Raw genomic sequence first — 144,179 nt, 5'->3', positions numbered from 1 at the left:
GTTTTCCTGTCTGGATGCTGTATACAGCATGTGAGGAGAGGCAGATGCCTCCAAATGGGATACAAACAAAGCCGTGTGATGGTCTGGGAGCCATCTACACTCATAAATTGAGGGCATGAGATACAGGGCTACTTCTAAAATTTGAGTGCTCCTCTGAAGTGAAGCACATGACTGCAGTCGGGAAGGAGCTTCTTTCACGTGTGTGGGACCCGCAGCCTGCAATAAGCGTTTGTGCTGATCTATGCTTCTTTCCCCCAGGGAGAGGGACATTGGGAGAGTCTCTGAGAGAAAGGCATATTGATGAGGAAAACTCATCATTTCCTATCACAGAGAAACTTCTATTTATTTCATGGAGTGTGCAACATCCTGGCTGAAAGAAATGCTTATATGTTTTACATATGATCGTAACTGGATGAATGTAGGAACTGTCTGAGAAGTAGCTGCTGGACTTGAGGGTCCCCCATCTCAGTCATTGCCTCCGCTGATAGGTATAGAGATGTATGCTCACTTTCACTGGTTCAACAGACCTTCATTTCTTTGCCTAACTTCTGCACACCTTCAAAATGAAGGGGTTAAATGCCCCCTCAAGGATTTACCCTGCAAATGGGAGGTAAAAGCATTTGAACTTCCTTCAGTCTATGGAGAAGTAGCCAAAATCTGCTGTTCCTGTCTAAGTCTTCAATCAGGAAATGATTTTATGGAAGGGATTACTGCTGCTAACTGCAGGACCATCATAAAAGCAGTGATCCTTGCTCCACCTCTGGAAGGAAAGGCTGGAGGGAGAGAGAGTTTCAGGCTATGCATTCTCACTGCAGCCCCAGTAGAAGTGAGATTGAAGAACTGCTCATGTCCTCAATGTATTTCTCTAGCAGAGGGCTAAGGATTGTTTGCTCTTGAATGAAATTTGAAATTATTTTATATGTTTCAAGAGAGGCTCAGGAGTCAGGCATGAGCCACACAAACTCAGGTCTGATTTGACCTTCACTGTTCTCCCTTTCATTATGTTCAGGTGGATCTTCAAATTTCTATATCCTGAAGGTTTTGCATGGTCTTATTCTGGATCCAAGCTTGAGCTCTGGAGCTACTGTTCATGTCAGCACAAGAAAAACTTCACAGTGGGTGAAGTTCCCACTGCCTTACCCCACACAGCTACACTGGTAGCCTTTTCCCTTGTGATGGGTTGCTTGAGAAGCCTTGGCCTGGTGTCCTGGGTGGAAACTATTGGACCTGACTAAAGTCTATGGGACTGGAAGATATTTATATAACAGAAGGTGTGTGCACCACTTTAAAATGCGGTTTTCATGAGCACATAAATCCCATTTAGCAGTATTTATGTCAAACTGCTACTTCAGGTGGTGTTCCCTGTGTGATGGCATTTGATACAAGCCTAAAATTTATGCTGAGTTCTTCAGCTGGTGTGGATTTGTGAGGCTCCTTTGGTTTCAGAGGAGATGTGATGATTTACACCAGCTAAAGAGATGGTCCCTCTTTCTAATGTCATTTTCTTGGGTCCTTTTCATGTGGTTTTTTTTTTTTGTCATTTCATTTTTCATTCTTTTACCAAGAATCTTAAATGTTCCCCTGTAAACATTAAAAATCCACTTGTGTCTTTGGCATCAAATATAACAATAGAACTTGGGTTTACATCTCTCCGTGGTACAATATAGAGGCATTGCCAAAAGCTATCCACTATCATTACAAACATGGGAATGGAAGACATATATAAACATAGAAGCGTAACCCCTTTCTCCAATAAGAGTTTATAATAGCAACAGTGAACTTGACCCAGTGCATTTCCTGCAGGGATAAGGTGACCTGCAGGGGTTAATGGCCCGTGGCTTTGCCTTGGGCTATCATCTCACCCAGCCAGTGATTAATCCTGGAGAAATGCCCTTTGCTCCCATCATTATCCCTTAAATGGAGCCTTTAGAATTCAAAATGATTTTGGAATGGAATTTACCACTGCCCTGCTCCGTTCATTGCAAGGAACTTCACTGTAACTGCACGTCACACTTGCATAAATAATCTTCAGAGTAAAAAAAAATAAATGAAAGAACTGCCATGGAGAAAGGGAATAAAACTCCAGTGCAGGCTCCCACTGGCAGTAATGTTCCAACAGCAGGGCGATGCAATACCAGGAGGATACAACTGCTGCAGTAAGTGGAGGCAATCAGAAAGTCCTAAAATACTTGCTTTGTGTAAGAATTTTGCTGTGCAAGTATTAATTGAAGCGTACTTTCAGGCAGGAAGGTATTAGATTTTTGTTTGTTTACTTAGCTATTTCCCAGGCATAGCCTTGAGAAACCAGGCAGGTTCTCTTCATGGACTCGGGACAGCAAGGTCCCTGCGTGGGAAATACATGGTCTGAAGAGCTGCCTAGGGGCTGGGTTATTCCCGTGGACAGGCGGAGTGCAAAAGTTACTGCAAGTGTTGAAGTAGTGCTCTGCATCAAAACCAGAAAGCTTCAGCTCATCTGCTGCGCTCTTCCACAGGTCTGTTGCTTGCTAATTGTACCCTCTAGCACAGCGGCTCAAGTACTTGTAGAACACATCACTTGTATTTTATTTCCGAGATGGCAGTAGAATCTGTTGCAGTACAGAAATCTGCACCCCCAGCCAGTTCTATACTCCCCTCTTATACCAAATGGTGTAGGTTTTGTGCTCAGCTATATTAAGAGAAACATGCCTAGTACACAAGGCTTTAGGAGCCATTACATTTACTTACTGGTTTATTTTTTGTCTTTTAGTAGACACGAGTTTTCTCATACACTGTTTCAATCAAATATTTCAGTTAGGAAGATATTCAAGAGCAGTGCTGGAAAACAAGTTTAATGTAGCTCTACCATTAATGCACAGGCGGGTAACTTCTGCAATGCCATCTTTGGGGGCTCCCATGTCATCCGCACTATCAGACCTCCACCTCACCAGGAAACATATTCCTAGTGTGTTTGGAGCTGTTTCGCATGTAAAGCCATGTCATCTGTTGCATATGGTGAGTCTGGTGGGAATGGTCACCCAGTGCGTGGTTGTATTTTGATCCTGGTCAGAACCATTTTTGTTCACCGGTTTCTTACACACTGTTTGGGTGCTTTTGTTACTTTATTGTGGATGAACCTCAGGCAAGGCAGCCTATCATATCGGCAAAGTACAAGTGTTCTCCAGCTGGTTCAGGGTTATCAAAGTTACAGTATGAGATGCTCTCCAATAAGATGTTTACCATTCCTCTTGGGTGTAAACAGCGTACAGCAGAGTGAAGCAGGCTTGTCCGGCTCTGGAAACCAGCCCTGGCTTCAGAACACAGTACCTGTGTGGTGCTTGTCTGCTAGAAGCTTCTGACTGCAGTATAAAACATCTCATAAGCAGAGATGGTTGTGGTCTTCTCTTTTACTCTTCCAATGAGTGAATGAACCCAAATCAAGACATTCACGGAACCTGGGCTTCCACACTGTGCTGGTGATGCTTTCAGGTGGTGCGAGGAGTAGTTTCTGGTTAGTATGGGTGATAGTATGGCCCTTCTCTGAATCCTTATCTCACTCTTACAGATGAGCCTGAAATGGAGCCTGATCTCTGGCCTGTGTGTGAAACCCTGGTCTCAAATCCATGAAGGAACACTTGGTGACTCTGTGGCTGAAGGTACAGTGCAGGTCAGCACAGGAGGAACATACATGCTGGACAGCTTTAACATCTGAAGCCTAGGCCTTCACATACTTTGCATTGTATTTTTAAAATACATTCCGGCTCCTCTCCTTCTGCAGTAGCCAGAGAAGGCTGTGTTGCTATGCTATGGCTTTCTGTTGCTGTTGGGTCACCTTGCAGCAGAACCCAGAGAGATGTCCAGTCCCGCAGTTTGGGGACCAGGACTCTGTGGTCCTTTGCTGTCTTAAGTTCCTGCTCTGCACTAAGGACAGATAATCTGAATGTGGTTCTTTGGTTTATTAGCCTTCTTTCTTAATAATGTTCTCAATAATATCTCTTGTATCTCACCTTTCATTCATGGTGTCTCAGTTAAATTCTGGAGTTAAGACCATGTGTCACACTGTGCAAAGATGCAAGAGCTCTTGGGACACTGTTGCAGAGCTGTATCAATGAGAGAGTGCAACAGGGGAATGCCCTGGAATCATCTCTGTCTGCCCCATTCCCTCATATCTTGACATATTTTCCTCATGCTTTCCTTAAATCTTCTTCATATTCCAAAAGCATGCTAAGGCCTTGAATATATTTTTGTGATCTTCTTATTAAGTCAGCATTAATGGTAGATAAAGATTTACCATTAATCACTTAAAATAACACGGAAAAGGAAAAAAAATGTGAGGAATGTCATTTTTTCCTATGATGCTTGAAAAAGGTATGAATTGTGTTTGTGATATTGTGTTGGTTTTCTTTTTAAATAAGATTTGTCTTTTGCATATTTTTCAACAAGAATGTAAACATTCTAAACTTATATTGTTTAATTATCAATACTTTATAACTCCAGTGCCTGTAAGATCTTCGCTTCTTTTTTAAGAGAAAGCTGCTAATCAACAGAAGAGATCCCTAGTACATTCTTTAGGAAAAACAAGTATCAGAATAGATGCTTCATGTATACATAAAACACGCATGCACGAAAAGAGGAGTGCTTGCCTTTACTTTTGGGAATCATTTCACTTCTGGAAATCAGGATTAAAAAAGCTTACAGTTAAATTTTTAAGTCTTGCAGCTGTTAGGAAAAAAAAGAAATATTGTCTGAAAATGAGAGTTCTGATTCTGCTTTACTGGGAAGGAGAAACAGTCATAAATTGTATCATGTTTACAAGCACCTGTATGAAGTATTGCCATATGTGGAAAACCTCAGGGCATCCAGGGCCAGAACTGGAGTTGGGATATCCCTCCTCCATCCTGTTTTGTTGGAGGAGGAAAGCGTCTTGGGCCACCTTGGGAGTGGGAGAGAGGCAGTCTGGGATGGGATCGGTGCCACTGTAAGCCGTGATTCTCAGAACTGGATTTGTGTCATGCTGTTTACTTAAAGACAATGAATTTCCTGCTCAGTTTCATGCTTTTTTTTTTTTTTTTAAACTAGCAGCTATGTGAGAATGTTTAAAACAAGCATATGCCTGAAAATAATTCATTACAAATTCTGTTAAATTCTCCCAACTGTTTTAATTTCACCATCAGCTTTAGAGGAGTGTTTCATTGTGTGTGTGGAAGGAGTCAGGCACCGTGGAACCTGAAACCTGCACAAGACCTCTGCATTTTATTAGGATATAAATAATGGTTATAATTTGATGGGGCTCCTTGAATAACACAGCATCAGAATGGGGTTTGGTTTACAGCACCATACCTTGCCTTGTCTGTAGGGCTAGTGTTGCAGATTGGCTCCTGCCATTAGGAAGGTTATAAAACCCCACCTTAATCACTGGCTATGTCTACAAAACCCCAATTTAATCGCTATATAGGGTGCCATGTACTTCTCAAGATGCAACTTAAAGAACTTCAGAGTGGAAAATATGTTCTCATTAAGGTGTGGTTGAGGCTGCCATCTGATAAGGCAGGGGATGGGACATAACCCCGGTCCCAAACATGTTAATCAGTAAAGGAAGCAAAGCCAGTGGCTTGTTCCACAACACCCCTCTGCTGAGACATCGCAGGGTCCAGCACTCATTTAAAATTCCTTTTATTTTATAAAATAATTTCCCTTGATTTAAAACAAGTGCGAGGGATTCGGTGAAAAGGGAATGCTTCTTAACACTTGAAACCAGAAACTTTTGTAACACAACTATTGTTTTTTTAAGCAAGGCATTGTTTCTGGCCATCTCCACAGGCTGGAATTCGTGAATCATACAGATGTTATGGCACATGGATGGCTGTGGAATTCAAGAACTTACTCTGTCTCCTCTTTTCTCCACTCACAAAGAATTCAAACACAAATTATTAGTCAGAGGAATATAAAATGAAAAACTTTCTGGATTTTGCCCTTTCACTTCCAACACTGTAGTGGATCATCATGACCTTTCTTAAGGGGACCTATGAGGATGTGTTGCTTTTGCTAACACAACCAAGTTGTCTGCTTTCTAAATCACCTGATAGGTGTGTTTTCCAGCGGCAGAGTAATGTCTCTGTGCCCATTCCCTGGTAGGGAGGTCCTAAAGCACAACTGAAGGGCACAGGAACATGCAAGTGAAGCACCAAAGATCCCTTCAGTGTATCCGCATGGCTAGTGACTGTGTATATTCCTCAGACATCTATTTCAACAAAAACAGAGGAAACGGCCTTCTGGAGTAATTCTTGTTTGCAGAGATCTGAGTGCGGCTGTCAAGGAAGGGCAGCAGAGTCAGTATTGTCCCACAGGGACTTGTGGCATCATGGCCATGATGCAGCCATTTATCATCAGGCTCTGTCATTCCCAAACCAGGGCCTCTCACATGATAACACAGCACGCCGCCGCTCCTTTACTGACTTGGTCCCTGGTTAATCAGTTTGTTCAGGTTTTGAATGCTGTATTCAAGCATATTTTTAACAATGAAAAGCTCTCTGTGCTATAAGAAAAGTCCTACGTACTTGAGTCACATTCTTTTCTTTCCAAACATTTCAGGTTTTGTGTCACTTGATTAGTACTAGCTGTGGCTCATTATGAGAAGTATTCGTCAATGTGGGCACTAAGGCGCACACAGCCCTACATGTGAAATTTAATTATGGGCATGGGAATTTCCTATCCATTCCCTTGAAATATTGTTGCTTAAAACTTGATAGAATGAAGGTTTTGCAAATTGAAAGAGAGAACCATGAAGGAAGATAGACAGAGGAATAGGCAGAGGGGTCCGGAGATGTTTGATGTCTGGGGATTGAAGAAAAAAGCCAGGTTCCCTTAGGAGCAGTGAATGACCTTGGAACTGTTAGAACGGAGAAAAAAGAAGACACCCTGAAGGCACAGAGGGATACAGGATGGAGCCTGATGACAGACACTGAGGAATGGGTCCTTGAATTGGATTGAGAGAGAAAAAGGGCTTGGAGGTGAGAAAGAAGGAAGGTTAGGGCTGGAGGGAGTCTTCAGGCCAAGGAAGCTTTAAATCAGATTTTGTGAGCACAGGGTGTGTGTACTGATATTGCAGTGCAAGGTACTCTGAAAAGCTACAAGATAAAACTGGCATAATTTTTATTTCACAGATTCGCTCTGCCTCTCCTGTCTCATTAGGAAGGTTTGAGCAAGAGCCAGCTGCGTGGCACAGGCTGAGCCCTCGTCACTAGAGGAGAGCGGGACTTTGTCACCCGTAAATGAAGCTGTTTGCTGAGAACCTCCCTGCACACGCAGTGATGCAGTTTATGTGTCTCTGCTTAAGAGCAGGATTATACACAACGGAGAAATGTTTCCTCACCAGTAGGCAAGTGATATCTTTCTTGTCACTCAGGAGTTTTGTTATCAGGGACTATAGTAAGTATTTCCTAAATATTCAGGGACTCTGAATGCAGAATCCAATCATGCTACAGAACCTTGCTTCATCTTTTGAACTCTCACTTAAGAGAGTTCAAAACCCTGTAGTTTGTAGTCACCTTTGCTCAATTTGTGTTACTGTGAAATGGCCACTGTTTCTGTCCATGTGCTCTGGAACCCACATAGCACAAGCAGCTTGTGTTTCCCTCTCCTCGCCAGGAAGCAGAGCCCTGACCCTTAGCTCCATGCTGGCCACTGAGGGCTTTACCCAGTGGCAGAGCATCAGCTCTGTCATGAGCATCATCACATATAGGGACATGGGGCAGACATGGTCTTTCTTGGAGAGAGAGATGATAGCAGGTAGCACTTGTTCCCCCTACAGCATCACAAGAACCTCCAGCACCATAATAGAAGGGGTCAAAGCTCATGAAGGAATTGAGGCTCCTTTAATTATCACTCTCTTTCTCTCTGCTCTAAATTCATTCCTGGTACAGCTTCAAGAACCAGTTGAGGAGCACTGCTAGCTGCAGCCTGATTGTCAACAGTGGCACGTTAATCAGAAGAGCCTGAGGTATGGTTGCAAAATTCTTAGTTTTTCTCTGCCTACCAGCGTAATATCTGTCACTGTTGCTCCTGGGCTGCACCAATGCACATTCAACAGATTTCAGCCAAGCTTAGAGACGGTGCTATTGTCACTCATGGTGCAGCTACAGCATGGACGTTATCTCCATGCTCTTAGGAAGGAAACCGTCAAATGTCAGCAGACAGCAGAGAGTTGCTGCTTTATCTTCCTGAGTCTGCAGATGGTGTGAAAATAGGGTCCTTTCATCACAGCAGAATGCTAAAATCTGAAACTTAATTATGACAGCTGCATTTGTATTCACTATTTCGATACCTGAGCATATTAGCAAAATATTAGAACCGTGAGCTTTTACTAGACATAGTTGCCTATCAGTTCACTCTCTGTCATGATAATGACCTCCAGTTCAAAAGATAATTTTCAGCTTCCATCCTGTTGACTTCTGGTGCTGTTTTCAGTTGCCAGTATACATTGGCATGTTGAAAAATGAAAATGTAGATACGTACATTTAATTTAATATTGAGAAAATAGAGAGCTTTCCCATATTGATTATATTGGTTATTTTCCTGGATGGAAGACTTCTTGCTCCCTTGACACAGACTATGGAGAAGGTATGCTAGGACAGCAGCAGTTCGTCCTGAGAGCATACCCTGAAGAACATCTGAGCTGTACTGAATTGTATGGCCAGAGCTACGGCTGAGGACTCTGTCAGTACTACTTTCCTAGTCGTGACCATTGAATTACTGTATGAGAATACAAATAACTGAATATTCATTTGGCTATGGGGACAATTTTGCACCTCTAGAACTTGAGATGGAGTTGAATTTCATATAAAACACAGAAAATTAAGAATGATACCATTTAGAATCAGAGATAACTCTCTTCAAAGTTAAGATTGTTTTTCCATCGGAACAACTGTCTTGCTTTATAAATGTATCTACAATCAAATTTAAGACCTGTATGTAGATCTATGCATTATTTCTAGAAAAAGTAGAATTTGAAGTGTTTTGATAGGAGGTGTTAGTATATCCAGCTGAAGGATAAAAATACATTCATGCAATATTTCTCTGGGTATTTTTCAGCACTATCAGCCATTGGACAATAGGAAATATAAAACCAGATATATACTTGAAAGCTAACAGTCTTGTTTGCAACTTATTTTAACTTAACGCTACCACCATAATTTCCATTGTTTGGTGCTGGAGTCAGTCTACTGATGTACAGATAATGTCACAGCCCCAAAGTAATATATTTCTCTTTGTAGCGTACTGAAAGAACAGTTGTTAGAAAATGAAAAATTAAGAAAAGCTTGAGCCCTGAGAAAAAGTAATGCAAATACCTTGTTGGGGACAAGGGAGAGGGGACAAGAGACTGGGAAGGATGAAATGCTTAATGATTATTTGTCCAAGGATAGTGCTGGATAGTCCAAGGATAGTAAAATATATAACTGTTAGTGAGATTCTGACAGATTTACAAGCATCGGACCAAGCTGACTCACTTGCTGTCACCTCTGACTATATGAAACGTGCTGCCCCAACTAAATTGGCAAAAGGAGAAAAAAAAAGAATGGTTTGCGCGTAAAGACCTAAATTTTATGTCACTTCACTGTATGTCCTTTGCTATGTCAGAGAAAAGAAGATCTGAAAAGCATAAATATGCAAAAAGTTTTTGCCAGATTGTGCATTTTTAATGCTTCATAGTTCGTCCACAAATACAAGACTCTTGCAGCAGGTCTGACTCTGCTCCCCCCTGCATTGGTTGCAGAATTCCACCGCTGACAGATCGCAAAATACAGATAATTTATGGGTTCCTTTTTCTTCTTTTTTGAAGCATGAGATTTGGACAAAAAAAAGCAAGTCAGATGGTAGATATTCATTAAATTGGAAGACTATTTCCAGGGAATATGCTTAGCTCATAAGCTTTTGGAGTCAGGACTATCTTTTGTTTTGTTAGTGCCAGGTGGCCTTGATCTCTAAACAGGAGTTCTGGTTGCACTAATAAAAAATAATTTTAAAGGATTATAGTAATTCTTGATTTGGAGGTGGCAAAGAGGTGCAGAAAGTAAACCAGTTATTTATAAAAATCCAGCCTAGGCTGGCTTAGTCTTTTCAGTGCTGTGAGCCAAATGTCAGCTTTGGGGCATTTCTGTAAGCCGATCTCTGGAGCTCCATCAGAGCAGGGTTCTCCTCCAACACAGGTGGTCTGACAGTTTACAGAGTAGGTGTTTGGGTATGTGGAGGTGTTTAGGGAGGTAATATGCCAACTGACACAGTCCTGGCAGCCAGCGCGGACTCATGAGCTGCTGCTTTGATCTGCCCTTCTTGTTGCACTCATGAGAACTCCTCCAGTTTTTTCAAACATGTTGATAAGTTTCTCATTTTTTCCCTGTATTTGCATAAGTCATGTAATCACTATGAAGAGACTTGAGTGTTCTCTGTAAGTATTCCATAAGCTGTGCTTGGGAGTTGTGTCGTCTTTCTTAAGTGTGATTGTGTAGGGGTTTGTGATGAAGGTTTTGTTTCTGTTACTTTGGCTGAATGAGAACTGAGACACTAAGGGCAGAAGCATAGATGCCACCAGCATTGCCTTCCTGCCCACTCTGTCAGAGAAAATGCTGCATGTTCAGGTGGTATCTTTTAAAATGAATCTTCAGTGGACAAGCTTTCGGTAGAAACAGGCAATGGGATATTAATTGCGTGTCAGTATGAATGAAGTAAGTGTCAGCCTATGCTGTAGGCAATCACGTGTTGGAGAAACGCATAAATCTGTAGCACTATTGTTTGTTTGCTTTCATGTGAGTAGAAGACCATGGCTGAGCAACAGTTGTCACATTAGCTCACAAAAGATATGTAATAGGCTCAAGTAACATATGTATGAACACAAATTATATTACAAAAATTGTGTTTGTGTTTCTCTTTGGATTATTTAATAAATAATAATGGATTATTTAAAAAATATCAATGGAGCAGGAATTTGCACGGATATTCAATTGTGTAGTTTGCAAGTCATGTACAATTCAGAAACACAGCAGTGAACCGTAAGGCTAAATACATACCTTATTTTATTACAAAGTTATTAAGGGCTAAAATCAGAGCAAGAAGAGACCCTTATAAAGGGAGGCACATATTTCATAATATATTCTAAAGTTTTGCAGAAAACTGAGGTTTAGCCTGAACAGCCAGCAAAAGCTGGACCACACACAAGGTTCAAAGACAGAAAGAGTGAGCTGCCTTCACTCAGAATCTAAGGAAAAACCATTAACAATACCTTTATCTACTCATGGAAACACATCATGCTAATTTGCTCTGCTCTGCTCCACCTCCTAAACTACAAGTTTCAATTTGAAATTTTTACAGTCAAAAACCTGAATGGCACTGGTTGCCCTTTTTTTTGGAGTCATGCTCTGCCAGGATGTTCCAACAAGCATGAGACTTCAGGGGAGCGCCTGGCCAAAATCAGTGTTCCCATGCATCAGGAAGGACAAGAGGCTGTGAATGTCACAGTCGTCAGAGGTAAAAGCATTCCTAGACTCCCCAGCCAACTGCTTCCAGTTTTACTCTCATCTTGCGTGAACATGAAGAAATGTAATGGTGCGCATTTATCACCAAAGGAAAGAAAAAAACCCCAAACCTTCCTTGTGGTCAAAGGGAGCAATTGGGTAACACGTTCTGGGATCTTATAAGACAAGACCTGAAAAAAGAATTAGTCATGTACTTGACCTGAGTGGTTAACAAAAAATCAGCCTTGCAAGAGAATTCTGTTTAAATAAGAAATGGCTGATGGAGTTAGGTAATTGATGCTGTTACAATTCTTTTCGAAGACGGTGCACAGTCAGTCCTGATCCCTGAATACATCAGAAATTTGACAGTAAGGAACAGTACTTCTTTTCCACAGTTCCAAGAACTTTACTAGCCCTTTCTAGTTGATTTTAAAAGGGGATTCCTTTAACATAGAAGGCACTTTTATATGGTCACTAAACCTGCTGTAGAGTTCATTTTCCTACTGCATATGCTGGACATATGTAAGAAATATTGTTGTACATGTTTGAATATACACCCCACCACTCAAGCCATGCAGAAAACCTGGAGGAGATGGCAGAAGCTCAAGACATCTGAACAGAACTCTTACTGTTGGAGAGGTATGTGGGGTTTCAACCAGAATGATCCTGATTAGCTAAAAAGTAAAAAAAAAAAAAGAAAATTTATTTCTTTCTTAAACATTTAGTGGTGGGCTCATTTACTGTGCTATAGAGTGGAAGCAATGGGGCTGAACGGCAAATGTTTCAGCCATGCAATTTCAGTCTCACAAATGTTTAAGTCTGGGAAAAATTCCGTGATTTCTTCCTGTGCTCTGGTACCTTAGGAACAATAGGAAATCATTAATTCCAATTTTTAATTCATCAGTAATTTTCTGTCTTCTAGTTTAAAACAAATGAATCATCTTAAAAATTATTTTTTATAAGAAATTTCATCTATTAATTTGTAATGATCTCTTATTCAGGCAAATGATCATCTATATGTAAATTTTATTCTTTACTTGAAAAAAAACCAGTTGCCTATTTTTAATTTTTTTAATGATAAGAGAAAGACAATATAAAACAATTTAAAAATTATAAAGACAATATAAAACCAGACAAGACTGCCACACAGCCCTGCAGACCTCAAATCCCTGAGTAGGATTCTCTGTCCTGGCCTCAGAGCAGATTACAGCTGCACTATTAAAGGCCAGTTCCCAAGGGACTCTCCTCCCACATAAATTAACTGGAAAGCAGTGGGGAGGGGGTGAGGACAACAGTGAGCATTGCCAGTGTTGGGAGATCTAGTCTGCTTCTATCCAGATGGAGTAGTTAAAGAACTGCCTAATGATATAAATTTAAGGACACAGTCCTGTTAGGTACTGGATCCTCTCAGTACTGTTTTTCTTTCAATATTTTGTGAAGGAACTGAAAATATGGAAGAAAAACACCTGAAATACAGAAAGTTGCACTGGCAGTTAACTTGGTACTGACATGGTGCCTGAATCCTGGCTCGCAGTCTGACCTTGAGGCAAAGAGAACTCAAGGGGTCTCTTGCCAAGAAACTTGGGCACGGGCTGAGTACCACCCCAGACCGGCTTTCACAGCTGAGCTCCAGCTCCCCAGGGCTGCTTTGGTGCTGAGGTTCAGGTACATCCTGTACTTGACCTTGATACCCTCCTACCAGACCCGTCCTGCCCTCAGCATGTCACTGCTAAGTCCACCCCCAACCCTCCACCCCCAGTCTGGGGGATTACATCTCTTCTATGGTTTTCTTCATCTCTTTTCCAGAGCTGGTATCTGGGAGTCGAGTTGCCTGCCCAGAAAGTGGGAATCTGGATGGCAGAGGAGATGAAAGTCTCTGTCACTGTCTGGAAGGTTCTTTGCAGGACATATTTTCTATGTGACCAAAAACATGAAATCTCACTGTTCATGACAGGTATGGTCTTCTTCTGGCCAGCAGAAATGTAAAATAATAATAAAAAAAACCCCTAAATTGCTCTCCTAAGTCGTCTAAGACCTGAAAAAGTCCTCTTATAGTAGAAGGCATGTATTCCACACTGTAAGGATTTTAGGGAGAATGATTGTTAAGCCATATCCCATCTTCTGATGCTTTACTGTTTAAAGAGATACCTGGCAGAGTTCTGCCTCCCCAGAGCAGCTTTGGCAACGTTTTCAAAATGGTGTGAGCACCAGAGGCAATACAGTGGCTGAGGAAACCGAGGTTGCATAGTCTGGAGAAGAGGAGGCTGAGCAGAGACCTTATCACCCTCTCTGAAAGGAGGTTGTAGCAAGGTAGGTGATGGCCTCTTCTCCCAAGTAACAAGTAATAGGATGGGAGGAAATGGTCTTAAGTTGGATCAAGGGAGGTTTATATTGGATATTAGGAAACATTTCTTTACTGAAAGGGTGGTCAAGCACTGGAACAAGCTGCCCAGAGAAGTGGTGGAACCACCACCCCTGGAAGTACCCAAAACCAGTGTAGATATGGCACCTTGGGACATGGTTCAGTAGGCACGGTGGTGGTGAGCAGATAGATAGAGTGGATGATCTTAGAGGTCTTTTCCAACCTTAATGATTCTATGGAAAGTTTATTGACTGCTAAGCCCACGCTTGTTCCTGATAAAATATAGCAAGGATACAACCAGAATAAGCAAAGACAACTTGAGGTGATGCTTTGTATGCTCCTATCTTTACCATTTGGTTCAGCACACCTAAGCCTGAAGGTAGCTGTTGTTACTAAACACCGTGGATGTAGCCAGGATGACTGTATTCATCAGATAGTGGACGGTCACTCTCATCAGCCCTGCTGATGGCTTTTTTCACTTTTCTGCTCTAATCCTACCCATCCCAATTCTCTCCTGTGGGACTGGGAAGAGATTAATACAGCAACTGTTAGCAAAACAGCACAGATGCCCCATATTCTTAAGCATTCATGCCAGACCTCCTACTTTTTTTACAAGATGCCTGTTTTTACAGGTGAAATGTATTGATTTCTCTGCTTTGGAAAAGGGCTTTCAGTCAATTAAAAAAAGGAGACTGTTAATGACAAAGAGGTAGTTCTATAGGGTGTACTTTGCAGGGTGTTTGTGTGAACTGTCTTTTCCCAAGTGAATTCTAGCTCCATTAATTACAAACCTCTAATCTAACAGCTTCCTGTGGATTTTCAGTCAGAGAAGGAGAAGGAGAAGGAGAAGGAGAAGGAGAAGGAGAAGGAGAAGGAGAAGGAGATGGGGTCCTCCCCAGACCACAAGAAGGTGAGTCTGTTCAGCGTGACAGCCCATCCCAGGGGCTGTGTGGAGGTTGATCTGGGAGGAGAGGAAGACTTGGAGACAAGTCACGTATGTTAGTCAGACTAGCAAGTCTTTCCTTTTTTATTATTAGCATGGAGAAGAAAAGAATAAAGAGGGAGGAAGAGAGAGGAGAAAAGGAATCTAAAATGGAGAAAGGTGGCAAGAAAGTGCTGATCAGGTTGATCTGTGCTCCTGCAGTGGGCTGGGCTCTCCAGCATCAGTTTCCCAGTGTTTGTAAAACTGTGTTACGTCTTTTGGTTAACTTTAAAAGTAGGTTCTGATTATCATGGTTTTGATAGATCAGCAAGTAGTGGTGTTGTTATAAAACTCTGGAAAGAGTAAGCAAAATAAAATGAGACAGCTGTTCCTGGCTTTTCCAGCCTCCCAAGACGATGACTCGGACTGCAGCATGATGCACACCACATTTCGCCGGTGTGGGTCCACTATTTGTCTCTCAGCCAGACAGCCTGCATTAGAGTTTGGCCTGAATGTGAAAAAGGCCTGTTATTTAAATTTAAGTGAGAAATCTGGATTCACCATTCAGGTTTTAAAAGCTTTTTAATTAGTAAAAGGTTAGGACAGAAAATTCAGTGTAGCTTTTACTGCTGAATCCAGCCAGGGCTTGGAAGGTGGATGTTCGGCAGGTAGGCGCTTACATCATCCTTTTAAGGTGGTGAGCACCCTCCTGCCCCCCTTACTTCCATGAGAACAAGCGTGCAGTCTCTCCAAGTGCTATCGTCATGTGGCAGGTTAGACTTACAGCTCATGAGGGTAGGTGCCTGCCCGGGATTCAGGACTACATTACAGCTGTTGACAGAGTGTCATATTCAGAGATGTCTGATGCTGGGTGAAATCCAGTGCAACTCTATTTCCCATCAAGGGATTGGAGCTAGGTGATCTTTAAGCTCCCTTCCAACCCAAACCATTCTATGATTCTACGATCAGTAGAGTTACATCAGTGTAAAGCCACAGGAAAAATCAGAATTGAGCCCAGTGTGGAAAAACTTACTAGAAAATGTAAAGAGGTTGTAAGTCTTATTCAAGTTCCACTTGAGACAGGGCGGTTTTATTCCAGAGCTGGCGTCTGTCTGCTCTGGGTGCTGAGGCTGTCTTAACAATTGCATAAGGGTTCTCTCACGTGAGTATCTCTCACCAAACACTTTTCTACCTTTCAATGAACTACAGATTAGCCCTTGAAACAGAGCACTCTGCCTTTTGCCACAGCATAAGTTAGAACAGTTTAGGAAGTGGGATCTTAGAGTTATACCACAGTTATAGTACAAGCTATACTAGACCACGACTGAAGAGGGAAAAACGTTCAGAGTAAGTCTGGAATTCAAGATTTTCAATGATTTATTCATCCACCAAAATAAATTTGAGAACAACCAAAGGTATTTGCAAGCATGAGCTGAATTTGGCAAATAGCTTCAGATAAAAAAAAGAAAACAAATGACAAAAAAAAAAAAGAAATAGATCAGTTTGGTATTCCCTAAACCATTTCCTAAAGCTTTTTCAGACTAAATTCATAGGTGCACCTGAGTGCAGCTCACGTAGCTGAGGAAGAGGAGGTCTATTGCAGGATGACAAACTACTTGCAAGCCGAAGTCCATGTCTAGGACATTCCCCTGAAGTGGGAGATCAGGTTGACTTTCTTATCTGGTTCGGTGACAATACGGATTGCAAGGCAGCTGTCCTCCCTGGTGGATATATAAGAGAGGACAAAGGAAAACAATATGTTTTGTTAGACTTGGTTTGAATTGATAAAAAAAAATCACTTCAGGTTAACTCAGGACAGCTTTTTTTCCAAAGCTAAACAGAAATGATTGTCACACCTTTGCTTAGAAGCAGTATTTCTGTGCAGCTCACCTTGGCTGAGCCAAGAAGAAGCACAGCCTAAGGAAGTAAATGTATGTCCCTAGCCATGAGCGTGATGAAGGAATTACTGTATAGTCTTGTTCTTCATTTGGAATTATGGTAAACATCTATCTACTAATGCAAATCAGATTCAATCTATGAAGATTGATTTTCATATAATTTGACCTTGTCTAATAAGTCTTCTTGACCAGATGAATTACAGGGACTTTGTTCTGATTTATTTTTGTGTATGCATATAAGTACTGTCTGCTTGTTCATTTATTATGCTTGGCACATCAGACTCAGGAAGATTATATTATTTGAAAATTAAATTTCATAGTTCATATTTTAATGTAGACCTCCCTTCAGCTGTTTGACTTCCCACAGCCTTGTCCTCCAAGATGAAGAAAATGCATAGAAAACAAATGATCTGTGCATACTCATGCTATGATGGAAAAAAAGACTAAGCACTGTTAATGTTATTCTAAGCATCTTACCATTACCTGTGTCCACAAACACTGATGTGACTTAATTATAATTATACTGTTATTGTGTTGCTGCAGGGATAATTTGCCATTATTTGTTTATCTTACCCTCATCCTGTATTCCTTAACATATTTCAATTTCTATTACTCTCTACCTTAACTATGTCCTAAATCCAGAAATTCTTGCAAGGCTGGATTCAGTGGTGCTGACACTAAGGGAAATGCTCCCTTCCATTTTAACAGCCTGTGTATCAGGCTTCTCATTTCAACAGTGTTGTACAAATTTGAATGTATTTTAAACCATAACTATATCTGAAGATAATTGTGTGAGGGGAAGATAATTATGATTGTGATTACTTTTCTCTTATTATTATCCTATATTTCAGTTGAAGTAACCTCATGCTGCCACTTTCTTTTTATTACCACAGTTCTTCCCCCCTTACATTTGAAATTTAAAAAAATATAATCAGCTCCCCTTTTAGAACATTCATGATTAAGCAAATTTGTTTCAACACTGACTTCTTCAGCTTCTCCCTAGATACCTCTTTGCATCTATTTCAACAAATTGCAGCCTATTTATCATTATTAATTGTTTACAGCCCTTCAAGCAACCCATGATTTATCTCAAATTATTTAATATAGACCCCTCATTTTTTAAAATATGAAGCTTAGTTATGTCATTTAGCTAATTATCTAAGTAAAGAGAGAGCGTTGTTATTCTGCTCATTGAAAAACAGTTGTGATTTGGTAAGTGTCTGGTTGGACAATAGATATAGTCTCTATAAAACTCTCTAGTCACACCTACATATATATACTTCCAAGGATATGTGTGTATGTATCTGTGTGTGTGTGTTTATATATTTCCTCCCAAGCAAATATCAATAAAAACTTACACCATATGAGTTTTATATGTATCTATATATACACACACATATACCTGCAATCAGACATACTTTCAGAAAATAAAATGATAGTTGTATTAGAGTTAAGATGTTATGGGATTCTCCACCTATAGGGCCATGTTTGTAGCACCATGGTTCCGCAAAATATTTAAGCATGTTACAGCGTGGAATTACACTGGTGTGGATAAAATTAATGTGCCTGAAAGGATGCACTTAAGGTCTTTGAGTGAGTTGGAACTGCTTGAAGGCAAACCAATTCAGAAGTAGCCTTGGATGGTTCATCTGTTAATGAAAGTGTGAAAATTTAAATAGTGGATACCTGTTACTGACTTGCCAGTGAGAGAAGCAAGCATTGAGTCCTATAAGGAAACTGTAACTTTTCCCTTTTTTTCATCTTGATATAGATTTAATTATTAGCCTTCAACTACTCATATTTTGAGAGTGATTAGTATATCTCAGAAGTGTATACTTCTGGCAGAAAAATATATCCACATTTAGGAGGAAAAAATATTTCCCTGGAAGGCTGATGATAACTAAATACTAGATGTTTGAAACACTCAGGTGTTTAGAAAGTTAGAATTTGCTGAAGGGAAAGGAATTTGTACCCAAAGAGTTGGCAATGTATAAAAAATGCATAGAAAACCCTGAAAAAAACCCATAGGACGCATTGCGGAACCGTGTGATAAAATCAATTTCACAGCGAATCATGCAGCTCTGCAGATAAGTATTGATAACTCATGATGCAGCTGTGAGTCTGAGAATATTTAGTATTTTTTTTAAAGCTCCAACTCTTAAATTCATATGATTACAGCAGGAATTCCAACTTTAATTAAATTGAAGTAAGCCCCTGCCTGTAGAACGCACTACAAGACATGCTCGCGTATGCTCTAAAGACTTAGAAATCAAAAGACAAATAAAACCAACCTGTAAATTTTTGTTTGTGTAGACTTTTATTACTATTAGATTGTAAATAAACTTTATTTGTTTCGTCTGGAGATCATTTTATTCAAAATGAGTAACAATCTACAATACTGAGCTAAAGAGGAGAATACAGTGAAACGAGACTACATACAAAGCATTCTAATTTAGCACAGGATTGCAGAGTGACAATCTCTGTCTCAGTAAACTAAAGCACTAGCAATAAAGGTTAATGAGGTAAAAGCAAAAATGTAATCTACCTTAATACCAATGAAAAGATCCATCCAACTACTGTGTGTATCCAACTAATAAAATACAATCAACATACATTACCATCTGTGTATAAGGAATTCACTACATGATGGAACAACAAAGAAATCATCTGTCTTTTTTGGGCTTTTGTTTTTGTGTAATATATTCAGTGACTTTATCAGAGAACAAGAAGGTTTTTTCCTCCAAAATTACGGCAGATTTACTCCTTCAAAACCTTGGGGTATACTTTCAGCATTTGCTCTGATCAGTTCTAAGGATCATACAGGTATATAACACATATATAACTAATGACGGCATTACGGAGACTGCAGACTCAAGCACCCCAACATTAGGAAGTGTCACAATTGAGGTTTTGTGCAACTCCAGTTTTTTATGGGCTTGTATATAAGTTTTGACTAACATGGCTAGTAAATCTTAGTACTTGCACCTAAAAAACATTTTCTCCAACCATAATAATTTGATTGCATAAAAGACACTACCTGTAACCAAAAATCTTGCTTCACATCTGTTACTGGGAGAGTGGTGCTATATGTTATCTTATTTTACTGAACAACCATATGCAGTACTTCGTTGATGCTTTTCACATATCTCTTCATCAAACAGCAGTTTGTACCCCACTGGCCAAAAGCTAACTAGTCTCTAAATCCAGTCTCTCCTGCCTCCCATCCCCATTTTGTCATCACTCCCTGCTCCGTGGTTTCTTGTCTGGTTGGTCCCAGTTTCACTAGTCACTGTCTCTCTTTGCTCTGATTTAAGTGGCTCCTTCCTCTTGCATCTCCTGTGAAAGCAATGGAAGTCACTGCAAACACAGAAATGACATGTTGTTTTTTCTCTTTATCTGTTTAGAGCAATTATTGTCGGGAAAGTACAATCTCACCTGCATGTATTTGGTTGGAAAACGCATACTGAGATGCTCGAGGGACAGCAGTACAGTCTAGCAGGAGTCTGGAAGCAAAGGAGGAAATTTTGTGGCATGGGAGTGATGGCACATGCACGCTGTAGTCATACAGGAGCAAGAGGGAGCATAGTCTTTTAGCAAAGTGAATGACTGGGTTTTGGAGATCAGTTCAATTCACAGATGTAGAGTTTAATCAAATGCAAACATGCACGAAAACCTAAACAAAGTAGCCTTACAAAGGTCCTCCTGCCCTGCTTGTTTCCTCTGCTTCTTCACCTTTAGCTATCTATTCCTGGCAAGGCATGAATTCACTACCGTCCACATTGGGCTGATACGACTGCTTACAGAGCCATCCTGTGAGCTGCCTCATGGAAAAGATCTGGTTCAAGACCACCATTGGGGGTATTCACAACCTTTTACAACGTAGTAACTCAGATTTCAATATTGAAGCTATTTTGCTAATTCAAGTGACATTGGCTGCAGCATAAAATTTCATCCGGAGTGCTGTGTCTGTACCTGTACAAAGAGAAATATTTATAGTAATAATATTTCTTGGGATACATCCCATGATCCTTAACCCTGTGGCACACTAAGACACTCTGTGACCATTTTCCCGAAGGAATTGTCCTTTTTGGATGGACAAGGAGGGTGGTGGGGAGCGACAGAAGAGTGTGCAATAGAGCGAGTCTGCCATGCGTCCATAACTACTGGACAGTTGTGTTAGCAGTGGACGAGTTTTACTGGCTTAGTTTAATACCTCTTGCTAATCTTGGGTCAGCCAATATGAGCTACAAATTAATTTATATTTAATTTAACCTTGTTTTGCATGTGGTAATGATTCAGGTCAGGGCAATGTTCTAAAATGTCTATTTCTGTTTATTGTGGTTTTTTAACATCTCTCATCCTTTCTGCTTTTATCCTTCATGTCCCTTTTTTAGTAGTGTCCCCGTCTGCTTGACCAAGTGCTGGAGTGATGGCAACAGCAGGCGCTGGAGACAGCAAATAATGGAAGAGAACTTGGATATATTTTGATAGTTTCTGATCTCTTCCAGAATTAGTTCCCCTCTCAAACTGCCCTTGTTGTAGATCTGAAAAACCACTGAAAATTAGGTTCAAACTTATTTGTGGGAAGAAGGAAGAAAGCACCATGGGATTTAGGGGAGCTATTCCTACTGACATGAGGAATGAACATGAAAAAAAGTGATGTTTAATTTTGAAGTTCTGTGCTTTTATTAGTATTTATGGGGGTTTTTTTACCACCATGGGACCTTTCTCTGGATTGCCGGGGGCAGATCATGAGACTCTCTCTCTGCAGTCCCCTCGAGCTCTCATCAGTAGGATTGTTGTGCTTTCTCCAACAAGATTATAAGGGCTCATTTGCTTTCAGCAGAAGTTTTACCAAGCATCTATTCATATCGTAATGGATTATTGACATAACACAGCAGACTGTTAGGAAGTATTCTACTATGTGTAATTAGAGAGTATTTAATCTGCATAATAAAAATCCATATGAACAGTTGTTGTCATTCATGCCCAAAAGCTGCTCATCTAAATGAAGTATCTAGTTTGCCCCATAGATTTCAGGATGCAAAACAGCACTTCAGAAAAATCTCATCTAAATTCAACATTGCCAAAAAGGTGCTTTACTCAGCAACCCAGATGTGGGCAATTTGACTTTTTTTTTTTTCTGTAAAAAAAATAAAATAAAATGGCATATAGATTTGAATGTTAGCATCCAATTTTCATCTTGGACCCTGTTTTAACAGCCATTTTTTGAGTCTTTACTTCCCCATTCCTTGTGCCTTTGGTAGGATGCCAAGGCAGTATACAGCAGCTTTCTCAGGGTCCTCCTGCCAGGGCTTGGGAGGAAAGGTAAAGCAGATTCTCTGCACTGTGGGGCCCTGTGATTTTATTTTTACAGTCCATCCACCCAGTGCTGCTACACCTGCAGAATGGGCAAAAGGTCAGGCTAGCATTTAAGCATTTAAGACCCACTAAGGTATGTAAAGTAGAGATTAACTGAGTGATTCAAAGAGCATTACTGGGTGCTTTGTATTGGGAGAATTTTCAGGTTAAAAAATTGTGAGGGAACAGAAGCTGTGACTGATAATGCATCCTACTGCTGACTGGGAAAACAGTCAGTCGGAGAAATAACCATGACATCCTCATAACCTGCTATGGCTTTCTTCATGCAAGCTTTTACTAGATCAAAATTTGCAAAGAAAACAGTGCTAGCAAGAAGGAGCTCAACATATTTAATAAGATGTCTATTTCTATTATTTTACTTCTTTTAATAAACGATTTTGTTATTTTTGTTTTGCTAAGGAACCTCCTAGAGTTCAAAATTAGCCAAAGCTGATAGATATAAACTTTCATTTTAAAGAAAGGTTCTGTTCAACCGCTGCTACTGCTTGTTATGTCGTGGCGAAAATCTATCTGTAAGTAGTCTGAAAACAGACGAAATGAAAAAAATCCACAGAGGAAAAACCTCGGCTGTAATTTTCACATCAGCCTTTTACAGTCAGAATACAATACAGCCATTTTGTGGTATCATAAAGAGTTGTTAGTTGTTCTTCTGGTAATTTAAAGACTTAACATTTTCAGCATGGTCTAGAATATTATTGTGCACAAAAGAAAACTACACTGCATAAATTCCACAGTACCTTTTCATTTTGGCATCAAAATAATAAACTCAATTACTTGAGAAAAGACATGTAGGGAGTACAGTCACCTTGTCATAGCAGTAATGAACTGGCGTGTGTGTGTTGAATTATGCAGGTGTGATTCACAAAGAATTGAAAAAAGTGGGCTGACACATGCAGGTACAGCAATATTCATGTGAGTACGTTCTTAAAACGTACTCACTCTCTCTTAAAAGCAACTTTTAAGTGCTTAGAGCAGAACTCTTACTTTTGAATCTAGAGATTAATGTCAGGTGAACAGATAGTAAATTATACTGTAGCTGACCCTCACTCTGCTATTTAACTTTGTAATATTTGTCTTCATAACCTTAACAATATTTTGTAAACATAGCTTTTCGCACAAGGTGAATTGAGACTGTCAGACTAATAAATTGCAGGCTCCCCCAGATCACAAGAACAAGTGCTGGCAGTTGTGGATCTCAGCTAAGGAGGTTGGATTTTGGGTTGTATTGTAATTGAAACAAAAGAACGTTGATTTTAGTGCATGCATAAAACACTTGGAGCTATCTTAGAAGAGCTCCAAGATGTGTTATCAACCCAAGTATTATACAGAGCTCTCAAGAAACAGGACTCTGAATGTCTGAGTTTAAAAAAAAGGCAAACGCGATAAAAAATATGTTGAAAGACATTCTAAATCCCTTCATCAGAGGAGAGAGATAAAAATAATAACACTTGGTAGCTAAAAATTACAATCTGTGGAAATCTTAATGAAGCCTAATGACTCATGTGAGCCATATTGTTAAATTTACTATCCCCATTTTACAGCTAAGAAAGAAGAAATATGAAAGTAAAGACTAATATTTTCATCTTTTGGGTGTATTAAATTTTGCAACCCAATCCATATTCTTAGGTGTAGTGAAAAAAAGAATTGAGTTCTTATTGTAAGTAAAAATTAAACTATCACATAAAGGGGGAGAAATTTGCAAGGAAGAGAGAAAGACCCCCATTCTGTCAGGCAGCTAATGATTAGTGACTCTGACAGGGGTTGTTAGAAAGCAGGATGCTGAAAGCTTTGAAAGGCCAGCCACCCATTCTCTGACAGAAGAATGGGCATTTCAACATTTCTCAGTCAATGTCAGTTCGGTCTTCTCTGTCTTACAGAGCCTGCACTTGAGTGCTTGTAGAGCACGCAAGCATCTATTGGATTTTACTTTGTGTATTGTTCTGTGCAAAGTCTTTTCCTCATACTACCTGCTCATCCTTTGGTTTCTTTATAATCTCTTCTGTACTGAAATTTGTAAATTCAGGATTTTACTAATTTTCTTCTTTCTTTTCCATCAGAAGCTGTGGATACTTCCTACCCTTCTGCAGTCTGTGTGTGACAAAAAACACCTCTATAAGACAATACTGCCTTTTGAGCCCCTGCTTTGCTGTTATGTATTCTTTTTATTTTTTATATATATAACATGCTGTCTTGTGGTTGGTTAAATGTACCTTACTATAGTGATTTTACGATATTTATAATGAACTTGCATTTCCACAGGTTTTAACAGAGATGGTTACATAGCCAAGTAGTCCTATTGATCTCTATGAGATGTTTTAGCAGATGCCAATCTCAGTTTCATGAATTCTGCTCTGTTTTTTAGTTGAGGTAAATAGACTTCACAGCTCCAAGGATTTTTTTTTAATCACCCTTTAAAAATGTTGATAAAATTTTCTAATCGATGAGGATTACAATGTGAAAATGTTATGCTCAACATTTTGGTCTCCAGCATCAGGTTCTGATCTTTCCTTTTCTTTTTTGTTGGCACGCTTAACTAGTATATTTATGATCTTGTATCTGTGTTTTTTGTCAATTTGCTATGAATTTGTCTTTATCTTTTGAGTACCTACATACATATGTCTTTACACATACTGATGAGGAAGCAAAATTATGCAGGTATGAGATGCACAAATCTAGCTCCATCCTCATTCCAGGCACTCAGTGTTGGAGAATTCTGTGGCCCCATCTTGGCAGCCTGTGTGATTGGGAGCAAGACCCCAGATACTTGTATAACATTCTGTACAGATAGGATTATTTATAAAAATAGCTTCTCTATAGAACATATATATGCATACATAGATGTGTATATGTAAATGTATGCATAATGCCTATGTAAATAATATGAAGTACAGCTTTTTAAATATAAATATAAATATAAATATAAATATAAATATAAATATAAATATAAATATAAATATAAACTTTGCTCAGTTTTTCAGCTTCTTTGTGGCCAAAACTTCACCAGTCTCTTACTTGGCATAAACTACTGGACTTTCCCCTGGGGAACCTGTTTTTCCACTTCTGATGGTGTTGGCTGTTGTCTTAACTGCCTGAGGGAAGTGTACATCCCTGGCACGATGTTCAAAGTTGGATTCAAGTCTTGGACCTAAGGAGATCACTGGAGTTATCTCTGAGAACACTTAACGAGGAAATCAGAGGTTCCACAAATTCAGACAGGTTGTCCAGCTGACAGCTCTTGGATTGGTTCAGGTTTCTACAACCAGAAAGAAGAAACAAGCTTTTGACAAAGAGACCGCTGGCTTTTAAGATAGGATTTGGTCAGATGTAGAACTACGAAGGCTGGGTCTTGAGCAGCTCATGAGACTCTCCAGAACAGCTGTGAATCTCATATTGTTGAGATCCACAATGGTACTCAGTTTGTTCCTTACAGATTCATTCATAGAGGTGTCCTTGTATGTGACAGGAACTCTTTCTTCAAATAACTTGTTTGTGTCATGGGATTCATCAGCTTCCTTTGTACTATTAAGTGACTTGGCTGTTGATTTGACAGCATTTACCCTTATAACTTGAACATTCATTTACACTGAAAGTTGTTCAGAAAAGAATTCAGAGAACTGAATTCATGAGCTCTTCCTAATCTTCCCTGGGTGTCAATAAGGCTTTCTTCTGTTTGTTAAATATTCCTGGAGAAACTCCTAACTCCATAAGCAAAAGAACAAGGGAAATATCCTGTTCTCCTTATACACTGACCTGTCCTTTTGAAACAGTACAGAGTAAGGGAAGAAGCTTTTTTTAGGTGGAATCTGCTTCTACAGTGTTCTTCAAGACACTAGAGGAAACTTAAAGTCTCTCACTCATTTTTACGATCACATTACTCTTTTACTGCTTTATCACATTACTTTTTCACCCTAAAAAGGCCAGAGGAATTTTGTGTGAACTCAGACTGACTTGTGCCTTGTGAAGACCAGGCCACTTCAATCCATCATTAATTTAGACATCTTCTTTTGATAAATAAGGATAATTTATGTCTCTTTAAAGCGGTCCACTGAATCAGCTTGGTGCACGTCCTCTGCCACCAGTCAGAGGTTGTCCTCTATGCCTTTGATATCCACAGGAAGTACAAGTCTTTCTGTCCTAGGCCTGGTTGGTCTCTGTAGTTCTTGTCAGGAAGTTTCTTGATTTTTCAGTTAGAGGAGTATGCCTTCACAGAAATTTATTCTATAAGCATGGTTGTCCAGTAGGTAAGACAATATACAACTGCAGCCATTCTTCCATGGCCTAAGACAGCTTTTCCTCCACTACTCCTAAGCTTTTGGCACAGTTCCCTAAAACACTGCTTTTCAGTGCCAAGACTTCCTAGTGATGAGCATCCCTCCAGTCAGCAGTAGGGAATAGCCCCATCAAGGGCTTGCTCCTCATTGCCTTGTAAGCTTGTCTTTATGTCTTTGGTAGGATACTTTCCAAATCTTGTTCCATTCTTCATGTCCCAGTGAAATGAGCCTTGCAGTTATTTGAGTCAGGATATTAAAAGGAGATGGCAGCCTTTATAAACACGCTCCTGCATACTACCTCTTTTAGAGTTTGTCCTTTATACTCATCCTAAATTCCTTCTTAAGTAGTGTCAGAATCCTCTGTTAATTAGGAGAATGACTTCTATCATCTGTACGTGCTTCCAAGACTGAGCTGTCAGCCATATCTGTGGTATTGTGTCCCTAGCGCAAGACAAAAATTATCTGGCTAACTCTGCTTGGATATAGTTATGTTGACAGCATGAATGACATTTGACCACATATCTCAAAGAAAAAGAGTTACAGATAAGCTACCTTTCCTATGTTAGTTCTCAATTCAATTATCCATTTCATGATGTTCTGCTTTCCCTTTACATTTTTGCTTTCCAGACTTCAGTTTTTCTTCACTATTTGCTTTATCATCTAGTATCTGACAATGTCAGTCCTAAAAAAGATACAGTGCTTCATTTTTGAAACAGCTGTAAATGTTAACTTTTATGAATTCTGTCTTGCCTTGGTTTGCAGTTCACATTCACCACAGCACAACAATTATGAAAAGAGCTTTTCTTGTTTGTATCCAACACAATTACATTTTAATTTCAAAAGTCTTGCGGTAACTTCAAATATAGTATTACTTGTGTGTTGTGTCCAATTGTAAATAGTATGCAATCTTTTCTTATTCAAAGCTATAATTCAGTCTTTGCACGTAAAAGTTTCTTGCAAAATTTCTGCTATGATCTATCCTTTCTAGCTCTTCTTTGCTTCTCTTCCGCTCCTGTCTGAAGATTTTTGTAGAATTGTTTTACTTCTTGCAAATATAACGGATTTGCCCAAAGGCTGCTTTGGCCTGTATTTTATTTCAAACCTTTGCACTATCTTTTATGTGACTTCTTGACTTCTGTATTTTGTAGCCTTCTCTACAGACTCTTCAGTTCTGTTTTGCGGTTGCATCTTTTTATGAATTTACAGTTTTATATATATAAAGCATCACATATCTCCTTTTTTTTTATTTCTTATATGAAACTGATACCTCTTCAACTTCACCATTCTGTAACTGAAGAATACTCGTCATTGCTTTAGTGTAACAGCTGTCTTGTTCCTTCTCACCTTCCCATAGGCTATTTGTCAAATCTGGTACACCTGACCAGCAATATTCTTTAGGCCAGTTTTTCATCTTCTTGGGAATAGAAAAAAAATTCTTGCCTGCTTTGCTTCAGTCTTCTGGTGTTATTTCTGAAAAGTTAGAGGCATAGCATAGTCATTACTGGTTTCTCTAAGATATCCTTTACTCGCTCTCTTTTCTTCTACTTGTGTATCTATTCTGTTGCTGGTACTGTATGGTTTTCTGATGTGGCAATGGAACAGAACTCCAAATCATGATTTAGAAGTACAATAAATCATTATTATAACAAAAGAGAAACTAACGCTGAGGAAAGATCTGCATGTCCTACTCCATCAAGTGGATAACACTGAGTGTAGCAAGAACTGCTTCAAACCAGAATGCTTCTTAAAGTGCCTTTTAGCATGAGTGTTATTTAATGTTCATAGGTGTTACGTACTTAAAACTGTCTCTGAAGTTAAATGAGGAAGGAATGAAATGGTATATTTAGGCACCAACTTTAAAAGATGAAGGTTAAAAATTGGCTTGTAATGCCTTACTATTTAGGTGTTCTTACATTCAGTTAAGTTATCCAATGTTGTTTTTTATGGAGATATTCCAGAAAACTGCTTTCAGTTCTGGAATGACTGATCTCCTTCTAATTGACAGAAACTTGGCAAGCCTCAGATCTACAAGAAGCACAAAGAGTACAGGTACAATACTTTGCTATAAAAAAACATCTAATGAAATGTTGTATTTCTAAAATCATCGTAGCTGGGGAACCACCATTTTGTTCCACTTATTGTTCAGGGAAAAGGCAAAATGTAACCAGAAAAAACCAAGATCCAATTTGCTCATTCCTCAGCTGAAAAGTCTTTTTTTTCCAAAATAAATCTTTATGCTGTTTCTCTCGCCTTCTAATGAATGCTTTGGTGACTTGCTGGCAAAAATGAAAACAGGAAGAAAGACAATAGTTTGTGAAGATTCTTTTCACTTGGGAAATATTATTTTATAGTAACTGTAGTATAACCATCGTAACTCCAAATATAACAGAGAAATACAAAAAGAAAGCAACAATGGTAAGTGCCTGCTGGGTGTTTCATGGTAATTACAGCTCTCTGGCTGAGAGTGCTGACGGCTAAAGGCAATTTAGACATTTAAACTGACCAGTTTGATTTCTCTCCCTTTAGGGCGAGATCACTCTATTAATAGGCACATAGATTTTGTGGAGTGAAGTGCAGTTTCAGGAGACTGCCTTTAAAAATACTAGTAAAAGAGTGACAGAAGCAAGATAGCCAAGGTGTATTTCAATGATAATCAGAAGACTATCGTGACCATCAGTTCTAGTTTACCTGGACTGTCCTTGCTATTTTGTACAGTTCTTACTGTGGAAAAGATGGCGTGTCTAGCTGTCCTGTATGTAGTATTGCAAAATGTTTGTTGAATATTATTTTCCATGAGGCAAATATATTTTTCATGTAAATGAACAGATTATTATCTTCAGCAGTGAGCCATGGAGTGAAATTTTAGAAGGCTGACTACAACAGTATTTAACATTTTCTATGAAGATTCACATAAATTCCAGCTCAGGAGGGACCCATTGCCACATTCATGTCTCTTGCCAGATTTTATTTTCAATATTCCTTTCCTCTAAAAAGACTGCACATGTGACACGATTTTGGCGCAGATGGGAAGCACTGTAGTTATGGAATTGCTGCTGTTTTGGTGAGTTTTAGTCTTGTGCCCAGTGAGAACAGGAAAAGTATTGTGGGGTGTGGGGCAGAGTCTGCTACTGGCCCTGAACACAGGGCGCAGCTGTGGCAAGTTAGCTTGCTTTTAATTGCAGAAAGGCCTAGGTTACATTTTTTAATACTCTTGGGAAACCAGACATCTCTAACAGTCGCATATGTCCCCAAGGGATAAGTATAAATCATTCAAAATCAAAACAGACACCAAAAAAGCACAGTTAATATTTTAAGCAGAAAACCTCATTATTTTTTACCTCTTTTGTTTGAATGTACCGCATTCTTCAACACAAAACTTCAGTAAAATACTAGAGCAGGTTTTTTATTGTACCTGCCATGAGCTACAGCATCTGGAAGGCTCATCCTTATCTCTGTCAGCTCTTCAGAGGGCAGGTGGTCACAAACTACTCCACTGACCTGCTTTGGCTTGTTTTTCATGGCCAAGTACTTGATTAATTCTCAGCTGGACCTGCTGACAGAACAGGGTGGTTTTGATTCCAAGTCCAGTCCTTTAAAAGGAAAAGCTACCCTGGTAAAGACGAGTTGGATGGTAGCGTAGGACTTCCAGCTAGAACTTGTTCATTCTGAGTAGCCTTTGGAAGGTTACCCAATGCTCATTTCAAGATGTGTGGCCTAAATCAGTTGTTTTTATTCTCTCCCAGAAAAGTCAGGAGGAGTGGCTGATGGCAAGCATCCAGAGAGAGCAAGAGGGGCCCCAGCTCCAAGTACTACCCTACATATGGATGTGCCAAGAGAGGACAAATACGCCCAGGTCCCTTCTCCACAGTCAGGGCTGAGGCTGGTGCAGGTGCTGGGCTGAGCAGACAGCTCGGGGAATGCAGAAGGCTGAGGTGGATGGGGGGTGCGAGGGAGAGGAGGCAGCAAAGCAGTGGAGGAAGGTGCTGGGAAGGGGGATCACGTTGCAGGGAGGATGATAGTTCCCATGCTATCAGGACCTCTCCACAGGCAAACCTCACTCAGCACGTTGCAGGGAAGAGCAGGTACCATGCCTTTCCTTAGCTAGGACTGACCTTGTAAGACAGAGCATCCAGCATGAAAGTTCTGCCTCTTGTATAACAGTCAGGTAGAAGCTCTCCAGTATGTTGATAGCAATTAGCCTTACAACTGCAGCTCGTGTGGATGTGCTCGCTTTCTCTGTTTCACCTGCCATGCGTACGATTTGCTGTGCATGCACAGAAGTGTGCACGTGCAATGCAGTTAACTGGGACCATCCTGGCTTTACACTTAACAATCTCCTTCCCCGCATTTGATAGGACTGCAATCACTGATGGCTCGTGGCACATAAATTATCTGTCACTCATGCACGAGTTGTGGGAGGGCAGCCTGTACTCAGCAGGAGGTACTGAGAGAGAATTCCTTCTGCCCTTTCCTCTAACGTGCTGCAAGAATAAATCACCTACTCAGCTCTAAATGGTGCTTAAGTGATATAATGGTGTCCTTGCTGGCCTGTAGACAGAGATAACAGCACTTTGATCTAATACTGATTAAAACTCTGTTAGTCTGATGTTTGTTTACTGTTCCAAAATGAATATTTTACAACAAAAATAAAGTTGAAAAATAGAATTTGACTATGAAAGCAAATCTGAAACAAACAAAATAAGGACTAGAGGGTTGTTCCTTAACATTAATATTTGTATTTGAGGATATCCTAAAGATATGTAAGGGGCTTTGACATCAAATTCCTTAATATCTGCAGGATATAAAGAGTTTTTGAGCTTGAATTATGGGTCAAAAAGGAAGAGAATATTTGTTTGGCCTCTGCAACACAAATGAAACAAATCAGTGGATCCATAATTTTACTAACATATCCATTAGCATGGCTATTAAAGGTGATTGCTTTTCTCGGTTTTCACAGATAATTTTGGTTTGGGGAGGATTGCCATACTATCGACAAGCTTTTTTGTCTTGTAACTTTTTGATGGCTTGTGCTAAAAGTATGACTGACTAGTACGACTCACATAAAAGTGGGTCCAGATTATACCACTGTGCAAGTTCCTACTCTGCGCTGTGCAAGCCTCCTTCTCAGCCTGCCAATGCCTGAGAACGCTTGTCAGGAGCATCCACTAAGTGATTTCTTCCTGTACATGCCACATGGAGGAGAAATCAATATTTATACCTCGTATTTGATAGAATTCATTAAATATATTTTGCTAAATAACACTCTATATTACATATTCTTTGCCTAATATTTGCCCACAGAAGAAGTATTTGTTACGTGAATTGAATGCCTGGCTAAGAAGAACTAAATGAGCGCAACATATTTAATATTTATTTCGTAGCACAACACAGTAGAGACAGGGGAGGTGAGAGGAAATGCAAATACAGGAGGGAGAAGAAGTGATTAAAGGGATAAACAGGAGACAAAAAAATCTATAAGACTACAGTGATTCTGAGAAAAGGAAGCAGCAAGACAAGCTCAGATAGTTGGATTTTAAAATTCAAAAGTTAAATATTGTAAGTAACAAATAATATTTAAGGAAGACTGTAAATGACTATTCATGACAGACATGCTTTTTCTGAAAATATATTGCTTCAGGAAAACTCCAGGGGGGTGATCCACTTCTCTAAGATCTGGACCATTCGGGTTCTTCATATTTGGGGCACATTTTATCTTCAGTGACATGTTCTTAATATGAGAAATATTTATTTTCTCTTTTCTGTTGTTTTAGTCTGCAATGCAGTGAGTGAAATTTGTACCACAGCAAAATCTGATAACAATAGCAACACACACCCATCTTGCTGAAAGCTGTTAAAGCTCTCATGACTACTTACTAGAGAGTTTAATTATGAAGAGATTGTACTGGCTAATGTGATTTTATGAGAAATTAGATTGCAGAATTTTGGCAAAGTGGTTTGAACAGTAATTTATTTTTTGGAAAATAAAGGTTTGCACTTGCAATGAAAGTAATGTCTTGCTCTATTTTCTGAAATATATTCCTTCAGGCAAATGGATGTCAAAACTGTATAGGTAGAGGAAGGATTTTGGCCATTTATGTTATGATTTGAAGAAAACTCAATGTACCATCAGCAACGCGCTGTGATATGTTTAATGTTGAACTTTTAATTTTATAAAAACAAATGACTGCAAGAAGTAAATATATCTCTACTTGTCTCCATATAAATGTGAGGAAAGCTATATCAGATATAATGCTTATTTTAGCAGATATGTTTGCATATGTGGCTGCGGGTAGGATTTCAAATGTATACTTTTGGCAAATATAACGATGAAATAATCCAACCCTATTTCCATATATTGGTTTCTAGCTATGTACTTTATCTGCTTTGTGTGTAAATGGGATTCATAAATCCAGACTAGCCTTCCCAGGAATTTATTTCTGTATCTGCATAGACTAGAATTCCTCTGACATCAAAGGATTCTTTTTTCCAATCACAATTAAGAGCACTGTTATATTTAATAAGGAATTTGAAGAGTCTTTTCAGGATCTTTCTTAGAAAGGCACATGTACACATAAACTATGTTGACGGTCTTCTTAAGTTTATCTAGTGCTGCTGTTTTCACTGAATCACAACAGTTACCCAGCTTTGTTAATGCAAGCCTGAAAAGTGAAAGCTATATCACTTGAAATTTAACTTTATTTTATTAAGAAAACATTTTGAACATCTTTAGAAAATTTCAGAGTATTATCCTCAATTTTGAACTGGGCAGCATTTTACCACAAATTCTATGGTACAGAAACATCAGTCTTGTAGTTTGTGCTCATCTCTCATATCTTTCACTTCACTCTCTTAATGGGGTAAATCCTTTTATTGAAGTGATATGTCAAAACTTAAAATGCTGTCCATGATTAGTTCCTACATACATTTGTAGTAACAAGCTTTTCCCTTGTCGTGTTGGCATGTTGTGCTTCTGATTGCACAGTGTCTCTGTTCGTGGTCATAGTTACACATACTATTTTATTTTTTGGTTTTGGAAACCACTGACTGTTTTTCTTTTCTCCAACATTTTACGGTGTAGTATCTTCCTTTCCTGGGAGGGTATCTTAGAAGATGTGACAAATGTACACAACTGCCATTTTAAAAAGTGGGACATGAGTGTTACATACTGACAAATGTCATTTTATCGCTTCATAACAACAAATAAAGTCTCTGGTGATATTTAAACTAATAATACTCATTTGCAAAATCAAATATTAAAAAAAAAAAATATTCCTAACATCAGCTACACTGTGGTAAAGTAAAGAATACAAGGAGGGACCAAGCAGGAACAAAAAAAAACACTGGAGGAATTGTGCAGGGAATTGAAATCAATTGGAATAGAACATAAGTGTTAGCATACTGGTTGCAGATAACACTGCGTTACTATTGTTACCCTATTTAGTGCCTTGATTACTCTAATTTTTCCTGTACAAGACACAGTTTAATGTGAGACTGGACAGAGACGTGACAAAACCACGTGCACAAAGAGGACCCAAGCAGCCCTTATGTAGCAGCCATCTTGTACCACCTCTTCGTGGTTCTTCAGACTCTCTCCGAGTTATTGTAGAAACGTTAGAGCAGTCAAAGTTGGATAAAATAGCAAAGATGTCTCTCTGGTGTATTTTTAGGTCTGCACACTTTTTTTTTTTTTTTTAATCACATCTGCAGTTACTGTGAAATAGAAAAGGATCTTGGAAGTGTCACGCATCTATGAGACTGATACAAAATGTTCTCTCTGGAGGTATAGTTCTTTGCCCCCTGGTGGTGAATTAATTTTGAAAAATATTACAAAACACTTTTTGGAAAATTTACATTAAATTAAAAAGGCACACCAATTGCTTCAGTGAACACAAGTAAAAGTAAACTGGTAAAAATATATTTAATGTGTGAAACACAGTTAAGGTAAATCCCGTTCTGAACAAGCTCCATCAATCTTTGATACTCACTGCAGAACAGAACAAAAGGAATCAACATCATCATTTGAAAACTGTATGACACCTTCAACATTCCAAAGTCATACTTCTTACTTTACTTTTCTGTGAGGACATTAACATAAATGTCTTAATATCATAGTGTACTCTCGAGAACCTCTGTTTGCTCAGTGTTCTTACATTATGGACTATGGGCACTATATTCATCTGCACAGTATCTTTAGATATACTGCTCTCTAGAAATTAGTAATGTCATCTATACGGTGAGAGCTCTCATTCTGGGAAACTAGAATAGCATTCCTTGTACGAAAATTTAAAAAAAACTGTACATATTTCTAGTTGTTCAGAGGTTTTCAGCTTGCATATGCTAAGCATCTCCGTAAGTGAATGGAGTACCAGGATGTCATTCTTGAAACAGTAATAACAAAATCGACAGTGGAAGTAATCCTCTTGCAGTTTAAGCCACAGATCATTTTGAAAGGTGTCAAGAATACATTGTTTAAAAAGATTGCACAAGTCTTCTAATCACTGATTTTGTTTCGTCTTTTAATTCTTGTGCTCCTAAACTCCTGCCTAAGATAGTGCTTCCCTATGTTGATGTTCTTCTTCAGGAAAATACATATTACAATATAATGACAGACTATTGTCATGTCATACAGAAAAACATTATGCATTTATGCTGGAAAAAGGCCATTTATAATGATCAAAGCTTTTGTATGTTGGCTTTATACTATCATGATATGGCTGATATTCTGAAAATGAGCTCTCTTTTTCCTATCCCACAGTCTGTGAGTCATCTTGTATGATGCTAATGTGGCTTCAGGTAATTTTTCAGTTTGAAAAATAGCATCACAGAGTATGGCATGCTCAGTAGGCAGGGCTGGTTTGGGTTTTGGCACTAATGATGTAACAGGAGGAAAAAAAGAAAAAAAAAAAGAGTAGCATAGCTAAAAGAGATGACTGAGCTGCCCAGACCAGGCACAAATTAGCCATTTCCTAAATAATATTCTTTCATGTCTGATGGACCGTAATAGCTTTCTGGTTTTAGCTCTGTTGCTTTTGCTTCTCTTCCCATTCCCATATTTCTTTCTCATTACTTTGACTTATGTCTGGCCTAAAGTAACAGCTGCTCTATGCAAACGGCATATTCCTTACAAATCTTTCATTGGGCAGGGCTGCTATGAAGTGACACTGTCCCTGCTTCTTTTCCCACTGCCATGCTGGATGTTACCTTCCCTCAGTCTCCACTCCATTCGTCGGTTAGTGTGGCTACACTCTGAACTGCATTAGCGAAATGATCTGGCTTTTAAAACATCCTTTAGAAAGGCAATAACTGGACCACTTGCCTATCAAGAGGGAACACTACAGGACCCCTTGGAGCAAGGTTACAGCGTCTCGCTCTCCGTTTTCGCAGAACCTTCTCTTCCGGTGCAAGTCCTCAAACGTTCCTGCCAGCTGTGAAACAGAATTCCTTCCTCCGCTCTGTTTAGCCTCACTGCTCGGGGAACAGCTTGCTTTCAGCTCTCCAGTAGTAGTTATACAAAGGCTTTTTTCCAGTGGGCAAGCCAGTTTAAACCAGGCAGTTTCCTGCCTGCTCTGCCCTCTTGTTCTTGCTCCTTCATCACAGTTTGCTGTCCCCTTGACTGTGCCAATGCAGCTGTTTGTGGGTTGTGCTGTAAATTGGATCACTGAAATAAATCTGAGTTGGTTCTGTCTCTGTGTGTGTGTGCGAGCGAACAGCTTCTTTTTTTTAAAAAAAAAAAAACACAAAAACAACCCAAGCCAAAACCTCAAACTTGGATCATTTCAGTAATTTGATTTATAATGTAGCCCCCAAGGAGTTGAATCAGCACTGCTGAGGGGCAGCGATGTAGGAATAAGTGCCTGCGCTGGGGGGAGGGCGCAGGAAACTCTTAACCAGCTTTGTTAACAGAGAAAACTACTGTTACTGTACAAAACCACGTAGAGCACTTAGACTAAACAGCCAGAATAGAAAACTGGAACAGAGTGCAGAGTAGTCAGGCTGTCAAATTGCTGGAGATAAGGCTTTATCTTTAGGAAGAAAAGGGGTGGTCCCTTAATAAGCTCTTTCCCCCAGACGTCTTCTATTCATTTGAGACATGGAAATTGCAGGCTGTTCAGCTATTCAGAACATGATCACATGAATCCTACTGGGCTTATGAACCATGTTGGTCTTTCAGTGCCGTTAAAAACGCTAATAATAACTGGTTCATGCCTCGGGCCTTGGGTGCTACTGTCAATTAGCGTCAGAACAGAGATTTATTTAAACAAATTATTTTTGGATGTACATCTTCCCCTTACGGTTTGCAAAGGAGAGCTTTGTGACCAAGTCACCTGATTCAGTGATACCTGCCTGCATGGGCAGACACACTTGAAGTAGAGAGAGAAAATGCCATACTTCCCTTCGTAGCTCTCCATATCCCTAAAGTAAAGGAGCTGCCCAGCTGTGAAGACTACATACAGAATGAAAAACCTTTCTCTGATCCTCTAGCCATTTAGATATCATGTTTAAGTCACAGGAAAAAACACTTAATAGCTCCCAAAATGGGTACTTTTAGACCGCAATGAAAAAGCTATGTGTAATCCTCGATATTCTATTATACATTTGTGTCAGAGCTCACAGTACAAAGATTTAAATCAGCATCCCTAGCCACCCAGCTCCCAGTCATCGCATGTGTCACTGGACATGTCTGTCGTTGCAGGCTCATAGTGAAGGCAAGCACTGCTGAATTTGATTATATTTGGTTTAAGGCTTACTCTCAAACCAGGAGAGAGAACTGGCTTTTAATTTAACTTATTTATTTCATATTATGGAAGCCTAGTGTGACTCGGATTAACTGAAGTGTTGGAGAGGGGAAGGACTTTAATGACTCACCAAGAGAGAAATAATTGCTCATGGCTTTAAAAAGGAAAACAGAAAAATAAGATAATAACGTGTCATTATTATGGTGATGCTTATAATATTTTTACAGCATTTTTAGCATTTTCTTCTCAAAGTTTCATTGTTTAGTCTTGGGGTACAGAATGATTTTAATGGGAACATTTAAAATAATCTCATAGTCTACAATTTTTTTAGAAGACCTGTTTAGAAATGTTACACGCACTATCAGGCCTTCTTTTCTACTTGTTTAAAGAGCCGGATAAAAAATGAGTATTCAAATTTCCCAGTGTTAAAAACTGATTGGAATAGTTCAAGCATGCAAACTTAAAGTAAGGTATATTTTAAATAATCATAAACCCATTATCATCAGTGCATTTTTTTCCTATTATTCTTTCTAAAGTCACATTCCTTTTGACTGAAAGAGACCATAATTTATCTGCAGAATTCTGAGATGTTTCTTTCAATACAGCTATCACCTGCTGCTGTTCTCGAAAGGATTAAAGCCACAAGCTACCTGCAATTGGTGGTCAGCACTAGGAGAGCTTTTCCTGGTCTCAGTGGAATGGATTACCTGCTTTTATCAGGTATTTAGAAGGGTATTTTAACAGCTCCAGCAAGAGCAGCCAGAGGTAAGACAAAGTCCATATGGAAAATACAGACTGAGTCAGGAGGGAAGGAAACTTTAGAAAGGGTCTGTTAAGGGGAATGTAGTGTTGTTGATCTCACATTTGAAAAAAATCTTTAATATTGTTTAAAAGTAATACTACCTTCTGTACTCTCCATTTGCCCCTGGTTTCTGAGAGTACTTTGCACCTTTAAACTTTGTTCTACAGCCTTATAAGTAGGCAAGGTTTTGAATCAAAAGCTGGTATTTTTAAGCAATAAGGCTTGAGGCCTGAAAGCAAGGAGAATGTAGACACACCACACAAGAAAGGGAATTTATGTTACTAATATTGCTGTGCAAAATAGAACAGATTAAGAAAATAAGGAAGAGGGAAGAAACTGATCTATACCAGCTGGTTCAGTTACTCCAGAAAAAAAAAAAAAAAAAAAGCCAAAAAAAAAAAAAAGCAAGCAGCTGGTAAATTAACTGGCCCATGACTTTCTCTTTACTTTCCCATTCTCTGTAAAAGGATTATTTTATTGGCTCTGTGATCAAGTGGGAGAAGCATTTTTTTTAAGATGATCAGAAGGAACAGTTAAGCGTTCCTTTTTGAGAAGGGTGAATTAAAATAAGTCTACATCAGACACTGTTGGTTAAATTATCACTTACTGGCAAATGGGTTTAGGTGGGTTTTCAGAAAAAAGAGCCAGAGGCAGAATCATGATCCTAACAGCCCAGTGGGCATGCACATGGGATATGGAAACATCAGTTTAAATATCAATCTAATTAATATTTAAATAGTTTATACAAAAGGGAACAGTTTCAATAGGAGAGAATACCTAGGACTACTCTATACTTTATGAGTTGGAAAATTGATAATGGTTATGTTGGTTCAAGTCCTTCCTCTGAATTAAGTAGAGTGTATTTTAGAACCGCATCTTGCTATTCCCATAAGATATCCAGGGCAGTGTTCTACTGTACAGAGATGCTGTAAATGGTGCCTTGCTCCTCTTTGGTGAATTTAGATGCATGTAAGACTGATGTCTGGGACTGTTTTGAATTGAAAAAACACATTTTCTGGACTCGATTCAGTTCACAGATACTTTTAGGATGTGTGAAACTGTCTTTTCTTAAAGAGGTGATTTATTAACCAGGTTGGGCTTCCATGGTCATGAAATGGATGAGGTGTTCTGAGGAGTCTGACCGCAACAGAGAAAAGTGATTTAAGGTTGATAGTTTGCGTTGTTGAGTCATTAAGTCTCCATCTAATTTCACATCTAGCATCCACGCCTAACGTGAATTTATGCAAAGAAAGGATTAAATGTCAGGGCTTAGATAAAAAGCTTAAAAACTGAGTTGATATGGACAATAGGCTGGAGCGATTCTAGGGCAGAACAGGTCACAGCGCCCGTAAAATCACAGAATCACAGAAAGGTTTGGGTTGGAAGAGACTTTAGACATCATTCAGTTCCAACCCCGCTGCCGCCATCAGGGCACTCGAAGCCTCGAACACCTCCGGGAATGGAGCACCCACGGCTTCTCTGGGCCAAACCCCTCCATCCCCCGAGAACCGGCACATCCCGGACGTCCTTACGGGAAATCCCACGGCTGCCCGGCTGCGGGCGCTGGGGGCGGGCGGCAGCAGAAGGGGAAGGCTCGCGCTAGGACCCCGCGCACCCCAGCCCTTCCCCCCTCGCCTGCGCGAGCGCCAGCTGTTGCCGGGGCTGCTGACGTCACTCACTGCGGAGGCGGCGATTGGCCAAGGCGGGGAGCGCTCCCCGCCCCCCCCCCCCCCCCCCCGTGGTAGCCGTGGGGCCGGCCCAGGCGCTTTCCCCTCAGTGCGGAGCCGCCGCCGGGCCGAGCGCGGCGCCGCGGGGCCTCTTCGCCACGTCCTCGCTGCTGGGGCCATGGGACGGCCCGCGCCGCTCCTGGCGCTCCTGGCGCTGCTGCCGCTCCTGGCGCCCCGCGCCCGCGCCTGGGACAGCACCGACATGGAGCTCTTCGACCTGGTGGAGGAGGTGCCGCGCAACTTCTACGAGTTCCTGGGGGTGCAGCAGGTGAGCGAGGCCCCGCGGCCGGGCCCGCGCTGCCCCCGCGGCTCGGCAGGGCCCGCCCGGCCTCCCCTCCCGCCGCGGGGCTCCGCTCTCCTTCGAGCCCGCTTGTGGTTTTTGTCCTCTCGGCCCCGCAGCCGAACGCCGCTCCCGCGGTACCTTTGTGCCTTCCTGCTGCCTGTTGCTCGTCTGAGCGTCTCTTATTCTCCAAACGCCTCGGCAGCCGTACAGAAGTAGCTCCTGGGCTGCTTCTGTGTCCCGTCCTTGTCCTGGGTATGGCTGCTCATCTTCTGCTCATTCTACACACCTGCCGGTTCCTTATCCAGGTTGTGCATCACCCTGTGCTGCGGTTCCTGCTTTCTCTTACGCGTGTCGTGTGGTAGGCAGTAACCCTTTGCAATTTTTTTGTTTACTTTCTTTGTATCTTGGTCATTGTGCATGGTTTTCACCTCTGTTTGCTAGACAGCGCTTAATCTTACCTTAAAGCATTTGGTATGCACCTTCGGTTAATTTTCGTGCACCTGTAGTCAAGACCGGAATGTCTGTTCCAGACACTTTTATCCTACCTTCCTTGTGTATGTCTTAGATGTGGTTGCTGATTCTGCTGCTGCTGGGCACCTTCAACTTTTATTACTTGTCCTGGATCCCACCTGAATGCCTTCGTTGTCTCTGCTCTGTGTGTATTCTCTCTTGATCTCTCTTTGTGCATCTCAGCAATTTTGGTTTTTGTGTCATTCTTCCAGTCAGTATTCCTGTCCTTGATAATTAAATATACAATTATTTGTAATCTATTACTTCACACAGTGTCCCCAAGACATTTTGTTCTTTGTTTTCTAGCACCTCTACATTCTGCTGAGTGATCCCGCTATTTGAATGTCTTCCCTGACAACCTTAAAGTTTATTCTGATATAGTTCTTGTAGTTTTGAGAGTAATGGCTCTATTTTCAGGTGCATTTCATTAGGGCCATGTCTACAAAGAGAGAGAAGTTGTCTGCAATGTGTAACAGTCCTGTTTTGGAAACTGCCAGCTTTTGTGAATGATAGTTGGGGGATTCCGAGTCAGTTTAATGTCTGTCTGTCTTTTACTCCTTCTTAGGCATCTGTTGTTAAATGACATGAAATACCATTATATATACAACACAGTAACCGCTGCTACCCAAGTTTCACTTTCATGAGCCTAAAAATTGAGGTTTTAATTCCTCAAAGGCGATTTTATTGTTAGATAATATAGGGGTACAAAATTTTGTTTCAGTAAGTGATGTTGAGATCTGTTATATAATTGTTTGTTAGTATCTTCCAAAATACTTTTGTCCTGGGACTGAATCTGTACCTTGCACTGTAAGTTTAACAAAATATAATGTGAATTTTAGCAAGCAAACATTCTGCTTTATTTCTAATCTCAGTGGAGAACTCAAATCACTTGTAATGCCTAAGCCGGGGAAAAGTTAATGAAAGTGCAACATAAATGAAAGGAATTTTTGTTAGAACTAAGTATGTGCTAGTCACCTATACTGTCATTATAGCCAAGACTTGAAGCGTGTATTGTATTAGATGCTTTGCATATGGAGCAGAATATACCTGTGATTACAGTAATAGCGTCTAAAGTGTTGAAGTTAAGCTTCAACAGAAATTTGTAAGCATTGGCATATGCTGTATAGGTTATGGGTTCTTCCACGCTGTATCCTTTGTTCCTGCTGCTTGCTTCTCCAGCTCTGACCTATGCCTGAAGCTTGAAACAAGATACTGAAGCAGGGTTCGGACTTGCAGTGACTCACTAGGTAGCTGCAGCCATTGAAGTTAGTGTTTGTGAAGGATAACTGTTCTTGTAATGAAGTCAAGGGAAGTGCAAAAATCTCAGGTGTGCTGTGTCCTACCTCAGATGTCTTAACACAAACTGCCTTTTACCATGTCTCTACATGCTGTTTGCATGTTTCTTTAGGTTTTATGCTATTTTTTGGTTAATGTGTTAATGGACCTTTCCAGTTATTTTGTGTGTCACTGTTGTTTTAGTTGAGACGCCTTTGATTGGAATGTTGTGATTAACTTTTTGTAGCTCTTGTGCTAGAGGTTTTATTCCCTGTGCTCAGGTATTTTCCTTGGCATTTTAGCACAAGATGGACAGCTCATGTGCGACAATAGCCTTTGTGGCTGTGCCTTTGAACTGTTTCATAATCTGTCATTCATCAAAGCTTCCTTTTCTCTCCCACCTTCGTATTCCTCTTGATGTTCATTGCCCTGATAATCCCTTCTTCCTTCATGTACTTCTTTATGCTGAATGTAACTTCTGCAACTGTAACATGATGCTCAACTGTGTTTATTAACTGTGGTACATCAGGGCTGCCAGATTTTTTCTAAACGTGTCATCTTGTGTTTTGAAAAAAAATATAGGGAGGGACTCCAATGCTTCCTTAAGACACTAAAGCAACTTAGATTTTGATGGGAGAATTGTGGTACCGGCTGCTTGTTGAACCTTGTATGTGATGTTGGAAGCTGATCTTGACCTCAACTGACAAGGTGCAGAAGGCATTGTGGGAAGTGCTGTAGCTCTCTAGCATGCTTTGATGGAGCCTCTAGTTGCTGGACTTTCTCCTGGGAACAGAGAAAAATGATTATATTTTTGTTTTGTTTTGCTGCTAGTCTGTGCTTGCTTGCAGGAGTAAGGGATTTGCATTTGGTCTTTTTGAAGGCCTTGTGGAAGCCTCCTGGCATTATTGAGTAACTATCATCCAGCACTGGCAGGGTGTTAAGTTTGAAGCTGCTGTAGTGTTTTCCAAGATGGGTGGCTGATATAGAGGATGATCTAGTGGAGATGGTTTTTGTTGTGAATGTGGAATGACAGGAGGGAGAGTGAGATTGTCTTTGCTGTTGGAATAGCTGTCCTTAGTGGTTGACTGAGAAATCTACAAATGCTCACAGAACTGTTGAGGTTGGAAGGGACCTCTGGAGGTAATTTTGTCCAACCCCCAAGAGTTAGGGCTGAGCACCTATATTCAGAAGTATCTGATTTGTATCCAAGGGCACAATCTATCTGTTAGTCCATCATATCTATTGGTAACCTATCATGTAGGAGAAGTTTTTCATTGTTACTATTGCTGTTACGGAAGGTTTAAGTATTGCTCTGCTTTCTTGTTTCTTTGTTTGTTCTTAAATTGATGATGTGATTAACTTGAATGGCTACTCTAAAACTGTTTTCAATATGTTTGACCTGGCAGAATGAGAAGATAAGATAACCTTTAGCTTCAGAAAAGGTCACATTTCTGTGTCCCCCCAGTGATTGCTGAGGTTGTTTCCAAATGAAGAAGATCGAATCTCTTGACGGATCAGATGTAGTAATAATTTCAGTAATCACTTAGTATAGCCAGTTTCAAACTGCTAAAAGGATCAGGACCAAATAATATTAATCTAAAAATTCAGATGAAGCCGCAGAATTAAACCAGAGACTATGCAGGCTCAGTAATAAAATTACACTGTCATCTAAGAATGAGAACTTGCAAATGTGATGTCAGCTTTCTGGAAAACTTCCAGGAAGATCTGTAGAGCTAGAGGCTTGTATGGTGGACAAATGAACGGATCAAGTTAATTTTATTGTCTCTTACAGCTTTCAGTATCTGATATCTGCATAAATACAATATGCTTTGGATTAATCAACTTGACATCAGTTGAACCTGTGGATCTCTGCCAAAATATGCTTTTGATTATAACTGTTTACATGGCTTCATGGGATTTACCTTCTCCTCTACTGTTTTTGGCTTGCAGTGAGGAAGACACTACAGGCCTCAGTGTCTTTTGAAAGTCTGTTACATGGTCCTTGGAGACAAGGGAGCTGTTTTCAAGAAGTTTGTAGGAAACGTTTGATGTGAAGATGTGTGAAGACTTCTGAGCTGTGCTGCTAGAATTGGCATGTGCAGGGCAGTATGTTATGCATCAGTTAGGACTAAGGAATTTCTGAATGAGGCTTTGGCTCCTACTACTAATCAGAAAACAGAACGAGTTTGTATTGGAAGTTCTGCTGAGCCTGTACAGTGTGTGAGAGCAAACACACAAAGTTTTTCCAAGTGCCCTTTGAGGTTGTAGAAGAGGCCCTGGGAGCTCAAGTTCCTGAGGGAGAGTTAACGTGTGAGTGGGGCTTGTTGGCCAACGCTGGATAAAAATATAACCTTGAGAAATATTGAGAGAGATGTTTTCTTCTGTATTGGCTTATGCCTTCCTTGTGGCACATGAGATTTATTTTGAAACAGGCCCTAATCTATTCATGTGGCTTCACTGTAGAGAACGAAAAGCATTGTATCCATGATTTGCTACCTGATGAGTTTGCCAGATGATGCTTCAGCACAAAGTCAGAACTGCATGTACGGAACCTGATTTTGGTACTACAGCTTGTGAGACACTGGTATGTTAGCAACTCCCAAGAAAGTGCAAGATGTGAAAACCAAGGAGTCAGATTTCTTTGACTGTGGGAAGCCACAACCCCTCTACATGAGCTGGTTGTAGTGGGCTAATACACTTCTTCCAAGAACTCTGGAACAGAGAAACTGTGTGTACCTTGGCAAGTAGCAGGGTCTGACAAAGTTGTGTCTGTAGAATGCAATGTCTGGTGCTGAGGAATTGGTGTTGATACTGTTTGCATTTCAGGGATTTTTTTTTGTTGTCATTGCTGTTGAACTAATTCCAGTCTGGCTGTGTGGACTCACTACCTGTCTGTGTTGAAGTGTGCTCCTGGTTTTACATCTTACAGTTCAGTTCTGTCTGAAAGGAATCCAGTTCATCCTCTCCAGGAGTGCTTTGTGAAACACAGTGGGTACAATAAAGAAGTTTCCTTTTCATGTGAACTTCTGATCTGCACTAAAAAAATTAAGATAGATGAACCTTTAAGACTATAGTTTATAGTAAATGGCTGACACTGAACCTTACCTGCTGGCATTGCCCATTAATTTTGAGTATATGGAGTGGTCCCCTCAAGTAGGAGGAGGCATGTGAGGGAGAGCTGTATCTAATCAAGAAATGCGCTCGGGTCCTTAGTAAGAACAGCCTGCCTGTTCTTCTACAGGTCTTCTGTCTCCCCTGGCAGGCAAGGAACACATAAGGAGGGCAAGGAAGGGGGAATAAGGAGAGATAGCTCGGAAACTCAGCAGTTCGTTTCTTCTTCCTGGTGATGAGATGGCCCCTTCCCTGGAAGTGTTCAAGGCCAGGTTGGATGGGGCCTTGGGCAGCCTGATCTACTAGGACATGTCCCTGCCTATCGCAGGGGGGTTGGAACTAGATGATCTTTAATGTCCCTTCCAAGCCAAACTATTCTATGATTCTGTGATCATGCTCCAAAGACTTATTTTGATTGCTCTTCTAACACTGTTCTCTTCACTGCTGCTTTTTAAGGTTAATATATGTAGGTGCAGTGTTACTAAAATCCTGGTGCATGCATCATCTGTGAATGTTTTAGAGAAAATCTAGGTTTGTAACACTGCTTCAAGTCTTCTAAGCTTTGGAAATACTTGATATAGTGAGGTAGAGCTTCACACGCTTACAATTATAGCATCACTTTTTCAAATGTTTCTGTCAAAACTATGATCCGTAGTCTTTTCTTGGGGTCACGTAGCAGCTTGATATCCCAGTTATTCATGTTTGAGGAATCAAAGCTGTTGAGCTTGTGATTAAACATCATATCTAATGGTTTACACCCATTTCAGGATTGCTTGCTACTGGCTCTGGAGTGTGTCCAGAGAAGAGCAACGAAGGGGGTTGAGAACAAGTCTTACGAGGAGCGGCTGAGGAAACTGGGGTTGTTTGGCCTTGAGAAGAGGAGGCTGAGGGGAGATGTTATTGCTGTCTACAACTACGTGAAAGGAGGTTGTAGGGAGGAGGGTGCTGGCCTCTTCTCCCAAGGTACAGGGGACAGGACAAGGGGGAATGGTCTCAGGCTCCGCCAGGGGAGGTTCAGGCTGGACATCAGAAAAAAAATTTTCACAGAAAGGGTCATTGAGCACTGGAACAGGCTGCCCAGGGGAGTGATTGAGTCACCATTTGTGGAGGGATTTAAAAGATGGGCGGATGAGATGCTCAGAGGCATGGTTTAGTGGTTGATAGGAATGGTTGGACTCAATGATCCTGGAGGTCATTTCCAACCTAGTGATTCTGTGATTCTTGTTCAAAGTATATATTAAGCAGGCCTAGTAGTTTTGGAAGGCACTAGATTTTAATGCAGTGTCAATTACAACATCAGAATTCCCTGTCAGAAAGATGAAATACATTTCAACTTTCTTGTTCCTTGCTGTCAAAAATAACTAAACTCCTGTAATACACAACTAGTTGATGATAGTAGCAGACCTTTATTGGGACAGTGAGGGATCTCAGTAATTCCTGAAACTGTACGTTTCTTTTAAGTGATGGATGAGGGAGTGGTTCTTCAAAATTGTTCTTTTGACTTTAAGAATTGGCCCTGCTTTGGCAGTTACAGTGGAAAAAGCCCTCCAAAGCCCTCAGATGTACTGTCAACAAAGAGACAGTAATACACTCCATTGCACTAGCTCGAACAAAAAATAGCATTAGAAAATCCAGATTTTTGTTCTAGTCACTTTAGCTGTAATTTCAGTTCATTCCATAAAAGTAATCGTGTGTTTTTTTCTCACTATGTTATTGAGACCATTTTGCATCATGGTTTTAAACTTCCTCTTTGAGCTTTTACTTATATATGTAAGTGAGATTTCCAGCAATTCTGGAAACTCAACTTTTCATGAAAAATGTAAATTATTAAAATTATGTTAAGTCACTGTTGAGATTATTCACTTGGATCCCATAGAACATAGTTGTTCCAAACTATAGAGTAGTTTAATTGCTTACAAGAGTCACCGTAGAGAACCCCTGGTAACTGCTCAGATTTGTAGCTCAGGATGGTGCAGGATGTGTGTTTTGGTTTGCTTTTTTTGTAAAGTGCTGAACTTCCAGGTATGCTGTAGGTAACGTAATGTAATCCATTCTCTAAGTGCCATGACACATACTGTGTATGAATAACATCCTCTGATGTTTTTGTTCACACTTGCTGCATTTAAAAATGATTGAGACATCTAGACTTGTAAAACTTGTATTTTCCATAAAAATGGCTTTTCTCTATGGTTTCCTATTAAATTTCTGTTTGGATGTAATCCAAGGAAATCCAGGGGCTTCTTGCTTTGATTGTTGGCTCCATTTTAGACACAAAAAGGTTTTAGAGTCTACCATTATGAATAGTTTTAAAGACATTTACTATTAACTTTCCCTGACAATTCATTCATGTAGTACTTTCCTGATTTCTTTCATATTATATTTTTCTTCTTTCTTGCTGTGTAGAAGGACATATAGCAATAAGGAACTACTGTGTTTTGGAACCTAAGGGAACTAACAGTGTGCAAAGTGCTGTGAAAACAATCAGTCTGGAATTCTTTTTTCTGTCTGCAGCAGCAGCAATAACGTTTTAGCTTTTACCTCTATATTTCCCCCTTTACTCATCATTTAAAGATGTATCAATAACAGCTTGATCTTTAAATTGCACAAATAAAAAATGGGCTATTTTTCTTCCTAGAAGTTCTGTGCTTGACCTATAATTCATTGAAGGAAACGACCAATTTCTCGGTGAGGAATGGTAGGTAACCAGTGTTGGTGGCGTCTGTTGCTTACACAAGGCTGTATGTTTTATGCTTCTTTCAAATTCATCTCCTTTGCTGAAGTTCTCATGTATGTGCTTGTGTTGGTATCTGAAACAGCCATATTATTAATCTAACATACAATTTTTTAAACGACTTCCCAGTGGACTTCTTACTACTTGACTGCTGTTTATTGTGGTCATAATGTTTGTCCGTAAAGCTGTGAAAAATCTTAGAGGCAGCCTTCGTTTGATTCTGTTGAATCATAAAACTTCTATCCTCCATCAAGAGTAATTTTACAATTAAGATTAACTTGGTTTTCTAATAAGATCCAGAGAAAACTATAACTTTAAGGGAGATATTTGGAGGTATCTATAGTGCTATTTTAACTTCAAGTACTTGGTAAAATTTAAAAAATAAAATGAAAATTCAGCGTATAAAATGTTCCTTAGTTGGGCTGGTGCTCCTTGTGTTCTCAGCAGAGACAGGAACAAAGAGCCTGCGGTGCAGTTATGCAGGAGAGCCAATAAGAATGAGAGTATAAGTGATAACAAAGGGTTTTGCATCAATAAGAATAGGTCTGATATTAAAAGTAATAAAAAGAGGAAATTAATATATATATATGAAATGTTTTGGTTTCCCACAGCATCCTTTTGGGCTAACAAAATTCATGTAGCATATGAACACCTGCAGGTTTGCTTTAGATTTGCTTGTTAGTGTTCGTGCTTTTGCTTAGCCATATGCCCATTAAAACTTTGCTTCTCTAAATTTTGGGTTCCTAAACAGTTTCAATTATTTTTTTTCTTCAGCTTAAAATTGGGTTTTTTTCTCCTAAATTATGAGGAGATCTGGGGTTTCTACGTTTTGTTTCTTTTCTTGTTTGTCAGTCAGCCTTGTTTGGATGTTACAAGCTCTGTATAAAAGTGATTAGTAAACAGTCTTATGTATGTGGCAATGTGTTAAGCAAGTGGTGTATGCTAGCTATACAACAGTAACACGGTTTGAATGTAACGCTTAAAAGCAGGGTTGTGTATTACTGGGCTCTCATCTGACGGATTTATTTAAGTGCACGTTTTCTTAAATGACCTGGCTTGCAAGCTTTACGAACTGTCCATCTTGATGCCAAACAAATGAGCAGTGGAATGGGAAGAGAAGAAAATTCATAAGCAGTCCCTCATCTCTGCTAGATCTGAAATTCTTCCTTCCTGGTGTTGATCTGGGAAACTTGCAGAGATGCATGGGAGCTGTTGAAATAAAGTCATACAGCAATCTTTCTCTGACTAAAGAGAGAAGGAAGAACAAAGGGAGTCTTGCTTTTGTGTATGGGCTGCAGTCTCCAACACTGTAAAATGCTTTTGCTTGTTGAAGGAAGCATTTGGTGCTGATGAGGACAGAAGTCTGTGAAGTAGCATTATCACACTGATTTGGAGTGAAAAGCTTCTCCTTTAAGGGGTAATAATTGTTTTTTACCTACCCCTGAAAATATTTTGAATGATTCTGTAGTCTGATCATTATTTTGTTAATTTTCAAACTGATTTGGACTAGCTTTTTGTATTTAATAATCATCATTTCCTAGTCTGTGATTCTTATAGTGTTCTTTTTGGGATATAAATGCTGTGATGGGAGAGCAGAAGAGCTGTATGCCATTTAACTTTATGACAGTTTGCAATCATATAAATAACTGTTTTACTGGACAATGTGTCTAACAGTGGCTACTAAAATGTTACAGTAGGAAAATAAAACTGCAAAATTTCAACCTGTATGGAAACCTCATTTCCTATCAGGAATTATTTAAGATCTTATTCAATGGAAAGAAAATCTTATTCAATTCAAGCACTGCTTTCAGTTGATTAAAAATTTGAAATAAGATTGTTTTACAGCCTGAGTCTACCTGTCTGAATTAGAATTTCTTCCTTGAATTTGTAATCTGTGTTTTGCGGTTTCTGTTCTACTGAACATTTTCATCTATTTCTATATTCCAGTAGCTTTTCAACTCTACAAACTAACCCAGCAACATTCAAAACAAAATAGTGAATTTAAATGTTGGGCTGTATCTGAGAATAACTTTTTAACTGTCAAAATACAGATTGAGGTATCAGCCAATAAGTTCTCTTGCAGCTTACAGTGGTGAAGGAACAAACTTTTTGTGCCTAAGTTGTATATTATGTTTAAAAACTGAGTATAACTGACTTGCATTCATTTTCAGTTACATAGTACAGAGTTCCCATACTGGAGTGCACAAGTACATTTAGTAATCCTATCTGGTCTCCCTGTTTTCTGGTTGAGTAATACTAGGTGCTTAACCAGAAAGCTGTTTTAATTGAGGGGGGGGAAAAAAATCCCAATCTGCTGCTGGACAGATAAGGACTAACCTTTCAATGTTACTGACTTGCTAATTTCCTCAATCATGATGATTTATGCCTTTCACACACTTAAACGTAGAATCATAGAATCATTAAGGTTGGAAAAGACCTCTGAGGTGATTAAGTCCATCTGTCGGTCCAACATCACCCTGCCTACTAAACCATGTACTGAAGTGCCACATCTACATATTTAGGGTTTTTAACACCTCCAGGCATGGTGACTGCACTACTTCCCTAGGCAGCCCATTCCCAATGCCTCACCACTCTTTCGGTAAAGAAATTTTTCCTAATATCTGATCTAAACTGCCCCTGGTACAGCTTAGGGGCATTTCTCCTTGTACTATCACTAGTGACTTGGGAGAAGAGACCAACACCCACCTCACTACAGCCTCCTTTCAGGCAGTTGTAGAGAGGGATAACCTTTCTTACTTACAAATAGTTATGATTTATAGACACCTTAGTTTTCAGGTGGAGCACCAGACTGCTGGTTGGTGAACTTAAATGTAAGTACAATAGCTCAAGTAGATCAGTAGCTTACCGGTTTCCAAGGCCCTGTGATTCATTGGTTGAAAATCACTGTCTACCTCCGTGTAGTTAGACATTCCTTTGAGCACTGTCTCTGTGCAGTGAAATATTCTTTTGGTCACTGCAGGTACCTATGTCTGTTTTCTTTTAAAATTGTTATCTTTTCCTCAGTGGTGTCATGCAATATGGCTTCTGAAGAGGATTTATTTTATGGATAAACATGTTTCAGTTAAGGAATAATGTGATTTTAAAAAAACAAACTTATTTGCAGTCAGGTGTACTCAGCACTCTTACCTTTCTTGATTGCAAATGTTTGATAATAGCCTAGTATTATGTCTCAAGCAGTGGATCTTGGTGTCTGTGAGGGCCTGTTGCCATTCCCTAGTCATTTTGGTCTCCAGCTAGGGCAACCCTCCATGTCACCCACAGGCTCCTTGGATGCCTTCAAGGAGTGCTGGATGCTGTCAGTGTGCTCTGACTGGTTTCCATCCTGGTTTCTTACCGTTTATATACTTACATATAACTCTTGCACTTCTTTCTTAACTAAAAATAATAAAGCCAGTGGCAATAGATGGTGTTACTTGGGGAGAGCATGTGAACCTGGCCATGCTTTGCAGTCCATTCGCCCCCTGCACCCCTCAGCCTCCACAGATTTTGATCAGTAACATTGAAAGGTTCATTCCTGGTGGTGCCTTTCAGTCAGCTGGTGCTGTACAGTGGGTTTGGTGAACTGTCAGCAATGCATCTTGGAATTTCTGTCTGTCCGCCTTCCTCAAAGTTCATATTTTTAAGGAGAATTTTTTTTTTAATAAAATTTGTCTTGATAGTTAGAAAACTGTTACCAGGGGCATGGTATCTTAAATCTCTGACCTAAAGGAAACAGAAGGTGGTAAAACATGAGTTTCTTCACTTCTGGAATATGCATTCCCATAGCTTCTGTGCTCTTGTCCAACAGATTAAGTTAGAGATACTCTGATTGAATTAACAGTATCCCATTATTATGAAGGTATTGGTTATCTTGTCTGCTGTCATGAGATGTGTGAGCTTTACATGACAGCTGGTTAGATGTAATCATGGATACTATGGCCAGGAAAGACAGTACTGGACTAGGTTGGTTTCTGAAATTGATTTCTCAGTCAAGATAGAATTGTATCTTGATCAGGTATTCAATATTTTGCAGTCCAGATACAGAGTATTTCCCATTCCAGCTGGAAAAGTAGAACTTGGTATTAGCATAAAACCCAACATCTCGCTCCCCTGCTCCACTCCCCCGTGTTTTGCACAAGGTTTGTTTGTGGAGTCCCAGGCTGTTTGGCTGCAAACCTTAAAGAAGTACACGTATTGCAGTCATTTCCATTCTTCATCTGAGTATCAGACTCACAGAACAGTTTAATTGTTTTGGTTATTTTGAAGGGGTAGCTTGCTCAAGCAGAAGCACTTCTGGACTCTCTGCTGGCACGGGGATAAAAAAATTCACCCACGAAAACCCCGCTGCCCCCCTCCAGAATTTTTTGTTGATAGACTTAGGCATGAAGGTAAAAATACTAGAAGGATGGTATCGGGTATAATTTGGTAAAGCCAGAAAATAATTATTAAAGTCTCATGGTAAAAACTTGTCCTTTTGACCAGTTACATGATGAACACGGTATGTCATTTAAAGGTGAGATCATATGAAGCCTGAAATGACGGTCAAAAGAAGAAGGAAGGACTGCCAGAAGGACATCGATTGCTCAGATGCCTTAAGAATAAAACATGAAAGAAAATCAGCATATTTTGAAATGTAGGAATTAACTGGTTTCCGCTCTGACCTCCAATATTTTTTGGGTATTCTTGTGTGACTAAATTAATATACATGTTGCTAATTCCTGTGCTTGGCTATGGTAAGAGCATTTGATATAATTGTTTAGTCTAGAAAATGCTGTTCTGACACTCAGTCCAATGCTTGTGCTCTGACAATCTATGGGATGTCAGTAGCAACAGATTCATACACTGGCAGGAGGGACCTTGAAAACAGAACTTATTTTCACTAGGACCTCTCTTTTAGTGACTTGGTTAAGGAAAAGAATCTTTACAAGAGGTGAAAAAGTACTCTAGATGAGTTATAGCAGTGTAAAATCTGTCACTTAGTCAGCTGAGAGGCATTGTGGGACAGCACTTTGTGAAGTTCCAATATAATGACAAGAGGAAGGAAAACAAGAGAATCTAGTAGAGCCAGCTTGTGCTTGGAATGGCAGGTTATTTCAGGGGCTTTTCTTCTGGTCACTCTTGCTGATTGTGTAACAGGCTCGAGCTCTTCTGTATTCAGTTTTTAAGATAAATAGTGAATTGATGATATTACCAAGAAATATTGCATGTGTTCTCATATAAATGTTCTAAAATTGTGTTTTGTTTCAAGCATCGGTAATCTGGAAAATGTACTGCACTTGCCAGTGCAGCACAAGGAAGGAGCCAATCTTCAAAAGAATCATTGATGATCTTTTGATGACATTTTAAGTCTTGCTTATTATGCTGCCCTTTGATTTCTGTTTAAGATGGTCACTTGTAGTTATATTTGGATAAAGTATGCAAACCTACACCATTTTCTGACAAAGCTGGGTCCAGGTAGTGTTTCGGAGGAGTTGATCTTTAATTTCTAGTCCATAGCCTTCCTTCTAGAGTCCTGGTGATATTTTCACCTTGACAAAGAAGGGAAAAGGCAGGTTTTCTTCCAGCTACTACTAGAATAAACACCTGTGGCTCAAAAAAGAAAGCAGATACTTGCCATAGACTGCATATTTTGTTGTAGTTACTCTTCATTATTTCCTTTATGCAGAAAAGATGCGAACAAATCCTCAAAATGAATGACCTATGCTGATTTTTTTCTTCTTCAGTCTCTTAGTTGTTCTCTAGGCTTCATAGCAGAACTGTGTAGAGCCACCTACCAGGGCTTCATTTTTCTAGATTAATATCTGTCAACAGGTTTACAGTTTCACTGCCATTAGCACATTGGGCATCGTGGAGATTTTTTCTGTAAAAAAAAAAAAAAAAATCCCTATCTTCAATCTGTCAATCCTACAATAATGTTGGAGAATGAGACAGTTACCCAAGTGGCTTCTTGTTCTTTGCTATGCCTAAAGCTTTATTTTTGACCAACAAAGCATTGTTGTTGGGAGTGCAGTGAGTGTTTCTATATAATGAGGGCAGTGTATAGGGTCCCTGGTGGCCACAGCTGAGAATTGCTGAACTAGCTGTGATGCTTGAGCACTGTTAGGGCTTTGTAAATATATCTTAGGAACCTCCTGCGTTGTGGTTCATGGTGGTTGTCCATGTAGCCCCTGGAGCTAATAATTATTCTCTGTTCTTCGATAGCACTTTCCATAGCTTTTGCACTAGTTTTTTTTTTAATTTTCAGAGACTGGAGGAGTGAATGGTCTGACAGTCCCCTCTGTCCTGCTTGAATATATACTGTACTTTATCTTCTCATTCCACTTTTTCCTTTTTGTCTCCTCATTAAGAATGACGGTTTTCAGTCAGGGATAATATACAGGTATATCTGTAACTTTTAAAGCATCTATTCTCTGGTTACTTTTTATTATTTGTGTATTTAGTACATCCTTTTGAGAGATCTGCAGTCAGCTTGAACTATATGTAATAAAGTTTGGGAAGAAAAACTAAAGATATTTTTATTTAAAAAAAAAATCTCCAATGTCTTCTACTTCTGTTTGTCACACTTAATCTTGGAGGTCATCTTTTCTCTTTATTGTGTGGTTGATTTTTTTTTTTAAATATATTCCTGCTGCCATCAAATTTTACTGTAGCTTTCACTGCTCATCATAAATTCAGTCCTTTCTTTCAGCTCAGGAGCTAAAGTGGTTGTATGCACCCTAGTTAACTTACATTTCAGTTACTTCAGGAACAGCCTCTTTGTCTAATCCCTATGTCTTCTGTAACTAAAATGACTATCTAAAATTGGTTTTGGCTTTTCAGTTGGACCTCAAGATTGAATTGCCAAGCAACACAGTTAGGATTGCTGCGAGCTTAAAGCTGCATGTTATAGTTCCTCTGTATATCCCCTTTTTTCATTCTTGCTTTTTTTAATCCTCACATACTTCTGTTGGTTTTGGGTGGGGTGTTTTTTGTTTTGCCAGGTTTTTTTTTTGTTTGTTTGTCTGTTTTCCTTTGCTTCTTCACTGATTTCTTGGCCTTTGTTTAGTTTTTGGTCTTTTCTTTCTTGTGTTGTTTCTGAAGATCCATTTTTAATTATGCACCTCGGTATCAGTTCTGTTCTTCCTTTCCCTGTATTGCAGAAGAAATAATTGTCCTAAGTTTCATAATATATACTTCTAAAATTCGTGGCCTTCTACAGTCATTCTCCAACAAATATTTAATGTGGTCTCAATTTCAGTATATGGGTGTTACACCAATGGTTATTTTGAAGGAGGATTTTTCACAACCCTGTTTGACAATCAGAAAGAAAGTGTCTTTGGACGAGTGGGCTGGGTTCCAGGGCCAAGCAAACACAGAAGTCAGATCTTTCAGACTGACCTTTTCCAGCTGGAAAGTTTGTCTCTCTGGAGATTACTTTCCCAATGGTGATGTTTTAGCATACTTCTTTGTGTGAGCATGCTTTTCAGGAGAGAGCTGGCTCTGCTCAGTTAGAAGTGGGTAAGTGGGCACCCAGTACCTACACAGCACAGATTTAATCTGCAGATTGGTAGATACAGGATTTGATAGAAATAATTCAATAGTTCTTTCCTTACCAATGAAGTATTGATAAGGCATTAAATGTCTCTGGTGTAGAGAATATTTTATTTTCTGTTTGTTTTAATCTGATAACTATTTCTTTTTCCATTTTTAAATTTCTGTAACTGTAGTTTCTGTGTAACAGGACAGCATGAAGAAGTCTGTGTACTTTACCTTCTGCCGTGGACCAAATACCCATTTGGAATAACTACTGAAGTGTAGTGAAATAAGGCTGTGTGCATGGAAGAGCAGATAGGAACAGTGAATGCAATTTCAATGTTTGTATGCTAAGAGGTTTATTTTAAAGGTATTCCTGATCATGAAGACCTTGTGGAGTTTCTGGAATTCAACACATTGTATGTGGGAGTGATGGGTGAATGTGGGAGGAGCTGTACTGTGAGTCACTCAAGGGGTTGAAATTGAAGTAATCAAGGTCTTGCAGCCTGGCTCGATTCTGCTACTTTATTACTTCTTTTTCCTGTTTATTTGATCTAGACAAACCCTCCCACTTCGTTGGTGTGTTGTATATTTGTTTTCCTGTAGGACGGTTTTGATTGTAGGGCATTAGGACTTCTCCTGACATAACAAATGTCCACAGTTGATTACAGCTGTGGGGCATGAAGGGAGAGACTGACATAGCTGCATACTTGCTGCATTAGACACTGCCGAAGAGATGGGCTGCTGTTCCAGCCTTGCTTTTGAGATGCTGCCAATAGGCAACATGAAGTCTGAGGAGACATTTATGCTGTTCTTTCTAATTATGCTATGGTATTCTAAGTGCCAAATTCAGTAATTTTGACGTGTTAAATGTTACATCTATTATTGCTTAGAAATTATTTTATTGTGGTGCCTTTTTGTTCTACATATAATGTTGGGGAATATGGATATAGGTTTTCATTCTGAGCAATTTGAAATAAAAATGAGCCTTACAAAAAGAGCTTTGAAACCATTGCTGAATTTGTTGTGTGAGACTTTGTAGTGCTCTGGAGTAGCTACACCAGAGCTTCAATGAAAAGACCCATAAAGATTTTCAGCATTCAGCGTTTATAATTATCTCTAGAACTATACTGATCATTTAATCAGATTATTGAGATTTTACATTTTTAAGTTCAGTTTTAGTTTCCTACCACTTGATGGCAGTGAAGGAGCTAGTGTTGCTAGGCAAAGGTTCAGGGCAAGAACCCATTATGAATAACAAAAGAGGAGGTACAAAGGAAGCCTCTGACATTTAATATTGTTCACATTTCTAGGTGATATTACATATACCACAAATGACAGTAGAGGAAGAAAAGCCTCTAGATGGAGCTTCAGTTCTTCCAACGGAGAGAGATTTGTATACTCAAGTGGTTTGCTCCTATTTATAATAATTATTTCAAACAACAACTTCCCCACCTAAGAATGGAATGATACCAGACATAACCAATAAGTAATATCAGTGCTTCTGCTATTATAAACATACTATATTTCTTGAAGAACATGCAGTTTTGACATTTGTCTTCTGTTCAAATCCTACGGCCTCTCAACATTCTTTGGAATTCTCAGATATTGCTGGAATAAATTAAGGATCCGTGTAATTATTCAATTTTTTTTGGAAAAAGTGATTGGATTTTACTGGTGGACCAAAAAGAGGAACTTGAAAAATTTTGTTCAACGTGGAAATGACCCTATTTTGCGTGGTCTAGTCCCAGTGAAGAAGTGTTTGTTGTAACATTAAATATTACAATGCACGGGCGTGTGGTTGAGGCACTTTATTAGTGAAGGTTCTTTTGCACTTCCTATACCCATGTACACCTCTTGCCAAGCTGGTATGGGGAAATGAACCATGTAATGGCCCTGCTATAGTAATTGGCTCCACATGGGTGGACTCTAGTGCACAGACAAAACCTTATTTGAAGTAATTGGTGCTTTGTGTAGGTACAAGGGTCTGTGCATGCAGATTTATTTTGGATCCTGGGTCAAACCTTGGCATTAGTAAAGGTTTCAATTTCATGCAGTGTCTTTGACGTGTAAGTGATTTTGAATGAGTATCAAAAATGTCCATGCAGATGACAGCAAGTAACTTGATTGAGCTTGTTTGTTAAAAATACACATAGCTGATGTTTTGCAGCTATGTTTTTGATTGAATACTAAAGAAGGAACTTGGCTTGTTAAGTTTGTGAAAGTAGAGTCTATTACTAATGTTAGAAAATATTAAAGCAGATTATAAGTTCAAATAATTACTAAATATCATTAGCAGCGTTGTTCCAGTAGTCCATTGTAGGCAGTACTACATAAACTCACAGGTGAAAATAAGTGAAAATTTACTGGAGTTATCAAATATTTACTTTGATTTCAGATGCCCTCCTTGGTTTTAAAAAGCATTCTTACTTTTAAAAAGTATTTAAGTGCATTATTTCTAGTCTTAGCTGGCATCTGTTAGCCTAATTGAAGGATTGCTGTTGCTGGTTTAATATAATGGCATCCAGAGCATACTTGTTGGGTAAAATTCAAGTTTATCTTATAAAATAAGTATCAAATACATAACCTGTCTAGCAGCAGAAAGAAAAGGTTAGAAGATGGAGTTGAGGATAGGGCAGTATTTTGAATGATTGTTTCAGCTGGTGGAGGTTGCATTTTTTGCTGGAAATGCCCTTGTGAGACAGAAGCATTTCTTCATCTGTGGTGTTAGTTCCTCATGTGGTGTAAAACAGTATTGAAATGAGTTTCTTGTCGATGCTGTTTGGAGGAAGATTTGTTAGAAAGCAATGAAATTGTATTTCATTATGTGATGGGGCTTGGCTGCATTTATTTTAACATCGGGAAAATCTTAGCTACTGTGATGCAATATATTATTGAGAGAACCCACTGCAAGCTTGTCTAGCTGCTACTATTCGATTTAGGGAAATTTGAAAGCTACAAAGAAAATTATCATAGCATTTGGAACATAAAATCAATTTGTTTTAGGAAGTTAGTGTTAATCTTATTTTGTTTTCTTGCTGAGTTGAACAGCGCAATTGCCAAAAATCAGATATGGGAAGAGTACGTGTATTCATGCAAAATAAATTTTATTCTTCTAGGTGATTGTCAAGAATTTTAGTAAATATAACTTTAAAAATAATCTGGTTTGCTGTTTGGTTTGATTTTACGTAGCTGATGGGCAGTTTATTAATTCAAGGATTTATGTTATATGACTGCATACAATTGTTAAATCTTGTGTTCAACAAATCACTATTTATAAAAAGGGGGAGAAGGCTGGGAGTGTAATGCAATTCTTGGACGTCCTGGAGGGTAACTAGTTTGTATTAAATAGTTTCTGTATGAATCAGTGCTGTAGTAGCAATTCCCCAGAAGCAATGTGTTGTTTTTATTTCTCCTTGTCTGGTTGAGAATTGCAGATAATAGCAAGGGTCTCAATTTCTAGAGGATTTCTTTTCTGTAAAAGTTGGCAAATTCATATTCATATTTGAAAAATAGTTTGGCTTTTTTTTCTTCTGTGCTAACACTTGGGATTGCTTTTGCCCTGACATTCTCTCTTAGTTGTATCTGTATATTAGCTTTATCATTAAAACTTTTGAGTTCTTTGATGGCATTAAAGGTAACGTTGATATCGTTTCTATTTTGCCTTGGCTGCTGAGCAAATCTCAACCGGTTACATCCTCTTTGGGTTGAAGGAACAAGTGAATTATTGGAAAAGGCATAAAATCGAGCAATCCGTATATGGAGTAATTTTCCTTGAATATTAGTGGATTCACTATTGTTGTATATTCTGAACAAAGATTTAATTCTGTATCTGTAGGCAGTACTTTGTCATTTAAAGTAAAAATGCCCTAGCAGACTTGATGGTATTGTGGAGTTAATTTTTACCTTAGCTTACTTTTTAATAGCCATGGAAGAGAGTCAGTAATTCCATAGTTAAAGCTACTGAATTAGTGAAAATAATTAAAAGTTCCCCTTCTGTAGAGAAATCTTCTGAACAATTTCATCTTACTTTATTAGAATCGTAGAAAAAAAGCTGATAAAACTGATCATCTGAAACCATGTAATCATGAGCATTTCTTGTTGAAATGTTTAGTGAGGGCAGAATAACTATGAAGAACTTAAAATTGCTTATAGAATTAACTCTTCATGTTTTGGTTTTATTTTGCCATAAGAGCCTTTCAGAATTTGAATTCCATTGTGTTGCAACTCATTAATGCAGTGAGCACCAAGTTTTTGTTTGTGTGCTTTTATTCAGTGTACACCTAAATTTCAGACCCAATTAAAGATTTATGGAGACTCATTCAGTAAAGAAAGCAAAAAAGAAAAATTCCTATTTTGTTGTTTTATCACTAAAGCTTTTTTACTTCTCGAGTCTGGTTTTATATGTATCTCCTGTTAATAATACTGATTAACTGAACAAATATCCTTGACTTGTTAATTTTTAAAAATATTATTCTTTTTACTTTTTTGTACAAGTATTGATATATAAGTATGGAAGCTATTTATAGTTGTATCTTGGTGGACCGTATCCCAATTTCTTTTTGTCATTTCCTCGTTTTTGAGAGCTGCTTCTCTGCCTTAGATCACTGCTCGTTCTTATCTAACATTATTAGCTGAAAAGAGGCAGGTGGTTATGAAGACCTTTTGAAAAATTTGTTGGAAGTCTTTCGGGTGAAAAACATTACGTAACATGTGCATGTTTTTAGATGATAACCTACATATGCATGTGAAGTCTGTTTACATTAAGATGGTTATGGAAATTACCTCATTTCAGTTTTTCAAGGAGTGTGTGCTATGCTAAGAATCCTTTATAAACAAGACTCTTTCATGCAACTCTAGATCAATATAGACAAAGATTTTCTTGGGTAAGATGAACCATTCTCCATATGTAAAGTTGTACTGCTTGTAAAGGTGCCTGTAATTTTTCAGTTCATGGACATTTAAGTCTGAATCTAGATCTATAAATATTATTGAATAAAAGCTTAGTGTGCCTGTCAGTTTTTGGGAGCATAATTATACCAGTGTTTAGGCAGCAGTCATATTTGATTCCCATGTAAATACATGCATGAGCTGTAGGATTCCTGGAGCTGGAATTTTAATTTTTAAAATAATGTTGGTTTAACTGCATGCAAATTCCATTTGCCCTGGAAAAATTATTTGGTTTAAGTTATTCTTTTATTCTTACACAGTGCGGGGGGGGGAAAAAAACTCTGTCAAGTATGAAATAAATGAAATACCATTTGAAAACTATGACTTCCAAAGCATTATTGTTTTTAAGAAAAGTTTTGGATTATTCATGTTTATTCAGCTTGATGGAGTTTGTCTTCCAGCATGTGTAAATCTTTTCAATTCTTAGTCAAATGTTTTGCAGTAAATGTGGTGATAAAGTAAGATAGAGGCGGTACAAAAGTATTGCAAATGTCTTGTATTGATAAATGCTAACAATGCCATTTGCATAAGCACAGCAATTCTGAGTTATTTATAACTTATGAAAACCTGCCTCACAATTTATATTTCAACAATATTCCAAGCAGTTCAGATAAAAAATTTTGCAGTAATTTGTGGTCTGAAAGTAGAGATCTCCATTTGTGCTTGGAGTTACCCTTGTGTAGGGAATTTCTACTGAATTAAGGAAGAACTTTGTTGTACCATAACAGAATTGGTAATTAAAACGCTTAAGCAGTTTCTCATGTGGCTGCCATTGTTTTTAGAATCTTATTGCTTCCATTATACTTGAGAGATTTTGCAAGGTGTTGGGTTTCATGCTTCTCTGTCTTAGATAATAAAAATACATATGCCTTGAAAGAAGTGCTTGGTAAATACTTCTACCTCTTTTGAGACAAGAAGTACACTTTCCTGTGAGAGAACCATCAGCTGCCTAGACACTGCGCGTTTCTGAATTGTCCCTTACACCTGGGCTCATCTGGCTGCAATACATGCAGTCTCCTGCCCCCTTCCTAAATGATACACTCGATGTGCGGGTTTCTCCTTGCACTTCTAAAATGACATAGCATATGCTGGGTTTTAGTTCTGTGCAGATAGCAGCCTAATACTGTGTATCTTCTAGAAGCATTAACACTTTTGTTGTTTTAAGGAGTAATCGATTTTATGTTATATTTGTCATAAGAGCTGTAATTTGAAATAGGCAAGCTGATAAGTAGCCAGATCGTTCTGCAGTTTAGTGGGGCTTGTTAGTATCAAAGTGATTCTTCAGAGAGATAGGTTTTATTTGAAGTGGGGGGAACCACTGCTTGTGATTTAGTATTATGAAGCAGGTCGGCATTGCTTATGCAAATATTTTTTTTCCTTTTTCAATCTACTTGTTTCTTTGTCTTTTTGTACAACAGCCATGTACCTTAATATCGCTTTTAAAGACTAGTAACAAATTTCCAGGACTGCATACTGTAAAATTAGGGAATGTCAGTTTTCAGAATGTCTCAAATCTTAATTTGGTTTCTTTGTGCTTGTTCATTGTGATGATTTTTAATTCACTACATTATATTCTACAGGGTCTTTACTTATTCAGGCTCAGGGAAAGATCTGGCCCCAGTGCAGCTTCAGGCTTATGTATTGAAAGAGACTGTTGTCTGTAAAAACTGTTTAACCTGTAGATGTTGAGGGTATGTAGAGAGAGAGAGGGAGAAGATTGCAGGGGAAAAAAAATGGTTTCATGGGTAAGCTAGTCAGACGAAAAGTGCCCTTGAGGATTGGATTCTGTTCCTGTCTCTGCCACAGAATTCCTATGTGATGCTAGGCAAGTCGTTTAAATGAAACTTTTCCCAAGTGGTGACTAATTGATTTGAGTGCTCTGCAATTCTGGTTGCATAATTTGAGGTACTAGGGGCTTATATGCAGAAATGCTGAGGGTTTGCAGCTGCAGCTGAAGTCGATTAAAGTCTGTGCTCTGAATGTATGGAATGTTGTTTGATACTGAGCACTTGGAAAAATCATATCTGAGATAAAATTAGTACCTGAGATTACTGAAGATTTTACTTTATCTGTGCCTCATTTTGTGATCTATACAAAAAGGAAAGTAATGCATGCTTGTCTCTTAAGATATTACAATGCCGAATAATATTATTGATGAACTCTGATACCGTTGTGATGGGCTTCAAAACAAATAACCACGGCTTTCAAATGTGTTTGAACAGCATGCAGCTAAGAGCAGATGAGGCCACACATGAACAAATGTGTGGAGAAAAATACTGAATGGCTGTTCACTGGGTAAGCATGCATCTTCTGTATGTCACATAAAGACAGTGGCAGGAGTAGCAACGACAGATTGTGGTTCCTTTTCAGGAGCCACCAAGTTCTCCCCAAATCTCCTTTACCTGCTCAGAATATTCATTATTAGCATGTATTATCTTTATCCCTTAATTTTTAAGTTTATACTTTAGATTTAGTTAAACTAAAATCTTATCTTTTAACAATCTCATATTTTTAACAATAGCACCTCTTGCTACTTTAAAAAACGTAGCAAGTTCGCTTGATTCAGAGTACAAAAATAGAATGTGACAAAAAAAAAATCTTTTTGGTTTGTTTGCCAACAGTGTGCTCTTTGTCGACACTGCCACAGGGTATACAGCTCCCACTGCTGGCATCTGCCTCAAGTTGGCTCAGGGTTTGTGTGGGACTAGTTGGAAAAAGGGAGCTAGATGAAGAAACAGAATAGTTTCATTTCCTTTCTTCCTGCTTCCTCAGTTTCTTCACCCTGCAGAACATGTTTCTTTTATTTTGGCCAGTGGTACTTATTGTGACTGATTTTTTCAGAAATAGTTTTGCAATATTTCTGCTACGACTGTTTTGTGTCTGGGTTTTTTTCCTTTCAAAAAAAAAAAGACAAGTTATGAGAGGAAGAAATTGCAGCAGATAGAATCCTTTTTCATTTCTTGGATTTGATTCCTTGGCTGGGGTTATGAGAGAGACAAACGTCGCTTTGGCCTGTTATTGATGCTCGTAGGATTGTCAGTTGCAGAAGGGCTTTTTCCATGTAGTAGCTTGCAGATTTGCAGTTTCATTCCTTTCCTCTCCACCTATGTCAGAACTTACAGAATAAATACATTATTGGTTGTCTGTTGATCTTTGTTAGTCTTGACTATATAAGTTGAAAACTAGGGGGAGAGAACCCATGTTAGGATTTACCTTTGCTTCATTTGAGTCCTGTGATCACAAAATTTTTCCTGTAGTTTCTGAATTTGAAATAGTCTACGTTTGTCAGTGTTTCTACTTGAGGCAGTAGAACCACAGGTTTTATCTTCTGACTTTCACTATTATCTCTGATGCAGATAATCCTGTAATCCCATGTTGAGAGGCAAGTAAATGAATTGGTAATAGCCACTATCTTCTGCAGTCAGTTGGCTGAAACAGATTTCTGGTAGCATGCTTAACGGCATGCAACCTGTGCCAAGTTTTCATTGCTGCTCACTCAGCTGTCGATTCCTCTTTTTTCAGAGGCATAGAAAAAGGCATACTTTCCCCCTTTATTTTTGTCTTCTCCTTTTGCTGTGTTTGTCTTACTACTAGCTCTGCTCACCCAACTTTGTAGTTCTTGCAGTTGGCTGGTCCTATGTTCTGCTCTGTTCTGCTTCCAGACTGAGGATCTCTATCCTTAAAGTATAGGTTCCAGAAGAAAATTCCTCTTATCTGTTACCTCTGCGTGCGATGGTGGGAAAAAGAAAGTGGAAATGGAGGAAGCAAGAGATCTCATCTTTTCAGCTGTCCAGTTCTGACTCTGCTGTTGTGACTTGAGAATAGCTTGCTATTGGTGGATGAGAGATGGTGAGAGGCGAATACGATCCATACAACTGCTGCCTTTTAATGTCAGTGGCTGAAAAATGAACCTTATATTTGCCCCTTTACTGATTTTTTTTTTTTTTTTTTTTCCCCCTCAAGGGCAGGGAGCATATCCCAGTGTGGTTCCCTTGCAGCTTCAGAGGGAACATTGAGTAAGAGCTATGATTTTGCCCCTCTCAGCTCTTTGATGATGGTGATAGGCTATTTAGCTTCCCAGCAAAAAGAGCTTGTTTTGCTGAATTATTTTTATGTCTGTATAAGGAGAGAAGCAGGCACATACATGTTTGATACCCACTATCGTTTGTAGTGATGAGGGAGTTTGTTGGGCATTGCACTCACCTTACTGAAGAATGGTTGAAGTAGATTGGAGGAAGTGTTTACCTCACAGTCGGCTTTTCCTCCCTGTGTGACCTGCCCTTCTGTCTGTCCTGGACTTTGGGTTTTCAGAGCTGCTGGTTCAGCTGCAGCCTTGCTGGGGTTGCTGCTGTGAGAGCAGAACCTTGGCAGGTGCTGTCTCTCTGAGCTGTTCCCTGGGCTGCCTCTGTAGGGGAATGCCTGTTCTGAGGGTCTCCCGCTTTGGGTAGAGTCTGTCTTCTGCTCTTCTTCAAGCTCTTGCAGGCCAAAAGGGAGGCAGCTTATGGATCACTATGAATTATTACCTTTCCCTTCTGCAGATGCTGCCTCCAAGGTAGTATTTGGAGAGAAGAGCAGTAACTGCTTGCAGGGAGTGGCTTTATGAAAACCAGGGAAGTGATCTTTCTGCCTCTTGCTTGGGCGTGAGTGCTTCAGTTAAAACGTTTTGACTTGGAAGACATAGAGGGCAATCCAGGGAACAGTGTGCCACTGCATGTAACAATATCTGGCTACAGCTGCCATAAATCTTGAGAGGTACTTATCTTCCTTAAGCATTATTTGGCTCATTCTTGCTAGAAATAATGTCAGATAAGCATTTTTAGTGACTCTAATACCAATTTTCCATACAAAATTACAAATGGGTGGGAAGGACTGTCTTCAAGTCAGTTCTATCACTACTAATTGTATATATGTGGCTTTTTTAATATAGACATAGTATTTTAAATTTAATCTTATTTAGCTTTCACTTGCTTATAATTTAATTTTCTATGTGAATTTTAATTCACAGTTCCTAATGCTGAACTTGATTTCTTTATCCAGGTATCTTTGAGTGTTAACTGGTGAATTTGTTGTTCGTGTTGACTCTGGCAGGTTTTGCAAATAGTCTTTTGGCATGTTAGTGTCACCTGTCGTCTGCCCTGGCCCTTTGTCAGATTTGCCATATTTTATGTCATTGAACTGTGAGTTGAGTTGGCCTGGCAATGCTCATGCCTTCAGCTCACTTGGTTAGGAGTGTCATAACTGGACGAAGTGGTGGGCCATAGTAATAGGTAATCCTGTAGGCTTATTGGAGTTTAACTGAGATATTTGTGAAATTTTAGGCTGGGATGTGTCTTACATGCAGAAATTTTGCTGACACTGGCATCTGTATTGCAGAGAGTGATGGAGGACATTCGTGTATTCTTTCAAGGAGGCTATGTATTAACTCAGTAGTGAATTACTATATAGGTAGTGGCATGTTACAACCTCCCTGAGGTCTTGTGAGTCCCGAGGTAGTAATAGCTCATTAAAATGGTAGTTAATGAGTATAAAGGGATCGTTGTGCGACTCTCCTACATGACGGTAAGGCTAAATCTGAACTAGTTCAGTAGAAAGTATTCTAAATAAAGAAGGAAGGAACTTGATAAATGCTTCTGGTAGTTCTTTACAAACCTAGCTAATTAAAGCAATGCATTTGGAAAAAAACTCATAGAAGTAAATTTTGAATAAATTAATACAGGCTGGTAAATGTATTTTAGAGTTTTCAGAGATCTTAGTATCCTATAGAATCTCGAAGTTACCTTCACATAGCCTGTAATGAGGCATCTTTGGTTTAAATATGCAGCATTTTGCCACTTCTGACTGTCTGCAGGTGAAGATAAAAAAAAAAATTAAAAATCCCTAATTACTTGAATTTGGGTTTTTAAGAACTCAGGATTTTCCGTTCTATATGCCAAAAAAAAATGTTGAACAATTTGTCCTTGAAGGACGAGGAGAGTAACATTCCCATATTATGATTTTGTTCAAGAAGAATAACCACCTCACACATGAGATCTTTTTTATGCCTGTTGTTTAAAAATGGTAATTTTCTGGAGAAGGACATTAAGGATTTATCCAAACTGAACAATGTGAATTTTGTAGCAGTGAGTCAAAAAACTTACTGGTTTCAGTAAATGCTTCATATCTTCTATCGGGTTCTGGAAGGACAAACAAACATATGAAAGACTGCAGACTCAGGTACGCCTAGATCTCAAAGCTCAAGTTCAATGGACCGGGCTAATTTTAAGCTAAGAAAGATAACATTACTTCTACAAAATGAGTCTTGAGAAATATTATCATATGGTACAGAAGCTAAGTAAACAATAGGAAAAGGAGAGTGGAAGGAAATATATATTAAGTAATTATATTTATAAAAATATATAAATTTATTGTAAACACATTATATATATGTATGATTTTGAGAGGTGCTCCTGCTTTCTCTCATAAATGAAGAAATTATAACTTCTATGCCTGGCTATGGTTTACTATAGCGTCTCTGACATATCCTCTTTTAGGTGTTTTTGTTGAAGGAATTAAGTATATATTTATAATAAATCAAATATAGAATATTTTTAAAGGAATAGTTTAATTTTTAAAAAGTTTCAGTGATACTTGTGGAAATTCCTGCTTGCTTTTCTTGTTCAGTTTAGTCCTTATTTTCATCTGACATTCTCAAGGAACCTGGCTGATCGTATCTGTTCTGTATTATCTTTCAAGAATAAAGCTGATAACAGATGGATAAAGTACTCTAAATGCAAATTATGTGGTTGACTTATTAGTGATCATCCACTACAGGATGACTTTCTTAGTAGTTCAGAGTAACTGCTGTGTAACAGGAAAAATAATCCTAATACCTAGTGCTTTCCAAGTCTTGGAGCAGGGCCCCATGGGACCTGAAATTCATAGGAAAGAAGTGTTTCCTCACACCTTTTCATGCTTGCCACTCCTTTCAAAGCCTTTTTAGTTTTTGTGAAAATCTCATTGACTCTTTCTTTTATGGCATGAACATTTGTCATCTTCAGTGTGACAAGAATACTGTCTTTCAGATGGGATCTTTTAAACTGCATCAATAGATGCAGTAAATCCAGTTGGAATATTTTCAGAGTAATTATTAAATTGATCATCAAAAGGATATTTAAAATCTGAAAGATAGGACTATTACTGATGTAATATACCCTACTGTGACAGAACTGGTTAAATCTAAGTCATGCCAGATAAATGTATGCAAGACCTGCTTCTAAAGGAGACTTCAGTAGTCCATCCCAGTGATACACTAGTGATGCTTCGACGAAGTTTTCCTAGTACCTAACTTGACTCTTCCTGTGCTGTTACCTGACCATTTCTGCTTAGCTCTAATAGATAAGGCAAAGCAATTATTCCATTTTCCTTTACAGCTGCCTTTTACGTATTCGAAGGTGTTATTTTCTTGTGCCAGTTGCCTTTTCTTTAGGCTTAAGTCACTCTTGTTTTTTCAGTTTCTCTGAACAAGTGACTAGTTTTCTCTCCTAGGCCTGTAGTTATTCTGATTTTTTTTCACTTGTTTTACAAGCAGGCTTATAGCTTTCTTTCACCGCGTTGTTTGAACTGGACGCAGCAATCTCCTGAGGTCTTACAATTGCTGCATGAAACGGCATGGTTGCTCGTTGCCATACTGCTTGTCACAGTGGGCTGTGCGGCACAGAAAGACAGCATCACACCACTGACTCATGCTCAGCTTGTGATTCACTGATCATTTATGCCTGTTTTTTTTCTCTCGTGTGTTTGCGTAGCTGATGAATGCTGTCCAGATGTAGACCATTAGTCTTTCACTTAGGAAATAATGCCATTTTTTTAGAGCAATTCTCCAGTTTGTCCAGGTCTCTTAAAATTCTAATTATCTTTGACAGCATCTTTGTAGGTTAGTTTTAACTACCAGTTTAATAGTGGTTCTGTAATTCTGCTTGCTGATTAAAATATTGAGTATGAGTGGATGTGGGACAGACCTCATAAAATCCTGTTTGATAACACCTTTTCATTTTTGACAGTTAGGTCCTTTAACTATTCAAGGTATGATTTATTTTTTCCAGTTTGTTTTGCACCTGCAAGAGATGCTTCCTAGTACTTATGTTTTTATCATTTGCTAAAAATGTTATGCATTAAAAACATTACTTAAGTCAATATATGAAAACGATCACAATCTGTTCATTGCAAGCTTATGTAACAGCTTTTATTTAACTGTGTTCTTAACATACTTTGTGAAGTTGAACAATAACAAATATAAATTAGAGCCTTGTATGAGCATTGAAGACTGCTAGGGAGGGTACCCTTGTTTATATGTGTTTTTATATTAGCATCTGTATGTGTGTATGAAAATATATATGATGGATGTGTGTGGGTGTGTGGACACATCAATTGGTGTCCTTCACTGCTGGCAGGGCTCAGAAAGCTGCTAATAAATAGTTAATGTTTATTCTGAAAGTTGATGTCTGTGGGGATTATTCACCATGTAAATGTTGTGTTGATGGATAAGATAGTGTTGTATATCATTGTAGTCAACTGTTCTCTGTTGGCTTCTTGTATGGCTTTGTAATATTTTCTTTTCAGCCATACAGCCTACACCCTGTCTCTCATATGCCCTTTCCTCATTATTTGGACATCAGAAGGGAAGTTAATAAACACCTTTCAAAAATACGAAAAGTTTTAGAGCTTCCAACTAACTGAAAATGTAGTCAGAAAGCAACAGCAGTGGTTTGGATGACCCAGGAATTCAGTAATTAGTCCCCCAAGTGGGTTTTGTGTTTATTATTTTGTTCTTTGGTTTTCTTGAAGACCTTAGTCTGTAGTCGTTAGTAATCTCCCTTGAAAAAGTACACTTAAATTGAGGTCTGGGAAGCAGTTATTTGAAAAGACAGGCTAGGTGTGTAGGAGCGTATGGGTCAGTAATGTCAGTTCTGTTGAAGGGGTGTAATGAGAACAGGATAAGCAAGAGGAGGAGGAGGTAAAGACCTGGTACGGATTTAGCCTTGCTGGTTCTCTTAATTTCCTTTAATTCCTTACCCTGTGGAAAGAAGTTGGAAACAAGTTGGAAACAAACTAAAGCTGAAATATAGCAAGAAAAAGATATAAACAACCAAATAGCAGCATATTTTGGGCATTACATTTTAGGAAGGGTTGGAACTTGTCAGATCCAACACCCCAAAGTCTTCGGCACCTTATACTGATGCTCCACAGTGGTGAGTGTGGACTGCATTTAACTGTCCTTGGGTATAGTGTCACCTCCTTTGTAAATCAGGGGGCTGTGGTATCTAGGGACAAAGGCATCGAGCCAGAAATGTGCTGCAGGAGACATCACATTTTGCTTTCCCTGCCACCCAGGACTGTAAAAGCAGTGGTCTTCCTTTTTAGCAATTTAGTTCCTGTGAACATGCTCCAGAATTGGGAATTTTGTAGGTAATTTTTTTATCTGTGAGCTTAGGCTGGAAATCTCTGATGCACTGGTCAGATTTTCAAGAGGACTACCTAGAAACAACTTTCTTTAGCCAGTAAGGGAACACACACAGGTATACGTATAAATATATACAAATGCATTTACACACAGGTATACGTATGAATATATACAAATACATTATAAAGAATATATAACACATTATATAATATGTAAACTCTAAATGTAATGTAAAAAAATGGAATAAAAATATATATGTAATAGTATTCCTGGGAAAATGTGAAATAAATAAAGGAAATCTAGTCATTTCTTCCTTTTGAACTACGTAAAGAAAAAATAAATGGAAATAAAGTATAACAATAGGTAGGATTTTGAATTAGTCAGTGCTGGCGTGAAAAATATTCTCAGTTATTTGCTTTTCTCTGTTCTGAATTTGAAGAGTAAATCTGAAAATGTTGAGAGTTGGTGAGTGTTCTCTGCATCTCAGGAACAAAGCTCGTGTTAAATCTTAACATATGATTATTCATGACAGTGTTCTCTTGGGCAATCTAATTTTTCCAAAGTAATTAGAAATAATCAGTTTCTAAAAATCTAAGTTAAAAAGGCTAAAATAGTTTCAAAAGAAGAAAAAATTACATATAAATACTGTTATTCAAATTGATCAAGAAAACCTAAGCCTGTGTAATTGTGCACATGTGCTGAGGAGAACACTTTTTTTGTTTCTCAAGCATGAGGCAGCAGAATTTTCATTCATTTGGCATGCTAGGCTGAAAACAGTGTCTTCTTTCATTTGACACACTCTCCTGGAAACAAACATGCCAGTGAAGGGATTGTGCCAGTTATCAGAAGCTCACAGGAATACATTGTGCTGGTTTGTATTCATTTTCATTTCATGAATTGCTTTAAAACTTAGCAACATAAAAAAACATTAAAACACCTTTTCAGCATTATTTTTAGTTCCTGCGTATTTCCCTGCTGTGCTGTTATTCAGTTTAAATCAACGGAATGTTGTGAGACACATGTCTCGGTTTGCAGCAGAGCGTCTCTCTCCTCCTGCCTGGGTATGCTTGGAGCATTCATCTGTAGAGAAGCAGCAAAGTTGAGTTTAAGCCATTTTACATCCTTGAAAAAGATGAGTGTCTTAGAAAGAAGTTCAGTAAAAATAAAGGGTGAATTGAACCGAGGTTCTACAGCAAGCAATTTAAGCCGAGACTCAGCTGGCATCTGTTAACTATAAAAGTTCAGAGATAATGCTTGGTCTTTTGGGAGACACTTGCTTTTCTTTCCTAGGGTTATATTCTTCAGGACTGCCAGGTCCTTCCCACCTCTGGAATTTGCTACAAGACTATTTCCCTCATAGATGTTTTTCCAAGTGCAAACTTGGCAAATTCAGGCACACTTGTAACTAATCTGGTCTTGGGAGCTTAAATTAAGACCAGGTTGCAGTGGATACATAAGAAGCAAATATGAGAGTGATATTTTAATCAAGGTTAATATGGGTGAAGATTCATTTATTTTCTAGTCTTGTGCTGTTGCCACTGTTAGCGGAGCAACCATGTTAGATATGGTCACATCTACTTTATGTAGCTGTTGCTTTTCCTCCTGGTGCTACTGAGCAATTTTTGTGGGTAGCAACAGTGTGCAGGTGTGATTTTTCTATTGTTATTATTATTATTTTTAAAGGGAAATTACTTTCCCAAAATGTGTTTGAGGAATGGGGGGTGCTTGTGGTGATGCACAGAATATACGTGACATGTGAGGCTATTGGTATTGACGGTGGGAGGTTTTTTGTTTGGTTCTAACAGAGTCTCATTTACTTTTCTAAATGTTATTGGTTTGGGGGTTTTTTTTTTGAAAGAAAGAAAAGGTACAAAGTCTAGAGTGAATGCAAGCCATTTAGTTATTAAATAAGTAAGTAAACTCCTAGAGTCAGAATGGCCTTCAAGCAGGTTAAAGGGGTATGTGTCAGCTTATGCTGAACCAAAGTGTTGTTGAGGACTGGGTTGGAAGAAAGGTCACAACTATATGGTTTTCATCCAAGGATTACTTAGAGAAGGATTGTGGAGCAACAGTGGTTGCTGTTCTGTCCCCATGCAGGAATGAGACGCCCAAGGGTCACACTGTCTTCCTTGATGTTGCTCATGGAATCGGGACTGTGGATATTTAATTTTGTGAATTTTTGTAGGACAGCGTATGCATTCTGCAGTTTCAAATCACAGAAGAAAAATATGACTGTGAATTTACCAGATTTTTTGTTTCTGTTTCTGTACCATTTTGCTTCAACTTGGATACCTGATGGTTACCAAAAGGAAAGTAGTCACTTACACCTCTTCTTCTACAAAAGAATTCTGGATGGCATATCTTGTTAAAGAAAGCACATATGTTTGAATTGTTCTTGAATAAAAGAAAAAAACAACAACCAAACACAAGAGTTTTGCAAGTTTGATTTATAATTTGGGAAGGCTGAAAAAGACTTCACGAAGGCCTGCACTGAGGTTATTTACAGGTGTAACATCCACTCTTGAAGTACAGTCAGCTGGTGCTCTATGCAGTTGTCCCTTTTGGTTGACATATAGCTTCAGTGACACATGCTGTGGAAAATTCTACACAGTTATTCAGCAGCACTGCAATGAAACAGGTATACTAATGTTATTCTCTTCACCCATTAACAAGTGATTGGACAAACTGCAAGTGAACAGAAATGCGACTTCTATCTGCATTCTTGATCCTTTGGACCACATGCCTTCCCGGTGCTAATAAAGATAATGCCACCTATTTGAAGACATTGGCAGGCATATTTAAAACCCAAGATGAATTGAGCACATTTACTGCGTTAGAAGCAGTTGCTAAATTGTAAGTAACAAAGTCTCGTTGTACAACTGCATTGCACTCAAGGGAACAATTTACGTTTTGAATTGTATATGTTGGTAAGTGAAAACTATGTAGACATTGATTATTTTTTCCCCTTGACCTAATCACTGTTTGCCTATGGCAATATCTGATATGTTATGTGTTCACCAAGAATTGTCTTGGGACCACAATAAGGCTTTTTTTTTAGTTTCATTAGTAATCATAGTTACATTAGGAATAGAAGACAATGGAATAATGTACTGTACTATACCAGTTTTTCTATTTATTGTGAAGATAGAAGTGAATTGTATAGGTAGAAGTCTAAATTAGAATAGACCGAGGAGGAGATCAGATTTGAATCTTTATGCATTTTCAGCAAGAATTTAATTTAAAGAAATGAAAGGCAAATGCCTATTTAGATTATTTATTTATTTAAACCATTGGGAAAAAGTATTTTTTTTTCTTCTTATGTATTTGTAGTTTAATGATGGAACTTTTCTTGGTAATACTAGAGAATATGAAAATGCTGCGCAGTAAAATAAAATTTAATATTGTGTTTTTAATTGTCTGAATTGAACAAACTGCCAAAAGTAAATGAGGTAGGTAGTGAGAAGAATGTTTCCTCTTCTCCCTCACTCTGGGAATCTGATGTGTATCACCTATTGGACAAAAATTAAAAATTCAGTACTGTACCTTAAGAAATGTGTTTAACTTTTGACATACTGTTGATTCATTCAAATGGTAATTCTGTTTGTATGCTTAAAACGCTTGTTTGTAGTGTAAGGAATTATGCAAAAATTGTAAATGATTGAACTTTTAACTTCTATCTAGAGGTCGTGTAACTAGACACATGGACACACTGCTTGTTCAATAAAATGTTAGCAATTAAAAAAAAATCCACAAGAATACTTACGTATTTGCATGCATAAGAGGCCAGACTGTGGTGTACCTAAATATAAACTTGTGGTTTGGTGTTTCTGAGAACTAATTCTAGCACAAAACACTTTTCCCTCCATTGACTTGTCTACTATGTGCATTTTTTTTCCAGCTATGCAGCTGACAGCTGAGCAGTTTTTATTTTAGTTCAGAGCATTCATTTTGCATTATCCTTTAACGTAAGTGCTTATATTGTGCTTTGTTTCTCAAAATATGTGGTATGAAATATTGCCTTTTCTTCTCCTGAACAGCAGTTACTCACATGAAAGCGGACTTAGATGCTGCACGTGGCAGTGTGCACTGTGTTGAGTAGTTCCCAACTTGTAAGATCTGTTAATTGGAAATAGATGTGTAAAGAAATATTCAACTTTGGAAGTATGATGGGACAATTCTGCTTTTAAAAGACAGTTATCAAGAAATAGGGTGAGCTTTTGATGTTTGTATCCACATGAGGGAGACAGCATGACAGGCTCATTTGCCTTAACTGGTGGCAAAACTCATGGCTTTCTCTCTAATCTTTGGACTTCAGCCCTAATGTGTAAAATAATATCTTAGTCTGTAGAAAACACTGACTCTTAACTCAGTGTTTTGTTGCTCAGCCTTTACGGAAATGCTGCTGAAGGTGGCCAACAGAGTCAATTAGCTATAAATGAGAGCCTTTTAGAACAGCTGACTTAAGCGTGGGAGATGTTTCTTTATTGGTTTGAATATGTTTGTTCCTTGGAGCTTATTTAGGGTCATACACTGCTTCGAAGTTCTATAGTGATGAGAGGCTTTTCTCAAAAACCAACCACTTTTGTTTAGGGCAGCTCCTAGAGGATCCATAACGTTGCCTGAAGATGCCTAACATTACCTGTAGGTAGTATAAAATAGCAAAATGTTTGGAACATACAGTGTTTTCCTGTATTGTATATGACAGTATTGTGAAGAATTGGTTAGCTGGAAGTCTTAGCATTGTTTTCAAATTTATACGGACCAATTGTAATGAAATAATTTACAGCAACATCGCATATTAAATACTTTATTATCATCCCCTTTTTAACGTTTTCAGGGCTTAATTACAATTAGCTGAAAAGTTTATAAAGATCACATTTATGGTTTAGCTAAAACCATGGCCAGTAAACTATTTCCTGAGTTTTATTTGCTATAGTAGTGTTGAAATATTATATTTTGTTTTGAAGACAAACCCACATTGTTTATGAAGTGGCTGATTGCATTGGTACATGAGGGGAAGCAAAACAACCTCTAAATTATTTCTGGTAACTAAGATGAGCAGTCTAGGTTTGTAAATTTATAATTTTTTTCTTCAACTTCTCAAGGTGAAGCAGCATAAATACTTTAGCAGCTTTATTCTTTCAGAGTTGACTTGGGATCTCTGGCTTTGCTGAAGCATGAAACAGATAAACTACCTTTTTTTCTGATTTTTTACTCAAATCATCACACTGCTCCCAAATAAAACTGAAGTTTAAATTGTTTGGATACGACTGAAAACATTTAACTTTTTTTGCTTGTTGTTTGAAATAATTGGAAGAATCCTGTGGGACAGCTCTTTAATATGCTTTTATCGGGTTTTTAGCTGTTCATCAGGAGCATCCCAAAACCAATACCAAGCACATCTAAGTTTGTGGTAGAGAAGGAATAAGCTGTGGTTTATTCCAAGTATACAATCTGGAAGTACTCATTTCTTGAGGTTATAATGATGTCAGATCCAAATTTTTGAAATATTGATTTACTTTGCATTTTCACATGTATTTCATGTTAAGTTTACATCTCAAGAATTTAGTATTTCTTTGTGCTTAGAATAGATATTTAGTCACTGTCTCTTCCTTCCCCTTAACCAACAGTTAAAAATAAACCTGTAAAACAATGGCAATATGAAACAACTCGCTGGCAATAATCAGGCTGGAAACAAGCTGGTACTTAACCAGAGGGATTCTGCTTTGGTGTGCAACTGCGTTAGATGTAGCTGTTGGAAAAGGTAAAAATGTTTGTGGTTTTTTTTTTCAGGAGAAATCTTCCCTGTGACTAATAAAACCATCTTCCTTTGACAAATGAGACTATGGAAAACTTGGTCTTGCATAAGGGGATAGTGCCTGCTTCTTTAAAACATGATCTCAAAGCTGAATTTCCTCAAATTCTGCATCTTTCCCCACTTTATCCTGTTCCCCTTCCCCTCCAACAGTCTTTCTCTAATATTCACTCCTGGCCCAAACTTGTATACAGCATTTTTATAGCCTGATGTTATAAAACTGAAAATTTTAAAATGAAAATAATAATTTGTAATAAAAAGCCTGACAGACTAATTACAGTATTGCATTAATTATTATCTTATTTCAGCTGTGTTCCTCTCACAGCTAATTGAGATCTGGGTTTTGGTGTTTTGTAATCCCTATTGACACTGTAATTTTGAGAGAGAGGATATACTGGGGAACAGTGTATATAAAATAAAGAAATAAAAATTGTCAGACTGATTTCTCAAATGTTACCTTGGACATGTTAGTAATAGAATGCAAATAGTTCTCTTTAAATTTGATGCTTTGTGGATCTTCTTGCAACTGTGATGCCTATATACTATGTAATACAATTCTCAGTCTTCCATTTCTGAATTTCTTTATAGCATGTACTAAATAGCAGTCATTAATTCAGAAATTCATGCGTTGTGCAGCTAAGTTGGTAGATAACTGATGCATTTTAGGTTCTGAGTTTTATTTTTTCTTCCAAAACGTGCCATTTGTATAATGTTTTAGGTATAGATTGATGTCAGCACTGCAGTGTAGCTTCAAGTCTGCAATTTGAAGCTACTTTAGGAAAATACAGTACTTTAGACACGGTGAAGCCGAAGTTGAATGGAAGTCCTATTAGTGGTGAATTACGTGTAAATATTAATAAGGGAAGAGTTCATAGCAAGACTTGAATTTGGGAAATTGAGCATGATAATTTGCTGAAATTGTCTGTCTTGAAGATATGCAGATGCAATAATTTTCAGGTTTCATTTGAACTTCTAAATGGTGCAGAAGGTGCATGGGTTAGTTTTTAAGCCAGAAAGTGTTTGGAAGTTTTGGCAAATATCATTGTAATGGATGTATGGTAATGAAGAAAGTAAAGATGAAAGATGAATTTGACTGAATAACTGTTCGGTCATTTAGGCTGGGCTAGTTGCATGGTTTGGCTGTTAGACTTGTCAAATTACGTTGCCTTAGTTCCTGTACTTGGCTGTCTTCACGTCGTAATAAAGTTCTGGGAATTACTTTCTGACAGTTTGCTTTGTTTTCCTTTTTCAGGATGCTTCGTCTGCAGACATTCGGAAAGCATATCGAAAGCTTTCATTAATTTTACACCCAGACAAGAATAAAGATGAAAATGCGGAAACACAGTTTAGGCAAGTAAGTGCAATGTGTGGTGATAAAAGTTTTAGGGAAAACAGAATCAAATTTTTTTATGATGATGTCATTTTAGTAGGAACAGTGGTATACCTTTGAAATGACGAAGTTAAACATTGATTTACATTGTTCTGATGTAGCTAAATTAAAAACAGGTACATTTTTTCTGAATTAACTTGTTGGATAACTCTGATTTAGTATTTACCTGTATACTAAAAATAATTTGAACATAAGATTTATACTCTTAGGAGGAAAATGTGTCTTGTACATTACATAAAACTGTCTTTTCAAAAGCAGTAAGGAAAATCTCTCATCAATTCTCAATGCGAGTTGTACATAGGCATAGTTTAGTGAAAATAATTCATTTTAGTTTTTTAATTTTTCCTTTTTGAATCCTTACAGAGTGAAACCATGAGACTGTAATTAGCTCTGTCTTTAAAGATATGCTTCTATGACTAAGTAAGGCTACTTAATTTCAGTAAAAACTGTAGGATCAAACAAATGATACCTTTTTTTAAAAAAGTGAAACTGAGAGAAGACTCCGTATAAGAGACGTGAGGAGGGAGGAAAAAAGTCTTTGGTAGGAGTTGCTTCTTTGTGTATCTGACGCTTTTTATATGAATCTGTCACTGTTTCTCTTGCATAGAGAGTTTGCCTCTTAATGTTGTAGAGATAAGTGAAAACCAGCAAAAATCATTATTTGGCACATGTAAAATATGACACTACTCAAACTTTATAAACTCAATCCCATAGTAAACTGTTTTGTATGTTTTTCTGGTTTTGTTTTAGTTGGTGGCCATCTATGAGGTCTTAAAGGATGAAGAAAGGAGGCAGAGGTGAGGTTTTTTTGCACAGATTCTTAAATAAAGCATTCACGCTAGTGCTGTATTAAAGTCTTATTTGACTTAATTGTAGCTCTTCGGATGATTTTTTTTGCATAATTTATTTGTAATTCCTATGCAACTTTAGTATGTGGCTTAAAGTGGAAGCCGGTGTGTATTTTACTGGCTATTCTTTAAAACTGGTATTTGAAAGAACTTCAAAAGCTAGCTGTTACTTAGAGCAATTTTTCAGCAGTTAGCAATTATATCACTTTGAGTTGTGTCAATTATCATTGCTTGTTTTATTAAAGCTGTGGTTGAAAACGTAGGCCACTGATTCAACTGTCAGTCATATCTTCCTATATCAATAAAAGGTTTGTTGCAGGATATTTAGAGATTATTTCCTGTGTATGTCTTCTTCAACATTGCTTTCTGTTGCTTAGTTCATTGTTTTTTATTTCAGATGTATTATCTATAACACTGTAAACTTCAGTACGCGTAGCATAATTTTTAAAAACAAATGATCCTTGCTGCTTCAGGGGCAGGGTGTAGGATTAAGAACCGAAAACCTGGGGATGATCTGCTTTCTGGAATATTTTTTTTTTTCTTTTCTTTTAAGCAGATAACAACTTAAACTGGTGATTATCAGGAAAACTGTGACACTGAAAGAGTTTTGCTTTTGGGTTAGAGTTTTAGTAAATCATCTTTTGGCTTACCAGTCTTTAAACAGGGCTTCATGAGATTTTTTTTTTTAAGAGTTTTTGGTTCTGTAGATGTCTTGGCAGAAGTCCAGGTTTTATAGCACAGATTATCTACTTTTTGATAATCCTCTCTTAAAGTGTCATGAAAATGTACTTGATAGTACTTTTGGAAATTTGTATTTATTTTTACTTTACCTTTCGAGAGAATATCATTGTGAAGTTCTGTTTAAGGAAAGTTTAATAAAAATCTGTTAGGTGGTTTCAGACCACTTGAAAAGTAAGTTATCCCAAATATTTTTCCACCTCTTTGTTTATAACATTGTTTACATACACTTTGTGATATTACCTCTCTGGAACTTAGTTCCAACCTGGAACTTCTCAGTAGCAGCTTCTTTGCATGGAATTATGATGCAGTAGCTTGTAAAAATTATTGGCTTAAGCCTTGTATATATTACGAATGTGACTAATATACTCAACATTTTTGTGAGAATATTATTAACTGGTGTAGCACAGTTAGAGCAAATGAGAAAAAAAGTTAAAGCAGCAGTAGATTGTTCTAGCTTAGATTGATTTCATTGTCAATAATTTTATACATAGGCAATATTGTATTTTTCTTGCACAGTGGTTGATATGTGGTTGATATTGCTTCCATAATTGATGAAATATAAATATAGTGGATTAAATAGGGTTTACCTTCACAGAATTTTCAGGAAATAATATGCAGAGTTTAGAAATAAAGCGTAGAGTAGCAGAGCTATATGGTCTAATTTCTTGTAGAAAATCTTTATTGATCAGATTTATTACACAGCCTAATGATAAACTCAGAGTTGAGCTTGTAAACAGAGGGTCGTCTGTGCTGTATCCTGTAAGGCTTTGTTGTCACGTGTCCTTAAAACAAGCCTGAAGTATGTTTGCTAGGAGCTGCTCCCCTTGTAATGTAGTTTCTGTTGTAAGCTTACTCGCAGGTTTCTTGCAACTGTATGGCGAAGGAAAGGGAGGAGTGGTTGCTTTTTGGGATCTTCCTATGTTAGATGTTGATATTTCACTAGGCATTGTGTGAGGTGATGGATCTGGTGGAAGAGGATCAAAGTCTACAGTCACGCCCACGCACTGGGGAGAAATTGCGCATTGTCTCTCAGGGCTTATCACCTCAGTTTTACCCTGATTGCAGAGATATTTACTTGCGTCTACTGTAACAAGGCTTTCTGCCAGATTTTTTCTCTTGGCAGTGTGGTAGGTTTTATTTATAAAGTAACTCAGACCTGATGGGATGAGATGGAAATTAGTTCCATTTCTTACAAATTAATTGGTGAGGAATTCTGGCAGTTTATCTGGAAATCCCTTCACAACTGGACTTCTAAATGATTTGAGGCACAGGATTACACCACCTGGAGAAGAGTGAGCTGCAGGCTTCTGCTTCTGTACAGTGAAATCAGCCATACCTGCCTCTTACTGTTCATCTGGAGTGATATAATCCAGCATTGGTCCTGGTGTGCGAACGGACAGTAAAGGCAGGAATAAGGTCCTGCACTGTATGAATGAGCAATTAACTCATTTTGAAACAATAAAACTGGGTCTAATTACATCCTTCCTCCATGTCTCGGTGAATGTCAGAGGTGTTAATTGTTTGTGTGTGTGTACAGAAACAGCATTTTAAAAAGGCAGATCTGTTGGCCGACTATATGTAATTGTTTTTTTAAAACCTTTGTATTTTCATATTTATCAGTGATGTTTTACTTTATCTGATGACAGAGGCCTTTGTTAAAATATTATAGTTCCTCGACTGGCTTTATAATTAAAATGTGATTTGCTATTTTGAGAAAGTTATATAGATGCTTGTGAAGTATGCTAATAATAGTAGTAGTATAGAGTATAGTGATAATACCATGTCAGTACTTTTCTCTTACACACTTGACTGATACATAATCAAAGCATTCTAATATTCTAACATTAAACATTCATACTGTATTGTTTAATGTAGCAGTGTTTAACATTAAATTAAACATACATACAGCAGAACATATTTCATATATCTTCTATACACTGCAGAGTGTGTGAAATTCTACAGAAGAGTTTATCTTTGAGATATGTAGAGAGAGATGCATTTCCTGATATACACTTTACTTTAGGGCACTTATTGGAAAATCATCACAAGGATGGTAGGTTTTATTAGCCTTTGATTATTTTTAATTGATGAAAAAGTAGATAGTTTTATGCACTTATATTAATTGTAATTTGTCAAAAATCTTAGATTTTAAATTTCATTGTTTGTTACCATTTTAAGGAGCTTATTTTACCTACCAGGCCTCTACTCTCTAACAATGTGGGCTTGATTACAGGAAGCATTTGCAAAGGAATCAAGATATACTTGTTTAGCTTAAGAAAGGTGTTTATCTTAGCTCTCATTATAATTAAATATCTGTATTCATAGGTACAAATTGTTCTGTCTGATGTTGCACTGGATGTCTTTGACAGCTTGAGGAAAAAAGGCCCCAAAATAAAAAACGCTAGTACACTCTTGCCATGGTTCGGAGTAGATCTCACTAATTCAAGGTTACAGTATATAAACTGTATCAAGATCCCTGAAATTATTTGAAATATGAAATGCAGTGTCTGTCTTAGAGGGAAAAGTAAATTATAATTATATTAAAATAGATGATACTATAATTAGCTACTACAGTTAATGAATTTTTTTTCTTGTGATGTAATTGATTCTATAAAGAACTCTAGAAACTATTTAATTAAACTTTACAGAAGAATGAAATCTTGCAACTGGTTGCTTGTTAGTACAAGACTAATGAGTCTTGTATAGAATCCTTAATTTTTAAAATAAAGATTCAATTGAAGTTGAAAATAGGGATTTTTTTTGTCTTTTTGTTTCTGTGATGGTGCTTTGGGACTTTTTAGCTTGCTGACTGCTACATTTCAGAGACAACTGGTAGGCATACTCATATGTCAAAGATTTGTTGCAATCTGTGTACCTAAGTCTGAGGAAAAATATTGCAGATATATTTTTCATTTTCAGCTTGATTTTTTTTTTTGTTCTTACATAAAGTAACCTATTAATATAGGTTGCCAAAAAAAAATGCTTTGTAATTAAATTTTGAATGTATTTCTTAATGCCCATGGATTAACTATCTTCCATAGTTAATGCAGGTTTCCATAAAGAAATTCTTTAATGAAAAACTTGCTTTTAAATAAACTACATCCTAGATTTGGAATTGAGATTTAAAAATTATGGGAAGCTTCTGAGTTTCGGTAGGATCATTCTCCAGCTGAAAACCTAAAAATCATTGATATCCTTATTTTTCAAATACAGAGCTTAATTACTATTGAAAGCAGTGATCTATCTTTTAACAGTATATATTCTAAAAAGTGGGTTATAATAGAAGCTATCTTTCCTTAAAATGGCCAGTCGTGTGAGCCATAATGCTCATTGATAGTAAAATCAATAGAGCATTGATTCTGAGACTTAATCCTTGGAGACTGTTGTTCAGAACAACGGACATAGCCTAGTAAATACGGAGTCCTGTTTAAAGTGTTTAATGCAAGACACTCTGCTGTCTTTATTTTTTAACAGATAATTTATAGTAGAACGTGATTCCCAAGGGTTAGTTTACAATCTCATTTTAAATATTACTATATTTTTACTATTAGCGTATACTGACCTCATTTAAGTAGTTGCTGCATTTTCAGTATGACAGTTAACAATCCTTAGTGTAAAGAAAGGCCAGTGCTTAATAAATTTATGGTAGTATTTAAAAAAGTCTTTCTTGATTCCACATATACTTCTCTGAAGCTTTCAAAGGAAGAGCATCTTTTGTGAAATCTTATCAACCTAATTTGTGTTAAAAATGATTTTGTTTCTAAAATATTTTCTTGTATTCTAACAATAAAATGTTTAGCAAATGCATTATTTTAAAACGCTAAAGCATCTACTTAATTCTTAAACAAAAAGTTAAGTAGAAGGTTTAGTTTTGAAATAATGGGTAATTTTTCTGAACAGAGTTTACATTCAAGCATCAGTAGTTAATTCGTTCTGACTTACTGAGAAAGGAAAGAAGTTATTCAAATTTTGCAATAAAGGATATTAATCTTCATATTCTCGTAATTGCAATGGAAGAGAATTTTGTAATATGAATTTTTACTTCAAGTGGCATTCAGAGCACTGGAGAATTTTTTGCATAGAAACAATGGTGTCAACTTGAACAAATGTTTTATCAGAAGTCAGCTCCTCTAGATGTGCTGAAATAAACTATGTTTTTAAATAGAAAACCGTTGCCTCTTTTTCTGCTTAAAAAAATGAATTTGGTTGTGGAAATTTTTTTTAGCACATCTCCAAGGTATCAATTTAATAACTATCAAAGTAGCTAGTGCAGTTGTTGCATTTAAATTGATTTACATGTCAAGACTGGCAGTTTAGCAGCTGCGCTATTATGCCTGGATCGGTCAATTTACTTGAGAAAAACCTACTACTGAGTTCTACTGACCTGCATGACAATATAGGCCCTATTTCTATTCCTGTAATTAGGCCTGCGACTAACTCAGAATATTTTTAATTAAAATATTTTGGTCAATGTGTTGCACCAAATTAGGCCTTTCAGTGCAGATTTAATTCTGGAAATGGTGTGATTAGAATATGTAATGAGTTGTGTTCAATTTAAGATTAACAGGTTGTGCATCTTGAACATACAGGTTTTGGAGTTTACTGTGGAGGTTTTTTTTTTTTTGAAACTTTACTCTGAAAAGTTAACAAATAGAAAAATCTGGTTTGCATGCCTGTAGTTTGTTTAATTTTGAATTGATTATAACATACTGTAATTAGAAGACCCCAGACATTTGTGTGAATAAAAACTAACAAATCGTCATAAAATCGTTCCTGTACAGTCAGTAGTGCTAGTAAAATTAAACAGTTTTAAAATAGATTGATCTTGAAGACAGCTTTTCAAATAGAAAATCAAAATCGTCTAGCTGAGGTGAACTTTGTTTTCTAACATCAAACTCAGGCCTTTAACTTGAATTCATATCTGACATCGAATGGATGTTATGTCTGGCAGCAATTTTACATAACAGATATTGTGCTACCAAAGGACAAAACAAAAGCAAAAAAACCCTCTCCCCTCCCCCAGCTCTTGTGTTCTTAATTTGTAAAAGAAAAAAAAAAAAAGATTGTATTGTTTGAGGCTTTTGTTCTTTGCTACCTATTTAGTAGTTTGTGGTTTATTTACTTGTATCATGGGGATCTGCCATGGGGGTTACCAGGCAGGCAGAACACAGCTACATTTCTAGAAGTCTGTTATTTCAGAAGTGGATGGATTTGGGGGATGGTGTTGCAGGAATAATCAAAGTACTTTTCCGTTTTTTCCTTTCCTTTTTTTTTTTCAATTGCAAAAGACGAGATAACATTTCCCCAGTGTTTGGTTCAAGATTCTGTTTGTTTCCAGATGCAAGCCTCGCAGCTGACAAAGCGAGGCATTGCTCTATTAAAAAAGGAAAAAAACCAAACTATATTATTTTTGTGTGTATTATTCATGCAGTCTGTAGATTATCATTTGTTTTGTTTTGTAGTAGGATGGTTTGGCTTATTTAATTTTTAGCTCTCCATGAAAGCCTGTTATATTTGCTACTGTAGGTATGATGATATTCTGATCAATGGACTACCAGATTGGCGACAGCCTGTATTCTACTACAGGCGGGTGAGAAAAATGAGCAATGCTGAGCTGGCATTACTCTTGTTCATTATACTCACAGTGGGTCATTATGCTGTGGTTTGGTCAATCTACCTGGAAAAACAGCTGGTAAGTATTGGTAATAAATCAAACTTGCTTCAATTATTAGTATTGAATTTCCTGCAGAAGTTTGCATATTATAGGGATCTCTGCCACTTCCCCATTTTGAATTTGGATTTTTGATATTTTAAAAGGATAATATTTAAAATTGTGGTAATTATAGAGATACTCAACATATCAGAAATAGTAATCTAAAACCTACTTCATTTTTGCTAGACTTGGTAATAAACACCAAGAGGTGGTTCTTTGGTTTTTAACTGGAAGAAAAAAGAAGAATACAACTCTTCTATGATCTGTTGATGCAGAATCATGTGCTACTGTAGTTGTGTCTGTTGTTTTCCTAAATGTTGTTTAAAAATAATCAGGTTTTATTCATTTAAAAGTCACACTTGCTTTGCCTTTGTTCTTAGGGAAACACTCTTGTTTTGTGTTTTTGTTAAGAGGATAGGCATTGGTAAGCAGTATAAAACACGTCACTTTTTGATTATTTTATTTTTGTCATATAATAATCTTTTTAACTTAGACTAGAAAAAACACTAAGCATAACTTGAAAAATATTCATACATTAGCATCTATTTACTTTTTTTTTATTTTCCACTGTATTATTGAAGTTGATGAATGAGAAAGGAGGCAAGTTGAATGCTTTCTCCTCTTAGAAAACTTTGATTGCTATGGAGATACACATGAGTGACAGAACTGGACTTCATGTGTGTTTAAAGACTGGATACCATGGCAACAGTTATTGTTAAGATAGATCATTTTACTTAATCATGTAGGACCCCTAGATACATTTGCATAAATGCTACTCTACTGTTTACCCTTCACAGAAGAGTCGCAGTAACATTGGTGGTTTACATGTTAATGATAACCTGTAACCATAGTTCTTTCTGCATCAAGGATGAACTGCTTAGCAGAAAAAAGAGGGAGAAGAAGAAAAAAACAGGCGGCAGAAGTACGGATGAAGCCAAACTTGCTGCTCTAGACAAAAATGAAAGGTGGGAAGTAATGCTCTTGTTTTCTGCTTTTTAAAATATTTTATCAGCTGCTGGGTTTGCTCTATCATTTTCTTCTTGTGTCTTTGAAATATTTTATGAGAAAAATAACTGTATTTGTAGTAACAGCCATTGCTGATGTGAAGTGTGCCAGTGTAAATGTCTTCAGGTTTTGAATTGTAAATAAATGTGTTGTTTATTCAGCAGTTCAACAGTAATTGAAAGATTAAGTTTGAATAAATGGCATTTGGCTTATAGAAGGGTACTGTTTCTATAAGTTTTTTTTTAAGACTTTACAAGTTTTTCCATCTCTGAATATGTTTGCCTTTGATTACAATTAACAAATTCCAATTTATTTAAGCTTTAGTTTATTACCACACCAAGCAGGGAGTTTTTATGGGGGTTTAATGCTTGTCTGATTTAATGCTTTTTATCTGATTACCGACATGCTTGGTTTTAACTTAAAGACTTCTAACACCAATGTTTGTTGAGAAACACATAGGGAAATAGTGACTTTCAGGACACTCCAAAAGATACCACCATTTCTTCTATTGATTCATAGAAAGAAATAAAGGGTTTAAATAGTTCACACAGCAGGGGCATGAACTGGATCAATGCAGGATGGAGATCAGAGACCATTCTGCTTGTCGTCTTTCCTGGTGACATCAGTGAGTAATGCTTCAGTGAACTGCAAATGACATTAATTTTTATGTATTGTTTTGTTTATGCTACAGTCTTCATATCTGGTTGTCAGCACTTGTGAACACTTGATTGAGGCTTGAGGTTTATTTCAATTTGAGGGTTTTTTTTAAACTGAAGTGGTTATGTGGCCTACAAATTTATTTTCTTGAAGACAAGCCCTTTTTAAGAAATTAAAATACAGTGATGATTAGAAGTTAGCCATTACATATTTTGAATAAATATTCAAAATGTATCTTTAATATTATGTAGTTACATGTTTTTATAGGAGTTAACAAGTACTAATCATATTAAAGGATAATGGGCAATTTCTGACTTTGAGATTGTGTGGCAGTAATGAAAAACTTACAATTTTATTTGACTGCAGAATACTGGACAAACCACAATGGCATGACTTACTCCCATGCAAGCTGGGAATATGGTTCTGTCTTACTGTGAAAGCTTTACCTCAGCTGTTCCAGGTAATAGTAATGATTTTAAGTTATGTTACTTTATTTTTTTCTTGATGGTATTATTATGCATAATCAGATATGTAGCACTTGTTCTTATGAATTTTCTGACTAAAACGTATCTCTCTCTCTCTCTCTCTTTCTCTTTGGAGGCATACTTAATACCATAAATTCCTCAAAATAAGAATATATTTTAAATTAATATTGATCGTAACATGCTAGGGAATTCAACAGCAGTTCATGCTAGGCAAAATTGCAAGAAAAAATGGTGGGAGAAGGATAATATATATATGACTAATCAGGAATAACAGTGTCTTTTAAATGATCTCTTAAAACAAAAGTATTTCTATCTCCAGTAGGCAAATGCGATGTTTTCATAAAAAATATTAATGACATTTAAATTTGGGGGAACAGTGAAATTGCTTTTTCTGACTGAGTGAGCTTTTTTTTTTTGAGTCACTGGATAATGAAATAAATTGATACCTGAAATTATTAAGGTAAAGTAATGAAAGTGTGGTTGCAATTTATAAACATAAGTGTGGCAGACTTGCCCACAATTGTGGGCTTTTAATCTAATAATGGAAACTAAAATTTAGCTGATATTCATCCAGTGTAAGAATTATCAGATCAGTTATCAGAATAACTATTTTGATATCATATGCTCTTTCTTTTCATTTCCCTTTAGTACATCCATTTGTTTTTAATACCATTGTCACTGCTAATGAATATGGATCAGGGAGTGCAAGGTGGCTTTTACTTTGGGTTACAGAATATTGAGAGTTAATTCTGAAGTAGAAATACTATAAGCGGCATCAGAGTTCAATTGCTGTCTGTTCAAGCTGCAAAAAGCATATAATTCATAATTCCTAATCTGTTAGCAAAAGGCTTCTAAAAGTTATAAATGCAATAAATCCAGTCTTTCAGCATCCATTTTTATAGCCTTTAGCCTTACCTACAGAGATGCAGAAGTTTATATATCTTCTAAAAGTTTCATCAGACTATATGGTTATTTTATTAAAGAAATACTGCTTTTTGCAAGTTTTTAAAGCAAAAATGATAATCCTTAATTAAATAAACTATTGTGTTCAAATTAGGCATTGGTGTTCATGCTTCGAGGTGAGTCAGATGGGAAAGAATTAAGTTCAGCGATTACTGTTGCTGCATTTTTTAAACTTTATTCATAATTATAGCACTTTCCCTCTTGCTTTAATTGCACAATATTAAAAATATTATATAGAATGTAGTGAGTTTCATGAAGAATTTTAAAGTACAACTTATTATAGTCTTTCTAAACTGTCATTTTCTTGTTTTCATGATTTTAAGATAGTCTGTTAAGTCCATATAACAGGTTTCAAATTTTGTGTGCAAAAAGCAGCTCCTATATCTGCCACTGTGGACAGAAAAGATGAATACAACAGAAGTGATAGATAGATACCCAACCAGTATCTCTTGCTGTGGACTTTAAATCCATTAAATTAATGGTAGTGGTAAAAAAGATACCAAATAACTCATGGAAAATTGGAAACAAGGAAGAAGAGATTTGATGACAGGGGAAGTGGGATGTAGAGGGATTCGGAGCTGGAAGGCTTTGGAGCAAGGAGGAAGCAAAGACATGGGGCTCTAGAGTAAAGCACCCCTGTGTAAATTACATTACTGCTTAACTTCAGGGTTTGTTTTGTTTTTGTTTAAGATGACCCACTGATTATGTAAGTTAAAGTGCAATAAATCTTCAATATTAAGAATATTCAGAACTTAAGGTACCTGGAATGAATTACTGTAGCTTGTTAACTAACAATGCTTAAAGAAGTATTACTTCTTCTGAAGAGCATAAGAGGAGCAGTGTCCTCCTTTTGGGGATGTTTTCTGAAATGACAGTGCAAGAGATACCTTGTATGTTGTAGCCAGCTAGACAGAGACACTTCTGGGCTCTTTTTAAGGTTTTAGCAAGTTCTGCCTTAATTGCAGTTACCAACTTGTAGGAAAAAAAGTAGCTGTAGTTATATATTTGCACCCTAGTACAGGGATCATGTTTTAAGTAAGTGCTTTTCTCTGCAATAATACACCAACGTGGGCTTGAAACTTCACAGAGTATTTAAGGCTTTTAGGATAAGTAGAATCACTAGGGCAGGTTGCGTAGAAAATACAGATACTGAGTAGTGTTATGTGTGCTAGTTACACATGTGAATTATTTAACAGGGTGTTGCAGTGGTTGGATGGCTGCTACAGGTTTTTGAGTTGCTTATTGAGTGAATCTAAATGGTTTCTTCAGTTATTTAAGAGCCAATCTGCAACTGTTATTGCAATTATTCATCTGCAAATCTTGCAATTGCATCCACATTTAAATGTTTCCAACAGAAAAGGGTAAGAGTTAGCAATACTTTCTTTTAATTAAATGTTGCTTCTGCCACTGAGTTTTTCAAAGCCCCGTCAGTGAAATAGCTGAAGTGCTTCCTCAAATTAAGGAAAGAAAACCACCTGCCTGTGTACACAAGTTCTTTCTCAAAGGAAACTTTATTTTTAAAACAAACAAACAAACCACCATCAACAGAAAAACCCAACAAAATGAAACACACAAGGAGAGATCAATTTAAACTTTTTTGCCAGCTTGATTCCTTTTACCTAGCATCTACCTCTCTCACTATTAGTTAAGGTGAATATTCTACTTCAAACGGCTCTGTCTGAGGATTCAGGTTGCTGAGCTTCTGCCCATGCTTGTCTCTCATTTATCCAATTGACTGTCTTTCTCCTACTTCCCCTCCTCCTTCAAAATGTCAGATTTCAGAAGGAGGCACTTAAAATAATTAAGGTGGGCCTTTACTGAAGAAGAATGCTTTGTTTGCATGCCCTTGTGATGGCCCATGCCATTTTATCGTAGTCTGCATTTTATGTCAAGAAACTGGAAGAAACATGAGTCAGAGGAGGAGGAGGAGAGAAACTAAAAAATGATTTTTTTAAGCTGTTGACAATTATATTTTGAGAGGAACTTCATAGGTTTTTATTTACATGCATTTAGTTTAGTTAAATTTGGGGGTGAAAACAGCAACTTCAAGCTTGTTTGAAGAAATGAAGGGAAAAGAGTACATAAAATGTTTCATAAATCAAATATCTGTGGTGTGAAAGAAACATTAAGTGGAATATAAATCATATTGACTATTACCAAGTTTAATTCTTATAATGTAGGCTTAAGAAAGAGATAGAAAAACAATACAAATTATTTCTAAGGCCATTATTAGTTTTTCTCTTAATTATCTAAAATGTCTTTTATGCAAATTACTGCAAGAAGGCTGCATATTTAAAAAAATAAGTAAAAGTAGAGGAATATGAAAATAAATCAAACTAAACTAAAATGCTTATTGGTACTGAAAATTGTTCTTGCAAAGAAGTTAACCAGATCAATATAGTGTGCAGAAATTTCTGTTCCGATGGTGGATGTAATACAGAACAGACAGTAGTGTTAAGTATACTTTTGTGTGAGAACAGTTGTATGTAAATTGCAGAAAAACAGCTGAAGAGTTTTTTTCCTTGGATGTGCAGACATACAAGTTAAGAAAAGTGATCTTTCTTAAGAATGTTGTTAATTATTGTTCACAAAATATTTCCATCAAAAAAATGAAGAAAGGAGTGTTTATTAGTGTTCTTGTCAACTACTTTTCTTCCACATAGATATTGTGAAGCTTAGTAAAGAATATCTTTAGTTTTAAACCAACTTCATTAATTAGGAAATATTTTTTCATTATTTTATGAACCTGCTGTTGTCCTGAGTGTAATGAAGCAGAATGCCTTTTGCTTATTTCAGACAGAAATGGATTCTTGTTAAGAAAATAAAGTTTCTTATTATCTTTGAATAATGGTGTAGGTGAATAATGGTGAAGGTGTAGCGCATACACCCTAGCAGTGCTAGAAGAACTGGTGGCTCGCCAGTAATGAGAACAAGCTCAGTACGTATTAGCAGTGGGTATAACCTAGTGAGATTATCAACAAAGCTTTCAATTACAATCGAAACTTTTGTTTAGAAAGACCTTTGTGCAGCACGAAGTGAATTAAAACAAAAAGGCCAGTAATTTATTTTTATGTGGGCTACCAGATGGTAATTACTGTAGCTGATTTAGTAGTCTGAAATAGATTCAAACTAGTGACCCAGAGGTGTTTAATTTCTTGGCATTTTTTCCTCAGGTTCTCTTTTAATTCATGATTGCATTTCAACACCTGTTTAGAGATGGTTCAGCTTTGGCCCTAAGCTGATTGGCAATGTGTCATTAAACTCCAGAGGCTTTGCCAGCAGGGCATCTCCTTTGCCAAAGTTAGCTTTTAACCAAGATTTGATTAGGTCAGCAAACATTTACGTGGGTTGGTTTTATCTTCGCCTATGACATTATATAAAATCATTGTGTGAGATTAAAACAAAATTTTTTGCATTTAGTAACAAATGCCTTCAAAATAGATTTTTTTTTTTTTTTTGAGGGGATTTATTCAAGTCAGTAAGGTTAAATATTTCCTTAACTCCCAGCTTTACAGGTTTTTGGTGTGTTCCAACTTATTGTACAGTACCAGTGTTGGTATAAGTTGTGGGGAATGAGCAATTGCAGGATGTGTGGCACAAGCGATTGCCCATTTGCTCTGTTTCTTGCTATTTCGCAGCTGTTGGGAGAACCAAAGCAGGGATGAAGCTCTTGACCCTAAGGTCAATTAGAAGCTTAGAAGCAGATCAGAGGAAAGTGCATGGTAAAACAAGTATTCTGGGTATATGCAAGTGAGCAAAAATAATTTGTGTCTAACAGTGTACTGGCTAAAGCGCTGGAGACTAAGTATGTTTTCCTGCATAGTGAAAGTTTTAAGTAAAATGTAAGACACTGAAGAAATTTTATCTTCAGTTGCCTGTTGTCCATGGCAGCCAATTTTATTCTTCTCCTTCAGATCACTTACTGTATGTCTGCATATCCCAGTACACATGCTAGAGGAGTATAGTACCAAGAGCAGTTTGTGTGTACGAGGTGATACTGGCTTTCAGTTGATGGTACTGTTCTGCTGTGGTGCAAGGCTTCACTGGATATGAATGGGTTCTGTGGGGGCTGGCAGCATTGCCCGCAGTTCCCGCTTCTGGCTGCCTTTGTTTCACCAGTGTGGATGTGGAACACTCAGCAGATACTGCATTGGCACAGCCTGCTGCTGATCACCTGGTGCTTCCAAGGCTTGGAACTACACTTAAACTGCCCACAGGCCTTACGCAGCTGGACAGCCAGGCCACACCTGGCATATTCCAAGGTCAAAGCATGATTTTCTGATTATACAGGAGGAAGTAATGCAATTCCTATTTATTTACTAGTTTGCCTTTGAGTAAACATGTAAAAATACCAAAGAGAAATATAGATTGTAATGGGTAACTTTTTTTTCTTACATTATTTCTTACCATAACACATTGATATTACTGGTTTATAAACCCATCAAAAGAGTAGTTTTGTTCTGGTATTATGACAGTTTTATTGCATAGAAATAGGAAGTCAAAGGTTGAATGTTGCGGTAGATTTGACTCCTTTTTCTCTCTTTTTTTGGTACAAATTTTACAAGAACACTGTGCTGAAAGACAAAAAATAGTTCAAGAACTTCATACAAGTATTTGTCTTTAAGTCTATAAGTTGATTTAAAGAGAATTAATGCAAAGAAAATTATTTCAGTATACTGATTTTAAGTATACTCATGGAAAAACTATGTTAGCTGTAAATTGTGAGAGAATGTATTTTGTTTTTATCAATCCCTCACCCAGAGAAATAAAGCTGATGTGAAGCTGATTCTATCACAAAATCTATAATGAAGATTCACATCTGGCCAATATATCAAGCCGTTTCCAATGTTTGCCTTATTTCTCCTAAGCTCTAGTCTTTCTGAGGTAGACCAGAAAGTCAGGAAGATTAACTGGAGGCTGGGGGTTGGGGGGGGGGGAACACAAAGCAAACAAAGGAACAAAACACATCACCCTCCCCAAAAGCCAAGGAGAGGCCAGAGTAGCTGAATCTTACTCAGAACCATCTGAATCTTACCCAGTTTTTCCTTCCAGAATTATTACGGTTTGACTAAATACTGTATCCATTTATGTCAAAATAACAAACCAAAACATAATAAAAAACCTGAAACCCATACCAAAAAAACCCCAACCAGTCAAAACCCCCAAATAACCACAGGAAAAACCCTTAAAAGTCCAATATCAAGAGATTCTGTATTTCAGCATAACTCAAGTGCAGCTTTGTCTTGGCAATCTCAAATTTATTGACATGAGACAAAACTGATATAAAGGAGAACTGAAACACAAGAATTTTTCAATATTTTTTGTTCTTAATTATGGTGGAAGTATTGAAAATAGGTTAATGAAGTGTTCGTCTGTCAATTTTATTTTTCTTCCACACTTTCAGTAATTTTTTGTTGAATATGAGGGTAGTCACAGGAGCTTCCTATACATGGCAGTTGAAATTAGATATGCCAATGGCAGAATTTTGCATTTCTAGTACTTATTGTTTTCATTCTCTTCTTTTTGGACAGTGTATATTTGAAATCCTAGTATAATAAACCAACATAAATTAGCCCTCTTCGTTATTCTTTTTGCTTAACTACATGCATTCTACTGCTTTGATGGCAAAGTAATATATTCGCATTGATGTTCTTTTTTGTAAACTTCTCAAACTGCTGCAAATGAGAACAAAATATTTCCAATTAGGTAAGCCAGAGCTTTTTGTTAAAACAGTTCCAAGCTCATATTTGTGCATATCTTTCTTCTCTCTTTTTCCCACCCCAAGAGGATAAAAATGTTACTTCTCTTATGTTTGTTACCTATTGAAGGTAAAGCATACATCAGGTATAAAAACTTAATGTTGCACGTATTTTGAGCTCTTTAGGAAAAGATTCTCTTAGAGAAAAATCATTACTGAATCTTGGGAAAGGAGCATTACATTGGAAGAGGCTGTATCTGTATTGCCAGTGGTTTTTAGGGTTCTAAAATGTTTGTATTGAGGCAAAAATGACCGCTTAATTGTATCACTTTGGAAAGGTAAAAAAATCTGAACATGTATCTGTTTCTAAGTACACTTACTACCAAAAATGAATATGTTTGGAAATGACTGTTTCAATTTAGACTGATAATATTGGAAACTAACGATGAGTAGATTGGACTGTGCTTATTGATGTTAAGAAAGAAGTTTCCTTCAAAGAACTTCCTGTTTTAAACTGTTTTCAGTGTTTCTTTAATTTTGAAATATAAGGTCTGATACCTATATGGTTTGTATCTGTGCTTAAAATCTTTACTCAGATATGTTTTCTAATTTTTCCTTACAACCTGTAGAGCCATTTCTTATGCTTTTGTGGGAAGAATTTGATTTTCAAATCTTCAAATTCCATTTTGATTAAATTTTTTGTTGTTTTTTTCTTTGCTTTATTTTATATGTATGAATTTTTGTGTGCTTCAAAACATGCAGTTTCCTCTTTTACTGTGATTATGGTATCAGCCATAATAAATTGTGATTAATGAGATAAAAGTCTAGTGTTGCCTTTGTTAGCCTGAAATTACTCCATTTGCAGTGATAATTTGTTTCATATCTATAAAGCAACAATACTACTAAATTTCATTTACGTGTTTCTGACTAGTTTTCTTTGTTGTTCAGCTATCGTGTCTCATTTTCATCTGAGCCACACTTCCAATTGTTCCATGATTGACATGTTGGAAAGATTGACAGTTGCCCCCTAGTGCCTGCTGTCTGGAGATCCCACAAGCAATAATGGATTTTACACCAGAATTTAGCATCAAATATTGGCTTTCAGTGTCAAATGGGTTAAATTTAAATGCTAGCTAATTGTAGCCATTTTGAAATCATGGCCTTAAACAAATGCATTTTTTGGATAGCAGTATGTCCGAGTCTTGTGTATGCCAGGCAACTCGAGTATCTCAAACTTATAGCAGAAGTTAAGCTTTACATTTATGGTGGCTTCTGTTTCTTAATGACTCAAATAGTCCCAATATGGAGAGTATAAGTTAAGTTTCCATCTGCAGTAGGGAATTCGTATTTTAGGTAAATTGAAAAGAGAACCAATGCTGATCGTAATTTTGTCATTCAATGTTTTAGCATTGAAACTGAGTATATTTCCTTAAAGGCTTAATATCTGCTATTAGCGGTAGATCTCATATACCTACAGGTGAGTTTTAGCCCCAGTTCTGTTAAAACCACCAAACCACCCCCATCCCCCAAATCAAAACTGTAAGCTTGCAAGATACACTCATCTGCTGTGTTACAGCAGCAAGAAGTTATGTGAAGTCTTTAAATTTTCTTCTATGTACTGTGATCTCCTACATAAACCTGGCAGAGAAATAATTTCCTGGAACCAAATCTAAAGACAAATAGAGAGTAAGAAGAGGTATTTTGGAAGGATATGAAACCGTACTGATTTTTTGTGGGAATTTGTTAGAGTTGTTCTTCAGGCCTACTGACTTGTATCAGTGAGACACCTCCAAATCATTACCATGTTTGGCTCAGAGTTGGATCATGATCCTGTCCTGTATTGTCCCACCTCCATTGACCACCTTTGAAGGGGTAGATGCCAGTATAATGCAAAGAACAGCTGTTGTGTTGTAATATCCTTACAAGAAGCAATATTTTTGGATGACTTCTACCATTAGAGGCAAAAATAATGACTGCTTAACTTCAGTTTTTATTTTCAAAATTTATTAAGATGTCTTATTTCATTTTTAATGAGACCAAGTTTTGCTCAAATTTAAAAGATTATAGTTGAAATTATTAAAATATTTACCGATGTTTTACAATGCATTCTATATTAAAATGTAAATCACCCTTTATATGTAATGACAAGAATAAAATTAATTTTGGCTGTAAAGAACTAAAATTAGGTTTACCCAATAATATAATTACTTTTTGTTTAATGCAGTAGATATCCTGCGTGTTTAGAAATGAAAAATAATATTTTGTCTATTTCAGCATCTCTGTAATAGATTAATTGGTCTTGAATGAGTGTAGAAACCTCTTAAACTGGTAAGTGAGAGTAAGAAAACTCTCCATATCTCTTACTTCAGCAATTTGGTTGTTCATATTGGAAAGCTCTTAACGCAAATCTGTAATTACTAATTCATCAGATTTTGGAAATGTATAAGTTATTGTGAGATTTGTGACAGGACTTCTAGTGTTATTTGTGAATTTGCCAAATAGATTTCAGGTTAGAATCTAACGTAAACCTTGGATAAAAAAATTTATATGCATTTTCAACACTTCTATAGCAATGTAGAAGTTGGCTTAAAAAACGGGGGGCAGGGCAGGTAGAGTAAGGTTTTGGAACCTGCAGTTAGTGTTACCATAGCGAGTTCACACTAAGAGGACTGCTGTCTAGCAGTTGCCTTTGTTTTTCCCTGCAAGCAATACTCTAATTAAACCCTCTTCTTTCTTCCTTGAACTTCCAGATTGCTGATGTGAGCAAAGTGGCTACATGGCCCCTTACAAACGTGTAGGTAGTTATCAGAAATGTTTTTCTAACCATTTTGCTTTTCAGGTAGTCATTTCAGCATCACAGTCTGTAATATCAACGTTATTACATTTGAACCTTTATTACATAAAAATTCGATGTTCTAAACAAATACTTTCTGTAGTGAAAATTACTGTAACTCAAGGAAACGAATGTATCTTAATTTTTTTTGTAAGGTTAATTGAGAACTTAAAACAGAGCCATTGCAATAAGTTGTTTGTATAAGGATGCTAATGCCGTTGCAACGTTTTCTTAAAGGATGCCAGACAATTATATGTAGAATATAAAGAAACAAAAATGAAGGCGAAAGAAGATGCCCTGGCTAAGGCTGAACTTGAAACACTTCTGAGTGAGTTTTTACCACTGTCTTAATAAACAAAGATGTAATATGATATACCTACTACACAGGATGTACGTAACCAAACATTTTATAATCTTCTAAAACATGTGCCTTATATATTCCTGTACTGCTGTTAAATTTAAATAAGCTTTTACTTATGTGACTACTTGTGCAGTAGGGTGCTGGTTTGTTCCTATAAAAGCACAAAGCTCAGGTGATAGTTATCTAGTAGCAAAAAAAGCATTCTGGGCTAGAAACGTCACTTTACAGGATAGGGGAATCTCAAATGTATAGATCTCAAAGTATATATTTTCAGAAGTGACCTCTTGCATTCTGAGCATTCTTGTATCCTCTCTGTCTGTAGATATTTTTTTACATAATGTATTTAATAATTTTTTTGTGTGCATATTGAGTTGATTTTTGTTACAGAAACTGAATATAATTTGAATTTCCAAAAGCATGGATGCAGTCTTTGGAGATGGATTCATGCTATTGTTGAAATAAATGCCTTAAAGTCTTTTTACTCTAGAAAAGGCCAAAGGTGGTAATTGCCGTTTCCCTTAATAAAGTATTCAGAACAATTTTAGGTGACTTTCTTCTTTCAGTTATTTGCTTCTGCCAGTGATTGCATCTACTCTCTTCTAAAGACAATTTTTAAAGTTTTTTGTCTGTTTGTATATGCATGCTTGCTTCATTTACTGTACTTAAGTGCATGTGTTTTTAAGTTCCTTTATTCTGACAAGTGCATTGAGTGCCTTGTAGTAATTTACTAGCTTTGAGTATGCTTAAGCCTTTAGGTGCTTAAAATAGAGCTTATAAAATAGCTTAATTTTGTAAAATCAGCAAAGAGATGCAGTGCCAGTGGTAATTCCTAACTTATCTGTAGCGTAATTTTGAGAAAACAGATAACATTTGGCACCTCAGTGAGCACTGTAGACCCAGGCCAAATCTAGCAAATACTGCATTTAATGCTTGTTAGGGAGGCCTGCCGGTATGTTTGAGATACCCATCACAAAATGGGCCCTTGAAAAGAGTCTTGACTAGGGCTATTAAAAACTTGATACATAGTCAGATAGTAAGGTATTGCCATTGTTTAAAATAACTGGCATACTTTCTTCATTGAGATCTGTGACCTACTGTTTTAAAAGGTCTAGATTTTGAAAAAGAATAGCAAGTGACAACATAAAGTCATTTAAATTGTAGTTTCCCTGTTCTTGTGTTTCACTGTGAGACCACACGTGAACTTGTCAGCATTTCTCCTTTGCCAGTTGTTATGCGAGAGGCACTTTTTTGTTACCTCCAGTAGCAGTGCCCACATGTGAGAGGGATTGGCTTCACGCACTTTCCCCTCCAGGCCACCCCTGACTTGTCACAGAAGCATCACCCTGTCCCCTGTCACGCTGCCAGCTGTGACATGGTATGTGACCCCCTTGTGTGCCAGGTGACCCAGTGTTGCTCACGTGAGCAGAAGCTCATCCTCACCAGTGTCGCTGGTTGGCATCCTGCCCACCCTTAATAGGCTTGCTGACAGGGAGCAAGAGGAAGGATTGAGAGTCACCACCTGTAATTAGCAGAGTTTGAAATGTGGCATAGAATTAATCTGGTCATCCATAGCAGTGCTATCCACTGGGCAGCAGAATGAGCTATCAGTTAACTGTTTTTAAAAGAAATAAGACTCCTGAGAGAAGAAGAAGAGATGCAGCTATGTTACTGCAGGAAAAAAGCCTCTATAGTTTCTTCCTGAAGCTTGTGTGCAAAGCATCTGTTAAATTTGCTTATTTGGTTATATTGTTCTGCATTGTCACTTCACAATTAGTATAGAAAGGTTGTAAATCACTAAATGTGCATTTTGTTTGCCCCCATTCTTTTTAATTTTGGAGACCATCCCTGGAATGGGAGTTCATAATAGCAGTTCCATCTATCTAATTGAGTAAATGTATCTCATGCAGATTAGCAATAGCTGTTTTACAGTGCTTGTTTTTTCATGACCTAATTGCTAGATTACTCTCATGTCTGTCTGCTTTCCTGCTGAAATTGTGTGGTATTCTGTAGGAAGCTTGAACTAAAACCAGAGGAGGGTACTGGAGGAGGAAAATATAATTTGCAAAGTAGGAAAGAGAGGACAGTGTTGAGATGTCATTAAAGTGCTGTATTTGGTAAGGAGTGTGAAAAAGTCATTTCTTGTTGAGTCAATATTTTGCACAATTTTGATTTATTTTTATGGCGCTTTTGCAGTGTTTCTTATCACTTGTTAATCCATTCAAAACTGTCATTACTGCCTTAGTAAACTATAGCAACTTTACAACTTTACCTTACAATACAGGTCTTATGTTTCTAGGAAATGCCACTACAGGCAACTGGGCATTTTATGTACAAAAATAGAAATTATTTGCCTTAGCCTTTCTCATGCTCTTTTCACATTTAGATACACAAAATTTAAAACACAAAGTTTGTTTTAAAGTGGAAATGCTTTAATTAATAAACTTCCTTTTAACTTCTCCTTCTCCAGTAGCATCACACATGCATATGATCCCTGCATCAGGGAATGATTCCATAACAATATGTATCCCTGTTCTGTTCTTCGTAGTCACGGGCTATAAAATAGAAAATATATTAGCTGAACCAAGTAGTCATTAAACTGGGAAGACTTAAGCATGAATTGTCATGACAGATGACTCTGACAGTTTTTTAACATAAATTGCAAGGTTTGAGTAGTTAGCAAGACAAATTCTAGCAGCTCTACTGGTCCTCTTCTTGCATGGAGTGCTTCTTTCATCCACATCCATTATGGGAGCAATGCGTCTGTTTACTCATGTATTTTTCTTTCTTTATACTTAGCCTTGCTAGTTCTTTTACTTTCCATTCTTCTTGTTTGTTTTCTCTGAGATTCAATGAGGATTTACATTTATTTTTTCAGTATGCCTTTTTAAAGAAATAGGGCTAGCCGGATAATGCAGGTGAACTCTTCACTGGCATCCTAGTTACCAAATGTATTTGCATTCTTAATCCAGAATGCTTGCCCTGGTGCACAATGCATCTGAAATAATCCATGGCAAGAAAGTAGCTTGTTTCTAGTTAGAAACCATGTTTAATAGTACTTAGTTTTTTGGAGTTTTTTCCTCACTCCCATCATTCAAGCTTTACCCGAAATCCAGAGTTACTAGCTAGCCCTGTGGTGGCGTGACTTGCCTTCTTTCTCCTTTGGGGCTTAACCATGGTATCTGTATGGTATTTATGGTAAGACATGTCCTACTTGAGTGCCTGCCATGAAACTTCAGAGCTACAGTAAAACCTTTAATACATTTGATTGAGTTTGGTTAGGCTTGATGGAGCTCCCTTTCCAGACACCTTGGAACATAGCATGTAGCATGGGTAGCTTTCTATATTGTTTCATGAAACTTAGGGAGGAAAACATCACAGAGTATTTAGTACAATGTGTTTATTTCAGACCCTTGCAGCAAAAATCAGTGAACAATGCTGATTCTCATTACTTATCTTGTTTGACTTGTACCAGTGGTGTACTTTAGCTTTTAGCATCTTGTTATGCAAGATACAGTATTGATCAGAAAGCATTGAGATGCCTTTTGTTCTTCATGGTTTGTTCAGACAATTAATTTTACTGTTACATGGTTATATCTTAATTTCAGTATGAATTTCTCTAGCTTTAGCTTTTAGTTATTTATTATTAGCTTTTTTCTGTGCTTAGAAAAGGTAGATTTATTTGTCTGCAGATTTTCTTTATATAAAGCATTTCTTTAGCCCGTAATTCTGTGGATTTTTCCAATGTCGCTAGAAGTATTGTACCCTGGGTTTGTATATAGTGTTCTAACACTTATCATCTTCTGATTATAAAATCACGTTTCTTCAGTTATTACTGTTCTGTTTACAGAATCACAGGGTAACTTAGTTCCTGTTGCTCTGATAGCTTGTTTCAGATCGTTTGTCCACCATAACTGCAAGCTCTTCAATCAAAGGTTCCTTGCACGTAGTCCCTTCTAAATGCGGATATGGTAGAAGGTGCTTATCTGTGTAGTTTTCAAAAATGCTTTTAATTTGATTGGTGCCAGACTACTAGCCAGTCCGTATTCCTACTTCTTCCTGTGCTTTCCTCTTCTCTGTAAACCACTTTGAACAAACTTGCGTAATCTAGCACATTGCTGAAGGTGACTTCATGTTTGCTTCCAAATAATGGACAAATATCTTGGATAATTGTGTTTAGTATTAATCTCTGCCAAAATGCAGTGTTCGTATGCCTGCTCAGTAATGATTTGCTGACAAGCAGGTTCAGAGAAAATTAATTCATATAATGCATGATTTTTTGGTCAGCATGGATATGAATGTTCTGATCACTTAATTGTTACCTCTGAAGCCTAATTATGGCAAACTAAGGATCACCTATTTCACTGATTGTTTTGGCAGGCCTGCTGAAAGAATTTTGAACTTGCAAGCTCCTGTGCTTTTTTTCCAGTTGTTTCAGTTAGGCTATATGATGCCTCTTCCTACAAAACTTGTTTCAGCTGACTTCTAGGTCTCAGTACCGCAGATGTATATATCTGTCACTAACTCATGATGCATTTATATAATCCCATTGACTTTATTATGAGTGCAGAAATGTTTATTTTTAAGCGTATCACTGTTTCCCTGTATTTGTATTGATATTGAATATAGTTTGCTCCATTTTTTGCTCCATTGTCAAAACCTTAGTACAATTTTTTCCAGGCTTTTGTGTCCAGTGTATTCTATCTGGCTGTGTTGCTGTACATAAAAGTGGATTTTTCTCTGTCATGTTTTAACAAATTTCTGTAAATGCTTTGATTGTCTGTCATAGTCATGTAGGTAAGGGAACAATACTGAAAGAAAAGAAGATATCAGTGTAGTAGCTTACTGACTTGCAAAAAAGATGTTTGGTGTCTACCTACATGTGTGCTCATATTTCTTGCTTATCAACACGTGAGATACCACTCAGTCTGTCCCTTTTCTTTCTGTGATTTTCAAGACATCACTGTCTTTTTTGACCATATTTCATGGAAATCCTACTCATGCTTACATCTTAGAAGCCTTGAAGAGAGAAGGAGCTCCAGCTTGATCTGTCATGCTTTCTTTGCAGAAGTTAAGAACTTGTTTTTGTTTTGTTTCTTTCTATATGAAGCATTTGATTTTTCTGTGAAAAGTTCTCAGAATTCTTTACATTTACATTAACTGGCCAGTAAAATCAGTATGTACTTTTCTGCAAAATTAAAAATATGGATCTCTGATTTTTATGGAAAAAGCACCATTGTTTTATTACATGGCACTCGGTTCAAAATGCTAGCTGATCCCTTATCTTCTAAAAATGACAGCTGATATATCTTGGGGCAAATAACCATTAGCAAGATACTATTAATTCTGCTACTGATAAAATTAATGTAATAACAAGGTGGAAGGACTTAAGAAGGAAGGTCAAAGTATCTGATCATGTGCAAGTAATTTGTCAAACTTCAAAACCTGGATCATGGCACCATAAACTAGTAAAATGCATAGCCAGTACTGGAATAGTTTTGGAGGCCTTTAGAAACATGAAGTATTGTACAGGTAGGAGAGTTAGCTAATTGTTGTCTCTTAAAGTCTGCAGATCCCAGTGATGAGTGTATTTATATGCTGTTCAAACACAGGGGACAAATTATATGTCTTTTTTGATTGTGTCTGCAGAGAACAGGAAGAAGGCTGTCACAAAACTGGGAGGAATGTCTGAAATGTTTTTCTGTATGTTTTTCCTGCATTTCAGTTTGGTTTATATACAACCATATTAGAATAATATTTGAGACTGGAGGAGGAGAAATGCATTTTAAAAGCCTGATCTATTGTAATGGGTGGCCACATAGTGTAATCGTAGCACCATTAGAATATGACAGTATTATTAAGGAAACACTTGTTTCAAAACTCTGAATTACAGCTGCAGTTGTCACTACTGTCTGTACTATCAAACACATTCGTGCTTTAGGTTGTGATGATGGTAGCAGTGCCAGCTTCATGGGTGTCTGTCAAGCTTTAGCAGATGTTGGATTCAGCTGTCTGTGCACCGTTTACTATTTGGAAAACCTGATCTCTCTTCTCTTCAGGTGAAAGTACCAGGTTAGGTCAGAAGTGTCTTTTGGGCTGCGGGTCTTTTAACCCCTGAACAATGAGAGAAACGCTAGTTTATATCTTAGGGCTTTCTTTTGGTTTTTGGGGTATATTTTGGTATGTCATTTAATTATATTTATCATGCATACCTACAGAAGAATGCTAAAAAAATTCAAATACAGGTTTTTACTTAATATTTCATTTATTGAGAGAAATCTGACAATTACAGACTAAGAGATTTTTCACAAAAGAGGTCTCTGAACAATGTACATTTAAAAGTTTTAAAGACCATTAGTCATTCTGTTAACGTTCAACATCTGTGTGAATTTTCTGTTCCTTTTGGACTTCAGAAAAGTGCCATGAATCAGTCCTCTCTCCATTCTTCTTTTCTTAACTATTCAGTTCCTAAAAGTTTGTCAAGTCTGTTGAGTCTTTTCACTGTTCTGTTCCTGCACATATACTGTTAGGGAAAGGAATTCTGCGTCGAAGTCCATGGGGAACAGTTCTTCTGTCTTCTTTAGGATTATTTTTTTTAAACGTTTTTCTCCTCTGGTGCTCAGAAAAGTATTAGAGCATAGTTGCAAAGGCAGATAAGCTGCTCCTAATGGCTGAGAATTGTGGTTTTCCTTTTCCTTGTGCACTGCCTTTAAGTTACTTGGATTCTTTGTTTTTCCTGAGTGTAAAGGAGTAATTTTCTACTAGATAAGTGAATTGAATTACTTTGCTAAGTGGTAGGGTGACTTTCAAAGCACAAAGCAGAGAGTGGAAAGGTGGAGGCAAGAGTAGAACTTCCCTCTTCTGGCTGTAGCCAGCTGTTAGGTCAGCTCTTTCAGTTCAGTAGCATCCTTAGGAGGATTCAGTTGTCAATACAAAATATTTTCAAAACAATGAGGAAAAGCCAAGAGTCCCACTTCGCATACCTGAAGTTTCTAGATGCTTTCTGAGTGATGAAACTCTGTTTTCTGATCCTCATCCTCTTGTATTTCCTAAAGTTCTGGCAATTTTCAATCCATCTTAAATCTTTCTTTTGACATCATCTTACATAGTGGATATATTTTTCAGTTGCTGGGGCTTAGGTTGTTGTTGTCCCTCCTCTCTGTCCCCTAAGTTTGCTGCTCCCATTTAATACCATTTGAAGGACAGAGAGAGCTGAAAACAGCAATCAGTTTGAGAAATGAGTTCCAACATTTAAATCTACCTAAATGTGTAAGTGCTACGACAGAGCTCTTTGTAGTTACAGAAATCTGAAGAGAGAGAAGCTATCTATTGACTCGGAAGCTTTCACTTAGCGCAGCTGACCATAAAGCAATACAAAACTGTGTAAAACTTACCTTTCTGCCCTTGCCAATTTCTTTGAAGCCATCTGCACTTATAAAATCTCTTAACTTCCTGTGCTTTTGCCTGTACTAATATTAATGGCCAGGTGATGTAGCAGTGACAAGAGCTAACTGTGTTTTTGAGAGGATCCTCATCTGGCACTTTAAGGCATAGTTCATATGGAAGTTCTGAAATGCTGAGTTTGTGCATTGCTGTTTACTTTCCATAAGAATATGCAAAACTCTGAATTTTCTTTTTAACAAAGAAATTGAAACACCTGCCTCAGTGTAAATTTGAATATAGCATTAAGAGTTGAGGACCTGAATTATATTTCTCTGCAGTATTAGTAGCATTGCTTTTTCTTCTCTTTTACTTTTGTATAGAGGAGAAGAAGCCTAAAGTCAAGAAACCAAAATCAGAATTCCCTGTGTACACAGTTCTGGAGTCAAGTGCTTATATACCATCATATGATCATGGAGCTTCAATTGAAGATATTGAAGAACAGATGGATGATTGGTTGGGAGGCAGGAACAGAACACAAAAAAAGAAGGTAAGTTCAAAATATTTAATGTTTTTATATATTTTAAATGTTGATTCATTGGTTTTAAGAAAATGGAGTAATCTATGTATACCACTTGAGTATTCAAATACCATTGTTGTCTAGAGAAGTATTAATTGTCCGGTATTAATGGAAAAGATTATATCGATGTTCAGTGTAGTTTGTTTAACAGTACTGGAAATGTTGTTATAATAGGATATCATTGATTAAATTATATGACAGCTCTCTATGGTTTCTAATATAAATACTTCCTTGTCCACTAGAAGTTAGTACAATGTAATGTTGTTAAGTGATATGAGGCTTGGTTCTTCATCTTAATTGCATTTAGTAACATTTTCCTTGCAAAAATAGATTCTTTTCTATTTAAAAAAAAAAAGGGTGGGCGGAGAAAGAAGAAACCTTCACTTCTTAAAGTCCAGGTGTAGTATCTTTTGATTATGGAACTGCATATGTACTGTGTGCATTTCATTTGAGTATGGAAAACTGCTAACAATTTGACTTAGACCTATTGTTAAGGTTCTTGCTACTTAGAGATGAAGGTTCTTAGTGGCAGTTAGTGTAATTATCTTCTGGCAAATTTTATTAAAACATACTGGCTTGAAGATGTATAGTTTTCATCTTAGAACTGAGGTACACAGGTGACAGAAGAAATGTTATAAACTAGTCTCCTGGCTTAAAAATCTGTCTTGCCTGAAAGACTGAGATGAGAAGAATATTGTGTTTGGAGTGGAGTTAGGGCAATACATTGAATTCATCATCAGAACAGTGAAAGAAGTCACTGCTGTCATTTGTTTGATTCCTCTGCGCGGCAGATTTGATTACTCGTTAGTTGTTTTCAAGCTTGTGAAAAATAGCCCTCCCATTTTTAGCTAGACTTGAATTTTTTACTAAAACAATTTTAATTTTGTGTAAGCTGTTTAATCATCTACCACTAGTGGATTTCTAAGCTTCATGACTTCCCCAATTTTCTCTCTCTTACTTTTTCCGTATTATTTATTACATCTGCATTTTACTTTTACTTTTATATTTCTGTAACAAATCCGTTCTGCAAATATGCTTAGCTTTTGACTTCTGTGTAAGGAATTGACACTATGAATCCTTAAACACTGGAGCATGTTTTCACACTCTTAGAGAAAGTAAGAACTCGGGTCCTTATTTCTATAGATGAGTTGCCTGGGAGTTAAGAGCATACAGTCATTCCTTTGTTTACCTTAACTCGAGAAGCGCCTGTGAGTTGAAAGCGCCCTCTTAGTTGCATCTCTGTGAGCCAGTTCTGCTTACCAGGCTGTGTGGTCAAATAATTAAAGGAGAAAAGATGTATGTTTGTTTACAGTAGCTTGGTTTGGTTGCATTCTGACAATCTGGATTGCCAAATACCTTCCCCTCTGATGAAAATTGAGTCTTTCTTTAGATTTGCATGAAAATGGAAGAATTGAATGAGGCTGGGCCTAATCCACCTGTAATTTTGCACCTCCTACAATGTTTATAGAAGTTGTTTCTTCAGAGTTGCTGCTGAGATAATAAAGTTTAGGTACATACTTTCAGAAACAGGAGTCATAACAATTAAAACATATCAAAGAACTGTTATTAAAAGGTAAGTAACTTGTTTTTCTATGCTTACACCTGGGGGTTCAGTATTGCATCTCGTGACTTTGATTCATGAGTTTATTTTTTGTGTTATATTCTGTTACACATGGAGTTAACATTTTAGGGGCAAGCAAGCAGCTTGTAGGTATACTGTCTGGGTAAAGTGTTTGACCTCAACAAACTGAGCTGAGAGGTGCTTCCTTTCTTTGACAGCTACTATGTTACTATAATGCAACATTGACATTTAATACAGTAGAGGAGAGAAAGAGATTGATAAACTGTATAAAGAAATGAAGAATATACAGTACTGGCTTGAGTAGCTGGGAGGAGCCATTTATATATCAATATGAGAATATCTGTGGCATATGATATGTAACAAGCTTCCTGGAAACATGCTTGTACCGTGAGTGAATTGTTCCTAACTGTCAATTGACACATTTTCTGCTTTAGAAAGATGTATTTTCCTTCACTACGTGTCATAGATGTGAACTGAGGCAGCATTCCTTTTCTACTTCCCTCTTCTGCTTCTTGCATGGACATGCAAGTGTTGTGTAACATGCACTCTCAGTTCTGCTTGTCTTAGAAAGAAGTTACTTTTTCATAAGCTATTTTTCTATCAGACTTTTTCTTGGGATTGTCGTGCTTCAATCATGAGAAAGCTTTCTAGCTTTTTTGCTTTTCTTTCATTATAGCTCAGGCATGTGGACTAGGTACAGTCAACCAGGCTTGAGAGGAGTTATCCATGTGGAAAGATCAAAGTGTCTTGATAAAATAGTATGTTACTGGTCATCCATCCAGAAATAAGGAAGTGGAGTTGCTGTCCCTGATGTTGGTATCCCGAGTGTAGATGATTACAGTTCATTTCAAATTGTTCATGAACTGCTTTGCACTGTTGACATTTGTACTGTAGGAAGTGCCTGTAATCGATGGACTAGTGTTTTGGAAGTGCTGTACCCTGCAGAGTGACCAGTTTGATAAAAATTTAGATTATGTTCATTTGTAAGCTTAAAGTCACTCTCTGTGATTATTTTTTTGTTTAAATACATGATGATATTTGAATGCTCAGGTTCCTTTCATTTTTGAGGTTTGGTTTTTTTTGGAAGCTGGTTTAATGGCTCACGGGCTGCAGTCTTGTAAGCAGTTCACTAATGTTTTTGCCGTTTTGGAAGAGTACATTTGCACTCTTTGGAAGAGTGAATTTGAAAATCTCAGGTTATAAATTTAGATGCATCAAAGCTGTATAAAAGAAAATTTAAGATTTTTATCTTTGCATCTGCAACAGGAATATGGATATTTTTCTGACAGACTAATCTGAGAAGTAACATTATCATAGACAAAATAGGTCTGCAACATGGATTTACCAACATGGCTTTCACTGTTGTTTCATTAAGCTTATGTAAGAGCTCTATATTTTATCTCTAGAACAAGAGTGTGGCTTTGGCACTGCAGAAAAATAAAATTACAATTTTCTACCTGAAATAAATATTACTATTTCTATTGATCATTACTGGAATTCTGTATTTATAAAGAAGAAAGGATATTTGTGGTTTTCTGTTTCCATTAAGGGTTTGGTGGATTTAAAATTAGTGGTTTCAGAGGCCAGTGTCCTGGGCTTCAAAAAAAAAAAAATTTTTTTTTGTTTTGGTTGCCTAGAAAGACATAATTTTTTCTGATCTTTTTGATATGTCTGATAAGTCAGGAAGTATATTAATAAAGTGCAACTTGACAAAAGTTAAGCTGTTGAATATTGGAATTGAACAGAAGGAAAAGATAAATATTGATTTAAAGAAATAGATTAAGAAGAATTGGGCAGTGAGGCTGAAATTAATATTTTCATGATCTGTGGATAGCTTTGGAATAAAATTGTTTGCTTCAGTGTTTATTGAGGATGATATTGAAGGTAAGGCTAATGAAAATTGCTTGCAAATGAGAATTATCATCTCTAATGGGGAAGTAAAGTGTTACTTTCCAGTTCAGAAGACTTTGTAGGCTAGTCCTCAACCAAGGATTCATTTAAAGTATCATCCTTACTGAAGAGCAGACACTGTTTTTTCTAAGAAGGAAAAAAATGTATACCACTCTCACCCCACTAAGAGACCTAACTGTCATTTCAAAATGAAATAGGAGCAATGTAGAAGTACATGGAAAATAACATGAAATGCACTTTGGAGTACCAGTGTGGCTTTGGATTGGCCTACTAATTCTTATTGATAGAAAAAGCCCAAATGTTTCTAAGCAACTGTCTAGTGTCTGAATATGATATGGAAGTTATTTATATATTGTTGATCACTGTTTCCGTAGAGTGTAAGTATTGAAGTAGATAAGGAACAGGCTACAGAGAGAAACACAGTAAAATGATCTACCAAGAGATGTCTTCTGTCTTAGTTTGAGAACACACTAAGTTTATGTCCATAAGGGACTTGTCTTGCTGTGTTATTACTCTCTACATAGGACTGAATAGTAAAAGAAAGTGAGCTTTTGGGAGATATTCAGATAATATTCAGTATTATTATATATTCATATATGGGAACTGAGAGGTAATTTTTCTGCCATTCTCTGCAGCAGTGATCTGTCCACCTTAAGGACTTTTGGTACAGTTTTGATCATTGCACTTTTCAGAAAGAAAAAAAAGACTTAACAGGAAGACTAGATCAGCAATAAAAAGACATTTAGAAAGCCATATATATGATGAGAGGCTAAATAGGTGGAGTTTTAGACCAGAAAAGGGAAGCTGTTGGGGAATAACTGAGTGCAATGTTTTTCCAGTCTGTTTTAGGCTGTTTATCCATCATTACTTACTTCCTTTCATAAATTTGGAGAGAAAGAAACATTTAATTTAATTTGCAGCCAGGATGTTTAAATTCAGATACAGGAACACATATAGGGGGAGACGCATAACTACGGCATAATTACCATTTATGAAGCCTTTCTTTGACCATCTATCCTGTTCTTAAAACTCCCATCTGTTGAAAATCCTGTGAGCAGAATCAATTGTACTTGAGAGAGCATAGAAATAAAGTAATGAGACCCTTGAGGAGTTTTTTCTATATAGGAAATCATTTACTTACCTAGCACTAAACTGCATATTCATGTAGCACGTTTACACTGTTCGTGCAAACCGCATGTGACTATGAAGCCGAGAGGAATTGCTAGAAACTCATTCTCATACTGATAACAAAGCTTTTCAAAGCGGGTACTGAAAAAGTTTTTCTCTCAAATTATTTTTGTTTTGTCATTAAACATTTGTACTCCTTAATTAGATTTTCTTTCAGATTATGGGGAGATAAGTAGCTTAATTTACTTAGCTCAACCTTCTGCCTTTTTTCCTCCCCTTTATCTGTCACCAAAAATTGACTGGAAAAAGTGTTCTCTGTATGCTTGTTAAGAATTAAAGGAAATTGGAGGGAATGTTACCATGGTCATCCTTTTAGGTTGCTGTGGCCTGTTTGTGTTCTTAAGCCACTGTTGGCATTACTTTGTAGCTGTTTAACCCTTTGCTTTCCTGTTGGGCAACTATTATGTGGAGCTGGAATTAAAAAGAGCAACTCTTTAGAGGACCTGCTTTGTTCTGTCTGATCTTGCTCTGTCCTTTCTGCGAACATTCATGCAAGAATATATTTATTTACTGTTTCTGGAATCATTCTATTGATGAATCATTGCCAAGTAATTTCTCTCCCAGTGGGATTTCTCTCATATTGTTTGTTCTTATTTGGTTTTACATGATTTGTAACACACGTTGTTTTCATGAGGGTTCATTGTTTATGTGAATAATGTTGTTACATGAAAATCTTGGCCCTTGAGAAATCAGTGGGAGATTTATCATTGTCTTCAGTGGGACCAGGATTATAATTCCTTTTGGTTTACGGGTTGCTCATCTTCTCCCACTGGAATCTCCTCCTTGTTCCATGTCATTATTTGACTGATTTGTCTCTGAAGATAGACTTCCAAGTTCTACCTCAATGAGGGGTGAATACTTTTGACCTTTTGATATTTGCTTGCTCTGTAAAGGGGAGATAAAGGTGGAGAAAGACAGTGCCTGATCCCTTCCAGGCAGACTAGATGTATGGATAGAAAATCATGTTTCTCATTATTTTTGTTTTTTATGTTGTCTTGCAGCAGTTCTTGGCATCTGGGTGGTTCTGATATTGCAGGAGCACCTAGATTAATTTTACTAAAGCAGGAGTAGTAAAAACTATTTTGGTGCACAGAATTTGGGAAGCACATATGACGTGGATTTCCTGCATTTGCTACACTTTATTTTTTACCCTTAAATTAGTATTATTAAAAATACCATTAAACAAAAGTATAAATAAGCATTATTTTTGCACAATTCATTGGCAGATGCTGGAAACATAGTAGTTACCATTTTTTTTCCAGTTGTTGAACTGTAGGCTATGGTTATCTTGTCCAGAACTCTTTTCTGATTAAAATGCAGTTTTTGTTTTTATTTCTCTCAGACTGGACCATCAAAGCACTGTGTTTCATAGGTCGGATATTGATAACCAAGTGAGCTTTTTAATCATGAAGGTTTTATTTGAAAGCTGGCTGTGGAACGATATAAAATGACTCAACTTTAAATGTGCAAAGGAGGTCTCTCTGCTTTATAACATTAGAAGACAAAATGTTATAGAAATGCTAAATTATTATTTTGTTAGTTTAAAAAGTATAGTTTGACAATTAAATCTTAGTCATGTTGTAATCTTGCACATTTCATAATTGCCAGCTAGCCTGCCACCTGCTCTCTTCTGCCTTGAATCTTCCCACATCTGTGCTGCTTTGAAATCTGAGTATGCTTTTTCTTTTGTAGCAAATAACATGGTGCTTGTTCCAATCAGACATCATATGACGGATTACCTGAATACAGTTTCCAGGCTTTTAAAAAATGTTAATTCCTTAAGCAAGCAGGTTGTATCTTAGCAGGATTAAGGTGCTGTGTAAACAAGATATTTTAATAAATTGGTCTTCAAGGGGAAGGGTTACTTTGTTTTAGTGTGCTGCCTGAGGTCATTTAGTTTTGAAATAACTTAATTTTCTAAGCAGTGAAACAAATACGATAACTGAAAAGTGTCTGTATTCTAAATCTCTCTTATTCCTGGGACAGGTACAAGTAAGCAATGAGCAGTCCGAGGCTCCTCATGGTGTCCTGCCAGTGTGCCTCAACCCTAACCCAGAGGGATTGCTATAGGTCAGAAAGTGAATCATTCTGTGTGCCCATGGAATTTAAGGCAATATATTGAGACTGCCAACAACCATACCTGTTAGTGTCAGTTATGAAGCTATTCACTAAGATCTAGTCTAAGCTCATAATAGATTTTAACCTGAGCTCCAAACTCTCATCAGATGGTGATGACTTTGAGTCACTATTGATCTGGGCCATATTGAATTTAGTAACCCTGAGGTGAAAATCTCAGTATTCTATTACCAAACTGTGAAGTAAGGTAGTGTCACTGAGAAGATAGTTCATTTAAAAAAAAAAAAAAAAAAAAACACCCAAAAATCTGCATTAGAGTGGTACTGAAGGAGTTAAGTCAGAAGACTCCAGGCTTTCCTGGAGTTTATTATGCTTTGTGTCATTGTAAAACTTGCAGACTCAGCTTGAGTTAAATATTGGGGTTTGCATTTTAAAATAACTATGCAGTTATGTCCTATAGATAACTCCTACAGTTATCATATTTACATTACAGTTATAAGTGTTAATGTGGAAGCTATTTTTGTCCTATAAACATACTTTTAAAAATCAGTGTTTAAGTCTACCTGTATAATATACTCAGGTTCTTGCCTGAGGTCAGTGAACAGGTACAGAACAACTTATACATTTTTCTTCTATGCAGCAGAATAATAAAATATTAATGATAACAGTTGGGACATTGTGGAGAAGGCTTGTTACATACCGTGTCTGTGAGCTGCATCGTACATCAAAGAAGAAATTGTATTTGTAAATACAGAATGAAGAAAATAAATCTCCTAGCGATGGATTCAAAGAAAATAGTTGTTATGGCTGGGACAAATGCCAGACATAGTAAGCATTGAATCAAGAGTCATGGAGTTTTGCCTAAAATAGATCAGGAATATATGAACACTGTGAATAAACACTAACTGAACAACTGCTGTTTAAGAATGTGGAATTCATATATTTCCTTTTCTGCCTTTCTCTCTTCAACCTCTTAGTTAGATTGGATAGGCTAACATAGCATAGGAAACTTGATTTCTTTATTCTTGTTTTCATAGGAAGTAATGGTGTGTTTACAGAATATGTAATTCAATAATTTCTGATCTCATGTACCACACTCAGGCTGGCTGGAACTAGTTTGGGTGGAGGTGGTGGAATCTCTGCAAGCAGGAAAGTCATGCTATGAACCTTTAAGGAAAACATTAAAAAGCATCTTAATTATATAGAAAAATGATTTGATATGACAGCCAGTGGGAAAGTTTTTTGAAAAGTGTGTTTTACAACACAACCAAAATTCAGTCTAGATTGCAAAGGAAACAAATAGCCAAAATATATATTTCCCTAAGGACATTTCCTAAAGATAGTAACAATATGTTGTATTAACACTTATACACTAGTTTAAAAAAAAATCAACTGTACATATGTATTGAATTAAGACAATATAGTTGACATTTTGCCTGGTATTTCCTGATCTCGGTTGAGTTTTTAAACTTTGTCTAATTAAATATTGTTAACATAGGTTCTTGTCTTGTAAAGACAAGAAGAATAGTACACTGATTTCAACACCATGCTATAGATGCTGTGGTGTCAAATTCTAGCTTTCAGTAGTTTTTCAGCTGAATCTGTATTCCAGAAGTGATTGATGTGACTTGCTGCCATAATTCAGTCTGACTAGTTTTGCATGTGTGTTTTCCATATGTAGTTGTCAGGTTTTTGTGTCTGTCAGTTGAAAACTACCCAAGAGCTCAAGTTAATTGTGCAAAGTGTTAATCTGTGTGGACAAACACACAGGGTTTTTAAAATGCAGCCCTGTCTCTGTACCAGCCAGCGCTATAACCTTTGTTTAGACACCTGCCTGCATACATACTAGGACTAAATAGCTAATATATATAAACCTTAAAAATCAGGTTGTACTTCCTAATTTACCTCAGGTCTCAAGTCCTGTTTCATTTCTGAGATCCACGTGATAATTGTCTGTCACAGTAAGATATATGGTAGTGAACATAAGAGAAACCTCCTACCTGTGAGGAGAAACAGGAACTTGGTATTTCCCAGTCAACCGTTTAAAATCTGATTCTTTTCATTAGAAATGTCTCTTCTGTCCTGAAGCTGATATACATTTTAACATAGATTTGCCAGAAGCTGCATGGTGCCTTTGTAAATACTGTCTTCATTGCGCTGGTTTTGTCTGCCTCTCAGCCTGAGAGAGATTTAGTGAAACATCTGCTGGGACTGCTCTGATTTAGCCCAGTTGGGGTCAGGGGATAGTGGAAATCTTGATTTTCCTTGGCAGTGCTCCCTCCCTGTCACCTCCCAAAACAAAGTCATTCCTGTATCAGCTACGAAAGGAAGAGTAGAGAAGCAGAAGGAAGAGACTGTATTTACACATGTAAGGGGTAGAAGCTGGAGGAAGATGTGAAAGCTGGTTAAACACAGTAACCTTGCCCAGCTTGCTCCTACCTGTCCCACAGAAGGGAAAAAGAGCAGTCCACCATAAATATCCCTGAAATAGGTTTTTCATAGGAGCCACAACTTAGAGATCAGAAAGAATCTGCAAGATGTGGCACCAGCTTCTGTAGTGCAGTTCACTAATGCTTTTTTAGGCTTTTTAATGTGAATTTGAAAAGTGCAGACTGTTGCAAAGTAGTTACTTACTTTTCTTGGTATTAATTTAGCTGTCTTTAAATTGGAGAATGAAGTTAGCTTCAAATAAATCTTGTTTTAAATTATAAGTGTAAATAAATATTGTTGTTTCTATATCATGTTTTCCAGACAAAATAATTAAAATCTAGTAGATTCAGCATTTTACCTTCTTGCACAGTGCTGCTGCTTTACTTTATTTCCTGAGGCAATGATTGTAGCGTTGTTTGGTCAAATTTATTTATAGAAATTGCCTGGAAAATATAATCTAGGATAAATTCCAGCAACTAAAAATAAACTGAACAATGTGAGAGATGTTTGGCTTTTGTTTTCCCAGTAAAGATAAATATGTAATCCTGCCTTGCCAAGAAATGACTTAATACTACTAACATAAGCATTTAGCCACTTCAGAATTTTCAGAGAATCTCAATCTACTTATTAGCCATTTTCTGTGTAGTTTCTGACAGGCAGGATGCAGCCCTGAAAAGATCGCCTTCAGTCTTCAAACCCTCAGTTCAGAACACTTGAGCACGCAATTGTGTTCCACTTAAATGAATAGAAGTTGTGTCCATATTTGAAGTTAAGTACACTTTGAATTGGGATGCAAATTATTTGGCCTGAACCATTCTTTATAAAATGCTACTGGATAATATATTACTTACCCAAACCTGCACTCTTAATGATGGCACAGTATGAGAAATGGTACAGTGCAGTCGAGATTTGTTTGTCATATTGGTGGTGACGCTTCCCATAATTTCCAAAAGGCAGAATTTCTTAAATACAGCAATTATCCTTGAGATGCAAATTGTGAACAAATGGAGGTTCTCGCATTGTTTGCATTTGACTACTACAGAAAATCTGTGTTTTGCTGCAGCCCTCGGACAAAGCAAGCATGCACTTAGAGCATTCATTTACATGCAAAAGTAGCAGGTTTGATGTGTGGTATAGCATCAGATTTTTTACAGAGATGTCTTTATGAAATATCAGCATTCTGACCATCCAAAGTTCTCCTGCTGGTGTTTTCTTTTTAATAATGACATACACTCTATTCCTGGATTCGTTGTTTGGTTAAAACGTGCACAGGAACACAGGAAACGTAATGCTTCAAATTTTACTGTTTATGAGGTGATACCTGTAATTCACATTGGAAATCTGGATTGGAACAGCTCTATAAAGAAAATAACGTCAACAGAGAATCTAGATTGTAAGTTAGTAACTTCTAGTGTTAGTGTGTTTGATTTATTTTTTTTAAGTATGCTGGTCTTGATGGGATATCTACCAACATCACCAGTATTTTGTTGCCTTGAGCTTTTTGTTTATTGTCCTTGTTTGGAAGACTTGCCCAGTAATGAGAAAGTAAGCATTGGAAGAATGAGACTGATGTTAATGGTATATTTTCAAATGGCCACAAATGATCAGAAGGAAAAGCAAAGGCTAACTTTGAATTTTAATTTGCCCAGCCTTTGTTGTTATATTTGGGAGTTTGACAGGCAGATTCAATGTTTATGTCTTAACCAGTTTTAAGTAGTGTAATTTGTAATTATACATATAATATTTCATGACAATTAAAACAATTTTGATATTTGGGGTTCTTCTTGAACTGCAGTTGCTTGAGGTTGTCATCACAGATCTGTGAATTCATGAAAACTTCTTGTATCCCCCACTCTTCCCTTCCCCCCCCGATGTTATTACATGACAGTTTGGACTGTTTGAAGACAGAACTGAAAATTTAGTTTAGTATGGACCACATCCATGACATTTTCCAGGTAGCCTATTTAGGGGCCCAAATGCATATTCTTTCTAATTCCTGTAGGCATATTCTGGTGGAATAGTAGATTTTTTTCTTTTCTTTTTTTTCTCCTTCATGGCCAAAATTCACAGCTGCATTGAGCCATGTCAAAATATCTGTTAGGTTGTAAGCTAGATACTGTTCTCTATTCTTGTTCTCTACCAAAGAGAACTTGCTTGAATTCTGCTTAGCAGTATTTTATCATCTTTGGATATCCTGTTCATTTTGAGAAGGCTACTGGATTTTTCCTTTAGGTTTTAACATACTGAGAGACCTAACTTGATGAGGCATACTTAGTGTAGAAGAAATATTTGAATATCACCGGTGGAGATAATTGCTCTGTAATTGCACAGTACATTTGTGCAGTTTGGGGAGGCAAAGTACCTCCTGCACTTGAGTTAAGAATGAAGAGTTCCAGGCTGTTTTAGGGAATAACTGATGACCGGCAGAGCAAGACAGCATTGCCAGTGAAATGATTTAGTTGCATTTGGCGTGGAAGGAAGAATGTTATTTAGACATTAACTGTGGTGTTGAAATAATTCTGGAGACAGTTGAAACTGTATTATGAAAAAAGGCAAGGGACAGCAAAACGAAAAACTGATTTTGTGTAAGCTATTTAAAGTGAATGGAGGTTAAAGAAACAGGTTGCCAACAATAGACCATGGTAAAAATAAAAAGCAAACAACAAATCCAAAAGTTTTTGAGATGGAGATCTTGTGATAAAGTGTGCCAGGAAGCAAGACAGGAAAATCTGGACAAAGGACAGAAGAGGACAGTACTGCAGAGCTTAGTCAGCAGGATTAGCAGCATAATAATATCTTGTTCATTTTGACACAGTGTGTGAGATCAAGGACAGCTTAGTGTATTGAGTGTTTTTTAATACCATATGTTAATGTTTTCAAAATACACATAATATGCTATATTATACTGAAGTGGATTAAAGAAGAGTGTACAGCCCAACACAGAACAGCCCAGTGCTGTGAAATATTTGACACTTGCTTAGTCTGCTTAATATTTCATGAGACAAATAACCTTGCAAGGAAAAACACTCCTTACTAATAAAGACTAATCACATGCTTTAATGTATCTGCATGCCTTTGAGTTTATCTTCTCTAGTGAGTTTAACAGCATTGCCAAAAATTTTTAATGTATCAAGTAATTATGAAAAAAGTTGCCACCTGCAGTCTGTTGAGGACTTGCTACCTTATGCACTTATTTATTGAAGTTTATGGAAGTTAAAAAATTATTTTCCTGAAGAATTCAGTGACCTACGTACTTTAGAAGATCTGCAATTTCATATTCTTTATCAAATGACAGTGCTTCTCAAACTGCAATTAAAAATGCAAATAGAGTGGTGTTTTGAGAGATAATTAAAAAAAAACATGTATTCCTTTTCTTTTGGAATTTGTCTCCACATTAATGTATCACAGGCCAAACCTAATTACCTATTCAACCTATAGCTTATTTGATCTGCATGCCTGAGTGTCCTACAATCAAATTTACTGAAGAGCTTCTCACTTTTTTCTGCATTAAAACAATTGCCTTGAAGCAGCTAACAATTAAAAAATAAATGAGTTAACACTTTCTGCTAAGTGCTACCATTTAAGTTGTAATATGCAATTAAAAACTACATTTTAATTTCTGTTCAATTACATTGACTTAAATAGTAATTTTAGTGTTATATTTATGAACCATTTAATTGTGACATTTTTCGTCTGACTCATATGATGGAAAAGTAGATTTGATTTTGAGAATGCAGTAAGAAATAACCTTTTTTTCCCCCATGGTTTTCTGTAATGATAAACAGAAAAAGACAAAATTAGCTGGGCTTTGTGTAAATCCAACAGAACAATTTTATTTTCAAAAGCCATAAAAATATGTTACCATTTTAATTTTTTCATGTTTTTGAAAACTATCTGCTTCATGGGAGGAACATTGAGATTGCTTTATGGTAATGTAGGTAGGTATTTGAAACATTACTGGATGTATTTGGTTATGTTAAAGGCTATAGGTTAAAGAAAGCGTTTTAGTAAGTCTAGAATCAAAGCCTGGTAGAAGCTGAAATGTGAAAACTTTAATTGTAGAGCAGCAGTGTTTTTTGGGTATGTATTGCTAGAGAAGATGCTTTACTACTTTTTGACTTTAGCTCCTTTTTTGGGGAAGAAAATTATGTTTGAGTTGATGTGTTGTAAATAACTGGTTAACATTTTGTGTTAATACTAGAGGGAATGGATTATGATTTTCTCCCTCCAGTTCTTTTTAGCATGCTGAAAATCACTTTGTTTCAAGCATTATCTAATCCAGCCTAAACTTATTGTAAAGTAACACCTGAGTGCTCATGTTCCATTTCTGTGATGTGTTATTCTGTTGTGTTCATGCAACTGTGTGAGGGTGTGAACAGGGTGAAAACTATTCTAGATTAAACAAAACAAAACTTGGCCTAAAAATTGGGGTGGGGGGTTGGGGGGGGGGGGGGGTGTTTATTTTCTAAAGCTGGATCTCCGTGTCTCTGGAGAGACTTTATTTCGTCCATTTGGTAGTATGTTATGCTTTTTAGATCTCTGAATAACACCTTAAGATTAGTCGCCTTTATACCAGTATATCTGGCTCTTGTTATGTTTCTTCTTGTTGATGAGCTTCCAGATTATGTATAAATTGAAAATTATACAGAATTTTCTGTGAAAATTTATATCTTAGGGCTGGAATAAACCTTAAGACATCCAGTTATGTTTCTTCCTGTTAAACAAATTCAGGTATTGCAGTGACCTGTGCCTTAATGAGATACTGATTATACCTCATTTTGGTGAGGACACAGCAGCTTCACTAACGAGAACAGTTTTTAGTATCTTTTAGTTATATCATTGCTGGAGAAGTCATCATAGAACAGTCTTTCAATTCCTGCCCCATCCTGTAACTCAATGTCTTCCATATAGCAGTCGGTATGACTGGTGCTTAAGAAAGGAAGAGAAGGATAATGTAAGAAAAATACACTGTTTGTTCTGGGAATTTTAAATTTTGATGTGAGTGGGCTAGCTGCAGAAGCATGCCAATAAGTTCTGAGTGCATACGGAGAGATGCACTAGGAGAACTGTAGCTGCTTAAATGCCATCGCTTATGGGGATGACCTCTGAAAACAAAACTCAAATTTACTAGAAGTGCAACAGCAGATTATAGGAGTCTGTGTCTCCATGGAAATGTTGAGCGCATGGAAGAGTTGTGGGATTTTGGATGCATGTTTACACTGACTTTGATAGATATGTGGGGGTTTTTTCCCTCAAGCCATGTAGAATTTTAATTGTAACTTTGAAAAAAACCTTTCATCTTTGTAAATTATTTCCTAATCTATAAATTACTTATACCTTCACCCAAATTTAACTTTGTGATTCAAGATACAAGAACGGGCACAAATGTTGAGCGTCCTTCTGAACATTAGGAAACACTTTTTTACTGTGAGAGTGACAGAGCACTGGCATAGATCGTCTAGGGAGGTTGTGAAGCCTTCCTCCTTGGACATACATATTCAAAAGCTATCTAGTCTTCAGTAACTGGCTCTGGGTGGCCCTGCTTGAGCAAAGTGTTGAAACAGATGGCCTCCAGAGTTCCCTCCTAACTTCAGCCGTTCTGTGATTTTGTACTGTTAAGTGGTATGCATTTGCTCATTGACTTTTACTCCATTCTCCACGAATGCAAGGGTGATGTTAGTTTTAATTGACTAAAAGAACGTATTCTGAAAGAAACATCTTATTAATCAAATATAATTTATGTCTTTCCTGATCAAGGAAAACTGAAATAGAAATTATTTTTCAAAATACCTCTCATTAAAGAAAGCCGGGGTAGGAAGTTCATTAGTTAATTTAGGCTTGTGATACTATTTGAGGACTGTGTAGGGAGTAATTATTCTCTGACTGTAAATGAGGGCATATATGCTTTAATAACTTCATTCTCGGGTTTTGTGTCCTTTTCATATATGCTCATTTTATCTGTGATCTCTTTGAATCTTTGCAATCGTGAAAGGATTTCAGTGTTTCCAGGAAGGCAACCAATACATATTGCTCTTTAAAAGCAGTGACAATAACATTTTTAGAATATAGACATCTGTGGAAGATTTGCCTTTTTTATAAGCTAGTCAAAGAAACAAAAAACATGAATAAATTTTTCAGAAATCTCAAAATCACCGAGGGAGTAACTTCTAGTGAGAAGTCAATAACTTTTTCCTAAAATTATCTTTGGTTAGTGTAGGATACGTAACCAATTTATTTTGTTATACCCAGTAGATAACAAATGTTTTTATTTATTTCTTGTGAAGGAGGATTTGCAGACTACTGTAGTGCTAGCAGAGTTTTACTTTAAATCTGGTATTTGTGCTGTTGTAACCAACAACAGCTATTGTAGATGCCAGTAATCAATCCTCTACCCCTGTAGTTTTCAGGAGAGATCACCAGAGAATACTTCCCGAAAACTTCTCCTATATAGAAACTAGGATGTTGTCATTTGTTACCTCATAATTCTTCGGTAGGTTTACTGGCCCTAGCTCCTAGGTGCCTACCTAGCTTCTCTCGCTCCCTCTCCTTAACAGGCCTGGGGGAGAAAATAACATGAAACGTCTAATAGGTCGAGGTAAAGGCATGGAGATCAAGTAAGCAATTACTGTCACAGACAAAACAGGCTCGACTTGGGGGAAAAGTAATTTATTGCTAGTTAGGACAGCAAGAAACAAGACAAAACCTAAAACACTTTCCTGCCATTCCTGCAACTTCAGTACTTCTTTCCCAATTCCTCTACCTCCTCCCTGCTCCCAAATGCGGAGGGGGGTGGGTTTCAGTCTGTAACAGTTCCTCACTGCCACTCCTTCCTTCTCACAGTTTTCCTGTGAGGAACCTCCACAGCCTGCAGCTTTACCTTCAGGGTAAAGCTGCTACAGTGTGGGCCCTCCACAGGTCATGGTTTCTTTAGGGCATATCCACATTGCTCCATCGTGGGGTCCTCAATGTGCTGCAGTGTGAATATCTGCTCCAGCATGGTCTCCTCCACAGGCTGCTGAGGAATCTCTGCTCTGGTGCTTGGAGGTGCCTCCTCTCTCTCCTTCTCTGACCTTAGTCTGCAAGGCAGTTCCTCATACTTTCCCTCACTCCTCACACTGCTGTGAAGCATTTTTCCTTTTCTTAAATGTGTTTCCCCAGAGGTGTGACCAGCTTGGCTGATGGACTCAGCTACCTCCTGCAGTGGGTCTGCAGGAGCTGGCCATGTCCAACATGGATGGGGCAGCTCCTCACCCACTTCCAGGAAGGCTACCCTGACTACCAAAATCTTGCCCCAGACACCTGGTAAAAATTTCATACTTTTCCCATCATACTTCTAAAGGTTTTTACAATTAAATACTGAAGTGCATTCATTCTTTTTATCTCCCCTGTTTTTCCAGGTAATGTAGCTTTAACCAGATGATCGTTTGTATCAGTGACTAGTCATTAACAAGTCATTATTTTAGACTGCTTTCAGCTCTATTGACAAGAAAATATTTTTGTTAAAGTAATTTAGAGATGGGTTTTGAGGTGTTCTTGTTCTGCAAAACTTGAAAATTACCGCTCAGCATTGCTTTTGCTTTCTAGATTCTTTATGAAGAACTGGAGCACTTTCAAAGAAAGTATTAAAAAAAACACTTGGCTCTGAATTCCTAAAGTAGGAATAAGTAATGAGTAGGAGAGGGGAGGAAAGATAGCTCTGAATGGCTGTATGTAATTTGGGGATTTATAATACGTTAAAAAAGGTAGAGAACAGACATAAAGAAAATTTGTAGAAATTACTCAGAGGCTGGAAATGTTTTCTACTTATACTTGTAGAGTGACCTTCTAGCTTAGCAAGTGCCTTCATGGGAGGAAACACTTGTTATTTAAGGGCTGCTCAGTCTGGGCGGAAGACACAGAAGGGCCAGTGGCTAGAAGTGAAAGCCAGAGGCACTGGAATGAATGTAGTATAATAGCAATCATCTTGTGAGTATATAGCTCGTCCAGCGTTTCATTTTTAAGTCAGTGTTTGCCACATTTTCTGTCAGATAACTGATTACTACTGGTTTTTGAGTATCTGCAACTTTCTGAATATAGTCATAACTTTAAAAAAATTGTCTTACTGCTTCACATAGTTGGTTCTTAACTTGATTTATATTTACTTCTCATCCTCCTCCCCTGATTTTTGTCTGTCAGAACACAGATTTTTCAGTCTTAAGATATGGCTTATAATAAGTCCGGGAGTAGTCTGGCAGCACCATGTAATACTGCCGAAGGTGGTGAGAGAATCAATTATTCACTCAGATATCCTGCTGAGGTTAAGTAAGCAGTGTGTGTGTGTATATATATATATATATATATAGGTACATACAGATGCACAGTTTAGGAATGAGAAAGATTAACAATAAATCCTTTTCGACCTGCATTAGCTGTGAAGTGTACTTGTAAATAAAGACCTTAGTTAATGTTTGTGAATAGAAGACAACTGGTTTTGCTTTCCCAAAAATATAGGAGAGCTATTATATTGATATCATGCAGTTACGGACGTGTTTGCGTTTTGGTTTCTACTATACTTAAACTCTCAAAGTAAACTTAAATTTTTTTTTTAAGGTTTGAAAATCGTCTGTTGGTGAACAGTTAGGATGAGTTAACAGACTGCTTGGAGTTTAAAAAAAAAAACAAAACAGGTCAAAATTGTAAATGATCAATATGGTAGCCAGTGGCAGAGTCTCAGATATACCCATTTTATTGGAATTAAATTCTTTTTGTCTCAAACTAAAAAGTGAAGATAGCTGCTTAACTGGGGGGATAAAAGCTTCAGAAGGGGAAAGGCTTATGCAAAAGAGCATAAGATTTGCAATCCAAAATAAGGTAAGGCCAAACCAAAAAAAAATTTACTTTTTTTCAAAGAAAACAGATGAAGGAACACTGCCAAGAATTTTATTGAAGTAGTGGATGATCAAAATATAAAACATTTTCAAGAAGATGCTCTGGCTTCAAGTCCTTTTCAGCCATACTTGCTACAAAGGAGTTTAGGGAGTTTTTTTATATCGTGTGTTGAAGGCAAGTAGGGAAGGGAGTGGTTTAGGTTGAATCATTCATCTGAAGTTGATAAATAAAAAAATTATTGGAGCCACGGTCTTCACCATTACTTGATCTAAAAAGAACTCTAATATTAAATCCATTTATTACTGCTGTTAATATTTAGCAACTACTTAAATGAGCCCTGAAATGAGAGATGGAAATAGGATACTAATTCTTGAGATTCATTGAGGGTTCTAGGAAGTACAGGCGACCAGTTAGCATGAATTCCACACCGGGTAATTTTTTGTAGTTATGAAATGAACGATATTATTAGATGCACCAATTTTAAGATAACAGTAAAAAGTTAGTGACTTTAAAGACAAGTTATTCCTTATTATTAGAGTTTTACAATGTACTTGATTTTTATAAAGCTTTTGACATGTTCTGTCAGCAAGACTTCTGACAAAGTAATGATAAGATGAAAGGTAAGACCTTTAGTGTCATGCTTAAAGAACAGGAAATAGATACTTTTTTGTTATTGCAAAATGTGACTAAAGGAGTTTCATGTGTATCTGCAAGGATCTGTTCAGTACTGGAAATGGTCTGGTGAATTGCAAGGGGGAATGCAGAATTATTCAGGGCAGGACTCATTGAAATGTCTGTGAAATCCTCATTCTCGAACAGGCAAGGTCTAGAAAAATCTCTCCCAAGGAGTCCTCTGTTTTCCCATGGACCACAGAAAAATTGTCTTCAGTTGTGTTTAGAAAGTAAAGAAATCACAACTGCTTACTGCTAGTGTTTTGGTTTGATTGTTTGGTGTTTTCTTCTAACTCCTGTATTATGCATAGAGCTGTAGAGCAGGGCAGCAATATACTGGACAGAGAAATGAAAAAGCAGCAGGATATAGTGACAAGTGAGAAACTGAAATGTTTGTAGAAAGCCAGCTTATAATGTTGATTAAGAGCAAAAGTGGGATGAGGACAGTGGACAACTTCATCGTTGCTTTTGTAACAGAAATTGATTTGACTTCATGCTTAGCAAATCCCTGGGTTAGGGGCAGCTGTGAGGGAAAGACTCTCTGTCCTACAACGTTTTCTGCTGCCTTTGGTAGAAGACATGACACTGAGGTAGATGAAACTTCATGCTGCTCTTTTTAGGTTCTCATTCTTCTCTAAGAGCTGTTGTCTATTTACATTATGTATATTGCTGAATGTTTTAATGCTTTTAATGCTGAAGGCATTCCTGTCTGAGCAATGTAGTATAAACAAAAATTATTATGGTTCAGTTATTATCTTGACAAGCTTATGATATAAGTAAAGAGAGATGTATGTTCATATTTACATGCAGTTGCTTTGAAAAAATCTAAAATTAATCTCTAATATTCTTTTAGACCCATGTAATATATTGTTTAAGATTACGGGCAAGAAATCAAACCAGGAGTCTTTTCACATGCTGTTCTTGGAAACACCACCTTTATTGTAGGTTAAATGTATCCAGAATTGCAAAACTGTTTGGGATTTTACTAGGACCCTTGTTCTACAAACCTTTGCATAGGTATTTGTAAGTAGGTGCTGCCTCGTGCTTTATTGGCAAGACTATGGACTAGACGTGCTTGTATTAGTGGATCACCAAAAATAGATGAAGCACAGCACGAAGTCTTAGCCATATTGAAGGCATTATCCACACTTCCATACAACAGTGATTTTAATTGAATCTATAGTATATTGATGACAGGAAGAAATGGTCTAAAGCTAAAATTTAATCTGAAAAATCCAATTATCTCATTGTCAAGTCAATATAAATAACTTTTAAAGTTTCTTTATAAACTCTCAAATACTATTCACTTCCCCATTTTATCAATTAAAAGGAATATAGTTTTATACTTACTATTGTTAACAAGTCTAAACAAATCAGACTGTTTTCTTAAAAAGAAATGCTTTATTGTCTAAAAATTTGCTCTGAATGTAATTGAAAATAGATTTGCTCATATTTTTTAGAAGTCCTAATAGTGTAAAGCTGTCATGCTGAAAGAAGTGGTATGGAATTGCTAAGTGCAGATACAAGTGTAAGAGTGATGATAAACAATAAAATACACTATGGATCTTCTCTAGAAAAGAAATCTGAATGTTTTGGGTGAACTAATCTTTCAGTGTTAGCTATGTACGATAAACCACGTTAAAGGATTATTGTATATGGGAATGTTATGAATCTTTTATAAATCTACATTTGTAGTTTATTTTAATTTTACAGACTGTAGACCATAACTCTGTACTTTTAATTTTGTATTCAGCACAGGGACTTAATCCCAGAGTGGGGTTTTTTTGATGCGAAATCTGAATGCTTCTGTAGTAACAACAGCTGTCCCCTCACCATGTGGTGTCTTCCATTGCTTTACTGTAGAGATGAATTTTGGCCCAGTGTTTCAGTAATATTGGACACACATGCTTTTAGGTGACAAAGCAGTATGTTTATGCATTCATTTGACTCTCGCAGTTACAGTTGGCTACAGATTAGAACAGGGAGAATACATTCACACCATGACCACCCTCATAGCTGCTTGTAGTAGTTGGATCACAGTAGGCGCTGTTGCATCTAAAGACACAATTAACTGTTGCTGAGGAATTGCAAATTCACAAAAGCTCTTTACAGCTTTAGTGGTTGCGAGTGGATTTTCTAAAAGCTTTTTCAAAGGTTCTCCAAATTTATAAGTGTTTTAGATCTTCACATTCTAAAATTACTGTCAGCTTGAAAACAGATTAACAAGTTGATATTTTAATGTAGCTAATGAATTCTTGTGCTGTGAATTTGCTATATAATTCACCTCAGATCTAGAGAATTATTGTAGGTTTGTCTGTTATTTAGGAAGATGGCCTGTAGTATTTACAAATGATTAGTAAAGTTTTTGGCACGGAGGAGAATCAAAGCTTACTAAAAAAAGTCTGAAAATAAAACTGACCAGAATGCTTCTGACGCGTGTACATCACTGAAAAGATCATCTTAATTTCCATGTGTAATTGCTTAGATATGCTTTAGATATGGTAAGAGAGAATAGCTGTGAATTTACTTTTTTAAATAAAAAATCAAACCCAAAATAGCAACAAAAAAACCCTGCCCCCAAAATCCAGCAAAAAAAAAAAACGCCAAGTTTTAATACAAATTAAATAGAAAATTACAGTAAACTGCTAAGGCTAATTTTGAGGTATGAAATTAGTCAAATTTTTGAACTTAAGGCTTTTAACAAAAAAATCTTAGAAGAATTCTTTACTTAAATTTACAGTGATGAAAATTTTGTAAGTAGAACATTAAGGACCCCAAATATTCCTTTCTAAAAATTTCTGAGTTTTTGTGTGTGTGCATATATATATGTGTTAACTAAATTAACTATATTAACTTATTAATACAATAGAAGTGAAAAGGTTATTGTGCAATGTGGAGATTTTCTGTGTATTTATCATTTCTTCTGTAGGCCAGAGTGTAATTGTACGATAATGCACATAATGTATGTGTGAGATCTCTCACATACACATTATTTGAGCAGCTTGTGTTTGAATCATCATAGATAATTCATTTTATACTTGTATTAAAAACTATCCGAATTGAATAAAGGCATTGAATAAAGGACTACACGGATCCAAACTAGGACGATTGATGAAATCCTTGCTACTATTGGCTATTATTTACTCTCTTTTAAGTGGCAGGTTGTATTTATGCCAATTTATCTGCTTCAGGGAACACTCTTGATAGCAGAACAAAGTGAATAAAAGTAGTTTGCTTTGCAAATGAATGCAAATGGTGGAGCCTTTCGGGAAGCCCTTTAACAGGAGCAATGCACTTTGATTATGAGTGAAGCTGCCATTTGGACATGGTGAAAAGAGCACGCTTGAACCATTGATTGGGGGAGACAGTAAAAAGTCAGGAAGGGCCCCGTTAAGCTTGCAGTGCGGCAGGCGGATGTCAGTGTGGTTAGAGCACAGTGGGAGAATGACAGGCAGGATTAGTGTCAGGGAGAAGCTTTGCTGTAGTTGTGGAGATGGTCCCTGGGGTCACTCACCTCTGACTGTTGTTCTGTGCTGATGGCTCTGTAATGCAAACTGCTTGATATGTGCCTGTTCATTATCGGAAATAGTGATTAGAAGAGGTATGTCATAAAGAATTCCTTAAAAATAAATAAAATGGCAAACTGCTGATGGAAACAAAGATTCTGCTCCGCAGTCATTGCCAAAGGTGCTGCAAATGTCAAAGATGGTTACTGCATCTTTGCTTCCGAGGCAAGTGAGATTTCATGCCTTAAACTGCTCTAATTGTTTTTCTTGCTTTGTTCACTTTTATTTGGCCATTATAAACACAGTTATTTTTAACAGATTGTCTTATGCAGTTAGAGCAAAACACTTTTATATCTTTTAGTTATTGGGTGGTAGAAGCATCTGGTTTGGGTTTTTGGTGCAACAGTGGTTTTTGGGGGGAGGAGTGTTCTTTAATAGTCTTAATGGAATATTAGAATCAACAGATTTCATTCCTGAATCATCCCAGAATGCTAAAACCATAGGATGATTACAGTGACAAAAAAGCTGAAATGACTGTGCTGTTTTATTTAGAGGCTTTGTAAAAATGAGGATATTTTCTTTGTCTTTGCTGGAAAAAAATTTAAATGTGCAATTAAATAAATGTCTAAAATTTTGCATCTTAAACTGTGATGTAACCTTTAACGAAAGTATTGTTGCTTTTTATCTTTACTGCATTTCATGGTGCTTTGTGTATTGTATAAAAGTTGATGGAAATTAAATGTGTTAGTGTATATAATGCCCAAAATACATTTTGTGAGTGTTAAGGATTTTTAATGTCTTACTGTTGCTCTGCTGGTTTTATGCATTTTCAGCAAAAGCACAGCAAGATGGTACCCAGGTACTTGAAGCTATTAAATTTTCGTCTTACATGAATTGATTCACTCGTTTGAAGATTTTTTTCAGTATATTACCTCACAAAAATATATCCGGTATCCCAGTGTAATGAATGTTTTACAAATGTTTTACAGGCACCCGAATGGACAGAGGAGGACCTTAGCCAGCTGACAAGAAGTATGGTTAAGTTCCCAGGGGGGACCCCAGGTCGATGGGAAAAGATTGCTCACGAATTGGGTCGATCAGTGGCAGATGTGAGTTCACTCAGATTTGCATTGTGTAGGGAGTGACAAACCAGAACAAGGCAGGCAGTGTAGAAGGCAGACGTATATGGGGGCCGACATTGTCTTTTGAGAGAGGCTACAATCCTTTTAGGACCTGGAAGTGAACCATTAACTAACTATGCAAGAAGCAGATGTCAGCCAGCCTCTCCCTCCGCAATTAACAGCTGTAACTGATCAGCTGGATGGGGGATTCTGGTGCTTACAGATTTAAGCTACTGTAACCCAATAACAGAAAAACAATGCACTGCGGCTTTTGTAGCAGCCTCCTTTCGCTGCAAGAGAATATTTGTGTGACTTGCTTAAAGATTACATTTCTCTTTCAAGCCAGTCCTTAAAAAATGTAGATGAGCTAATGTTGTTTAGACAGGTGGTTTCCATTAATTAAACTGAAATATCTTTACAAACTTTAAAACAAGTTATACGTATGATACTATTTCAGTCCCTTTTTCTGGATTATAGCACGGTTAATAATGTTGCTGTGTAAAATGGTTAATAACCTTGTTAATTCATATTTTATAGTATTTTACCAGATATCAAAGAAAGCTTGTACTTACAGTTTTTAAGTATTATGATCTTAAAACCCTTAGGGGCTAGGCTGTAAAAGACTTTTCCTTTTCAAGCAATAGATCACTAGAACATGATGTAGTGTCTGCTGAGGACTATTGAAAGCCTTTTCAGCTGACCCTATTTTATAAGTTCTGGAGGGGTTAATGAGGATAATGTTTAAATCAGTTGATGTACATTTTGAGATTAGATGTTCTTTATTTATTATATTTCAGGAATTATCTTAAATAATGGGAAACAAAGCCTTTGGGTAAAGTGAAATGTAACCTATTATAGCTTTCTGGGCAAACTCTGTACTAGTTAAGTGGGGTTTTTTTCCCTGTTGATATTTTTAAAGATTTAATGCATCTATACAGTTGTGTTATACACATATACTAGAAAATAAGCCATTTGCACTCTTATTTTATTACAACACGTTGCTTGCAAATAAGTGGATGTAAGCAAGCAGTTATTAACATGCTATGCAAGTGAAATTGTGGGTTTAGTTTGTTCTGTTTAGTGTTGTTTATCATACTCCTGACATATTTGTACAACTGAAATTGAGTGACTTTATTAAAAAGATGCTAAATTTTAGTAAGCAGGTATTAATAGCAAAAATATTTCTGATGGCTAGGTGGTACGCAGTGAGATCTTTTGAGATTGCTTTGGAAAAAATGATAAATTTGCTTGTTACTGATAATACAAACATGTAGCATGCTTCCACATATACCTATCACAAAACTAACACTATCTTAACACTGCCTTCTTGCACTGATTTCCTGCTTTATTCCTTCAAGCAGGTGTAAAGACATCCTTTACTAAAAAACCTTTGCATAATATGTTTGGCCACCATACTTGCATACATCCAGTACTGGAAAGAAAAAAATGAAGCTCATTTGCTTCTTCCTTTAGGTGAGAAGTCTTGAGCAACTTGCTCTTCAGTGAATTGGAAAGAGAAATGAAAGAAAAGTGTATGTTCCAAGAGCTGTAATTTTCTTGTATGAAAAAAAAGCTTTTTCAGGGATGTTTATGTGTAGAGAAAGGTCTGAGTGTAACCCTTTTTACTTCCAATGACCTCCAACTGTATGATTAATGTAAGTGTTCTCCACACAAATTTTTGCTTCTCTAAAAATTTCACACTGTTCATAATGCTAGGGCAGCTTTCCTGACACAGACTGCTTATTAGAGTTTCTGCTACTTTTATCATTGGATTATGCAGAGTTACAGTGAAAGGAAACACTTAAACAAAAGCCTTCTGGAAAATTCTCTGGATCTAAACCTGCTCTTGTGTAAGTATTAGAGATGTTGAAATTGGGAAATACTTCAAATATATTCATTCAAATATTGAACAAAATGTACAGCTTATCCTTTGTATTTGTTGAAGATGATGTAGAATAGCATCTGAATTTACTGCAAGGATTCTTATTTTGCTTGGGCTTCACCATAGTTGGATAAGAAACGTTACACTAAAGCTGCAGGGAAAACGCCTGATTTTGTTCAGCTCTACACAGGAAAAAGAGGTGTTTGCACGGGCAGGTAGCATTTGCTGCCTGAACAACTGTTTCCTCTTTCCACTGGGAAAGGTGGAGGGAGACAAATTCTGGTGTAGAAGGTGCTGTTTTGAAATAGCTAGTATAGCAGAATTTGAGAATCCCTTGCTTACAGCTAATTTAACATTACTCAAGCCAAATGGAGTCTGAAGTGTGTGGTCTCTGGTAAATGTGCTAGGTCTTAAAGAAGAAAAACATTCAAGGAAAATTTGAATTTGTTTTTCCGACACTTTTGGTGACACAGGAAATGCTTTTAGAAAACTCGAGACCACTTTCTACTTGATTCTTTTCCCGTAAAGTGTCAAGAGCAGCAAGGCTTGACTTTCCTTTCACAGTTAAAGAACTATAGGAGAAAGGATTGGTGACATGCTCTGTACATCTTTCCATGCGAGTTTAAGTATTCAAACCCTCTTTAACAAATTAGCTAAGTAGTTATTAATATAAACAAATCCAGTCCAAAATGTTCTCTCCACTGTTGCTTCTGTCTCAAAGCCTTTTTCCTCAGCTAAAAAAGGTTAAAACTATATGTCAGCACTTTTTAAAGAATAAGCTGAAACCATTAATATATACCAGAAGAGCATCAGTAAAATAGACTCCTAACCACCCAAAAGAGATTCCATATTGTATTGTCTTAAATGTCTTCCTTTTTTTAAGCAGTAAATTCCTACATCAAACTATATTGATTTCCCTTGGCAATTTTTAAGCAGGGTGAAGTGGCTTGAGAAGAGTGTGCTTGGGTTTTGTGAATTGTTCAGCTTTTTTGTTTTAACTTAGTTTTGTGGGTTTATGTGTTTTGGAGGTTTTTTTAATGTATTTCTGAATTTTCCTCCTGGAATTGTGTAAGGTCCTACACCTGAGTTGGGGCAATCCCCATTTTCTGTACATGATGGGAGATGATGTGATTGAGAGCAGCCCTGCAGAGAAGGACTTGAGGGTGCTGGTTGATGAGAAGCTCGACATGAGTCAGCAATGTGTGCTCGCAGCCTAGAAGGCCAACCGTATCCTGGGCTGCATCAAAGGAATCGTGGCCAGCAGGGCGAGGGAGGTGATTCTGCCCCTCTGTTTCTCTCTTGTGAGACCTCATCTGGAATGATGCCTCCAGTTCTGGAATCCTCAACATAAGAAGGATATGGAGCTGTTGGAATGGGTCCAGAGGAGGGCTACAAAGATGATCATAGGGCTGGAACACCTTCCCTATGAGGACAGGCTGAGAGATTTGGGGTTGTTCAGCCTGGAGAAGAAAAGGCTCATAGGAGATCTTATAGTGACTGTCCAGTACCTGAAGGAGCCTGCAGGAGAGCTGGAGAGGGACTGTTTACAAAGACTTGTGATGATAGGACGAGGGGGATGGGTATAAACTGGAGAGGGGCAGATTTAGACTAGACATAAGGAAGAATTTCTTCATCATGAGAGTGGTGAGGCACTGGAACATGTTGCCCAGGGAAGTTGTGCCTGCCCCATCCCTAGAGGTGTTCAAGGCCAGGTTGGATGGGCCTTGGGCAGCCTGATCTAGTAGGATGTCGCTGCCCATGGCAGGAGGATTGGAACTAGATGATCTTTAAGGTCCCATTCAGCCCAAACTATACTATGATTCTATGATAATTGGAAGCATGTGTGAACTCATTTTAAAAAATGGAAAATGAAAGCCAGATAATCACCGTAGTTGTTTAGTAATCACTGCATATACGTCAGCTTGACTGTTCTTAAATTCAGTGATTCCTAACAAAGTGTTCTTTCAGATGTTTTTGTCTTTTCTACTAATATTCAGATTGGGCTTTGGTAGATGCTTATATTTGTTTATTATGTTATTTCCCAAAATACTGCACAAATAAGTGTTACTGTATGTCCCATTATATGGGTATGTCTACCAGATTCCCTGTCCAAACAGGTACATCCACACAATGTGATGCAGGCCACTGGGGAAGTGCCAGCCAAAATCCAACAGTAAACATCTGTGTCCACGTTGTAGAGCCCCTGAGCTCATACAGCTTTACTGTTGCTATTTGTGCTGTCTCAGGTGATACCAGGATAAATATCTTTGCAACATATTCCCATAGTTTTCAGCTCAGACCTAGTTTAAGCTTGCAGCCAGGGTGCAGATGCATTGTAAGAAGGCTTGTTACTTTAACTTTAGTCATGTTAAATATAGGATGTGTTTGTCTTGTCTCTCTTCAGGAAGACATCTTTTAACAGCCAATGAATAACTAGCCCAAAATAGATGAGGTTAGGTTGTGATTATTTTATCATGATTTTTAATTATTTAAGTCACTAATTGTTAAAATGTGCATATTGGGAATTTAGCAAGGTTTTCCCATAAAAAATATTTTCAACTGCTGCAGTGCAATGAAATCTTTCATGCTTTCACAACTGAAAGCTTCTAAGGCTTTGAAAGACTTTTTTGGGTCTTTTATTCCAGTTGGCTGGTGTTATAAATAAGATTTTCAAGTGTTTTGATTATGAAAGGGAAATGGAGTTCCGTTAACTCTAATCAGTGTTCCTGCCTGCTGACCTGGTTACCTGTACCACTGCTCTCTGTCATCCTCTAAACATCTGTTCTTTGACCCATTTTCCTTGCTGAATTTGTTGCTCCAGGGTTAGTTCTCATTCCTGTCCTCCAATACTTAAGGAAATAATTGACCTTTTAAAACAAAATAAAAAAGTTATGTTTGAATTTCCTAAGCACTGCGAACACCCTATAATGTAGTATAAATAATGAATGGAGTGGAGTTTCAAGAATACTATTTCTGCAAAAGTTACATTGTTTGATTTGACAAATGCTAAGCCTTATGAAGATTTATAATAATGATTGTCAGCTTTTACTGAATTAAAAAAATAGAGAAAAAGCACTTAGATGGGAAATTATAGAAGTATATTGTACTTGACAATACCCACCCTTATGGATAAAAAGTTAAAAAAAAATATTTGCTGAAAGGCATAAATTAATTTCAGTAACTACAAAGGACATTCAAATTGTAAAAATAACAGAGGAAGTAAAAGCTGTCTGGCATGCCAAACAGACTTTAATGTGATTATTAGGTACAGGTTTTTTAAATTAAAGGCAAAGAGATCTCAGATTTCATACTTGTGAATTAATATCATTCACTTGTCTTACGGGATTTAAACTGATTCTGTTTGCTCCTGCAGTCACTAATCTCATGCATTTGTGTTGCAAAACCAGACTGATTGGGATTTGTGGCTTGTATAGAAGAACACTAAGGTAGACAGCAGAACAAAAGACAGGTGGCTGTATTTGAGCAGACGTTCTGAATTATAATGAAACCCAAAAGCATAAGGTTTGAGGGTACTTATTTTGTGATCTCTCTTGTATGTCTGAGCAACAGTTTCAGCCGTTAAGTCTGACTGTGGGAGTTCATACTCCTTGTAATTTATATGCCGTTCTAAAATAGGTTTCTTGGTTTTGACACATGCAAGCTCATTACTTTGCCAGCAAGAAAACATCTATATAAGAAATGATCCATATGTAAAAGTTCATGAATTTATTATGTTTTTTTGCTTCTGAAGATCAAGTGTTTTCCTAGGTCTGTTTTGCATTTTATTTTGTATACAATGTCTGTGATAACTTGGGTTTTGTGCTCTCTAGTTGTGGATATTCTGAAACAGTCACTCTTAGTAACTTGCATATATTTATGTAATCAATAGGTCTTCCAGTTTATTGAAGTTTAAAGACCTAGCTCTGGATTGAGGTCCAAAAGGGCTTATGAATATCAAAGATGGGATTTAGATCCTCCATAGATCATGTAGATCCCTCAGTCTGAAAGCGAAATCTTCGAAACACCTGTCTAATCCCACAGACACACCAGGATGTCTCTGTTGATATGTGGAGGGAAGGCAAAGGTGGTTGCTGTTCACCATTCCATCGTTGCACTGAATTTTCTTCTGGGCAGTCCTATGGTTGCCCCTACAGTTTTTGCAGAATTGGCAGCACAATGCATCTTACACCTAAATGCAAAACAGATTGATTTCCTTCTCGTAAAGCATGACCAGAGGAGGAAGTCTTTTTACATGAGGCAGTGGGACGCCAACTTTTTATTCAAACAGATACTTGTGGGGTGGTCAAGCCAGTGCTGCTGCAACTTTTTAGAGCATCTTGAGTTAACATAATGTCCCGCATACATCTTGGTGAGCTGGTTTTGAATTCCATTGTAGAATTAAAATCTTCTTCCTTAGGAAAGGTAATGCACTTTGCAACGTCACAAAATAAGATGTTCAAGCTGTTGCTGCAGTGGGCATCCTCTCTTACATGAGTGCCCATACTGTTGAGCTAAAGACTCTTAAACATGGATTTTAACTGGAAAAAAAAACCCAGCCTACTATGGCGTCTCCACCAGCATAACAATTCTACTTTAAGTTCTTCCTCTTTCTGTGTACTGAAAAGTCTGCTGCTGCTTTAAATTAACTATTTGGGCACTTAAAGTGGAGAGAGGCTAGTGTTTTACATCTGGTGATTTAGGCAAAGTTTGCCTTCTTTGGAGGCCACATCTTAAATTGCCTCATAATTAATTTCGCAGTTGTTTGGGGGTTTTCTTTTGAGGTAGCTACCTCTTCTTTATCTGCTGTGGCAAAGTTCACAGAATCACAGAATCACACAAGGTTGGAAAGGACCCATTGGATCATCGAGTCCAACCGTTCCTAACACTCCCTAAACCATGTCCCTAAGTACTTCATCCACCCGTTCCTTAAACACCTCCAGGGAAGGCGACTCGACCACCTCCCTGGGCAGTCTGTTCCAGTACCCAATGACTCTTACTGTGAAGAATTTTTTTCTGATATCCAACCTGAACCTCCCCTGGCGGAGCTTCAGGCCATTCCCTCTAGTCCTGTCCCCTGTCACTTGGGAGAAGAGGCCAGCTCCCTCCTCTCCACAACCTCCTTTCAGGTAGTTGTAGAGAGTAATAAGGTCTCCCCTCAGCCTCCTCTTCTCAAGGCTAAACAACCCCAGCTCTCTCAGCCGCTCCTCATAAGACTTGTTCTCCAGCCCCCTCACCAGCTTTGTTGCTCTTCTCTGGACACGCTCCAGAGCCTCAACATCCTTCTTGTGGTGAGGGGCCCAGAACTGAACACAGTATTCGAGGTGCGGTCTCACCAGTGCCGAGTACAGAGGGAGAATAACCTCCCTGGACCTGCTGGTGACCCCATTTCTGATACAAGCCAAGATGCCATTGGCCTTCTTGGCCACCTGGGCACACTGCTGGCTCATGTTCAGTCGGCTGTCAACCAGCACCCCCAGGTCCTTCTCTTCTGTGCAGCTCTCCAGCCATTCTTCCCCCAGTCTGTAGCGCTGCATAGGGTTGTTGTGCCCCAAGTGCAGGACCCGGCATTTGGTCTTGTTAAACCTCATCCCATTGGTCTCGGCCCAGCAGTCCAGCCTGTTCAGATCCCTTTGCAGAGCCTCCCTACCCTCCAGCAGGTCGACACTTCCTCCCAGCTTAGTGTCATCTGCAAACTTGCTGAGGGTGAAGAACCATACTTGGCTTCAAAGTCCATAACCATAAAAAAAATTGTACTGTTGCTGACTGCAGCTGGTTTGTCTAAGCAAATTCAGTTAAATTCATAACAAGTTTCTTACCTCTTTTGAGAACAAAAGCGCATAGTCCTTAAAGTACTCATTTGTTATGTTAGCACTGAATTAAACATGTAATTTACACAGTGGATAAAGACTGGTTACCTTACAGACTTTTGGGGGAATGTTGGTAACAATCTACTAAGCAAACTGTTACAAGCAATGCCAAAACAAAGGTGCATCTTTTGATTGGAAATATTTCATTTCAAGAGATTTAGAAAGTTGCAAATTAGGATACTTGCAAAAATGGACAATGCTTTAGCTTAATGCTCCAGTATTTGAAGTTTCACCAGTCTGTTAAAGATGGAAGACAATTTTAGCAGCTTTTTTAGTGTATGCAAGGGAAAGCAGTTTATAAAGCACAAATTTTGAGCCTGTCATATGAAAATAAAGGAATGGGTCATTATCATTGTCTGACTTGGGTCAAACAGTTCTTGATACAATAGTGGTTGCTGTGAAAGAGCCATCTAGGTCTAGATTGGAACAACAACCGAGTGCAGCAGGTAGCATTTTGGTTACATGGGGAGAACTTCAAATTTAGTAGTTCATTCTGTGCTGTTCTGGAAAGCTAGATTTGCAAAAACCAACTACTCTGAGAAAGCCAGGAAGCCATTAAAGTCCTGTCTGTGTCCTGCTTTCCTTTATGAGAAAAATGTGGTTATAACTCAAATTAGCCTCAAAGATTCTAGAAATTGCTCGTTGCTGTGTATTAGACTCAGCTGCTCACAGGCTGTCTCCACATTATACGTTTCCATAATTCCACAGATCTTGGCATTTTTTTGCACGACACAACTAGGCAGAGAGCAAGCAGAAAGGTAACAACTGTGTGAATGAAACACTGCTACTGGGACAGCAAATTTGAGAGTTGATGTTGAGAAACTCTAGCAGCTTCAGTAAATATTTAGAGAACTTCTGCTCAGGAAGTTGCTATGAATATTAAAGAATTTAATCAATACCTCCAGTTTTCAGCAGCACAAGATGTTATCCTCCCTTGCAAGGAGGTTGTGTGCATTTGGAAAGCCAAGCGACTTGGTTTGTTTCTTCCTCTACAAACCCCACAGTATTTTCTCAGACTATTGTCAGAACATGAGAGATTTGCATTTCTGTAATTATCTGGTGCAATTGTAATCAAAATAGTATCCTATTCAGAGAAGGAATGTAAGTTTTTGCCCACCGAAGGTTGCCAGGAGACGGCAAAATGGCAAAGGCTTCAAAGCCCTCTTGGCATGTGCCCTGTGAAGTTGGGCTGGTCATGGTGTGGGAGGGGACAGCTGAAGTGCTGGGCTGGTGGCTGCTGCTGTGAGAGTGGGAAATCACTTTCTGTCTTCTGCAAAAGGGCTGTTTCTCTTTGGCATCAGTAGGACCACCGTACCTGACTTTACAGGGTTTTCCCTCTAGCTCTGTCACAATTGTGTGATTTTTCATACTTGACTTCCCTGCAGGATAAAAAGTAACCTCTCATTCACCTGATAGCAAAATTTGCTTTTGCCTGTGCTATGGAGAGTCCTTTAAGCTGACTCTGAATGATATTTTTTTTCTCCTGTATCTTTCTGAAGCATCCATTGTCCCATCTGAAATCCAGGGTAACAACAGATTTAACATCTGGATGATCAAGATGAAGAATGTTTTTACTGCTAGGTGTCTTGTTGAGTAGCAACTAGTCTTGTGATCTGGATTAATTGTCAGCAGTGCAGGAGGAAACCAGCTCTGTCTGGTTTTCATCGCATAAAGTCATCCCACTAATCCCACTTGCTTTCAATAAAATCTGTTTGCGGCTGAAGAGCTATTGAAACAGAATTCATAAGGGAGTTTTCAGGAGCAAACTGTTCCTGTGGTGTCTTGCTGTAGGTCCTATAGTAAGATGGTTTGATTTCTACTTCAGCAATTTGATTGCTTGCATCTAGCACTTCTGGGTTTTTTTTTTGGTCATCTTTCTCTGTCAAAGAAAATCTGTTTCACTGTGCATTCGATTACCTGGCTTTATTGTGGCTTCTGTAATCCTTGTTGGACTACAGGCTTGCCTAGGTTATTTGGGCATAGCTACAGCAGCATTTGAAGTTGATTCCCATGAAATAATGCAGTGTCTCTGTTGAGCAGTACAAATACTTGCCAGAATATAAGATTTGCCCTCTTCTGTTTTTAATCAATTTCACAGTCTTGATCCTTATTATTTAAGATGTCCCCAGACCCAGGATTTCTTAAGGGCGGGCAAATTCTCTGTTGAAAGCTGTTGTCAATAACAGCAGGCTTTTAGTGCAAATTTTCACGGTCATGGTAAAACTGATAATTTAATATACATGAAAACCATAATTTTAAAGAATTATGCAGGAAAAATCAGTAATAATAACTAGAAGAGTAATTCTACAGCTACTTCATACTTTGAATAACAGTATTCTCAAGTATGTTATCTGTTACCTAATGAAAATGTACTAATATAAGCACATTATGATAAGAAATTAGGTGGAGAAAGCAGTGGAGCAACTTACATTGCATTAATTAGTGAATTTTTTTAATCAGTGTAAAGAAGTAGTTAGTAGATGACATTACCACTGGAGAGGAAATTTAAATTGATATTAAGGATGTCAGAAAATATGGAGGAACTGGACATGGAAGAGTCTCAAAATTTGAGTTGCAAGAGCAATGGTTAAACTCAAACAGATCAAATTGAAATACAATTTCATGTGTTCCATAGGTTGGATTCCTAGTAATCCATAGTAGTTTAATATTGACACATTATGATTCTTGCCCTATGTCAGTATCTTTCATGGCAATGACAGTTGAAGCTGATGGACAAATGAATCTTAAGTCTAAATAAGTGATACCTGAATTCTAAGTGAAAAGAGCTGAAGTAAACATGAACTTTACATAGCGTCTGGATAAGGACTTGCAAAATCATCCATATGAAGGAGAATGCTTACAAAAAAAAAGAAAAAAGGGAGAGAATAAGAGACAAATAGTCTTTTCATGTAACCTGTGAATGATAATAGTAAAGCTTTTAGTAAGAAGCTTGATGAGTTATCAAAGTTATGTCAGCTTGAAGGGGCTTGTTTAGTGTGGACTTGTAGATTTTCAGTATCTAAACCATACATACAGTTGTTATTTCCAGCTTCCCTGGTGGATGTTCAAATTGAAAGTCCATCAAATATGGACAGATATCATAATGCCTTCAAAACAGACAATCTTAGAAATGTTAGCTGTGATAAACGGAGTAACTTACTACAAATGCTACATCTGGATTCACTAAGTCATTATGGCTGAAGTTATCCAAATTACTTTTTGCATGTAGGGGGAAATGTGAAATGTGATTAGGATGCAGGGATAAACAAAAATCATTCACTTTTGTAGTGGAGAGGGCTGGTTTATGTTCCTATTCATTTAGATATAACATGCAGCAAAATTTATCTCTATTATGGGATTCCCACACTAATGTAATTTGGGAATGTCTGTCTTGCAATGGGAACTTGAATCTAGCTTATTGATTTGCACCACTTCCAATGCAAAGTGTATGCTGCATGTGTAGTCCTGGTTTGAAAGATAAAATAAGTGCCAACCTCCAAGAACATCAAAGGCTCAACATAGAGAACCGAACACTGGCACTGAGGTAGCAACTCAGTGTACCTGTCTTTGCTTGCAATTTATTCTGCTGTGTTTTGTTCAGGAAATCTTTGCTTCTGGCTCTTTCCTGACTTCTTGGCCATAGGACTAGGCTGTAAATCTGTGAAAGGAATACTTTAGAAGTAGCAGAATGGTTTAGAAGGAGTTTTCTGGAGTACTTCAACACAGTTAATGCCTTGCTATATTCACAAAGAAGCCACTGCATCATTGCAGTAAGCTCTAAAGGATCAGCTACTTCTTTGCATGACAAGGTCTTCTCACTCTTTACAAAATAATCTATAATAATCCAGTTTATGTAACGTAATTTCTATTTAAGACATGCATAGCAGGACACCAGTAAGGATCCATTCTGTTCAGCAGTCAAGAATGGATTCTTTTCCACTGAACCTTTTAAAGCATTGGCCCTATAGAGACACTGCTAATAATGAAAACAGAACATGAACACCTTAATTTGGGTAATTTTAGACTATAAATTCTTTGAGGCAATTTCTGTTAGTAGATCACCTGTTTCAAGGAGGATCCTGCCTGTTGTTTCAAAGTCAGGATCATGCGGATCACAGTCAGAACTCGTAGTGCTAGTTAAAATTATCTGTTTGTGTTAGTATTCTGTGATTTCTTTTTGGATGATTAAAACTTTACCATATTGCAGCGGCACAAAATGGAGCTTTCTATGCCAGACGTCTGCCCCTGGATAAAGGTTTTGGTTAAGTAGGGTTGGGATTTTTTTGTTCACTGAGTTTTCATTTAAACTTAAATCATCCCAGAAAATGAGGCTTAATTTGTGAGGAAAATTGACCACTTTGCCTTGTTAAATCTTGCTGTCATTTTGTTAAGGAGATCCAGCACTTGCCTGTTTTTAAAATGAAGTCCTGCACTTTCATGGGCAGAAAGGCAGGTGGGAAGAACAACACAGGCTAGACTAGAAGCAGACAGTACCAAAGTATTTGAACTATTGAAGTACTCACAAATCTTGTCATAGAACAAAAATCCTGAATCTTAACATTTTTTTTTTCTTTTTTTCCCAGCAAACAGCTGCACAACCCCTGGCAGGTTTCTTCTCCAGGGCTGCTCTGTGTAGAGGATAACTATTATTGTTAACATTAGTTAGCTAAGACAGCAGAGGTCTAAATCATTTGTATTGTAGGTAACTTACTATCCCATGTGCAGGAATTTCTGGTTTCAGTAGAATCATAGTTTTTCCACCCCGCCTTGCGGTGGGGTGGAAAACTTTTCCACTAGATAAGGTTGCTCAAAGCCTTATCCAACCTGGCCTTGAACCTTCCAGGGGTGGGGCATGCACAACTTCTTTGGGCAACCTGTTCCAGTGCCTCACCACCCTCACAGGAAAAAATTTCTTCCTAATTTAAACCTGCCCTCTGTCCTATCCCTGCACTCCTTGACAAAGAGCCCCTCCCCAGCTTTCCTCTAGGCCCCCTTTAAGTACTGGAAAGTTGCTATAAGGTCTTCCTGGAGACTTCTTTTCTCCAGGCTGAACAGCTGCAACTCTCTCGGCCTGTCCTCATGTGGGAGCTGTCTCTGATCACCTTTGTGGCCCTACTCTAGCCTTGCTCCAACAGATCCATGTCCTTCCTGTGCTGAAGACTCCAGAAGCATTCCTTACATTATTTTAATAAGCTAGATATGTTTTCACCAGTTTGGGATCCATATATGAAAGAAACCAGCAGTAGAACATAAGCCTTGCCTTGTCCTGGTTGCCGTGTTCAGTTGACGTTCTGCACTAAGCTGCTAATGAATTCTTCAATAGTCCCAGTAATGTGATTTTTTTAATAGTCCTTTTTTCTTGTTGTTTTCATGCAGGTTACCATGAAAGCCAAACAAGTGAAGGATTCTGTTACGCTTACACCAGGTGTGTGCTACTAAATCCTCATGAATGCTTATAAAAAGTTACAGCTATGCAGATAGAGTGCATTTTGTACTTTCTGGGCATGCTTTGCAGAGAGACTTTTGCAGCCTTGCCTTGCTTTGAGCAAAGAGAAGAACTGATGAGTATTCTGAGGGAATGTTTCTGTTTAGGTGCATCCTCCCAGGCTTTCTTATTCAGTTTATTGTGGGGGTTCTTCGTTCATTCCAGCTGTTTGTTTATATCAGTGTGGTAATGTATTAGCACTCCACGTACACCAGATACACTTAAATTGGCAAAATTCATTGCTTCATAATAAACATAATAAACACCTTGATTTCTCAATAAGCATTCTCCTTAAGCTCTTAATCCAGAAGAGCTTTTTCTCCTCTCTGCCCTATTCTGGGCATCTTTTATTTGTGGGCAGTTCCCTTGCTTGTTTGTGGTTTGTTCTATTTTTGAGAAGTGTAACAGCAATACTTCTCTAACAGGCATCATCAAGCTCTCCGAGCTAAAAACGCTGGCCCAGAATTCCCAGAATGTCAAGGTCAGTGTGAATTTGCCAGACCACATAATCACCCAGCGAGAGAGGGAGGAAGACGAGGAAGAGGAGGGGAACTACGATCACACCCCAGAGCAGATGGATGTCCAAACAGATCAAAAGGAGACCATTGCAAGTGAAACTAGACCCCGCAAGCGGAAAATTGTCAAAGCACCTGAAATGATTCTGCCAGCAACGAAAGAGGTACAAGAACAGAAGGGCAGAGGAAGGCGCCAGAAAGATTTTGATAATGCCGAGCAAGAGGAAGGGAGCGATGATGAGAGCAGAAAAAGAGAGAAAAGCCGTGCCCCAGAAGACCTGTGGACTCAAAATCAACAGAAACTTCTTGAAATGGCCTTGCAGCAGTATCCAAAAGGAACATCAGATCGCTGGGATAAAATAGCAAAATGTGTTCCTGGAAAAAACAAGGTATGCATAGTTTTCTTTGAACTATAGTACAAATTGAGGGGAAACATATTTTCTACCAGTTTATGGTTACTGTAAGAACTGAGGGTCCATCCAGAAAGGTAAGGTCTTTATTTAGCCTATTAGTCCAGACGTAATCAATGCTCTTTAGAGCGTTACTGTCGTGTTTGTTGTTTTTATTTAAAGTACATTTTCATTTAATTTGGTTTGTTTGATCTATTACAGAAAATGTTGAAATACCTCCTGTTTCATTTAAAATACCTGCCTTTCCTCTGCCTTTCAGATCTTCAGTTGCAGGACAAATTAGATTTTAAGACAAATTTTGATTCAAAGTTAGTAACCAAATGTTGGTGAGCCGCTTTGCTTACATTTTTACAATACCTTTCTCAACCCATCTCAGTGAACAAACAAAATAAAGTAATCCATCTGCAAGTGTTAAATGCTCAATAATCTATGTTCTTTTTGTAAGTATAATCTTTTAAAAATAGCGTTGTCATTGATATAGTTGGTCTGTGCTAGATTTCATAATAGTTGTGATAGCTTAGTTTGCTTGCTTCGGTCGTTGTAGCTGCAGAAAATCCTCATTTTATTAGTGCCAAACACAGTGAGAGAGAACAGGAAATGTGGGTGGGGGATTTGAGTGTTTCCCTGGCTCTGAAGCTGTTCAACAGGATTTGGTGTCAGTAGGTGCTATGTTACTGACTGTGAAGGCTTGTCTTTAACCCAGTAACCTGCCTGCAGTGGGCTCGCACCAGAATAACTGTTCCGAAATAGCTCTTACAATACAACTGTTTAAAAATTGCTTTTACAGTCGTTGTCAAGAAGTACTAGGCAACTGTTTTCTTGAGTTTGTGTGCTCTTTAAAGAGAGAAATTATCTGCTAAGAAACATAAATCTCAAGTTCATTTTTCTAATCTGCTCTTCACCGGATGTAGATTCTCCTTCTTAAATTTGGTGCACAACTTTAAAAAAGAACACCAATAGAAAAATGAAAAAGATACCTCCTCCCACCCCAGCTTTTCTAGAATCAGGTAGCACATATAAAGTTAAAGCAATAGTAAAATGTCGAACTTTGATTAACATTTTTGTTTTTCCTTGTAGGAGGAGTGTATAGCAAGATACAAGCTGCTTGTTGAACTGGTACAAAAGAAAAAAATGGCTAAAAGCTGAGTGCTCTGAGCAGAAGACAAGTAGCTCATCTTCATCAAAATGAGGTTTTAAATCTCACCTGCAGGAAACTGCATTTTTGTACCTCAGTATTTCTAAATGTCCTGTGCCTTAGTAAAAGAAAACATTAATAAATCTTATACCATCTTCCCTATGTTGTGTGCTGAAGAATGAAGGTGTATTTTTGTGTTGGAGAACTGCTCATGCAAATGTATGATAACAGGATCTTAAAACCTAGTGGTGGACCTTCAGGAAGCCCCACACTGATAATTGCATTTTGATACTTGTAGGTTTACAGCCAAGGAATACACAGAATATAGAGAATGTCTTTGTTTTGAAAGAGAGAATTCATCTGAAACCGTTCAACAAGCACAAGTGTAATGGAACTCGGCACTCAACATATATTTTTCTTTCTTGCAGCTATAAATCCAAGACCATGTGCTTCTAAACATGTCTGCTGCTACATGGCATGTCCAGGCATTCTAGTATTTTGAAATGAACAGTTTTTCTAATCTTCACTTCCACACACATTCATGTGCACCTGCATAAATATCTTCTTTACCTACCCTGCAGACTAACACAGTGATATTTGATAGTGCTGCTAAGTGGGTAAAATTGAAATGGGTAAAAATGTTAAAGGCTGAATTTCTCAATTAGAAATTATTAGATATAAGGCATATATTTCTTGACCAGTTTTTAAGTACAAAATAGGACGTAAAAGCCAACAGTATTGGGGTAGGAGTTCTCATATTTGGGAGGTGGTTTGTAAACCCTGGATCCAACGTAGTTTGATGTTATATTTGAAGACCAGTTCATAAGGGCTTACCTGTTATTTTGGTTTTCATCATTTTGGAAAAGTGATACAAAATGTAAAATTCTGGAGTAAAGGGCTGTAAATGATATAAATAAATCAGAGCAGTGATCATAGTCTTCTGCAAGAAACACTAAGTTCTTGCATTTTTTTTTTAAGAATTATTTACCACTCAAATTCTGATTTAAGACCAGTATTCTATTAAGGTTATGAGCTTTAATTTAAAATTAAAATGAAAAATCCTGTACCTGAATTCAAAATCAGTGGCTGCAAATGTTCATTAGCATCTACACTGTTGATTTTCCCCAGTGTCTGCCAATTGTGTTGCCTCTGACAGATCAGCGTGGCACAATTTCATCCCAGTTCCCATAAACATTAGGGGAAAGGGTTTAGGGGAGATTAGAGTGTTCCACGTGTGTTCCTTTACCAACTGGAACATGTTGATTTTGGGGTTTTCAGTCATATGTAAAAAAAATAATCTCAGTAGGAATAATGATTTATGGAAACTTTACTAGATACAAAATAATGCATCTGAATTCTGGTACACAGAGAATTTCACAGGTTAACTCCCTTGGAAACTAAACCTATTTAGAAGCTGTGCTATGATCTGTATGTGCTAATTGATCGATACAGTAGTTCTGTGCTACTAATGCACCTATAAAGGAAGAGTTGTAAGTGAGATCGAGTGAGGTATTGTCAAGAGGTATCAGGAAATCTTGACTTTAAGAAGGTATTGGTCATCCAAAACACTGGAAGATGGGCGACTGTAGCTGTAAAGCGCAGTAGTTGAAATGGCTACCAAGAAAAGCCACTAAAATTGTTAGGTGAATTGGAAATTAACTTGGTGGAGCA

The 144,179-nt window shown here is 37.5% G+C and overlaps 1 protein-coding gene across 2 annotated transcripts; it reads left to right on the top strand.

Annotated features, from left to right (window-relative positions):
• Positions 1-39,600: 39,600 nt before the first annotated feature.
• DNAJC1 (DnaJ heat shock protein family (Hsp40) member C1) lies at positions 39,601-143,621 on the top strand. Of its 2 annotated transcripts, none has more exons than XM_054060114.1 (12): positions 39,601-39,851; positions 76,462-76,563; positions 77,350-77,396; positions 83,715-83,880; positions 84,769-84,866; positions 85,930-86,023; positions 95,780-95,870; positions 103,664-103,830; positions 127,083-127,202; positions 140,340-140,388; positions 140,874-141,352; positions 142,451-143,616. In XM_054060114.1, the coding sequence occupies exons 1-12, from the start codon at positions 39,702-39,704 to the stop codon at positions 142,517-142,519; spliced, it is 1,632 nt and encodes a 543-aa protein (XP_053916089.1). In that variant the 5' UTR covers positions 39,601-39,701; the 3' UTR covers positions 142,520-143,616. The 2 variants fall into 2 exon arrangements, with proteins under 2 accessions (XP_053916089.1, XP_053916090.1); XM_054060115.1 differs by lacking the exon at positions 39,601-39,851 and adding an exon at positions 47,434-47,457 and having other exon boundaries at positions 142,451-143,621.
• Positions 143,622-144,179: the final 558 nt, after the last annotated feature.

This window comes from Cuculus canorus, chromosome 2 (assembly GCF_017976375.1).
Source record: "Cuculus canorus isolate bCucCan1 chromosome 2, bCucCan1.pri, whole genome shotgun sequence".
NCBI lineage: Eukaryota > Metazoa > Chordata > Aves > Cuculiformes > Cuculidae > Cuculus > Cuculus canorus.
The sequence above is the reverse complement of the archived record's forward strand: the minus strand, read 5'-3'. Positions and strand labels throughout refer to the sequence as shown.

Bases quoted from the DNA above. Each gene is read 5' to 3' on its own strand.
- DNAJC1 (XM_054060114.1), top strand. From the start codon at position 39,702: ATGGGACGGCCCGCGCCGCTCCTGGCGCTCCTGGCGCTGCTGCCGCTC. The intron at 39,852-76,461 runs GTGAGCGAGGCC...TTCCTTTTTCAG, and splicing joins AGTTCCTGGGGGTGCAGCAG to GATGCTTCGTCTGCAGACAT. The intron at 103,831-127,082 runs GTAAGTTCAAAA...AATGTTTTACAG, and splicing joins ACAGAACACAAAAAAAGAAG to GCACCCGAATGGACAGAGGA.